Source organism: Diplotaxodon limnothrissa, linkage group LG4 (genome assembly GCF_057381915.1).
Source record: "Diplotaxodon limnothrissa isolate DT_005_m linkage group LG4, D_limnothrissa_male_GT1.1, whole genome shotgun sequence".
NCBI classification, from domain to species: Eukaryota; Metazoa; Chordata; class Actinopteri; order Cichliformes; family Cichlidae; genus Diplotaxodon; species Diplotaxodon limnothrissa.
Genome location: NC_140599.1, coordinates 26257448 through 26370650, shown reverse-complemented (window position 1 = coordinate 26370650; position 113203 = coordinate 26257448). Strand labels below are relative to the sequence as shown.

The window sequence follows — 113203 nt, the reverse complement described above, 5'->3', positions numbered from 1 at the left end:
ACCTTAGTCACTCAGTACTTCTGGAAGAGCATTTTTCATTGGTTTGTAACCCCCCCTGGAAATGATGCCCCTGAATTTAAGTAAATATCAACTCTTACTTTCTTTCTAGCTCAGTTTGTGTTTCTAACCACCTTCTGAAAGGAAATTTGCTCAACTTTTTAGTTACTAAATCCTATTATATGCTCACTAGATGATGTTTTTCTGTGTGCTATTTAGAGCTGAGAAAGTACAGATTTGGGGCGATGGCACAGTTTTTGCAGTTTTGCCTCTGTACATCACCACAGTGGATTTTGAAACCGAAACTTAGTTTTTCCAAAATAAACAAAGTATATTTAGCTAAGAAGGTAAAGAAAAGACAAAATGTCACATCCGTGTATGAGGAAGTGTAATCCCCTGTATGAGGGATTAGAGTCCCAGGAAGTAAACAGTAAGCTCCTTAAAATGATTCTTCTTGTCCTTGATGTATTATTTTAATATTTAATACCAAATACTATATATAAATACTACTATAAACATATAAATGAAGCTATATGGCCAATAGTTTGTGCTAAAAACAAAAAGCAAATACTGGCTATTTTTTTTTGCTTTTGCTTTTAACCACACAGAGAATTTAGTAATGTAACTAAGGTTTAATAACAGGGAGCTTATGAATTGGAGTCCTGGGTTAGCCGGGTCAGAGGATGTTTACTGCATTTCTTCAGCATCACTGATCAGGACAGCACAGACATGGAAAGACAATAGACGAAGCAATGTCCTATTTAAAGATGGGTCATTGCTATTTATAAACCAGTGAAGAGGCCATAAGAAGGGGGATGGAGATGAAGACAACACTTTATTGCTTAACTTGAAAAACTGAATTTTACTTAAACACCCAAAGTTTAAAGATCGCTACAATTACAAAGAAAAAAAAAGTATGATCATGACAATTATCAGCTATGCAAGCATGCTTTGGCTGTCATGCTTTCTCCTGTTGTTTACAGGGTAAAGGAATCCTGTAGTTTCCTCTATTCATTACAGTAAGCTCTTATTTTGACGTCTGTAGCTGGCCCAATAGAATCTGTTATGCAAGTTAAAAATACAGATAAATTCAACCTGTCACAGCAGCTGCAGAGAATGTTACTCTCCATCTCAGGCACCTGATAATATCTCCTCCGATATCAGATCTGGTGGAGCGTGGCTGTTTTTAAATGTTGCAGCAAAGCACACTTTGTTTTATAGCTGGAGGACTTGTTAATTTTCTGGTAGCATGCTGTCCTTGATGTATCCTGTGTGTTGTTCCTGTAAGTCCCCTCATCGTCTATCCACTTGTGAGATCCCCTTCAAAATCAAAATAGACACTTGTGGCCCAACACAAAGGGCAGTATTGTTTCCCTCTGAAAGGCGAGCATGTGCTTTGCTAATGCCGCACTTGCAGCAGCCAACCTCTGGGACAACTTCTACATTCAGCCTTTGAATAAGGAACACAGTTATGCATGGATGACTTCCCCCAAGGTGCCTGGAGGTTGTGGGAAAGGGCCCATAAGTAAGTGTAGCCTCAATGAATGGACATAAGACTTTAACGATAGCAGGCCCATCTCAGTCCATCATAAGGTGGGGGTGATTTGGTGTAGATCACAGTGCTAAAACTACTAGAAATCAGGGTGATATAACCTAAGCTTTATTTCATATTTTTATATACTGTCAAATTTTCTTTTATGTAGTTGCAGATGCACTTGAGTTAAACTGAATTACACTGATGCATTTGGAAGTTTCGACCATGTTAGATTTTGATGAGCATCGTTTCAGACTCCAGCCTTCAAGGTCTTCAAAGGAAACTTTAGCTCAGTGTGGCCAAGTAAAGATTCCTAAAACTTCTGAAAAACTTTTTTTTCTTCCTGTTTTTGCCTACTTTTCTTTTTTGATCTCTCTCTCTCTCCACCCTTTGCTTGTAAGAGTCTAGTGTTTATGACTAACTATTTAAGGAAAACAAAAGATCCAATTTCAGTGGTTAAAATCACTGAAAAACAGTGGATATTTAAAGCTTGGCTGCATATGGAGTATCACAAGATGTTCCCTACTCTGCTGAAAATCCATTCCACTGGAGTCTTTGGGCTTCTCAGTTTTGGCAGTTCTTATAATCCAACCCTTAAATGCTGTGCATACATCATTTTGAACATTGAAGGTCAAAAAGTGAAATACTAATTTAAAAACCATATTTCAGTGGATGGGAACTTTTAGCAAACAAAGCAAAACTAAATAACATTGACAAGGGCAAAAAACCCCCCCAACAATACACCCACTATCTGCCTTTTTTGTCAAGTGACACAAATTCCTCATTACAGCAAGAACACTGTAAAGATCATGTTAACATTGTTGGCCTGAAATAGGCTGACAGAGCCTGGTTCTTGACTTCCAGGCATTGTGTTCCAGGGTCAGGGCTGTTTGTGGCTAGCTTGATGTCAGCTCGGTCAGACATCGCCTCCTATTAAACTGTGTGATCAGAGTGGCACCTGTATGGAAACCCGTGAGGCTGATTCAGTCGGCTGCCTGAAGGAGATTAATATAAAAGACTACAGACAGGGAGGTGCACCTTTCATGAATCTGCTTCAAGACTGGCAGAGATCCAGCAGCAAGCTATCTGTTGTTAAAGTGCAATCTTCCAGAAAGTGGACAGTAGGTTGATAAAAATTTTGCAGTGGGCATCATAAAAGAGATGTAAAGTTGTGATTGTGCACAATGTTTGGTGAGCATCTGTCGATCAGCCTTGATGTGAGTTTTTCCTAAATTTGCATAATATGATCTGTTCGATTGCAGTCATGCCATGCAGCATTTGGGTGCCAAAGTAACCTGCTTCTGTCGTGATGTCTCCCACGGGAAATCAAAAGGCTTGTAAGCAGCACTAATGCTGCAGTTTCCCACGGACTAAACGCGACTAAACGCGGGTTAAACATGACTGGTACTTAGGGAGATCAGGTGAAAATCATGTTTCTGACACTAGTCTGCAGAAATACCTCAAAGAAAAGCACACAGATCAGATTTTATAAATACATGATTCAAATTCACTATTTTTTAACTTTTTGGGAGGGGAAAAAAAGCCCAAATTCTACAATCCTACTGACAGTAGAATAAGGCCTCCGCTAATCCATTTAATATGAGAGGATCAGCCCAGTTGGACCCACAACAGGAGATAAACCGCTGCCCTGTGGGATGGAAGCTGCTCTTGTTTCCCGGCTGGAGCTGAACCAGTGACGGTGCCAGGAATTAATCCCAGTCAAAAACAGAACAGATTCCCTCCGCTGACCACGGTGGCCAGTCTGGGAGGAAAGTGTGTGTTTGTGGGATCCATAATCATGCAGGATTTCCTGACAGGTGGCATGTTCAAACCATGCCATGTGGCAAACCGTACTTGGCCTTATTACTGCAAGCTTCATCCTTTAATACCGAGCCATCCAGCTATCAGTTAACACCAGCTCCCTGATATTAATAGCTATTATCAGATCATGAAACTAAAAGAGCTTACAACGCTGAGAAAATAATGAGAAAACAACAACCCTTGGATTCCAACAAAGCAATCAAAAGAACAACATTTTACTTCTGATTCATTTGTCTATATTAAGTTATGCAAATTTACTCATTTTACAGAGGAAAAACTTCTGAAGTTTCCACTAGTGTTATCTAATGGGCTAAAAAAGCTACTTCCCCCCCAAAGTTGTGTAAATACTACTTTAAGGGTATTAGCCAGTCATAAAAACAAAGTTTGTGAGACTGAGATATGCAGAGAAAAAAAAGTCACCTACATGCTTTAAATTAGATGATTTCAACCAGCTACTGGTGCAAGTGTCTTCAACAATTAACTGGTATTTGCTGCACTGTCTAATGTTTTCACATGGCAGTAAAGTCATTTCACTGCTCAGCAGTCACATCTGCTTTTCATTATCATGGCTCCTTAATTTGCCCAGTCCCTCATGTTGCTGTATATCACCCCCCTCCCTGTAGAGTTCACTCCCAGTAAACAAAAAGCCTGAACTTTGCTGCTCTGCATTACAAAAACATGAACGAAAGTCCTCACGAGTCCTAAAAACAACATGTAAAAGACTGATTCCTTGTAGACTGTGAAATTAAAAGCAGGGTGTTTATTCTTTCTAGCTGTTAATAGACTTTCGGCTGCAGAGTAAACATTCATTAAAAGTCATAAACAGCAACAGATGTAGAATGATGCAGAGATTACTGAGCATCTGCCGTTGCGCCGTGTGAGGTATTGTGGTATCAGACGTGAATATTGTGAAAAAAGCTCAGGGGATCAGGACATCTTAGAGATATTAAGGTTTCCCCAATGACAACTGTTCAGTGGTAGTTTCCTTTTAGCCTGGAGGAGGTCTCCACTAAATCCAAAGGCCTGGAAAAAGAGGTAGCAGAGGTTTGGTTAACAGATCGAATGACAAGAGCCTCTGCAAGTGTAAGATCAAAAGGGAGTTTTTATTTGGTCACAAAGCCACCGGAAAGAGGGAATCATAAAAGTCTTCCATACAAGCTGGATTCAGATGCTAATAATGTATTGGTGCACCACTCCTCTGTCAGCTGGCATCACTGGTTTAGAGCGGCTCTGTGGTTAGCGCTGTTGCCTCACAGCAAGAGAATCCCAAGCAGTCTGCACATTCTTGGGTGAGTTTTCTCTGCTAGATCTACTTTTAAAACAGCTTTTGTTTTTCCCCTGTAAGATCCTCAATAACATGAACTTGTCCGCCTAGTGAGTCTTGAAATGCCTTTTCAGCTGAACACCTATTTGTCAAGTACTGTCCTGTGCAGTGAGTCTTTTATACTTAAGAGGAAGGGGCATCTGGCTTTGAACTAGAGACCTTTTGATCTGCAGTCAATTGCTCTACCACTGAGCTATACCCCCATACAGCAAGCTATGACAAAATGACAATGACAAATCACAAAGTAGAACGCTTCATCCGATTGCAGTCTGTGGGAAACTGTCTTTTTTTTTTAACTTAACATTGTTCCAGTTGGTTCACATTTTAAACTGTAACCTTTTCACTCAGGCTGTGAGCATCTAAATCCACAAGTTACCCTGATCATCTGAAAAAGAGAAAAAAAGAAAAGACAAATGACACAATACATATAACACCCACACAAACACTCCTGGAGTGAAACTTCAGCACTTTCCCACCAGAGTCTCTCTCCACTGTGTCTGCCGTCCCGTGAGAGTCTGACACATCAGACTGCCCTGTCATTTCCACAGTATCAGATCCCACAGCCCTATTCTTCCACCACAATACACACAGAGATCATATCTCTCCAACTCTCGGTGTTTCACAACATAAAGCCCCCCCGTAACACTGGTGAAACAACAAGTAGGAAACCATGACAGCCCCCAGCCGATATCCATAATTGGGGCCAACCCACTAAATGCATTTAAGTCTGGGGCCTTGGATGTGAGGCAGAAGACCAGACCAGAATAGACAAGAGTCCTCCCAGTTTAATATGTTGATCATTTGATGCTCCCGGAACAACAAGAGCTGCCACAAAGACAGAGTGCTGGGAAGCATTAGGCTGACAGACTGGAAGTAGGGCAGAAGCAGGGGGTGACTGTCAGGTCTGAACAGTTATGCAAATAGCTGTAGTACCAAAGAGGAGAGTGTGAAGGGAACGAATATGACGGCGGTGTGTGTGGAACTTTAAAATCAGCTACCAGCAGTGAGTTTCCTGTTTTCACTGGACCTGCAGAGTTATGGTTTTCTCCTCTTCAGGAAAAAATTCTCTTGGCTCAGACTGCTGTGGGTTTTTTTCCTTTATATTTATCTAAGAAAAAACTTTATTGCTACTGATTCCCTCTTCAAAAAATCAAAAGTTAAGTGTACTCAATGTGATGGCAAGCAAACATAGAAAACTTTGCGGTTGAAAAGATGGGTTAGGCAAAACCCATTTGCAGTAGTTTTCAATATGGAATGAGAAGGAAGGAATGCATCAAACAATTAACAGGATATGAGTTGCTCTGATGCAATCGAAAAGAATGTAATAACACTGCGTTGTTGTTAAACACGAGCTTTTCTGGGCTATTCATCCACCAACTTACTTCTTACAGTACGCATTGTGATATGGAAATAATTCACCTGTTATATAATTCATCAGCTTTTAGTGGTCTCTTGGGTTTACTGAGAGCTTTGTGAAGTATCGCTGTTGTGTCTTGTTTCCAGTGGCAACAGGTGGTTTTGTACAATTTAGAGACAAACATCCTATTGTGAAAACAGAGAAGTGTATCACAAGCGCAACAGTTTGGATGGACAGTATAGATATTTCATGAAACCAACCAAATCTAAAATGTACATAAAAAGGCAATATTTCTTCAAGTAAACTATCTGAATATCTCCACACTAATACAGTATGAAAATAATATTCAGGATGGGAGTATTTGCGTGTTTTATCTGAACTTTATCTTGTATTATACTCTGTTTTGTTCTTCCATTGTGCTCACGTGAAGGAACTACTTTCAGACTTTTGGGAATTCTGTGTGTAAATCAAGAAAAATGGGTCATATTTACTCCTCTCAAAGCAGCTGAAGCATTCTCGGTTGCGGTCTTTGGAGAGTTTCCGCTAATGTAGCATGAGGAGGGAAACTGAAACCGAGATCTGAGGCGGACGGCCGGTCCCCTGGCTCTCACTTCTGGTGTGACCTGTAATCCCATCAGAGATAGTGTGTCCATGGTGGGAAAATAAACAGAACTGAAGACTGATCCCACCACTTGGCTCCCATCTCAGTGTGGTGTTATTCCATTTGTACTTTTTTATAGATTCAGTCCCACTTTTGATCAGGGTGCCCAGTACCACCCTCCACCGTGGTTAGTGTTTTTATAAAATTGGACAGTGTGCTATATCTGAAACATGCGCTGCATACTGGTTATATGCTTGCTTCTTTACATTCATTTGATCAGTTCAGCAAGTTAAATGAAAGTAATCAAACTTGACTAGTTTATACTTCATTTCGCCCTTTTTAGCATTTATAATAACGTCAGAAATTATATTAGTAACTGCAACAAAATCCTCCAAAATGAATGACAAGTGAAACGCAGTTGTAATAACTCATGTATACCTTAGGAAATTAGCTAAATAATTATTTTTAAATCAGTTTAGAACAAAAATACAGAGTCTTATACTCAATTTATCAAACATTTATCTACTTATAAATCCTAAGTAATAGGATTTATGTGTTACTCATAAATGCAAAACTCACAGAAACATTTATTAAATGTTGAGATCTGATTATTAAGCCCACTTTAAGGAACATTAAAGGAGACATTAGTTCTTTTCACACTGTTGGATGATCTTTAATCAGCTGCATATCTAGTAGCCCTATAGAGTGATTTCCAGTTGTGCCAGGGTAACAATAATTTGGCATATTATTATTGTTGTCCTGTGTTCTACCTCCTGCATGTGTCAGAAGAGAAAACTTTGAGCACTGTTCCAATCTGACTCTCTTAACATGTTCCAGAGTTCTTGTTTAAACACAGCTCTAGACAGCGTGCTTTATCCATGCTCCCTCCTGCAAGCTCTGTCCATGCAGCTCTCTTGCTGAAACTAAATGGAGTGTTGCCAGTAATGAGATTGCATTCAAAGTAGACTGCATATGAAAAAGGGCAACTTCAAATAATGTCCTGACCTGGTCTGCTGACACTGTGTGAAAGTCACAGATTCGGTACTGAAGCAACATGGCATATACCATGGAAGACTGGAACTGAAATATTCACTAATAAACAAAGGCTTCAAAAAGCAGCAGCATTCATGGAGCCATCCTCGGGAATGTTAAACAAATGGAAAGAAATGGAAAGAAAATCTTGCCTTGAGCTAATGTCTTCCATGCTGTCTTATAGCCGAGTGTGTTTTCAGGTTTTTGTGGATTTTTTTGTGGGCTTGGGTGATCACGCTGTCCCACTTCATCCTGGGTTTCTTTACCTGCTGTATGTGTTTCACATGCAGCCTCCTTTGGAAATAGAAGAGCTATATAGAGCAACCCTTTAATTTTATCATCTGGGCTCAGATCCCCTGACAGACTGATGCCTTCAAAGGGAAAAATCAAGCACACTGTGTGTTTATTTGTGGGTTTGTGGTCAATGTGGTGAGGAAGTGGCCTCGTCTGAAGAAACTAGGTTTAATACCGCTGGTATTCAGCAGTAATGTTAGATGGAGAGGTCAAAGAGGAGGTAGAGGAAAGGCATCTGAAAGCGTTTCAAATGGCTGAAATCAAGTGAACCGAGAGGGAGGCGGGAAAGGGAGCAGAGGCTTCTAAGACTGGAGAGAGTTTTGACTTGCCATTTTAACAGCTGACATTGTTTCACAAATCTAAAGAGCCAAAACACAGTTTCCTTGCTAGGAAGAAATCCATGCAAACCCAGCAGAAAGAGGTGTTTGACTGAAGATTAATGAAGGCCACAGAGACAGCCCCTTCTGCCTGGTTTCTCATGCTTTCTTTTAGACGCCTTTCTGTGCTCACTGTTAAAAGGTGGACAAAGAGCCTTGTCTGGAGCAACAGAGCGGAGAAGTAACTTCTGTCTTGCGTGTCTCAGAATTAGACAGAATGAAACACCTGCAGCGGAGAATATGCTGTTCTTGTGCATATTCTTTAAAAAGACTGATTTCATTTCTTGAACTGCAACTGCTGCAAAGACTTAGAGAGTCAAACAGGAACACAGACTTCAGACTTGGACAAGTGTGACTGTTGATCTTTTCCTGATGCCCCTGATACGCCTAGTCTTTGGGACACTGTTAGTTTGCTGGTATTACAATCATTATGGTCTGTGCAGTTTTTCATCCTAATTTGGATACTGTTGATCATCTTAGGAGAACACTGTGATAATAATAAACCCATGTGCAACGCGTTACTGTAATCCGATTACTTTTTTCAAGTAACGAGTAAAGTAAGGGATTACTATTGCACACTGCGTTACTAAAAACGTGATTTTTTTGCGAGAATGTCTCATGACAATGACGTAAGCGAGTGCCACGTTCGTGACAACAGCTGTGTGCAGATCAACAATGGATAATATATAGAGTGCGGGAGAGAGTATGAGCGTGCAGCATTTAAAGCGTGGAAGTACTGACCTTACTTTGAGTTTGATTCCATAAAAAGTGACAAAAACATTAGCGTCCCTTGCGCGTGGGAAGAAAACTTATTTTTACAGCGAAAAAACCCCTAAACTTCCAAGCAAGCACCACGCTACCACGTAATGGGAAATTCATGGAGAAACTCGCGGATTCTTCAATTGACCGCTGCGGCTCACCTGCACCTGGGCAAACCTCCGCCTACCCCACTCCTGCTTTACAGGTGAAAATAGAGCAACAGGACCGCTAGTCTTTGATTTTATTTATTTTCTGCCGTGTTTTACTTGCATCTATTTGAAAGACTGAGTGTAAACACAAAAAAATATTTTATTTTATGTGCTGGAATGTGCAGAAAATAGGTTTAAATGTTAAACAAATTTCTTACAGTCAGTGAATGTTGCATATAATTAAATTTTTGCTTGATGCATAAAGTTAAAAGATTAAAACTAATAAAACAAGTTTTAAAAAGAGACTTTTCCATTTGATTACATTTTGTATGATGGATTATGTAGAAAAAGTAGAATTGGGCTGAAAGATCTATCGCTTTATCACCTATTCAGGTTGTAAATCGTGTTTTTAAAAAGTAACAAAGTAACTAACTAATTAATTACTTTTGAAAATAAGTAATCAGTAAAGTAACGGGATTACCTTTTTGGGGAAATAATCAGTAATTAGTTACTGATTACTTGATAACTTGACCAACACTGCCCATGTGATTGACCAGACTGCCTAAACCTGACGGTTGCTGCGGGTTATTGAGACTCCACCAGCTGAATGTTGGTCTAAATGAATCTCTTTTGGTCAGCATCCCAGCACTCCATTGCCAGAGCCAAAATCTGAATAACAAGTGTTCAGGAATGGCCAACTGTTTAGTGGCCTCTCAAGGTCAATGGAGAACAATGGAGGCTGTTTGTCTGGTGAACACCCGGTTCACACTCGGGCGAATTCAAATAGCTTCACTTTGAAAAAGAAAGAAATTTAAAGAGGGGAAAAATAAGCGTGATTTCAGTGTGGTGAACAGAATCCTTTTATTAGCCGATGAGTCACAGCATTGTGGGGATGATGCACTTTTTCTCCAGGTGCAGTCTCTGAAACACACCTTTCTTCGTGACCAGCTGCAATTTTTGTTTTACTTGGGTCAAACGTTCACTTTCATGATCTGTGAAAGGACAAGCTGCACTCACGCACGCACGCCCCGTTGCTGCATCACAGGCTGAACGCTGGCTTCACGGACCTCCCACGAGGTGTGGCCAAGTGTCGAAGCTTATATATGTTCCTCGTGAACGTTCGCTCCTGTATTATACAGCTATGCGACGCTACTGAATTGGTGTTTGTCCTTTTGAGTTTCATTGAGGAAAAAAAATACCATATGGACTTTGCATTGGGAGTTCGTTTAGGCGCTTTATAGGTTTTAGTCGTATTTAGGTTTAATCATGTTGAAAAATAATGGAAAGAAGACCGCAATCTCAGTAGCCTGCACAGCATGTCTCTGCCTGCTGCTGCTGCTCCTGGTTGCTGTGCAGCATCACCGGGTGCAGGTGAGCGAGGTGACGAGCGAACGGGACATCGGTACGCGCTCTCTGCTCCAAGATGCCACGCCGGGGGAAGGGGAGAGCGCACCGCCCGAGAGCGCACGGGATAAGAAAGGATTCTCGGCTTACTTCACCAAACTGACCCGGGGACGGAGGGAGGTGGAGAAGCCCGCACGCTCGTTCGCGGACCCCCCTCCAGCTGAGAACATCAGCGCGGATGACATCTTCATCGCAGTGAAGACCACCAAGAAGTTCCACCAGTCCCGGCTGAGTCTGCTTCTGGAGACATGGATCTCCAGAAACGTGCAACAGGTAAATGGGAAAAATGTAGCATGGAACATTCAGCTCGTTATCAAAACACTGCGCGTGCACAATCCGAAAAGTAAAGATTTCAGTGATTTACTTTGTAGATTATGTCATTGTTATTAAGCCCGCACTGCATAGTTGTAACAATAATCCAGTGTACGCATGCAGGTGATGATGATGTTTCATCGCTGTTCACGGTGCTTTATTGTTCCCCTTGTCACTAGATGACATACTGAAACGGCCACACTGTTCACCATGCTGAATTCCCTCTGCTCTGTCACTTTTTATTTTCCCCTGAGTGATGTCCCTGAGAACGGAGGGAGCAGTTTCAGAACTCCCTCTTCTCCCCTTTTCTCAACCCCCCTCTCTCCCCTCTCTCTATTATCCCCCCTCTTTTGAGGTGTCCCTGTGAATGTCCCCGGTGCAATGGATGCTTCACAGCCACCGACTCCAACGCTGTCCCCCTTCCAGGGCTAACAAAGCTTCTTTCTGAAGGGGGAAGAAAAGCTTTCCCAGCCCCTTGTCTCCCCTCTCTCCATGGGAACGTGGGAGCTGAGTCTGGGTCAAGCTTAGTGGAGGGATGGGAACGTGGGGGCTTCGTTTAGGGGATGCCTGGGACAAAAGGGTGCATCTATAGGCTTGCTTATGCTGGGAAAGAGCACGCTGAGTATGAAAATGTCCTTGAAAACCAAGCTCCTTTAGAGGGTGCACAAAGACAAGGCTGAGGAAACGGTAGCTAGTCAAAGTGATTTTATCCTACACCTCACATGCGCTTTTGCAGAAGTCGTTGTAATTTGTTTCGGCTACAGTCACATAAAGGCTTTCTTTTTATTCCAAGCAGCAATAAAGTTGAAGGGGATCTGTTTGATGCCAGGGTTTCAAATAATAATAGACTGTCACAATCACTGTGTGAAAAGGAGTAATGATTAGATGGAGTAGATCAAACCATGATCTGCAACAGCTGCTTACATGGGAACAGCTTCTGCTAATTGTTTGCAATTACTGCAGTGGATGATGTTAGTTAACCCATTTAAAACAGAATTATCAGCAGGGCTGAGAGGCAGGCAGCTGGTAGGTGGCTGCATGGACAAAAAGGACAGACTGAGCACCACAATGCATGAAGGAGTTCCTGGAGAAGGGGTGCCAGGTGGTTAGGGGAGACAGCACAATGGAAGGCCTTAATGCCAGCCATATGATGTTCATGAGTTCCCACCATGTACATATGGTCATCCTCTGTGATCAGATTTGATTCTCACGCTCAGCTGATGGACATCTGTGGAGTTTGCATCAATGTTGGAGTATCAGACACAAGGGACAAAAAGTATTATTTCTGTATAAGCAAGTATGTTTCTGCAGGCTTTTACACTTGCTTGCTTCTCACATCTGCTCAGTATGTGATCTGGTGGTGTTTCTGTGAGAACAGGGAAGGTAGATTATCTCTGTGATAGGTTTGTTGACACAATAGTGCTTGTGGCCTTCTTAATCTTTGAGCGCATACATAGCATAAATAACACTTTTGTAAATCCAGCTTGTTTGGGTCTTTATGCACATTGTTAATAAATGCTTTTGGAAAAAAAACATTCAGTAGCTGGGACTTTACGTTTAAAGTTTAATTCCTAACCATCCTCTTTACTTTCTCTCTTTCCAGAGTTCATTTGGAAATCTGGCACATATGAGCGTTTTTTTTTTCCTCCAGTGTGCAAAATTATTTCAAGTGTCTGGACAGCTGGCACTGACATCTTCATGGTGGTGTGCCATGCATTCCTCTCTTAAGAGTCTGATAATTAGCCAGCCGTCCAACAATGAGATCTTTTAGCATTTAGGAAAAAAAAAACCCCACTTGGAGCTGCAGTTCAGTTATTCAAATGGCTTCAGTGTAAAGAAATAAAATACAAGCGGTCAGAAAGTGGGTGGATGTCATTAAGGAGGAAATCCTGCTGTTAATCTGCAACTTCTGATTTGGAAATCAACAAATGCATGTGTTTTATGCCATCAACTTATCTTTTACTGCATCCCTGATGAAACAATTCTAATCCTGTGTGATGTCTGCCAAATTATTAGTCTGCACAAAAAGTGCTGAAATGCTTTGAAAAGCTGGGACAAAAAGGGGAAGGAATCGGGGTGGAGGTGGATGATGGAAAAGAAGGGAGCCCAGTGCCCTTCCTTCCTGTGGAGCTGGAGGCAGCCAGCCAGGCACCACGTTCAGCTCAGACAGGGCCGTGCCAGACCTTCCTGTGATCAGGAGCGCAGCACCGCTCTTCTCCTCACCTCTTGCCCTCTCGCCTCTTATCTCTGCTCCACACAGGACCATCTCTTTTCTCTCTCGTGCATTCTTTTTGTTTGAATTAGTATTCCATGAAAGTAGCTCTTTTAAGTTTTCAGTGAAGGAACAATGACTAAGGAAAAAACTTCACTGGGAGATTTCTCTTTAGTTAACTCCTGCAGCTGTATGCAAATGCTGGCAAGCGTTTACCCAGTGGAGACTTTACCCAGCATGAAAACTCACAGCATTGTTCTATTCAAGAGGCTCTGGCTGTGTGTGGGGGGGAGATGACGGGGTGAAAAGGAGGTGATTGGCCACACACGGTTTTTGATTTACTAATCAGCAGTGAGAATCCCACCACCGCTCCTCCATCCACCCTCCTCCTCTTTCTGTCAGTAGCCAGGCAGCTCTGGCAGCTGCCTCAGTGATTAGGCTGTCTATTGAACGAGCTTTAAAGCAAACAGCGCCAGCCTCTGATCCCTTCACCAGCGAAACCACCACTGTTCCCTAAACAAATACAGGCTCATGGCTTTAGCGTTGAGCAACATCTGCTCAGAATTTGTTCCACAAACTGCTTGAGCAGCCTCGCTTTGTGTTGGGGGGAAAAACAAAAACTAAACTGGAGCAACCGATGTTTCATTTAATTCAAGTAAAGTCAGCGGCCTGCTTATAGATGCACATCACAGATTGCAGTTGCTCAGCAGCAGGGCGATGGTGGTGAACGTGCAGGCATTAGAGCTCTATCTGTTAGTGAGGGTTAAGGGAGCATGACCTGGCATGTAGAGACACGTGGCGTAGATAGGATAGCGTGGTGTTCGGCAGGTGCTGCCTCACCTGAGGTGAAGAGTAAACAGACTACTGGCGGTTACAAAGCCTGGGGCCGGCCGCCTTTTCATCACCGCTATTCAGCAGCTCGCACCTGCTCTGTGTGAGTTGTCATAAAGAGAAGTCTAATCTCTTCCCGCTTCTTTTAAGTGTGTTCCTGTAAGGTGCCCTTTGTTCTTTACTCCTTTTATGACTAATTGCTACATTTAACAAGTGCCTGCAGTCTGGTGGTTTTAATTCTTCTAACGTTTTTGAATCTGTCAGTCACACAGATGCGAAGACAAAGAGACAGACATTTTTTTCCATGCTGCTGTTTTTATCAGCATTAATCATTTTGAAGCTCGGCAGCAGGTCCAGCAGAGCGACGAGGCTCAGCCACGGGATGTGATACATGAACGGGGTGTGTGTGTGGGAGGCGGACAGTCTGCCTCCTCCTTTGTTGTTTGTCTGGGATGCTTCGGGGCGGCTGCATAGTTGCCATGGTGAGAGTAAAATGCAGGACAAAAGGCCTTTATTAGAGCAGGAGGCTGTTTAACTCAATGCGTTTTCCACTGCATAAAAGCAATGCTGATTGATGCTAATCACACCAGCTGGATGTGACGGAGAGAGACTTTGAACACACTGTTGAATAAGACCGTGTGGCCACTTCACATGATCAGCCAGAGTAGCTATAATTTTGTGGTTCTGAAGGCCAAGTCTCCTTATCTGTGACTTCCCTTGTTTGTTTACAGACGTACATCTTCACAGATGGAGAAGATGATGAGCTGAAGAAGAAAATTGGTAAGTTTTATGAGGGAGCTTTCAAGTTGCCAACAAAGATCATTTTGTTTGAGAAAGGCACCATCAATGAGAAACCGAATCCCATTTTAAATGCCATAAAAATTTTGCTCTGAGCTTTTTGCCTCTGTGAAAGATGACTTTGAAATACACAGATGCTTCTTTGATGATGCCATGCCTTATGTTTTAAGCCATAACTCTGTCTCTTTCATGACCGCCACAGGGAGTCATGCAATTAACACCAACTGCTCTGCGGCACACAGCCGACAAGCTCTGTCTTGCAAGATGGCGGTGGAATATGACAAGTTCATCGAGTCGGGGAAAAAGTAAGCATCGCTTTAGAAAACGCTCACTTGTGCATTAGCCGAGAATGGCTTTGATCTAATAACTATTCTGTTTTGCAGGTGGTTCTGTCACGTAGATGATGACAATTACGTGAATGTTCGGGCCCTGGTGAAGCACCTGTCCCAGTACCCCCACACCCAGGACATGTACCTCGGCAAACCCAGTCTGGACCGGCCAATAGAGGCCACAGAGAGGCTGGGCGACAATAAGATGGTATGCTGAAGATTGTTGTTGATATCGCAGTATATATTTTAATGGTGACTCGCCAGATGGTAGCATTAATAACCTTTTCGTTCTCCTTTTATAGAAACCAGTGAATTTCTGGTTTGCAACAGGAGGAGCAGGTTTCTGTGTGAGTCGGGGTCTGGCGCTGAAGATGAGCCCATGGGCCAGGTAAGATATTTGTAATTATGCTGCACTAAGATTGCATTTGCCTTGTAGTGAACACATAAACTACAAAAACCCCCAAACGTCCTCAATAGTCGATCCAATGGATTACTACATTTGGAATAGTAAATTTCTAAGCTAAAGCCCAATAAAAATAAAGGCAAGAAGTAGTGCCCCAAATCCCCACCCACATCACAATGCCAACCTTGGGCGTGTCTTTACTTGGATCTGTAACCAGCTTGCAACACCCAGAGACTCTAGAACTGCCATTATAAGAAAGTAGGTGCAAGGCTTTAGGTGTTTCAGAGGCATGTTACAATTTCAAAGTGACTTCCTGTCAGTAGAAAGGATTCGTACAGTAGAGCAGAGTACACTGGCACTGACCAGGTGACTTCTTATTTTTTAGTGGCGGTCACTTCATGAACACAGCCGAGAAGATCCGTCTTCCGGACGACTGCACCATCGGCTACATCATCGAGTCGGTTCTGGGGGTCCCCCTGACCCGCAGCAACCTGTTCCACTCCCACCTGGAAAACCTGCAACAGGTGTCCAGATCTGAGATTCACAAGCAGGTGAGAGGCTTATAGGACATTCTGCATCCTCGAGAAAAGGGCAAATCCGAGTGAATGTGGTGTTCACGTTTTTGCTCTTTTTTTCAGATCACTCTAAGTTATGGGATGTTTGAAAACAAGAGCAATATCATCAATTTGAAAGGAGCGTTTCCAGTAGAGGAGGATCCATCAAGGTGAGGGGCTGTTTTACTTAATTATAAGACGTATTAATTTAAGCACATTTTCAACATAGATCTAAGTCTTTTTCTTGTCTTCCAGGTTCAAGTCTGTGCACTGTCTCCTGTACCCAGACACCCCGTGGTGTCCTCCCCAGGTTCCCTATTAGGGCGACCGCTCCTTTCTCATCCTCGTCTCCGTCTTGCCTCGGTATCTGAAAGGCTCGTGGAGACCAGTGTTTGGTATTAGACCATGTGGCTGCTGTATTCTTGCTGCAGTGGTGCATGGTTTTTAATAGTTTTACTGGGCTGCTGTGCGGCCCGCCTCGGGACTCTTCCTTCCTCTCTGGAGCCAGAGCCTCATCCCGTATTATGGGGTACGGTCGGAGGACTTCAGCTCTGCAGGAAGTAGCTTTCATCGTTAAGCTTTGCAGGCAATCAGTTGAGCTTTGTGATGTACATGTTGCTTGTAAATGTATCTGCTATTCTCATAGAATGTATTGTCTTATATTTGAGCCTTTTGCCAGCTTTACATTAACACTTTTTTTTTTGCTTTTTAAAATGCAGAGCCCTTCAAGTCTATGTTTGTAGGCTTTGGGCTTTTTTCTCATTTAATTTGCTTTTTTGGGTATTTCTTTTGTATCAGATGACTCCGGACATTTGCTCTAATATGAAGATGTTGTTGTGCTTTTAAGTTAACAGTGTTATATTCCCCATAACCTGAGCTGGCAGTTGGCAGATTTTCAAATGCATCCTTTGGCGATCCAATCTGATGTGTATCAGGACAAAGCACTTTTCCCTTCCTCATAGTTTTGTTTTTATTTCACGAACTTACCTAGTTTACGTCCTCTAATGATATACTTCAGATTTGTCCCAAACTAACAAAAAAAAACAAAAATAACCCCTCAAAATCTCAACATTTGCTCCTTTTGATGTATTTAATAACACTCCTTGCATTAGTTACAATCAAGGAAAAGTAATGAGTGGTAGAGATTTTGCTTTGGGGTTATAGTCACCTTTGCTTTGCTTTGACAAGTCTTTTTTTTTTTTTTTTTTTAATATTGCACAGCTGTGTTTCAAATGGGCTGATGTTTGCTCCTCACCTCTGAAAGGTACAACAGAGAAGAATGTCGCTAGTCTTTTTAGTTTGGATGATTCCCATTCGAAGAAGAAAAGCAAGAGCAGTTTGAATCAGTAGCACAGAAAAGGAGAACCAGATGGGTAAACTGAGCCGCAGTCTATAATAGTTTGCACAAAAGACTGTTGAGCCTCTGTGTTGTTGTCAATATGAATGTTCCTTATTTACACATAACATCAGCTGGTTACTGTTGAGGCCTGCGAGGTGAAAGCGACATCAGCGTTTCCTCATGGAGGTGTCTGTGTTCCCTCTGTGTCATTTCTCACCCATATTGGGTTACGCTATACAGCTTGATTACAGTATTGTGTACTGTGCCTTTGTTTAAATGAGTAGGGATTGTCTATGCTTAGAATGTAATTTCCCCCTTTGTGGTTTACATACACTTAATGACCTGTATTTTTTTTTTTTTTTTTTTTTTTTTTTTTTTGTGGGACTGCTTTAAACTGTGCTAAATGACTGTGGTGTTTTATTCTCCAGTATCTGGAGGGTTTGACCAGTTCATTCCCAATAACTGGCTCCTCAGGGATTATGAGCTGATCCTGGTATTAACTACCATGGGACCCACGGTGGGACCTAAAACTCTGAATAAAAATGTATAACCACTGAGAAACTTTCCATTTTTTGGTAATGTTTTTATTTGACTGTCTTGCAAGCTTAAGATGTTACACTTAATGCTCACATTAATCCTATTTGTAGTACTTGGTCCTTTATGGACACTTGAACTTAAATCACACATTAAATCTTGTAACAAAACTGTCACTCGTGAACTCTGGACGACACTGGGAGATTCAAGGTTTTTTTTCTACACTTGTCCTTTCTCGGGAGTAACAGACCACAAAAGACAGCCTGTTTCAGATGACATATCAGTACAGGAAATAGTTTGATTTAGGTGTGGAAGCGGCCTTAGTAGAATCTGCAAGACACAGGATGATGATGATTTTCACGTTGCTGCATTTAGATATCAGACTTTGTACAAACAGCCTGGCAGGTTAAAGACCTGTGACTATGCTAAAGACTGGTCTATATGAGTATTTCAGTTTTACTTTATAGCTGAGGCTTATTTTTAATTCCTCTGTGTGGATTTGATAGCTGTAGTACACATGACTTTACAATGAAAGAAAATGACCCTTTCAGCATGAATTGTAGTGGTTGTGCTCATGATACACATCCCCTCTACATTCAGAGATGGCTTTTCATAATCCAATATTCAACAGATATTACTATGATGAAAGAAGCAGCCGGAGGCCCGGGTGTTCTCAGCCCTCCCTGCACTTATCCGTGCTGTTATAGGGTAAGAGGAAGGATACTTCTTAGACTGGCTGCCATACATAAAGACAACCATTGGCATCTACAAACAATTTAGATCCCCCAACTAACCTAAAACCACATGTTCTTAGACTGTGGGAAGACGCCAGAGTACCAAGTGAGAATCTACACAGGCATGAGGAGAATGTGCAAACTAGACACAGGAGCGTCCCGCGCACTAAATGAAACACAAATAACAGCTAAAATAAAACAAAACTAACACTTAACTCTATAAATCCAAGAATAACCAATGCGCAGTCATTCCAGTTATCACAGGAATGATAATGAACATCAAAACAGGAATCAGAGCCTAACCATCATCAAATCTAAGAACAACAAGACCAAACAGAAACCACGTAATTAAAGCACTCATAGAATGATTTTCTATTCCATTTGAACACTCACACAAACCTCATTCACACACTCTGATGGATTCATCATGGGCAACTTAGGGTTCAGTGTTTTGCCCAAGGATACTTTGATACGCAGACTAGAAGTGTCAGATATTAAACCGCTGACCTTTTAACAAGCCACTCCACCTTCTGTGCTACAGCCACCCTGGTTAATATTAAAAAAAAGAGTCCAAAGAAATTTAAAACCGCACACACAACAAATTCTTGATTGTTGTGTCAGTTTAAATGTTTATTTATCAGTGGAGGTGGCTGTTAGATTCACTGTTAGATTGACAGGTAGACCAGAAGAGTTGTCATTTAAGGGAAATGATATGTTTTTGTGTGCTGCTATAACAAGATGTGATAGATTAAATGTACAGGAGTGGACTTTTTCATGCTGGGCTCAAAATAAAAAATTACTGGTGGGTCACACTTTCCGCCCTATATTTAATAATGTTTTTATGTATCAACACTATCAGCTTTGTCTGTAATGGACTCTTTTTACACTGAAGTGTTGCTATTTTTATCTAGTTTTTATTTTCCACCACTTGTTATGACGGACGGCAATTCAGTGTCTTCCCACAAGGGATTTAACATGTCAAAGGAACAAAAAGCCCCCCAAATTACTACTAACACGGGAACTTTTTAAAGAAGGCAGAAATCTGCCACACTTTATTTTCTGCACTGTGAAGAATGAAATATTAATTAAAACAACTTTTCTTTTTTCTTTTTTTTATCCTAAAATAAATAGTTTACTTGAAACGAAGCACATCCCGGCTGAACTCTGGGAGACACTGAACTGAAGATCCATCACCAAAGCCTTGCATGGGAGACAAATCACTCACAGCAAACATCCTCACCACAAACCATAATCACAGCTTTGTCTTCCATGGATGTATAGTGGGAAAAGCTTGAGTCTTTCATGTGTCTAAAGCTCATGTTCAAACACAGCAAGAGCCCTCTGCAACCTAAATTTCCCCGCTTCTCTTCTGTTTTAACTCACAAAACATTTCCAATTAATCTGCACACGGGTTTCACACATATAACTAAAGTGAGCAATAGAGGCACTTTGATTCGTAGACATTTATTCTGCTTCTTCGTCTTGCTAAGAGGAAGAGAAAGATCTGTTCCCTGGCACTGCACCCATGGGAAAAAGACAATGTGGCTTAAGTGCAAAACTCTTGTATTATTAAACTGTGAATGTGCAAACAGTAATTGGATCAGCAGCAGTTTGATCTTTTACTGCAAGAGGGAAAGGTTTTTATATAAACAACAAATCATTAGAATCTCGGTCTAATCTGTCTTTAATCTTTTTAACCTTGGAGGAAAACTCAGAGTCGGTTGCAGTTTTACAGAGTTTTCCCAGTTGTAAATCATTAAAAGTACAAGTCAGTAAAAAAAGAAGTTTGGATGCTTTTACAAATTTGCCAAGAGAGGATTGGAAAACACCAATTCCTGGAGGTTACGTGTAATTCAGATCTCTGAGCAACTCTGAAACAATTATCACTGTTACATATTTTTCTTTTGGTGGTTTTCCAATATTTGCCTTCCTTGCTATTCTAATTATATCCGTTACCAGCTAGCAAATGCAGGATAACACAGCCAGGCTGAGGCTTTAAGTGTATGCTATTAGCATTTCAATTTCCACCCAGAGCTTAGGCCAAGTCTTCACCCTCACACAGGGAGACTGATTGAACAGAGCTTTGTTAAAGAAGAGAGCGTGTTGGACACAAAATGTAGCAGCAATCAGACTCTTAGAAACTCTTTCTTTCATTCTTTCTCCCTGTCCTATCCCCCAGTCATGTCTGTCCCGTTTGTAGCAACTGAAAATAAAATAAATTCATAATTATAATAAAGGTCAATCAAATGGACCAATATGGCAAGGCCATGATGATCCACTTGGTAAAATAAATCCGCTTGGCATCTTTCTTGGCCTTAAGACAACAATTCTGATGGCTAAAGATCCAAACGGGACACAAAAAAAAAAAAAAAAAGAAAAAAAAAAAAAGAAACTGCAATATTTAACAGCTATAAATACTTTTGTTTTTGCAAAACATGAAAAGAGTGTGCTTACTACCTGAGTAATTAGTCCAGTAAAAACTGAATCAGGTACTTTGCATGTCACTGAAAGGCTCGTAGGAAATGTTGATGGAAAGTTTAGAATGACTGGTTGAAAGAGGTGGAATGATTTCAAGTGTTTTGCATATGTATGATGCGGTGACAGGTGAACGATTTCACCTGTCACCGCAAACAGGCACCTCAGGCGGAGCACCTGCCCGTCGGTGAACCGTGGTGAAATGTTACCCGGGGGCTGTTTCTCTGGGTTTGTTCACTAATAAAGAATCCAGTATCCAAAATGTCTGTTGCGTTCTGTTGACAAAACATAAAAAAGCCAACATGACTTGTGTTTGTCTCAGTTTGAGTCATGGTTTAGGAGAAATGCAGCTTCTCTGCCCACCCACATGTTTTCACCGAGGGGGAGAAACTGAATATAAAAACACGGAGAGTCTCGTCTGTCATCCATGTAATGACCCAACAGACTGAGAGCGGTTTTAAGTGTTTTATGACTACTGGGAAAGCTTTTCACTCAGTTCAAAATGATAAAGAACTAGTCCACCTGGTATTTAGATGGCCATCCACAGTGTTTACCCTACCCTACCAGGTATGGAGCCAGGGTCAGAACCTCAGTATGAAGTGAAATGCTAAATGTCAAACACTCAACCGCAAAGAGCCTAAACAATTAAAGTAATGCAAAATCATCACAGGAGAAAAAATAAACAGACATTAAATTACTGACAACCCACAAAAAGTCACACAAAACACACAGATCAACACAAAGAGGCAAAACCCCAACCACAACAACACACATTGGAACCACACAATGATCGAAACTGTGACCATGAAGACTTTCAAAACCACCACAGAGACAATAACAACAGCGACAAAGCAAGAATCGAGACAAGCTGATGCAAAACAACCAGAAAGACTTAAAAAGAAGCCGCAAAGAGAAATATAACAAAATTCAAAATGACTTAAGAGACACAAAATATCTAAAATAGGAATAAAAGAAATGTAAAGTTAGCTAAAGCCTGGGGATCTTTCTACTCTTTGTCATTGTGCGACAGCATTGATAGTTTATTTAATTAAGGTTTGTTTAATACACATTAGTATTTAGATTCGGTTTTTGATGAAGAGATGTCAGTATCTTTCAGATCTAAAAGTGTCACAGGTCTGGAATGACGGAAACACTTGAATTAGCCTGTTAACAGTCTGTTTAAAACACAAACACCCCCGTGTGTTTTTTTACACCTCCAATCAGTGTTTTGAGAGGAAAATGTGAAATTTCACAACTCTGCAAAGGTGCTCCCCTCCTCGTGTTTCACTCATTAACAACACTGTAACTGTCAGTAGAATGGAAAACCCCTTGTGTGTGTGTATGGAAAAGGGGTGCTGGGAGTAGATCTGGTGAGGTATGGATGCTTGCCACAGAGGGACATTCCTCAGAGTGTAGAGGATTACAGCGACGCAGGCCACTCGCACATTGTCTTCGTGACTCTCCTCTGCTATATCAGTCAGTCTCCAATTAACAGCCTGCATTGTCTGCAGGATTAGGAGCGGCGGGACAGGGCCCGCGGAGAGATCTCACAACAACTGGCACAGAACTTAATCCTGCTCTGCATGTGCTCTATAGGCCATCCTAAATTGGGAGTTTACCATAATCCAGGTATCACATATCCTGGCAATGGAACGACTTGAACTTACTAAGCAGCACTCGAGTGGAGGGCTTGAGGAATGTTGAGGAAAACCAGCTTGTAGAGAAATCTTATCTCAGCTCTCATGTTTAAAAAAGTCACATAATCGTCCTGATTGATTTCCAACAGAAATCTTGTTTAATTTAAGCATTGACATTTTTACAAAATTGTAATTATATTTCTTTATTTTAGTTGGAATTTTGTCATCAGTATCTGGGCTTTATACTCTACTGTACTCTGCCATCTTCTTCTTTCATTTGTTTCCTTTAGAGGTCACCATAGTGCCTCTGTTTTATTCTCTTCAGTCACACCAACTCTCTGCATGTGCTTCTTCTCTACATCCATAAACCTCCTCTGTGGTGCTCTTACTCAGCAGCTAAATCTTCAGCATCCTTTGTCTACTGTGTCCACTCTCCCTCCTCCATGTCTAATCCACTCAACCTGAAGTGTCCCTCTGACATCCTCTTTCCTAATCCTGTCCACACCCCTACTTCCATCATGGTCGAACCGTTTGGATGCTTGTAGCCTTTCGTTCTCTTCCACCTGGTCTTCTGTACGTATAATTTATACATCTACATTCCCGGTCTTCATCATATCAGCCAGCTCTCTCCTATACAAGTCACAGTCCAAACTCCGTCCAACAATAGAACCGTTTCCAATGGGAGCCTGCTGATCAGCACCAACACCAGTGCTGGTTGTTGTTAGCTCAGGCATCAACCGATCCAGTATGGAACGCTCATTTCTTCATATTTGATTTGGCTAAGATCTGATACAACCCTCCTCCCCATTATTCTGGGCTTGGGACCAGCACTAGGAGTACACTGGCTTGTGGCCCCCTGGTTGTTTGCGCAGGATTTAGTTTCTGATCCTTTATTGAAGCAGCTAAAGTGTTTGACATGCAGTAATCAATACAGTTAGATTATACTGCATGAGACATGTAAATAGTTTATAAAAGTTAGACAGACAAGTAAAACAGTCATAATGAACAATTAAAATGAGTATATTCTCCGTGTTACTGTGCTGCTCGTGGGAGAAAAAGGTCACATTTTTCAACATGATGATTTTTAAAGTACTAAAAGTGTTAGAAAGACTGACTTTAATAAGATTAAAAATACAAAATGACGAGGTTAAAACCCATCACTTTGTATATGCCTTGGGTAACACATAGCAACGAGAATATGACAGCTCCCCCAAACAAGAAAACTGCATCAGTGTAATGATGTTTTGGAAATGTTCAACAGAGCATAGATGGTTTGTAAGTGCCATGCTCATTTTCTCATTCGGCTGCACAGCTGATCAGGAGTTATCAGCTTTACAAACATGGATAAGATGATGACATCTAAAAAGATACTGGATTTACATACTACTCAAATTCCCAAAATGTTGGAATTTTTAGAAAAATGGAAACAAAAACAGAATGTGAGGATTTGCGTATACCATATTTTATTATCATATCAAGAAAAACACAAGCTTGTTTGAATTTGATTTACCACTGTTTAGCATCCTCTCTCTCTTTTTCTTTTTTTAAGCAACAGTTCATAAACATCAGGAACATTAAATATGTATATACCTTTTAGCACTGACTTTCCAGATGTCCAAGCTTTCAATTCCACAGGCACTAACACACCCCATCCAATCAGAATTGCAGGCTTTTGAACCGAGTCCCGTTAACAAGCATGGTGGTCTCGCTCCTTTTTAGCCCGGAGGATGCGGTGTCCATGTTTTCCAAAATGAATCTGAAACTTTCATTCGTCTGACCGCAGAAAAGTTTCCCACCTTGTCTCATTCTGTTTTAAATGAGCTTTGGCCCAGAGAAGACTGCAGCGTTTCTGTACCATGTTCACACATAGCTTGTTCTTTAGCTTAAACATGCATTTGTTGATGGCACGGTAAGCTTTCTGGAAGTGTTCCTAAACCTATGCAATGATTTCCATGTTATGTTATGACCTGTTGTCAGTTTACTCTAAAATGTTCCTCCTCCTGTTTCTTTTTTAGTACCACTCATTGTCTTTAAATTTACATTTCACACAGTGACCCAACGTGTATATACATGGCTTAAAAGACTGATTTCAGTAACTCTGCATTAAAATAACATGGCTAACATTACATTTCTGCATGGTGATTTAATCCATCCATCTACACATTCATTGTCTCAACCATTTGTCCAGTTCAGGGCCGCAGGGAGGCTGGAGCCTATCCCAGCTGTCAGAGGGCGAAAGGCAGAGTAAGCCCTGGACAGGTCTCGAGTCTATCACGGGCGAGCTGGGTTTTTAATTATTTGGTACTGCTATGTAAATTTATTGTTTGAAGGTCATTTGCATGAAAGGTTAAAGAGGTTTTGCATAAATGCAAATGAGGGTGCAAACGCTGGTGTATGACCTCAGGCACTGATAACTCATCTCCACATAACAATGCAACACTCTGGTAACCAACTGTTAAGGATATTTTTGGTTTGATATGCACCAGACTTTTATGTGGAGGACAGCTGGTGGAACACTCTCACCAAGCAACCAAAGGTTTTACATTATGCTCATAATATTTGACCAAAGCCACTAAAAGACCTTTTAGATGTGTCTGAATGCAAAAACTGTGACTCTCTCCTCATTTAGACGGTGTTTTTGAATGTTTCTCGTAACCTTGGTAATAAGAAAACTTTAATGTCCTGGCTGCTAGATGAGATCATGTGGTTAAATGTCTTATGTGGGCTTTTTCTTTGGAGTTGGTGGTGAACCACTGGATCATGACAAATTCTTCACACAGAAGAACAGGAAGGAAACTTTGAGAAAGTCGTGAAGCATCTCAGTGAGCAGGGCTCAGAAAAAAGGGGGGGAAAAAGCAAGGACATGGATAAATGGCCTGCTCCATAAATCTTTCTTCGGCTACGTGCTCCCACTGACTGCTTGGGGTGATGTGCACAAAGGAGGAGGTGAGGTGTGAATGATGTGAGTGCTGACTCTCAGGACGCAGCAGCCTCCCTCGGAGCTTTGCCACAAAAGGGACAAGCCAGACGCCCGGTTTCCTCCACTCCCGCTGAGCAACAAAGCAGTGACAGGACACGGAGGTGCTCACGTGTAGAGTTTGCCTCAACTATACTGTGATGACAAGATGAGAAATGGCAAAGCGTGAGAACCATTCATAATTACATGGAACTTTTCCATTTTATGCCACTAACAGCTGTAGTTTAAATACAAAAGCTATGATAATCTTAGGATGTACAACACATTTTAAAATAACACCAGTGGGTCATCATCTTTTAGGTTTGTGACCACAAAGGCAGCATAATTGACGCCATCTAATTGTAAAATAAAAGTGATTTCACTAAAATCACAGTCAATAGAAAAGTGTGTGGAACTTTAGTCTTTCATTAATCATCTCTCAAACCTTCTGAAAAGATTCTACTATTTTATTTTAATTAGCCTGCATATCAACAATGATGATCATTAACCCCGTTGTGTGTATTTTTCAAATATTCAAATATACCAACAACATTTTTCAACTTTCTACTCCGATGAGTGTCTTTCATCACAAAAAGTCAGCTTCCTTGAGATTCATTCCTTGAGTCAATCACAGAAAACAACCCACAAAAGTGACATGACTGTATTGCTGTGACAAACGTGAGGAGGCCTTTATTTTACTGAACTTAGTAAGCAGTTGCTCCTCATTTAGTTAGTCAGCACACATATTTTTTTATTCTTGCTTCACTCTCACTGCTCTTATTGCATTACTTTGAATAAAAGCAGCTGTTCTGAGTTCAAAACCTTGACTTGAAACTTGACTTGTAGCTTCTAATTAAACAACGAGACTTCTGGAATCACAGCGTTTGGAGAAACAAGAACAAAGTGGAGATGTTTGTCCATAATGCACAGCACCACATTTACAGAACACCAAACACAGCACAAACAAATCATACTGTCAGACAATAAGATGTAGCAGTGATGATTGCAGCCACGGGAGCGGGGCACCTGAGTCGATCGTGAACTTTTTGGTATACCAACGTATTCAAGGTAAGCTTGGCTCAAACGGGCTCATGCAACAGGACAATGATCCCAAGCACAACAGCAAATGTATAACAGAGTGTAGCAATGGCCAGACCTCAATGTACCACAATGCTAGCAGGGTCTTAAGAAATCTGTGCAAAAATTAATGCCTGCAAGCCTCAATGAACTTAAGAAACTTTGTAACATTGCATTTCTAAAAGTTTATATCTTAATGCATAAAACCTTTGAATTGAAAGAGGGTGGACCTTCTTTTTTATGGTGTATGTAAGAGAGTGAATGGCGGTCAACATTTAAAGCCGACAGACGGAGCCCAACTTGACCCTGATAGAGGTATTTTGTGTGTAACTATCATCAACTTCACTTGCCAAATGGAAACTTGATGCTTCCAGAAAGTCAAGAAAAAATAAATTCAAATAAAGTTCTGTTTGGGGTTTTTTTGGGGTTTTTTTGCTAAAATTGCTTATCCTCTTATTTTTTTTTTCAATGCCTGCTGTTTGATATAAGAGCTGAATTAGGATGCGCCAGAAAGATTTCAGAGGGGCAATATCAGCCCTGAGGTTTAGGCTGATTACACTGGTGCACTTTTAAATGGAGGTCTTAATTGCCTTGTGAGGTTCAACTCTTGTGTGTCTCCTGGCCGTCAGTCATGCAGCTGCTTGGCACTGAGAAGGCAGAGAAGAAGGAAAGCCATGGTCCGACCATCTGGAAGAGAGCCCAAGCAGACTCAGGAAGTGTCTGTCTGAGGGTTTTGGGGGGGCGGGGTCAGAGGGTGCAGTCTCACCCTCCCCAACTGCTCCCTCCTCCTTCCCCTTCTCCATTCAGCTCGTCACCTCAAAGCATTAGTAATGCATTCCTCCAGTCCAGCAACAAGCAGTGTAATTCAATTTCCTCGACAGTGAGGCTGTGTGAAATTTCAATTGCGTCTCTGTGTTAGACGGGCTGTGAAAACCTCCCTGCCTCCATCGTGCTTTGTTTGTTTACTGCTCAGCCCGCACAAAAAACAGCAGGAGCCCGGGAGATGATGTAATCTTGGCATTTATCATTCGGGGAAAAAGTGAATCTGAATATTACAACTGTTTTTCAGTAGGCTAAACTAAGAAGAGACATTTTTGATAGACAAATGTGACACATAGTTAAAGAATTAAAATAAAGTAGCTAGTTTTAAGATAAAAAAGGGGTATTTTTAAAATACAAAAGTCTGTTTGTCTGTTCTTGAATGATCAGTTGCAGTATCAAACGGGGTAACAGCAGCTGGTTGGCGGTATGAAGGAAGTTGACAAAACCAGACTAGTGGCCCGGTGCTGACACTGACCTCTCGCCTGCTGTCTGCCCAGAGATGTCACAAACACAAGGCTGCCTATTCTCCTCAGCTCACATTGAACTACAACCACACTGTCGTATGTTACTGCATAGCGACAGAAATAAACCTGAGACAAAAAAAAAAAAAAAAAAATCAGACTCTTCTGCAAAAGGAAGGCAACAATGACCCCAAAACCTTCAAATTTTCTCCTCTACATTTCATTCAAAATGTTGGCACATGTAATTTTTACACATTAGCTGGACATGCCGCCCCCGTTTTAGCTGAAGAAACAGATGCTTTTATGCTTGAATTATGCTTTGAGGGAAATCTACACCGTAACTTATGAGGCAACTGGAAACCCCTCTCAGCCTTTTTTTTAAATGGTAATACAAATTTTTCCTGCCAATTCCTTTTAATATAATTTTTGTAAATTCCTCGGAGGAGGCAAACCTGCTCATATGTTTTCTCTACAGTAACTGAAATAACTCTGGAAATTAAAATTTATAATGCAAACCAGAAAGATGTGAATTACCATCATCTTCTTGTTGATTCTGGGATCTTCAGCTTGACCTCTTGTCTTTTTATCAGTGCTACTATCTCCCAACTGTACTTCATAGGATGCCTCACTACTATCTAGTAAACCTTCCCTTTCAGACTTACAGTGAGCTTTTAGAATAAAGATGAGGCACGTGAAAAGTATGCAACGAAACACAAACATTGGCCCAATGCTCACTTTCTACCCAATGATGACAGACCTCCATGTAATATAAGAGATGAGATTCCTGTGCTGAGATTCCAACTGAAGGTTTATCTGCACGGGCAGCAAACAAATCACTACAAATTGGTAGCTGGAAACCACAAAGGTACCAAGAACAAATCCCAGAATGACTGGATTTGCCTGCAGCTAAAGTGGAGTAGAGAAAATGCAGAAGAGAAGCTGAGTTGGAGATCCGATGTAAGAAACAGCAGGATGAAATCGACTCTGCGATCAGCTCTTCAAAAATCTTGAAGAGAAAATTGCAAAACGCAGAGAACAGGAAGAGGAAGTCCGCTGTGAGATCACAGAGCTCAGAGTCAAACTCTGCACTATTGAGACCCTTAGTGAAAAAAATTATTTGAAGGCACAAAACTTAAAACAAGAACTGGAAAAAAATTTTCTACCTGGAAATTGCAGAGAAGTAAAACCAGGACAACACAAACATCAAAAACAAACTCCAGCAAACAGAAGAAGAGAAGATTGTACTGCGGCAGCCTTTGAGTCCAACATTTCCAAACCAGATCATTCTCAGACCCAAAATGAGACACTCCAGGAGAATCTGCAAGAAAAAGAAGAAAATGAGGCCAGCGTTACCCCCAATCCAGAGGCAGATGCCCCTCCCTGGACCTGGTTTTGCTGGAGGTTTCCTTTTCAAAGGGAGTTTTTCCTCACCACTGTCACCAAGTGCTTCCTCGTAAGGGATTGTTGGGGGTTTCCCCCCTTTAATTCAGTTCAGTCCAGCTCATTTGTATGTAAATACTGTTGAATTGAACTGAATTGATGATTTTTAGGAGACAGAGTTAGTCAGTGAGTGAATCAGACTGTTATAACACATTACCCATAAAAATGACATTACCAAAATATCTAAAGTGCAAAGATTTATCTTTTATCTTGTTTGTCTCAAAAGTAATTAAAATGTCAAATTACAACAACTCAGCAGCAGAAATAAACATGTTTACAGCCTTGTTAAAAAACCTTTGTTCTGGATGATTTCCACTCTATTTGTGCCGTTTATGCTTTTTCGAAGTGTTTCCAATAGTATCTACCATGTAATATGCCTTGCTCAAAGGTTCATGGAACTATTACCAGTTTTGATAATTGGCTTGGTAAATTTAAATTCTATAGCTTTATCTATACTACATGTGGTACATGCAGGAGACAGTTAGCATCAGGTCAGTATCCAGTCACTGCTATGAAGACTTTCTTTTTGGCATCCACAGATGCAACAGCTCATAACAAAATGGTGCAAACAGAGGTGAATCCATGTTTGCATGAGTTTTACTTTGCCTGCCAAAGATTTCTTTGAGTAGGACACTTCCTCTTCAATGCTGACTTCAGTCGATTTGAAGACTTGAAGTTTGAGGAGCACATTTTAAAATGAATTTCTGGAGTTTGAGCTCTCACAAATGTCCCCTCAGGGTCCAAAAAGCTCTTAAACCAGCTGATTTATCAGCACATTTTAAAGAGCGTGAAACATTTTAAACATTTTCAGTTATTTGGAGTCATTTTTGCATCAGTGACTGCAAAGGATTCCCGCCATTTTAGCTGCTAAATGCTGCACGAAGTTCACCAACAGCGTACTGTAATTTTAGAGCTCTGTCTCTGAAAACAGCAGCATGTGGGGGCTGAAAATGAAAGTATCGCCTTGACATTTTCTGAGAAACTTAGCTGTTTAAAATAGTCAAGCTCATATCCTGTTTTGTTTGTGCTGTATGTTTACATTAAATGTAGTGACATCGGAGAGCACTTGATGCTTAAAGAGAATTACCAAAAAAACAAAACAAAAACATAAACAGACCAAAGTGAACATAAAACATAATTTCTAAACAGCATCAATTTAGATGTATGCTCTCACCAGCCACTCTATTAGGTACGCTTTGCTTGTACAGAGTTGGACTCCTTCCTTCAAAACTAACTTCATTCATCACAGTATAGACTCAGCAAGGTGCTGGAAACATTCCTCGAACACTTTAGGCCATATTGACGTGATGACATCACACAGTCGCTGTGGATTGGTTGGCTCCACATCCATAATTTCAAACCTCTATTCCACCATATTCTAAAGGTGCTCTATTGGATCAGGATCTGGTGACTGTTAGTCCATCAAACTTGTCATTTTCAAGAAATCCATTTGCAATGATTTGAACTTTGTAAGTATGTAAAACTTTACTTTTATAGTGCTTTTCACAGACATAATTCTTGAACAGTGTTTTGTGACTTAAAACATCCCCCCCCCCCAAAAAAAAACAAATAAAACAAACCCACCCACACACACACATTAAAACATAACATAACAAAGTAGCAGGAGACTCTGCAGAGTCAGCTAAATGGAGCTGGAGGGGTCAGCTTTTCCATAGCCTTAGTGGCACAGACCGAAAGGCTCTGTCCTTCCTAGTCTTTAGTCTTGTACAAGGGACGGCCAAGAGACTTTGAGCTTGAGGTATGGCGTGATATCCTACTGGAAGATGGGTGCACTGTCGTGATGCAGGCATAGTCACGACCAGCAACAATACTCAGGTTAAGCAGTTCTCAACTGATGTTAAGGAGCCCAAAGTACACAAAGAAGTATCACCCAAATCATTACACCACCACCAGCCTGAACTGTTGATACAAGGCTGGATGGATCCATACTTTGTTGTTTACTCCAATTTCTGACCCTGCCATCCAAATGTCACAGAAGAAATAAAGACTCATCAGACCAGCAATATTTTCCAGTCTTTTATTGTTCAAGTTTGGTGAGCTTGTGCAAATTGTAGGCTCAGTTTCCTACCTGGTGTGATCCTCTGCTGCTGTAATCTTCTGCTTCAAGGTTACATATGTTGAGTGTTCAGAGAGTGCATAACTCAGTTGCACTCTCAACCTTAGTTGTAATAAGTTACTGTTGCCTCCTATCAGCTTTAAGTAGTCTGACTTTTCTTCTCTGATCTCTGGCATCAAGAAGGAATTTGGTGAACTGCTGTTCACTGGATATTTTCTCAGTTTCAAACTATTCTCTCTAAACGTTAGAGATGGTCGTGTGAGAAAATCTTGTATGTTAATCTATAAGATTATCAGACCATGCAACAGTCTGTTAAGTCACCGTTCTTCCCCATTCTGAAGCTTGGTTTGTACTTCAGCAGATCGTCTTGACCGTATCTGCGTGCCTAAATGCATTGAGTCGCTGCCATGTAACTGGCTGATTAAATATTTGAGCAGTTGAACAGTTGTCTATAAGAACTACAGTGAAGTTTTGCTGCTACCTACTGGATGTCAGGAGGGATTTTCTGTCTCAACAGCACAAAGAAGTGCGATGACCTACTGCACTACATTTAAGGTTTCTTTAATTTTGAAACACAGCATTCAAGCTCAAGACGACCACAGTGTTTACAAAAAAGTTACATCTACAGTGATTTTTTTTTCCTCCACAAAAATTTTAATGAAAAATTTAAGTCTATTTACCATATTCACATTAATGAAGTAACACACGGTGCTTCTACAAATCTAAACTAAAAACAATAAACTAGCAAACCCAATAGAAAAAAAAAGTTGTTTAAAAATGTAGAAATTAAAATGCCAATTTCACAATTTTTTCTTCATTTTGTAATAGTTTATAACCAGTATAATAGCATTGCATTACAAAACAACAAAGAGTATGACTATCTAAAGGAGAAAAACTGCATCAGTGTAATAACATTTAACAGAATATAGGTGGTTCGAACCAGTCAGGCTCATTTTCTCAACAGACTTTAAGTAAAGAGATTAAAAAAACAAAACAAAACAGTAAGGGTTGTGCTTAACTTGTTGGCACAGTCTCAACATCACCTCTTGTACTGATCACGAAGCACATCTAAGAAGCGAGCTGAGGAAGCAGAAGTACAAACATCTCACTGCACGTTGCAAAGTTTGTCATGCTTCAACAGGAAACGTAGCAAAGAATTTTCAGATTGTACAGAGAGCACAGTTGTTGCAATCCCTTCACAGCATCCACTCACCCGTAACAGTTTTTGATTATAAATGCTAAAACACATTTGAGAAACACTGCACTGCCTATGCATGAAGCTTCTCCTGAAATTTCTGTTGAGATATGCATATTTTCTTTTTATATACACATTTGGATTAAGAGAGTTAGTCACTGGGAGGAGGAAGCGGTTTCATTTTGCAGGGAAGGGTATCATCGGATATAGATGTGTGTGGACAAGTCCCAGTTTTGCTAAGGGAGCACATGATTTTATTTAACAGGAACATGGTTAATGCATACTATCCTGAAGTGTGTAAGGGGAAAGAAAATAAAAAGGAATATAAAAAGAAATCTCACACACTCCCCTGCTTCACCATCTCTCTCTCTCTATATATATATAGATAGTTAAAAGTGTCTGCTTTTTTACTGCTTCCAGTAGTATATAAAAGAAAAATTAATCATCTCACTAAGTGCTGCTTCCCTACAACACAGTTCATCTTTGTCCAATCCAAATTATGAGCTACAATCACAGCTTCACACAGTCCTGGCTGTGTAACAGGGGCTCAACACAGTCTGAAAACAAACAAAAAATAAAACACGCACACTCCACAGGAAATAACAGGGTCTCGAAAGGAAAAAGAAAATAAAGTTCTCTTTCAAAGGACTATAAGACGTGCAATACTGCAGGAAAGCGGTTTCCAGAAATCAGGTTTAAGACAAAAATGCAACAGCAAATCCAAGTGTGTGGTGCATGTGTCACGTGTAGACATTAAAAATAACAATACCTTGTACTTTTAAGCCAGTAAGCAGAAAGCAGTGCTGAGGAACTGAGAAAAAAAAAGTTTTCTTTTTTCCTGTATGTTATGCTTTAGAGGAGACAAAAAAAATACATGAACTAAAAAAAAAAAGTTTGTATGAATGTGCAATGTATTCCTCTCCGAGTATGGTACAGTACTTTACAAATCAAAACAACCAGTAGTAATCAATGTTAGTCTATGAGCATTTCCAGAGTCCTTGACACAGCAATGCTTGTTAGATGTGACTGGTACGTGTCATGGTGCATTCATAAAGACAAAAAAAGAAAAGAAAGATTCAAAGTCAGCCCTGGCACCATCATGTCAGAGTTAATTTCCCAGCACCAATGATGATTCGTGCAGTAGTAAACGTAAGCCGAGGAGATGTAGACAAGTTCCTGCACTCATAACTCATGAGATGAGATTTGATGGATGTCCCAAAGCTCTGCTTCAACCAGCCAGCGAAAGCACATTTGGTTTCATATATTAAGTCAAGTCAGGCAGCAAGAAGCAAGAGACTGAGAGAAAAATTATCTATGGGGGGAAAAAAAAGATGATGGAGGGGCTTTCTGAGTGACTTCAGTGGCATCAGTGCTGCAGACCAGATGAGCCTGTCGGGGTCTAATGCGCTGGAGTGTTGTTGGGATCTGGTTGACTGTTGGCGAGGTACTTTGCCCGCATGCTGGAGGTGTACTGTGAAGAAAAACAAAGAAAAAAAGAAAAAGACAATTCACATCATGGTTTCACTTTTTTCCAGGTACCACTCCTCAAAAATACTTGAAACCACATTCTGTGTAGGATTCAAAAGGCAGATTTTTACCCTTACAAAAAAAAGAAATAAATAAAAAGAAAAGGTAAGCAGCAGCAGAAAAACAAACAGACATACAAAATACATACATGTACAACAGCTACAGAGTACACAGACATCAGACTAGAAAGAGCTGGACGCAATTTAGGATCATTTTGACCCTCTTATCCTGCCAGACTTCGTGCTCGCTTGCAGGGCCAAACATTCATATAGATTTAGGATACAGCCATGCGTTCTTTGAATACAGGTGATGCAAACACAAAGGCTGCATTTCACACTCCTGTCGAAACACTTGGTTGGCACTTTGTCAGATTTTGAGATCAACCCTCAGAGCCGTCCAGACAGCCTGCTGATATGAAAGCCAAGTATTTCCAACAATATGGGCTGAAACATCAACACTTACCATGCACGTTTAAGTAAAATATTCAACATTAGAAGGGCTGTAACCGTAGGCTATATGTTAAAGAGGGACAAAGCCGCTGTGCCGTTACTGATGTGCCATCAGTTATTTAAGTCCTGCTATAAAGCTTAGCTGAGCATTTTCACTGTTCTTTTTTTAAACTAGATGTGATAAAAGGGACAGATGTGACTGTGTAACTGACAGATACCACACCTTACACCCCCATGCAGCAGTGATTTATTAATTAATAGGTAGCCACGCCCTGAAACATGCAATGCTGGATTCTTTCTTTTGCCTATAATGGTGATTATAATTTACACAACGTAAGACTTAAAAAGTGTCTGAGATAATTAATTCATCAGGATATGAGTCACAGATCAAAAAGGAGACGAGGTCAGTTTTACTAAGGACTTCTATACTGCTGGACTCCGACATTTGCTCTCGGCTCCAGACTTTTTTCGGGTAAAGTAACTGCCCCCTTCTGGCTATTAGAAAGAATGCGGGGTTTAAACACTTGTGCACTGGGCTCACTTTTAAGACTTTAAAGCTATCTGCAGGTTTTATACGCAATCTATGGCTGTAATTGTCTGTCCATCCATTCTCTTCCACTTATCCAATTCAGGGGGCTGGTGGGGATGGAGCCTATCCCAGCTACAACAGGGCTAAAGGCAGGATACACTCTGGACAGGTCAGATGGTGGGATTAAAACCCAGGACCTTCTTGCTGTTAGGGAACAGTGTCAATCACCATGGCAATAATAATTTAGGTTAAGTTTACAATTTCATTGTTTTATTTTTTTGCAAAAAGGATTAGAATTCTAAAAATAAGTTATGAAATGTAATTTAATCTTTCCAGTTTTACTGAACAGTTTAAAATCTTCTAGGCTGGGGAAAGTTATTAAGGCTGAACTGTCTGTAAACATTGTCAGCACCCTGCATTTTTCTTACTAGTTTGTCTCAATGTTTCGAGTCCAGAAACAAAATAAAAATAAATAAATTAAAAACAAATATCAGTATTTTCATATTTTTCCCCCACGATGCATTTCTTCTCAATGCAAGAATTCAGGCAATGCTGGATTCAGTTCAGAACACCGTCATTACTTTCTCATCCACATTGTCATAAATACTTACAGAGACTAACAAGCACAGGTGTTAACTATTCGTTTACATACTCAGTAACCACTGTAGTGATAATGGTGGTGCTTGAGAATGTAAAGAAATGATGGATGAATTTGTTTTTATCATCAAATGTAGTGTCAGTGAGGAAAATATTAGAAAATAGAAAGACACTAAAGGTCATACCAAAGTCAGTACCTTTAAGTGATATGTCCCTGCTTTACACGCCAGTAAACAATCCTAAAATACTTTAAAATGTCTACTTGTAACTCCCATGAGATCACCCTCGAAGCCAAGAATCAAGACAAAGCACATCCACATTATCACTGAAATGGTTTAATGGACTTTTAATTTAATGTTGACTGTTGTTGACTCATAGATCATGGTGTGCCTTAAGGCAGAGTTACAGCTTCCTCCCAATATATCAGAGTTGCAGGGGGTAAATGGACATGCAGCCTGGGGCCACAGGAAACAAACATCAGGTGAGACACCAGGTAGGACATTTAGCAAGAGTCGGGAGAGAGGGGGAGTGAGGGTGAGGGGTCCATTAGATCTGGTGGGTCCTAAATAAAGGGTGAGTAGAGCTGGGAGCTTGGGAAGTGGTACAGGGGAGGAACAGGCCAGCAGGGGGAGGAAGCGGGCATGTTTAGTACCTGTTAGCATAGCAGATGAGGTTACCAAAACGATCTTGAACTCTCCGAAGGCTTTAACTGCCAGCAGTGACCGCTGTTACTGTCCGCAGCAGTCAAATACAACTGTATGGATCCGCAGAAGCAAAAACAAAAACGACAAGAAGAGAGTATATAGAGAAGATACACAAAGCAGTGTCGAGGTCCAGACAGACACACAGACACCGGGGAGAGCAGGAAATCTGGTGATGTTCAGGCCAGGTATACGCAGAAGGGAAAGACGAGGTTGCCTCGTGATACAAACCAACACCATTTTAATAACTCTTCGGCATCAAAACACATGCACAGGGATTTATAGCATTGTGTTATGCCATTTGTTTACATTATGTTTACTCAATGAACTTCTGATCACCAATAAAAGCAACGCACTATGGACAGTATGCAGGATTTTTCTCCTCTCTGTAACTGTTCAAGTGACACACAGAAAACACTGGTGACAGCATGGCACTTCCATTAGCTGTGGTAGCTTTTCTTTTAAGGGTTATGAAGAAACTATACCCTGGATGGGTTCGAAACTTCAGAGAGGCAGAGAAACATTCATGCACACATCCACATCTGTGGGAAATTTAAAGTTCCCTATTAAGTCACCTTTTGGATTTTTAAATTGTGGGAGAAAGCTGGAGCTTCAAGAAGGAGAAAGCAAGAGTTCTGTCGCCCCTTCTTTTAACAAGATCAAGTACAGCACAGCACTGCTAAAGCTGGGAGAGACTGATTAAGACTCAGAAGGGTGGATCCTTAAAAAAACAACAACAAAAAAAAACAAAAACCCAAATCAAAAAAAACAAAACAGTTCCCAGAGACTCATCTCTATAAGGCTTATACTAACAAATGAGCTTTTGTTTTTTGGCACGGCAACTGTCACAGCATAAAGTTTCCAAAAATCTTTTAAGGAAGTCAGGAACTAAATCTGGCGGGTTCTGGTGAATTTACTGGGGTTTTCCACGACTAACACGGAAACCACAGCTTCTTCAACGATTCACAAAACAAAGAAGTGATTAGAGCTTTTATGTAGTAAAACTAAAGATATGGGTACTTTTTCTTATAACAAGAAATTTGAATAGGTTCTCTGTTCAAATACATTAAAAGAAAAATGTGTGTAAACAACCTAAGAGCAGAGGCAGGGGGTGATAACGAGAAAGGAAAGCGAGTTAAGCAGAGAAAGCGAACAATCTCCCGATAGTTTCATGGTGCCAATGCCGTTAAGCAAAGATAAACATCCATCAAACAGTCAGTGCATCATGTGCAGTGGAGACAGATGCTCTGAAGTTCTCTGTCTCTCCTTCCACCTTTTTATGTCCGCTTACCATTAATTAATTAAACTCCAAGGAAGCATCAAAGTCACACGGCAGTATATAGACACCACCTGTCTAGTTAGCTTCATTCAACATGTCTCTTAAAAATAAAGTTAACAGTTTCTAGTTTAGTTCTTCAGTTTTTCCTCTGGTGTAAAGGTGCAGACTGAATACTTTTATGAGGTGCTTTGACAGGAAAAACAACACTTACCGAAGGTGGAGGAGACTCTCGTCCTATCAGTGGTGTGTTTTCACAGCGAGAATTAGGGAAGTTGGCATTCTGAGCCCTGAAGGGGAAAAAACACGATTGGATCAAACTCAGTGACCACACAACTACAGTGTCAGTACTCACAAACAGATTTGTAGATTTGAAACCATACACTATAAGCATGAAAATCTCCAAGTAAATTATAGCGATAAAAATCATCATTCCCTCCTCAAGTTTCCCAAAATGTGTGCATTATTCAGGAGGCAGACGGCTTTGATTTTCACAGGCATCACAGCTGGAGAACACCAGCTGCATCTGCTGCACATAACATGGCTTGCTATAGGAGTAGAGCTCTGTCTGGGGACAGATAAATTTGCTCCTGAATACACAAGGAATCTAATGTCAGCCTCACTGTGCATAATCTGGGCTGTCTTGTAAAAATATATCATCCACCCCTCTTGCCTTTAATGTGGTTTTCCCTTTAAATTTCAACAGTAATGTCTTACATGTACTCTGTGACGGGTGCGTTGCTGACGGTGTGGGCTGCAGCAGGGATGGAGGTCTCGCTACCATAGCTGCTACCACAGCTGTACAGGCTCGGCATGTGAACCCGGTACAAATTATCATGGTTCTGCCTCCCTCCATGGCTCAGAGACTCGTCCTCACTGTCCTCCTCGCTCCTGCAAAACACCACACAACAATATAAAACCACCACCAGGGGGACCCCGTGTCCCATCTCACTGATAACAAAAGAACATAAAGACGCCACGTGGTCACGTTTTTCATTAGTCTGAGTCACATTCTGATTCAATTTCATCTCTGCTTCGGGAGGAGACAATAAGATAAGGTCTCTGCTTTTTGAAGCAAAGAAGATGACTCAATTAATTGGCCCTGCTCCTTCAAAGAGCCCTACTTTTGCATGTGATTTTTAACAGACCAAGAAAAAAAAATTACTTCTGCAAGAACAATGGGATTCTATTTGGTTCTTTTCAAACATGGAAGCTCAGTAGTGTATGAGATAACATTAACTGATTAAACATGGCCTGTCAAAACAGAGCAACAATAACGCTGGCAACATGGAGCCTGTCTCCCTCTAGTGTTCCCACAGGCTGATTTCATGCATTTTTAATCCATGACATCATGGAATCTCATTCAGAGCACTTCACAATACAATCACTTGATTCTACATGGTCAGGAAAACTGTGCTAATAACTTACTGACAACACTAATGCACTGGAAATGCTAAACTTCGATACTAAAAGCACATCTTGATAATGACCTGCCATTTCAAGCTGTTAAGTAATTAGCTGCATTATTACAGCAATAAAATAAAACAAGCTTGGCAGGGAAACTGAGAAAAACAGACTGGTAGCATGTAATCCCTTGCTTTATAACAGGAAGCTCTAGCTGAGATCAAACTGATGAACATACCCCCCCAATGATAAGTTAATTATATGGAGCAGCTGAGCTGAGCCTGAGAAACCACATTCCTGTTAGCAAACCATATCTGCTGTTAATAAGAGAGAAATCAGAATGATTTCACCCCACCCCTGCAAAAGACCAAAAAACGTAGTGAGATAGCACATTTGATGGGGGTTTAACAGGAAGTAATCTATTTGAGGATGCAGCTAGAGCCTCCTGGACCTGTCCCAGCAGTGAACAAAAACCAGTCTTTCAAGCACAGACAAACGCAAGTCTTACAGAAAAACAATCATGTTTCTCTGCCCATGTAATTTCTTTGTAATGTAAAAACAAGTGGCTACAAAGACATGCAACAAATTCATGATTAATTAATGGGCTTTTCCTCTTGAATTATTTCTCACTGTATATAAAGTCCTCAATATAAACCTAGCTTAAAAGCTTTTGCACCACTTTACAAGGTCTTTCTGATGAGGACTGTGCAAACTGTATGAGGTCAATGAAAGTCGTACCGCTTGCCTCTCCAGGTGTGCGGCACACTGCACACAATGGAGCTGAACATGAGAGCAGTGACGAAGGAGAAGAGCACGAGGTAGATGAGACCCTCAAGTCCATCATAACAAAGTCCCGTCATGGCCTGGACGTAGTCCTGTAACAAGCACAGGTGTTCATTTTAGTTTTTGGAAGATTTAAATAGGTTCAAACTGTTTTGTTTAGCAGCAGAGTAGGTTTTCATCTTTTCATCGTGACTGAAAATTTTTGACTATATGCACTGCAGGAAAAAAAAAAAAGTATTCTGCTAAAGTCTCTCTCTTTACATAAAATAATTGTGTTGCTAGCCAAGGAACTCTTTGAGAGAGACGAGAGCAGATAGCACCGAGAAAAGTGCTTCACTTGCACATGTGCACTTGGAATTTGGAAGCCACTGAGGGACAATCTTCCAAAGCACAGACATAGCCAAGTACTTGTCATTCAGCCAGCTTCATAAATGGTACACAGCCAGCATCAGTTGGACAAGAACTTGCATACAGGAAAGGAAACATTATTTATGATGGCAGGTGTAGTCAACTGCACAGGCATAAAAGACGGGCTGCTTTATACAACTAAGCTGCACTACAAGGATGTCAGTACAAATCAAGTCCGCTGGCCCTTTTTCAATCAGACAACGAGCAACCCCACAGTTAACAGTGTCTCAGTTTGTAACTCTTCTACTCACCATGTGCAGGCTGCGACAGTCCACCAATGCAGTGAGCTGATGTAGGCTGATCTCTGTGGTGTTCAGTATCCTCTGGATCTCTTCCAAGCGTCCCTGTAAATTAGCGATGGGAAACTCAAAATGTGCACTGTTGAAAAATGGCTCAATGGCTTGAAACCACAAAAAGAAAACAAAAAAAAAGTGGAACAAAGTAAAAATCAGAGCAGTTCTCATTGTTTACCTGAAAACACACTACACAGTAAGTTTCCTCATCCTGTCTGTTAATAGTTTAAACACTTGACAATGGAGAATGAGATAATGTGATTATTCAATGCACATTTATGAGGGATTTGTCTCGCTTCACTATACAGCAGTACAAAGGAGCCAGAGCTGAAAAAGCAGATTATAATGTATGATACATTTTAATGGACAGTTCCCTTTTTCCCTCTAGTTCTTTTTTTTTTTTTTAAGATCTGGCAGAAAATGTCTGATTGCCAGATAAAAAAAAACAAGTGTTTCCGTCACCTCAGCAAATTTCACTGTGTGGGTATGTGAAGTGAAATATGCCTCCCTCTGTTCCCTATGTCAGCTCTCCTTTAGGCCTCTGTCAACACAGAGTAAGGACCATCCCTGGACAATAGCATAGTGTTGTATTGACAAGGGCCAGTGAAAGCCTAATGCACATAATGCAGGTCCCAGGTGGGCTGTCAGCAGGCCTTTATGTGGACAGGTGCACTTCACTTCTCTGCAGGCCGCACAGGCCCCATTCACTTGTATGTTGTGTCATCACAAACCGTTAGAGATACCATGTAATGTGGGACTACAAGTAAAGGGTAATTTATTGGTGTAGGAAACATACCTTGGTTTGTATATACTCTCTGGTGGCAGATCGAAGCAGTTCAAACACATCATCCTGCATTTCCACTAATGCTTTGTGGCTCCCGGAAAGCCTCTGAAAACAAAAAAAGACTGAATATTGTAGCAGTCCAGCATATTTCAAAAGTATTTCCATTTTTTAAATCAGTGCCAGAGGCTTTCAGTGGCTGTCTCCTTTTGTAGTCAAGCTGATGTCTTGTGAAATCACGCTGAGTTTATAGAGCTTCAAGGCTTATATAATGTATATATAGTGCTTCGTTCTCTATACACAAGGACTAACAATAGATGCCTAGCTTTAGCTGCACTCAAAACTTCTAATTTATTCATGGAGCTTGAGAAATTAAATGTAGGGACTCCATTAAAGAAAACCGCAGTTTCACAGTAACTGTAACTTCTGTACAACATCTCTCATGCCCAACACCCTTTGAAGCAGCCCCACACTATCACCATGGACGTACAGGAAGTGCTGCTCTGCATCAGCTTTCCTGCTGGCATAATGAAATGTATTGTATTGGAATACATGGAAAAAATTGCTTTGAGGCAGTGCGAGTGGCCCATGGTGCCTACTTGCATTCCTCCTAATAACAAGGTCATACATCATGCAGAAAATATGTCTGTTGAGATTTTAGCATTATGAGCCTGAAATGGTTTGGTTTAACATGCACAAAGATGGATCTAATAACACATGTAACAAACCTGCTGGAAGGGATTGCTCTGCTCCAAACTGCAACTAAGGTAGTACTGAAGGGTTTCTGCAAGAAAAAACAGAACACATATGAACATGTTGGCAGAGGCACAAGAAGTTACATGTAGGGCTGCGGCTAGTCTTTATGACGACATAACTTGAAAGCGGTTTTAACTGCCAAATATGTGAACTTTTAAGTTTCCTCAGGATGTTTGTTCTATTCAACTGCAAAGAGGTTAACAACATTTGTTAGCTTATCATATGGCAAATGTGGCAGCTTTTTCAGCTGCTCCCTTAAGGCCAGATGCCCTTCCTGACGCAACTGTTCCAGGGATATGCGTTTGAACCAGGAATCTTTCATGTGCACTTGTTCAGTTTGCTCATGTATGAAAACAGACATGCATGTTGCTTATTATGTATTAATATTATTCTTTTTATCCTGATTGCATTACTGTTATATTCATTATTCTTCTTTGTCTTTTATACAATGAATATCTAGCCTGCAACGTAATTAATTACAGGCACCGTTAGCTTCACTGTTTGATAAACACTTTTTTATAAAAACAGATATGACAACACATTCCACTTAACTCAAAATGCACTAAAAATTAGAGCAAAATATATTCACAAACAACCTGCACATAACCTATGAAAGGAAATCCTTGCTTTCATAGGTTGAGACAAATTAAGACGCTTAAAAAAAACCCTACCATCAAATAGATTTGTAGCTGATTAATCCTCTAGCAGCAGCTAAAAAACTGCTATATCACTGTCAGATTTTGTAACATGGTCCAAATGTCTTGCACATCACAATAAGCTGACCTTAAAGGGGAACTAGTAAGCTAATGTCAAGGACCATATATTATTCTTGTAGTCTAGTAATATAGCTCTGCATGATTTACAGTTCAAAAACAAATGTGCATTTATGCAATACTGGGCCTTAGTGCGTTATCTCAGTTCATCCATTGTGTGAAAGTAGTTATTAAAGCTCCTGCCCCTTTAAAGGTTTTTTGTGTTTAGCTTTCTTGCACAACAGATCTGTAAAACGTCTGTGCTCACAACTTGTGCCGACTGCTTGCAATGACCATGTTAAGGATATCCCTCCCCTTTGACGTCAAGCCGAAAATAGACAAGTGCTAGAAACAGCACAATTAGAGCAGCATGAAGCCTGAGCTTTTGACTCATGAGTTTATTTGTGCAAATTTGACCTTCGGTCTTAAAAACATAGCCATGTTTGAGAATCTACTTTTTCATTGGGAAACATACAACAACAACAACAAATTACTAACATAAAAAGTCAACTTACTACTAGTACAAGTCGGAGTCCAGGAACATTAAGTACACAGAGGTATTCAGCTGCTAATTTTGTGTGTCGGCCTTTTAGCACTAGCCAGGCAATGCAGCAGGTTTCTGAATGTTTATTGTGAACCCCAGAGTTCAACAATCAAATTTTATTTATGCAATTTCAATTTGCAACAATGGCCTCAAGGCTTTACCAAGCCTAAAGATCCTACAATGTTAAATACTAAAAGAAAAAAAAAAGAAAAAGAAAAAAGAGAGGGCTGTGTAAAGGTGGGCATCAGATTCTCTGCATGATTATCAGTACAAGTTACCACTTTCAAAACATGAGATACTGTCAAAAAGTACTGATTATAACTACTGCAGGACAAGACAGCTATGGCTTTTTTCTATATTTCTCATTCTTGCATCACTGTGCTTCGTCTTCACAGAGTCACTGGTTCAGACATTAAGATTCAAGGCCAAAATATACTATGTTACTGTCTAGTTTTGAGTTATTGAATGCTGCCTTGTAAGACACTGATGGCTACTGTAACTATGAACAAGTTAATCATGAGCTTTGAGGTTAAATGGAAATGTGTTTTTCTCCTAATGCAGCAACACTTGAACAATCAGCACTACACAGCCAAAGAGAGAGAGACTTAGGATTAAGCCTTTACTGCAAACAGCTTCAGGAAAACAACACCTCTAGAGTCATTGTTAAATTACAACATGACCATACTTGCAACTGCTTGCAGTACACGATGAGCCAAAGAAGACTAATTAATTTTTCAGACTTTCGCTTGCTATTACCGGCCACTTCAGTTAGGTTAAAAATCACACAACTGAGAAGGAGTGGATGAGAAATGCTTTTGCGTGAGAGCGTGACTCAGAAGCGGTGGAATACAGAAATGTCCACGGATAGAGGCAGTAAGAACACCACCAACCTGACACATGGTGTTAGTGACGTCCAAACTCACTGCTGTGTCAGGAGCCTTTTCCCACACAGCTGAGCATGAGAAGCGAATTTCCGGCATTTAAAAGTACATATCAGCAAGCTTCTGTTGGTCCAACTCTCACAACTACACCCACACATTTATATCAGGAGGAGCAGATTTCCTGAAGTCTGTGGATGAACTACGGATGCCTCATCATGGGGTTGGGATCAGTTTTTGTGTCACTTGGTATCAGAACATAGTTAAATGATGACTCAGTTATGGCTTTCATGATCAAATAAATATAACGGACAGGAAGTGGGTTTATATAATTTTCACAGTATTATGCCATTTCCCCGTGTAGAAGAATTTGTTTTGCTCATAACTCTGTGAGGAACCCTCAAAAGAAAGGACAACAAACACGTATTGTTCGGTATTATGATTAGAGCCAGTGAGCCATGCCATCAAGATAGCTTTGGCATCCAGTCACTGCACTAGGTTAGATTTTTAGTAGTCAGAACAAATGAATGAGTTGCACTGTGAGTATTCCCAAACACAAGGATGTGTTGAAAACCAGATGTCATATAGACTAAATAAGCAAATGTTCACAAGGAACCAACTTCCTCCAAACACAGAGGGATCAAACGCACAAATGTAGCCGTTTTGAGCATTTATGGAGTTTCTGGAGTTCAAGCCTGCTCAGAGTCGCAGCTCATCTTTGTCACTGTTGCCACCATTTGTGTTGAAAACAAACCATCATAATAATAGAGAAAAACCGGCTGCAGCAGAACAAAATGCAGCCTAAATTTCTCTCTGATAAAATGCCTAACAACCACACAATGAGAAAGCACACGCATGAAAAATAACATTGAGTGTTGTTGAAATGATGCTACCACAACCACTGAGGGGAGAAAAGCAATAAATCCAGTGCTGTAATAACACTTTGTGGTATCCAGAGATTTGTCTAGTCCAATTTCATGAAGGCAAAAGCTGTAAGGGAGAAAAAGACAAACACAAGAACAGAGTCTGGACTTACAGCAGTTTTTTCCCCCCACTTTGTGTTAATACTGTAATAGCAATATACTTACTGCCTCATCACAGTAATAATAAGTGAGTTCCTTTTTTCTGCTAAATAGTTAGCATGTGTTTAAGAGAAAAAAAGCAAAACTGAAAACCCCCACACTGCATAAATTAGCCCTAGGGTAAAATAAAGCGTTAAAGCTGCAGCATTATACAGTTCAGTGCATAGTGAGCCAGTGCTCATTGTTCAGATTAACCATACAACGGAGCATTTAAAGCTAATGTCCTGGTTTCTGCCCAAAGCATGGCAATCTCCATGTTTAAGAGATTAGAAGAAGATATATTTTGTTAAGCTGATGTCAAATAAGGGATTTTAAGCAGAAATAGGAGCACCAAAATCCTTGGTGACGCTTATAACGTGTGATTATGGGTCTTATTTCAGAGACACATTATCTTTTTCCCCCCTTCCAAGGACTGAAGGAGGATGCAGGAAATATACTGCGCCCTGGATACTGTGCTCCTTGGTTCTTATCTTCCTCATGCAAATCCAAGGCACTATTTTCCCTCTTACATGTGTCCCATCATGAGACAGATAGGGCAATTACTAAAATCAGACAGTTTGAGAGCTGTCTGTAGTGGTTTTTTAAAAAGCAGCCCATTGTCCTTCTGCCCCCAATGCAGATGTGGTAGTAGTACTTGGAACCTGCTATGGTCTATGGAGAAGAGCAAGGATGACCCTTCAGAACAATGAGACCTCAGTGCAGCACAACAAAGCATTCAGATCCTGTTCTCTGCCCTTTCAAAATTCAGTTATTTTGAAGAACTTACTGAATCTTTACCACATAATGATCTTTATAAGAGGAGCTCATACCTTTATTGATGACTTGATACTGCTTTGTCACTTCAGTGACATACGTATCAGGAGATGCACAAAAGTCACTGGTGGTCTAGAAAAACAACACAAATTAGACTTATAAATGAAGAGGACTCAGTTGGTGACATTTGCATTCAAATGCAGTCAAACGCCATCACAGGCATGATTGCAAATGAATCATCATCTTTGATGAACTGATTGCAGCTTTAAAAAACAAAACAATAAACAAACCAAAAAATAAACACTTCATGTCGCTGGCTCCCTCAATCTCTGCTGAGAGCAATCAAACAAAATAAATTAAATAAATTAAATAAATAAAAAATAAGCACATTTAGGTGTGAACAGCTTGATTCATCTGCAGGGGAGGAAATCCTCCACAGGGATATTTAATTTGCATAAATAAAGATTAATGTTCATCAACATTTTTCAACCTCCTGGAAAATTCATTTAAAATGCCTCTTTAAATTATGTAATACAAAACAATATAAACAAAATATATGGATTTATTTTTTAACCTGAGTGAAGCAGCCAGTTTTACCACTTTCTGCTTCTGGGAGCACAAATTGCAATATTACCCCCATAGTGCATAATAACCAGTTATTTTGCTTCTAATCACACATCTTAATCAATATCATTAGTCTTAAGGATTTCTGTAATAAGTACCTAGAAAAATAAATCACCTGTAAATTGTTATAACTTAGTAAAAGCAGTTTCAATAGAAATAAACAGGTCCTGTGTAGCATAGTCCTTCTCATAGGCACTGCTATTTTCATGACTATTCAGTGTATTACTCCTTATATCTTGACTCATGAACTCTACTAGTTAAATGAAATAAAACTCTGCTCTGCAGCCACAGGCTGCCCACAAAAACTGTTTTCCCAACAGGATCATGCAGTGATGCAGAAACTTACAGCAGAGACAGCGAACTCCAGCCCCAGGGAGACCCAGCTGATTACCAGAGCCACTACACCAAATAGGCACACCCTGGGGAGAGAAAGGAAGTGAGAAGTATATTTAACCAGCAGCAGCTTTCATGTGCAAAAACAACTTAATCCACTGCAGAAAGAAAGATATTTAAGATAGAAAATTTGACAATTTATTCAACACACAAAGATGTGCAGATCAATCTTAAAGAATAGCATCAGCTGCAAAGGCAGAAGGATAGAAGAGGAAAGCAAAGGAAATCACCAACATACATACATGGATAGATTACATAAGCAACTAAAATCAGATGCAGCTAAACAACAATATTGAACAATATTGAGTGATCCAAAAAGAACACAGGATATCCAATATCAAGAAGTGATACTGAGAGTCTGTGTTATTACGTGCAAAGATAGTACATAACAAAATAAATGCAAACCTGTCAGGCCAAAAATGTCACTTGTGTCAAGAGTAGTTATCAAAAATACTGATCTGATCATGATGTGATGCTCCCGTGAAATTAGTTTTAAAAGGGCTGAAATTTCAAACAAACTTTTTTGTATGAACTGAACAGTAATGAAGAAGTGGTTTCATGTATGGTAACCACCACTCAGCTAAATCATTTCCCAGGTCACAAGAGTTTCCCCTTGAATCTTGTGAGACTCACGCTATGAGTGTTCCTTTGGAGTTGCGAATGAGGCCAAACAGCACCAGAAGGCAGATGAGGACATCGAACAGAAGCAGGGTTATGTAGCCCAGCCACCTGTGAAGACACATGTCATTAACAACAAATGGTCAAAGCAGCACAGCTAACCATCTCTCAGTAAAGAAGTAATTCTCTTAACATCAGTCGCAATGATTTCAGCTTATCCTGTGTATTATAGGTATGCCTCCTGAAAGGTTTGTTACACTTGAACATGAAACCTAAAAAAAATAAAGAAATGAGAACCTGAAAATAACTGAGGTTAAGTCATACTTGTCTTGGGGCAACTTGTAAGTGACATGTCATAAGTAACCTAGAGGGCAACCCTGGTGTGTGAGAATTAAAGTTACCAGCGAATATTTATACTCATTTACTGAAAAGGATGTCAAAGGAGGGTTAGGGGCCAGATGGAAGAGCGAATTAGGAAAGCCCTCTGAGGACCCCCAAAATAAATGAATAAATAAATATCAAGGGACCAGTTCACCATGCATCTGGTGGCTGGGCAGAGCAGCCGGGGTCAACTCGCCTGTGGGTTCAAAGCCTTAAGGACTTGATGGTAGTCAGGTGCAGAAGCCCTAGCGGTTTCACCTCTGGCTTTCAAAAACTGGCTTTTGGTACCACTGAATGTCACATTTCTGGTGGAGAAGGAGTCTGAGGTGGTGAGTGGGATAATTGCATTAGATATCCCGAGCTTAATGGACAGCTCAGGCTACGAAACCAGTTTCCTGGAGTGGGGGATGAACTTCCATCAGGTCCACTCAGGAGTTGTCTAGGTGAGTGGTGGTGGGCAGGAGTGGGTATATTTGTAATCTCCTCGTTCAGTACCTCCCTGCATGTTCAGGTGAAAGAGTGAGTCATCGATACTGGGGAACTTTAATGCTAACATGGGAAATGACAGTGCGACCTGGTTGGATTTGAACGGTCTGCCCACTGTGAACTTGTGTAGTGTTCTGTTTTTAGACTTCTGTGCCAACTACAGTTAGTGCACAATGAACACCATCTACAAGCATAAGTGTTTTTAAGTGTTTCAAAGTTTGATCATCAAATGATCAGATGCAGCCGTATAACTTGGACACTTGGGTGTAGAAAGGAGCTGAGCTGTGGTGCTGGCACAGACATCAGAGTTGAAGGGAGCTGTTGGAAGAGTCCTGTTGGACTTGGTTATCCTGTTTGACTCCAGAGACAGCTGAGAGATATTGGTAGCTCAAGCAAAGTGCAGCTCTGGCAGTAGCTGAAGCAATAGCTCACGTCCAAGGAGTTCAATGAGACTATGGAACAACTCATAGGAGGAAGTGGTGCTCTACTCTAAATTGGCCCATTGCTCTAAATGCAATGGGGATTGGGGAGGATTTCCTTAATACCGCTGACATGCCTTCCATAGTAGAAGCAGAGTCCGGGGGTGACTCATCTCTCGCAGGAGAGGAGGTCACTGTAGTTAAACATCTTCTGGGTGGCTAGGTGAATGAGGTTTGCCCTGCATTTCTTAAAACTCTGGATATTATGGGGCTGTCCACAACAGCTTTCCACAATGTTTTCTGCAATACTGATTAGAGGTCTGCAGCAGTGCCTGTGGATTGGCTGACTGAGGACGGGACTTCTGCTTGCATATACAAAAGGGTGGCTTGGCTCTCCCTTAGAGATAAGGCGAGTAGCTTGGTCATTTGGGTGTGACTCAGAGTAGAGCCACTACTCCTCCACAAATGAAGTGGTTTGGGAATTTGATTAAGCCCCAGGCAAGACCCAAGATTGGAAACCGTGTCCACCTGTTTAAACTGAAAGATGTGGCTGGGAAGAGCGAGGCTAATAAGCCTTTTTAGGCTGCTGTCCCTGCAACTTGGATAAAATAAGATACTAAAAGAGCACAATTTAAACAAAAATATATGCTTGTAGCTAGGTGGTAGCATTCCTTTTCTTCCCTGTAACTATTAAATCACATCTTTCGAATGCATGTAAGAGCAAGTATTATGGGAAAGGGTTTATTGTTAACAGACTGTGAACCTATTCTTCAAGGATATAATTGGTATATTTAACTGACACCACAATTCCAGGGTATTTTTCCTCTCACACTCACAGTTGTCCTTTGGGGGTGCTGCAGATATCAGCATAACTGATCCACATATAGTAAAGGCAAGGAGTCTCTGTAACCTTATTTGACAGAAATCTGTACATTCAGCTGGCTTTTCTGACCATGTGATAAACAAAGATATATTTTATGCATGAGAAAATTAAACACTGCTTTAATTTTCTAGCAGAGAAATGTAGTCCAGGCTTGCAATTTTTAAGCACGTCAGCTACCTAATTATGCGCTGAATAACTTAAAGAAATTCCTGCTTGCTTGCACCTACCATTGCATCCTGCTAACTTGAATCACTTAAGACATTTTAATACAGAAATACATCCAACACAGCAGCACTGTCTAACTAGGAAAAAACTAACTAAATTTCAATGAAATATAAATGCTGTAATAAGCACCAGTAAAACAGTTCAATTTTTTTCTGCATCATTTTAATAAAATAGATGTAGCATGAGATAATTAGCCTGCTGTTATACCACTGCAAAAAGTGGTGCTTTGGCTCCACTGTCCCAGTCTTACCTGTACCAGTCAAAAAGCTCAATCTTGCCAGCAAACTCATCCAGGGAGATGTTGGAGTTTTCCCAGAAGGGAATCTCCACCATCTGTCTGACCAGCTCATCCAGCTGGCCCTGCAGCTTTTGGATGATGGACAGGTAGTCTGTATGCTGTGCATACTGCCCCTCAAGCTGTTGCAGATTGTCATCAACTGTCTGGTTCAGTGAGGAAGTACTGTCATAGACCTAGAGCCAAAACAGGGCCAAACAAGGCCATGATAAGAGTTCAGACAAGAAAAGCGGGGCTCACTACACAGCTCTAATGAAACTGGGGTTGCTTGTGGCAGCAAAGCGATTAATTATTAAACCTCTTGGTATAATTTGTGCACTGTGTCTTACCAACTTCTGCACTCCAGTGATCGTGCGGTTAGCATGGCGGAGAGAATACGTCATTCGATTCACTCCATCACAAGTCTCGCCGTTCCCATAGAAACCGACGGCAATACCAGCGCTGAAGGGAGACAAAAGGAAGGGAGGGGACACAGGGTGGTGAGGAGGAGGGATTAGCTAAAAAAGACACAGAGAGGAGACAGAGAAGAGAGCAAGCCAGGGGGACAGCTAGCCAGGGAGCGAGGCGTGTGAACTCTACATTAACCCTGTCGGTTCAGACCCCAGTCAACAGGCTCCTTTGAGCTTCTGCAGAAAGACTCCATACAGAACCATGGAAACACAGAGGAATGGACCAGCTATGCCCCAAGCCCCACACTATGACTGACAAAGGCTGTACTGAGGCAGGAGGTCTGCTCCCATTAGCACAGGCAGGCCTCAAGCTGCAGAAAAACAGCTCTCTCTAATGCATGAGCAACAGTTTCCGAAAGCACATCGATGGCAAAAACAGTTTCACATTTATTAAAATCCTAATATCATTGAAAACATACAGAATTAACTATATTTACAATAAAACTGTTTGATATATTCTAATATTTCAGTGATAAAATATCAACTCCAATTCTGCACAATAATAAAGATTTAGCTCTGACATCAGTTCCTGCATTGCAGATGTGGACATTTTGGAAGCACTTATGCTATGACATTCATCCTATAAACAGATTGTATCAGATGAAATGATTATGAATGAACCATTGTGGGTTAAAAGTGTTCAGCCAACAGCACTCAGTAGATCAGAAGGTTTTCCGTTTTCCTGGAGTGCTGCTAATCTCTTCCTCTCACACTCTGCAGTGTGATAAAGGTAAATAGGAGCAGCTTCACAGTACAAAACAAACTAAACTCCCTGGTGAGATGTGACCCTGTGGAAACTCTATACTATTCATAAAAAGAAAAAAAAAGTGAGAAGATAATCCCTTTATTTTTAAGTGATGCAGTTTCTTGTGCAATGATACTGTGATGCTGAGCGTGGACCCACTGTCAACGAACAAAAGCAAAGCAAAACAGAAATGTCAGATCTCTCCAACTTTTTTTCCCCCCTGCTCAGCATTTATGCGCGGGTAAAAGCGCGCACACAGATACGGTGATTGTAATGCAGTTCTTGTACTCATCAGGTCCCCAAGCTCTATGTGCTACTGTGAATCAAATGTGATGGCTCTCTTGCGGCCCATCAACAGGAGGAGGAAAACAGGAAACAAATTCAGTTTCCAAGGACAAAAACTGTGTCCAGATGGTACAATTCTTACACTATGCACTTAAAATAATAATAATGTAAAACCTAAAAGTACATAATGCTCATATACTGTACATCCCCCTCTTCACAAATTCCTGTCACACTGTTTATTCCCATCAGCACAGTTGTGGTGGCAACAATCCAACATACACAGGAATGTATACAATGGTATGTGGAGGCTTTCAGTGTGGGTGTGAGTGATGTACTGCCTTAGATGGTTCAGGAAGACATTAGCAACAATACAGAAACCACTGAATGAAAACTAGGTGACTTGTAGCAACAAAAGCGAAACAGCTGTTAGTACTGCAAAGTAGGCAGGCCAGTAATTAGACTTTCATCAACTCTGTGACAAGCAATTGATGGGACTATCAACTTGAGGAAAGGATACTGCTGATTGACATTAGATCAGGTTGTAAATACATTAGAGAGTTACCTATGCAGACAGACCCTGACATTTCCACTAATTAATAAACATCAGATACAAAGTCTGGGCTTTATTTCGATGTGGTTATTTTCCAACATCGTAAGCACTTTCATCCAATTTTGCAAACTTAATATGATAATACCACAGTGAACCAATAAACTATAAAACTGCACAAATTTAGGTATTTATTGAATTCATCCCTATGAACTATGTCACAAAGGACTGCTTGTTTCAGCACGGCTCAACCCACTCTGAATCTGTAGCAGCTGACCACATTATTTGCATATTCAGCTAATAATGGCTTTAGATTGGTTTACTGCCCTTTACCAATGCTTCAAAGGCTTTATCTCTGGCTATGCAAATGCAAAGCAACCAGTACCAAAAAAAACCAAAACAACAAAAAGACAAATCTTAATGCCGAGTGCAGTACCTCCATTATGATTTGCTCCAAGCAAACTTCTATAACACTTCATACTGTTAATCATACTCTAAAACAAAATCAAATCATAAACCATGTGTTATCTGAAAACGCTATCATTGACTGAATTATTTCATTTTATCATTGGGCTCCTCATAACTCCGTATAACAATTTGTTCAACCAAAATTGGTTTACAAAACACTATTACAAAACAAGAAGAACAAGAGTAGCGCCATGAGTTACAAGCGCTAAATAAACAGTCACACTTGCCATGTTTTCCAAGCTTTAGAAACAAAGAAGGAAATTCATAAACACCAAAATGATCAAACATCCATTTCATTATAACATAATCAGAAAAACCAAAACATTTCTGGATTTTTTTGGAGTCATTTCAATAGATGCATCCTTTGCCAACTTCTGTGTTTGGGGATCTGACATCATGGACTGAACCATTGCCAGTGTTTAGGCTGTCTGTATTGTTCAAGAGTAATATGTTATCACCAACACTGTTTATCACCACTGCAGTCCCATGTTAATACTCACCTACAGACAAGCGTTGCAATAATGACACACCAAGCTGTGCAGCAACAGTCGGCGTTGGGCTGCTCCTCGTTTTTTTTCCGCCGGCAGCACAGCCAAATGGAATAGAAGAGCAGGAAGAGGAGGTCCAGAGCCAGACAGGCAAGCGCCACACCTCCCAGTAACAGGATTGACTGGTAAAAAGAAGAATGGAGTTATGGAAAACGTCATAGCTGTTACTGGTTTCTCCTCAACAACAACAACAACTGGGATAAAATGCTTTTAAAGTGTCCCACAATGGAAATGCACACGACTTCAAGTATGTTGCTATCTTATCTGAGTGCTATTTTACACCCAGTCTAAACAGTGGTGTGTGCTTCAATGTTAAACAGAAACATGAAGACAAAATAGTCTGTTGACTGATTTGCAAACTGAAAGACTTAACTGAGAACTTGATCTCAGACACAACTGCAAAGAGCAGCAAAAACCACAAGAATGTATAATGATGTACAATGTGATAGTCAAACCTCTCTCCACTAACTGTAGCTCTTCGTATGTAGGTCAGACAGAGGGCCTATGTGTTCACTGCATGCTCCTGAGGATTCATTGCTGGGGCAGATTTCCATCCACTTTTGTTTTTGTGAAAAACCCAGTGTTGTTCTACTCGTTCAGTTTCCCCAACAAAGCATCGCAGTGAATGACACGCCCTAGTGACCTGTGCAAAGCAGCGAGTGAACACAGCCAGCATTTGACTACTCCCCGTGTTCCCAGTGACATACACAAATAATGCCATGCCTCATCCATGCTGCTCTGCATACTTCAACCAGGAGGAAAGACTGTGATCATAATGAGGATTAATTTTGGTGCATCACATCTTTACCATCTGGGCAAGATGTAAGAATGACATACTCAAAGGTTGAATCACCTAGATGCAGCCTGAGCCCCATTAATGTCTCAGCCATCTGGATGAGTCAAGAATGTCCCTGAAGCTTGAGAGGGAGCATTGCACTGGCAATAATTAGCAGCCTGTAATTAAAGTCAGTCAATAATTATGGTTTGTAAGCTGTCCCAATGATAACACCTTTTATGTGCAGCACTTGTCATGAGAAAACTGAGAAAAGGAACATATAGCAGATAACAGCTGGATTACCCTTTTAATAGTCTTGTTAAAAGCAACAGGGATCTGTTGCTTTTAAAGAGATATTGTTCACACTGAACTTCCTGAACAGCTGTTATCCAGTAGGGGTGTAACATTTCGCAAACTGGGACCAAAGGAATTCTTTTTTTCTCAAGTTGTGGCATGAAGTGAAATATGGTTTTTGAGAGCTGTTATTCTTTTGTTATATCCATCATATCCTACCAGGATAGCTGCTGTGAAAAGCTGTGAACTTTATACTCCTTAAAATGCTCACTTGCTCCAAACTAAAATCTAATCGCACCATTAAAATCAATGTTTAACTAAAGGAATTTGACAGCAGGTAACATGTTAGTTCGAACAGGGAAATAATCAGAAGTGAAAGTGTAAACATCCTTTTAACTGTATAAGATCTGGACCATGACCGTGAATTGCAGACGCATGTCTGGAACACGCCTTCCTCGTTTCAGAGGAATCGTGATTCACTTCTCGATTTTCTGAATCTTCTTCCTTGGTAAAAGGGAAACGGGGTTAGATCTTGATGCATCTCTTAAAGTTAACTCATGTCTGTAGATTTTTACACTTGTTTTCAAAATGCTCCTCTACATTAGTCTGCCTGCTCTTAGTAATCACTGACCCAGAGCTTTATTAAAAACCACAAAAGTACTCAGGATTTGGTAATGACGCACTTTCTAACACCAACAGCATAAAGAACATAGATAAAAAGAGGAATTTAAGTCTGTCGTCATAATTATAATTATTATCAAACCTTTTTGCAGATCTCTCTTTATTAAAACCTAAATAAAAACAATTACTTATCAGACTAGCTGTACCAGTTTCCACACAATTAAGGACTGCAAAGTGTTACCTGGATCTAACAACATGGCTTTCACAGATGATAAACACCATCTTTGTTGAACATAAATTCAAAAAGAAAGTAATGCATTGTTCATGGCAATTCAAAGGTATTTATTGATTAAAGGACAATAGAACTAATGGGTCTGAAGAAGGGAATAACCACCTAGAGCTGGGTACCTATAATGAACATAACAAGTTGCAGAGACTCTCCAAAACTCTCACTTTATGTGACCTAAATTTAGAAGATTCTATTTAATATTAATCACATGAACAAACACCCTGCTTTCCCTTCCCCCCAGAGTCTAAACTACTCATTAGACTGTGCAGAATCCTCCTTAACCCCTGCTCTCAGTTTAACCTCCCCGATGTGAGTCTGTTGGAATAAATATATTTTTCCTTTGGGTACTCCAGAGTCTTAATGCCCCCCATGTGGTGTAACAAATACTGACCATGATAAGATTACAGGGAAAATAAGACATAAGGAAGTGGTTGCTTAGGTCAGCTTATGTGGCCTGGATTACACTATACATTGCCAGCTGGTTAGTGTCTGGAAAGCTACACACACAGATGGTGTCAGGGATCAAAAGGTGGAGAGAACGATCAGCTGCCACCAATACAACTAATAATATTAAATGACAACCTTACAGGAAAGGAAAAAAAAAAAAAACAGACTGTAGCCCAGCATGCCCAAACATGCTACAATTGCGAAATGGAGGTTTGGGATTTTATCAAACTGACACCGAAACAAGCACTTGATAATATCACAGCCCCAAGTGTGAGTCTAGGAACTTGTAGGGTATTATTTTACCTGTTGATACGTCCAGTCTTCTGGTCTGAAGTCACTGCTCGTTTGCTCGAACCTTAAGTTGAAATGTGGAAGTCTGTGCAGCAGGTTCACCCACCATGGTGGAGTGTAGCTAACCACCGCTGCCATGGGGAGCAAATGTCAATGAGATCCACGGACAACGGGCTGGAGAGAGGGGACGCTTCAAAGTGTAAACACGGAGGGGAATCCACCTCATACAGTCAATCTGTAGCCGGGGTGGATGACAAAAACACATGCAGTAATGTTTAAGTGTTTTCTTCACTCTGACAATCATAAACATTGCATTCATTTATTTTTTACCTACATATAAAATCCTAAATGCTTTCATTACATATTAATACGAGCCCGGACAAAACAACAGCTCGCTAACTTCACAAACACTGATGCAGCTAGCACTTAGCTAACCTTAACTACTCGATGTAAACCTCAGTCATGCTAGTTACTTTCTGTCAACTTAACTATCTCTGGCGTTGTGTGACAGTTGGAACTTTGCTCTAATGTTAGCTGTAATCTCTCAAGCACAGAAGTCCATTTAAAATCACATAAAATCTTCGTTTTTTAAGAGCTACTTATACCCGTAAAGTAGGTTAGCCAGCGTTAAGTCTGCTAACGTTAGCCGGTTTAGCTGCTAGTTAGTTGAGTCCGCTGAGAGTCGAGGAGGAATCAGAAGAACCAGTCTCTTTTGTTTCACTTGGCATTCTCCTCTGCGGTTTATTGCATCCTGCCTTGCTCATTTGATAGTTCCTCATTTCATCTCTCGCAGTCTTATCCCACCGCAACGACTCAAACTACCGAGCGAGATCTCCAACCAGTTATCGTTCGTGCGGGAGGCTGGAGCCAACCCAACTCGGCGACTGTTCACGACATTCACCCAGCTGGCAGCCAACCCAGCCCCGGCCCGCAAAAAGTAGCCCAACACCGTCGATATGTTTTAAAAAATAAAACATGACCCAACAGCGCCACCCAGAGGAGCCGCAGCGTAGGGCTATTGGGAGGTTCAGGTAATGTCGGAAAAAGTATGACTAGCTGTCTATTGAGTCATAGCTAAGAAAATTGTCTCCACTAAGGGGTTTAAGATAGTTAATTATTTTTTTTGAACAGCGGGAAGAAAAATTAAAAGTCTTGTAAAAGTAATGCAATAAACTTATCTAAAAAATATTAAGGAAGGAGAACAGAGGGAAAATGCCAAATTACACAAAATTACACCAGAACCTTGATGGAATTATGAAATCAGAACAACCTCCAACACCCACCAGATTGCATGTGGTGCTATCTAAAAAAATCATCTGACTGATAACAGCTTCAATTGTCATGATGCCGATGAACCCAAACATGATGCCACGGGAGTAAAAGCATACTTGGACAGAAAAAAGACTCCCAAACCCACAGTGGGACACTATTAGTCATGGATTAGCCTCCCCAGAGCTTGGATCCAACATTACTGACAAAGAAAGAAACAACAGGCAGCCAACATCCAGAGAAGAGCTTTGAATATCCTTTAAGAAGCCTGGAGAAGTATTCTTGAAAAATGCTTTTACAATAAAAAATTACAGTAAAGTCTAACCATAAGAGACTTCAGGCTGTATTAAATAATGAAGGTAGTCGTGCCAAAAACACTGACTTTCAAGCTTATAGTATTCGGCAAGCACGGTTACAATTTGTATTTCATATTTCTAACAAAATATAATGAAATAAGTGTGGCTCAAGCCTTTTGCACATTATTCCTGAAAATAATGTGTATTGATAATCTGAGAGTGTTTTCTGTTTATTTTGTTTCATGTTTCTATTCTCTTTCTGCTTTATTGTTGATATCTACGACAAAACAACAACAACACGTAAAGATAATACAGCTAAAAACAGTGCGGTTATGTGTACAGCAACAACGATCACGTCAATTAAACTCTCTGCCTGTGGATCTTGTTATCCCTCAAGCTAAAATATAGAAGGAGCACGTGAAGGCACCATTGCTCATGCAGACAAGTTTAAAGAATGAGGAACAGAGAATAAACTAAAATTAAACCTCCCAAGTGAAACCATGAAATAAATATCCCCCTTCGAGACATTTTCCCCCATTGCAAGTCTGATAAACCTCGGTCTCACAGAGTTGGGAGCTTCATAAATCGCTTCTTCACACCCCAGATCCGTTTCTTGGTTCGGATTAATGCAGTTTAAAGGCACAATTGGTGATTAACTGTGGCTGTAAGTAAATTACTGCACTTAATTCATGTGGATTATTCATCTCTGGGCTCGGACTTGCGCCAGCGATCGCTACAACTTTAAGAAATAAATTGCATGTTTTTTTTCTTTTCTTCAGGAAATCACATGGAGGTGCTCCCGTGCTCACATGACAGACTGAACCATGGCAGGAGAGATCAGTGAAGGTAGAGTGCCAAAACTTCTTAAAAGTCCTTTTTATGACAGTATCGCCAAATGATTTCCACATTGGATTTATTTATTTTTCTCGACGTTGCGATGTCGGAAAAGTTTAAAGTGTGAATATTCCTGCGAACTAAAATCGCTATGAGAATTTCTGAGTAGGCAACATTACGATCGGAATCAATCTTCTTTTGAAAAGCCGTCATGTGCGCGTTTTATCTCACCAGTTGATGCTTTCTTGATACCAGTAAAGCTACAGTCTTGGTGATTTTTCCCGGTAAAGGTTATGTAAGCGGTGAACAGTGCTACTTAGTTTGGGAGCTGTTTTACTTCCATTTGGAAAACTTTCCCTTGTCCACTGAAATACCTAAAAACCCCGTAGTGATCTTATCTGAGCTGTATTAATCTTATCTAGTCCGCACTGCTCTAAAACTGAAGTTGTTAATATAATAATTCCCGATGTTTTTTCTTTCTTTCTTGTTTGTTTGTTTTTTTGTCTGTTTTTTGGATGCCTTAAAAGATTCAAGGCAACACAGTAGCCTGTAATTTCTATGAGGGGTAATATAAAACCACGAGATAGGAAATAAATCCTGTAGTTTCATAAAATTAGTTTCTCGTGACCCCTGCACTGGTTACCACTTCATTATAATGATGGCATATTTCTCATATTTGGGCAGTTGTGATGCTATGTAGGTGTTGTTCCTCTTTTAGGCTCAGTTCCTGCCTATTACAGGGAAGTGCATGAGGCCATCCGCTGTAGGACAGATGAGAGAGTGCAGGTTGAGGTTTTTCAGCGGCTGCTCCAAAGGACCGATCTCTCCAAGGTGGTCTTAAACCAGGTGCGGGGTCCACATTTAAAGCATTCATGCTGCGACAGGTAGAGACTGCATTGTTATCTAAAACTGTAACTTTTACTTATTAACCGGCACTGGCCCAAAGCAGCCTACTGTAATGGACTATACAGCCCACACTGAACCGAAATAATAGAGGAATATCCCATTGACTCATCCCTATTTTTTGCATATTACCAATGTGACACATGCACTCACAGTTTTATAGTGACATGAGGCTGGCATAGAAAAGGATTACAGACTGGTGAATTGAAGCCTTTAGTCAAAGAGACAATTTAATAAATTAAATGGGCTGCTATGCCACATTTTTGCTCAACTGTTCACTTTAATTTTGATAAGGGATGCTTTGTGAGTTAGTGTTAGCAAATGCAGACAGAGTAGATAAAGACATAATATTTTATCAGGTCGCCACTGTGACATAGGCTCCAGTGCCCCTGTCACCCTGAGTTGGAGGAGTGGTTGAGACAAATGATAGTGGGATGAATATCTTATCAGCAGGAAGTATTGTTGGCTTGTAGGCATTGAATACATAGCGGTGTAGCCCCGTGGTTTTTGTTTGCATTAATGCTGAGATGTACAACACATCCACAATATGAAATTCCTCTGAAGTTACAATGTCTGCAGGTTTCCCATTTCCCCTTCCCTGACCTCATTGCATATCATTGCCTTTGTGTATACTGCGCACTTTTCGCAAAAGGAATGCAAACCACATTTGAATTTGGTTGTCAGACTGTAAGATTGTGACCCTGAGGCCATATTGTCTTTGTTCTCTTCAGATTGCTGAGCATCTTGACTCCTCCGATGGATTCCTGAGCAAATTATCACTCTATAAAGCACTCGCTTTGATTGCTCTCGCTCAGCAGGGCAAGCAACCGAGTCCCAAACTCTTGGAGAACTGCATACTAGGTAGGGGACAGTGACAGCAGTGTAGTAAATGTTTTACTTAATGAGTAGTTTGGAAAGTCTTCAGTGTGTAAAACGGCAACGCCAGCATTTCCTCTGCTGTCAGGATAAATCATTTGCAAAGATACAAATGTCGCTCTTTTTATTGACCATGTAGATGTAAGGTTTCACTTTTAAATAGAAGTTTTTTTTTTTTAAATGACAGCTCTAAACTGAAAAGTACCAACTGCATAAAATATTCATTTCACTTGCCTCACGTGGCTTCATTTAGTTTTATTTTATTTTGGTAGGGAAGACTTTGCTATATTTAAGTGTTGCATTCTTTCACTAGCCCCACAGAGGGAAGATGACAGGGGGAGAGGTTTTTATGGTTTTCATTGAGGTAGCCATTATGCTGGCTTGAGTTAGATCCATCCCCGACCTTCTGTGATTATTTAAGGCTCTCTCTGTTATTTCAGGTGTGGCCAGTGTGGCAGCTTGCTGCATGCCACTTCCTTGTCAGCTCCAGAATGAGTCTTATGCATTTGTGGGAGTACATTACATTCAATTCACGTTCTTCCTGGAATGTCCTAGAAGAAATGAAAAGCAGATCACATGAATGCTACACACAATACTGGGCTAGCAGGAGACAAACAGAGGGAAACACGTAGTCTTGGTTTTAACATCGGCATTCCTCGCAGTTGGGAAATTCACTTCTCTCTAGATTCATTGATTCAATCACGGAAAACAAATATTGGATCTTGGTTGTTGCTGTGTGGTTGTCAGAGTTACCGAAACCTCAGCTCGGGGAGCCGAGGGACCTGAGCACGCTGAGGATGCAGCCGGCTCAGGACGACGTGCTGACATTGTCGCAGACGCTGGACGAGCTTCTGGGGAAAGACACGGTCCAGGTGGAGCTCATTCCTGAGAAGAAAGGCCTGTTCCTCAAACATGTGGAGTACCAGGTCACCAGCCAGGTAAAACCTGATACATTAAATATGTGTGTTACAATGGTCTAGAACACTATGTGAACTACTACACTATTACTCTTTCTCTTAAATTTTCTTGTCTTTTTGTTTTATTCAGCGTTATAAGATATCAGTTTACCGGCGTTATAGCGACTTTGATGTCTTCCACGAGGTTTTGCTTCAGAGATTTGCCTACAGAGTCGTGCCAGCTTTGCCACCTAAAAGGATGTTAAAAGGAGGTAGGTCAGGGTCTTTGTTTCTGCATCGAATCATTTTACAGTTTATTTTTTTTAGCTGAACATGTCTGTTACTTCAGATTTGTTTGGAGATTATTTGGGTGTATACTCTCGACAGAATGGTTGACAAACACGTAGCCAAGCAGTTTGGCGGGTAAAGAATAAATAATAAGAATAAAGAAACTAGTGATGTGTAAAAATCCAGCTGTTTCCTCTTTATGTAGATTCTTATGCACTGATGAATCCTCACAAACACGCTTGGTTAGACACAGACTCCCTTATGTCTTAATCAACTGTAGAATATTTTAAAAAAATGCATCATCATATGCAAATCAACCTTTCCACCATTGGTGCTTTTTGATGCATAACATCGGAAGAGTTCTCCATTTATGGTTTTTGAGTAAATTGACATGGACTTCAAGTTTAAGCTAAAGTTTGCCCCCTTTTATACCCCGAACACCCCTCTCTGTCAGTGCTAACACTCCTGGTCAAACTGCTCATCGTGTTTGCTCTCTGCTGCGTCTGTCCACAGTCCTGACCTCGCTCTCCGAGCGGGAGTTCATTGAGGGGAGGAGACGTGGCCTCGGCAGATTTCTTAACTTGGTGGCTCGACATCCTTTCTTCTCAGAGGATGAGCTGGTCAAGACCTTCCTCACTTTCAGTGGCTCTGTATGTCGTTTCTTTAACTTACTCCCTGTTTCTTTTGTGCTGGCTGTTGCACAGTAAGCATCCTGTTTTAGCTAATCTGTGTCGTCCCCCCCCAAACTCTGACCTCCTCACCCTCCTCTTCCCACACAGGATGTTCAGTCTAGGCTGCGTGACACTTGTAAGAAAACGGGTGACGAGTTCATGATTAACAGAATCGCAACTCAGGCAAAGGTTTGCACATGGCTGATGACTCCAGTTGTACTTTTCTCATAAAGAATCGCCTGCTTTTAAAGATTCAGACGGCACAAAAGAGCTTTGCCTCGCTTGCGTTACAGGAATATCTCCCAGCTGACATTCAGGCTCAGTTTTCGACAAGCAGAGAGATGATTAGAAATATCCACAACAGCTTCCAGAGGCTGCGGGACAGAGCTGAGAAAATGGTGGAGCGCTCTAAGGACAATGCATCTGATCTCCTCATGTTTGGCAAAGAGCTCAGGTATTTTATTATTACGGGTATAAACTTAATCTTTCTGTAGTATCCGCAGGTATTGGAGTTTTTGGTAATAAGGTTCAAATCCTCAGTGTTATCTGTGATTCTGTTCCTGGTTGTTAACTTGAAATGAGTTTGGCAGCTAGCACACCACAATATTACTTTCTCCCTCTGTAATATTGTATTTTCTGCAGTACACTGGGCTCAGATGCCTCGCCTCTTCCCTCCTTGGCCTCTTCACAAAGCACCTGGGGGACCCTGCGCCAGTCGCTGAAGAGCCTTTCTGTGGAGTTTGCTGTGCTGTCTGACAAAGCTGCTCAGCAGGTACAGCCCTCAGTCTTTCATCTTCACCACCTGCTCTGCTGTGTTTGTCCAAAACTGACACTGGGTAATAAATGTTGTTTTGTTAATGTCCTCAGGGCCGGCGAGAAGAAGATGATGTTGTGGAAAAATTGAATCTTTTCCTGGATTTGCTGCAGTCGTACAGGGTGAGTGAGTTTCACTTTTGGTTCTCGCCTTTCACTCCACCTCCAGGGGATCCTCAACCTTTTGTGTGGCAGTTACTTTTGTTCTGCCTGCTGTTTTCTGATAGAAGCACAATAAATATTTGTAAATTTAAATTGAAGTGCATTTAGTAACCAAAGTCAGACTATTATGTAATGGACTGTTTTAACCTCACTCCATTGAAATTGCTGTTTTTATTCGTGGGTGGAATTTTTTTGATTTTGCAAAGCAGCTGGTGGGTTAACAAGAAATCATTTTCCACAGCGTCTATCAAATCTATTAACCAAAAAACAACATGCATAAAGTTCTTCCATTACCCCTGGTTGCTATGTGCAGCACAGCGTGTTTCCCTACAATTTGTAGTCAAATAAAGAAGTACTTTGTTTCTCAAGGATCTCTGTGAGCGGCATGAGAAGGGCGTCCTCCATGAGCACCAGAAAGCATTGCACAAGTACAGTGTGATGAAGAGGCAGATGATGAGTGCCACTGTGCAGCACAAAGAGCAGGCATCTGTGGAGCAGCTGGAATCGCGAATTGTTCAGGTGATCATTTCATCTTCTCTTTTTGTGAGCCTTTAGAGTGTGAACTTCTTTATTGCTTTAAAAGTAAAATTCTACAGTGACTGAAGTTCATATAAAAGTAACATGTGCCCTGAAAACACACACACTGACCGTATAATTGTGTGGGTTTGCATATGAATGGAGCTATAGCCTTGTGAGCCATTAAAAAAAATAAAAAATAAATGTTGGGATGAGAGAAATTTGTCAGCTGCACATTATCCTGTTCCACTACATCCCAATGGTGCTCTATTAGATTGAGATGTATTGACTATGAAGGCCATTCGAGTACAGTGAACACATTGTCATGTTAACCTGCTGAAAATGGCCATCAGAAGATGGGGACAATGTGGTCATAAAGGGACAGGCATACTCCTCAATAGACTGTTTAAACACTTAACTGGTACTAAAGCACCTGAAGTATGCAAAGAAAATATCCCCGTGTTTCTACATCACTATCACCAGCCTGAACGAAACAGGGTGGATCCATGCCTTCATAATGTTTACACCAAATTCTGACCTTACAATCTGAATCTCACAGCAGACATCAAGACTCATCAGTTTCCAGTTGTCCAGTTTTGGTGAATCTGTGTGAATTTGTAGACTCGGCTTCTTGTTCTTAGCTGACAGAAATGGTATCTAGTGTGGTCTTTGACTGTTGTAGCCCTTCTGCTTCAAGGTTAGATGTGTTGTGCATTCAGAGACGCTCTTTTGCTACTTTTTATTTATTTTTCTGTTGCTTTCCTATCAGATCGAAGCAGCCTGGCCATTCCACTCTGACCTCTGTCATTAACAAAGCATTTTCAAGCCATTCTCTGTAAACCCTGGAGATGGTTATGCAGACAAAATATACATAAAGTGTCCCATCAATGCATATAATGCTCTCTAAAAACAGAGATTATTAGTTGACTGATATGTGAGATATGTATTATTATGTACAACAGTCATAAATGAATGATGAAAGGTAATTGCAGTGTTGACGTGACAACACAAAATGGAAAATTTTAAATCCTATAGAATCTTTTAAATGTAATTGAATAATTTGTGTGCTTCTTGTTTTGGCAATGAGAGTAGAGCTTCATCATGTTTTATTTTTTTTCCTTATTTAGTACCAACACTTGTACATATGAAAATAGACAATGCTTACTCTATATAAAGTGTTTTATTTCTAATCATTCCCATCCTTTAATAAACGGTAAAGACATCTTACTGTATGTTTATTCTAATAACAGCAAGAAAATGCCATCCAGACCATGGAGCTGCGTAACTACTTCTCCCTATTCTGCCTTCATCAAGAAACACAGCTTATCTTCACTTACCTTCCGATTACCTCGCACATTCTCGGATCTTTTGTTAACTCCCAGGTCCAAGGACACCGAGAGGTGAGACAGTTTTTTGAAAATAACTTTTCTACAGATCCGCCTTTATGGCGACACCACTCCAGGAAGGTCAAATAAGTTTTAAATTGGCTACTGAAACTGATGGATGGTACAGCTGAACAGACCGAACTTTTTCATCTGGGATTAGAAACCAAGCAAAGCAGTAATGGTTATGTACTTCCTTCTGATCGCTGGTTTTCAGTTTCTGTGGTTCAAGTACTTGAATGCTTCTTTTTTTTTTTTAAAGCTGGAAACTATTGAGCAATATATTCTGTGCAGTAAAATACACTATTGTTTTCCCTTTCTTTTTAGATGGGGGAGGTGTGGAGTGAATTGCAGCCAAAGCTTGGGTGTCTCTTCAGCGGTAACAATGGACTGAAACACTCCATCTGAAACCTAAATGTACATGAGATGAAAAAGGAGAAACACAGCCACTGAGGATTACAAACTACAAAATAATGCTAAAGGGGGGGAGCAGAGCTTTTTCATTCAGTTTTGTTTTGTCTGATCATTGGCCATATCACCTGCATGGAACAGCTGGCTCGTAAAACACTTTATGCTCTGCTTCTGCGTAAAGTCCAGTTCACCATTAACTTTTTATAATTATTTGAACATGTCAGGAAAATCCTATGAAGTGTTATTTTACAACGGATACAAGGCTGGTGCATTAATTTCTGCTTTAGTTAAAGCACCTGTATGTGATATTTAAATTTTCCACACTAAGATGAAATAAGTAGTAAAGGACAGAAAGGCTGACTTTATTAAAGGGTGGGACTATTAAAAACCTTAATGTTCTTGCTTAATAACATTGAACCAGTATATTATTTTATTTTATAAATGTTAGTTCGTAGGGATGTGTATTGGCATACTTTTCCTGCTTTTTGTTTTTTTTACAACAAGAGTTTTCGCTGCCTGAAGTATTTGCAAGCGTCCCAGTTTTTATTTTATAAGCTATTTCAAACATCTGACCTTAAACTGTAGGATAATATGAAGGGCAGAGGTGAGATCTATGAAAGGATAATGTCTGGCACTAGTGACATAATGTCAATAATAACACTATAAGCTATTGATTTACTACCAAAGACAAAGCTGCCTAAATACACTCCTTTGCTGTACATAAAAGCAGGACTCCTGCATCACCCCATTTTAACAATCATCACTTTTAATTTTTTTAAGAAGATTTTTGCGCACATCAGCCAACAGATGTATTATTATCCGGACAAAAATGTCTGAATTTTGCTGGATTTTCTTCTCATTCACTGTCTGACTTTGTACTTTTCTAAAATTATGTACATTTTTGGTTTTTTGTACACACATATAACAGAGAATATACTTTACTCAAATATATGTAACAAAGGTGCAATTTGGGGTTCATGTTAAAGAAGCTATGTTCCAAATTGCAAATGAACTGGTTTAAACATGTATTTTATGAAGAAACTCCCATACAGTATGAAACAATTATTTTAGTAATCGCCTTAATTTTGGAAACGTGCTGCACAGAATATGAAACCTAATGAATTCAGAACTGTATATACTGTAAATATTCCACTAAAGAGGTGCTTCCTGCATTGTGTTGAATCAGATACTCTAAAAATAAAATGAGAGTATGGATGTTTTCTTTCAGTGTAGTGCTGCTTTGATTTTCATGGGGAAAAATCCCTGTAAAGAAATAAAAAGGTTTCTAATTGTGTTACAGCTGCGTAACATGTAAACCCTCCACAGGATATCTTCGTTTCCTCCGCATAATGACACAAAACAGCCGTTGGATTATTCCTGGTATTTCTCACAGGTTTTATATTGGTCCCTGATGTAAATGCCACCAGTAACAGCTCGATTATTTCCCTTCAGAGCTCCTCCACTTCTTCCAGCGTGTGGCTGAGAATCACATCGTGACCCTGAAACTTGAAGTATCCAACAAATTTCTTCTTCTGCAGCATCAGAGGGAACCACAGTATATCATCGGCCCACATCTGACTGAAAGGAATTTTGTCACGTTCGAACCACTGGGGCCTCATTTCTAGAAAACAAAAGAAAAAATAATTAGACCTCCGGAGAATGAAATAGCATTTTATCATCTGCCTTCAGATATCATCTGCCTTTTCACTGTCATTTCTTAGTTACTGTCCAGAGAATGGAGAGAATTATTATTAAATCAATTCAAGTTGCTTTAGGACCTCAATCCTAAGTAGACAACAGACATCTGTATTACAGTAGTGCAGATAACACTTGCACTCATTTCCTGCCTTATCTTATCTGTTTTATACAAAACAAAACTTTTATATGATAAGCTGTTAAAATCAAACACTTAATGTTATTTGATGTGCCTTAAAACGCTCATAAGTGTGCTGAAATAATTATTGTCATTAAAATTACTCTTTTTAGAATTTTTCTAGTCAAAGATTAGAGAGAAAAAACTCCACCATATTCATTCATTCTTTCTTAACCTTAAGAAGATGATAGAAATGGTTGGATCTTTATTTTTTTTTTTTATTTAATGGCTTGACTAGACTATTCTTGACTAAACAAACCTCATACTTAATTAATCCCCCAATTGGTTATTAGTATTTTCCAACTTTAATTTCTGTCTTGTTAAATCAGTGTTAAAACCACATTACACAATTTCCCTTAACTTCACCACATTTCAGTTAAGCTTTTTTCCCTCTACTTATCACTTCACCTCCTGACTGTTTGACTTCTTTTACCCTCCAGACTCTTTGGTTCACTGCTAATGCCTGAACGCTCGAGGAGCTGAGGTTTGCCGAGCGCCTCCAGACTTCACCTTGCTGACCTTGGCTAAATTGCCTGGAAAGACATCCTTGCAAGTTCTTCCTGCTAAGGGCATCAACTCTTCTTTGTTTATTTACAATCTTTACCACTGAGAGCACAATTATAGATTTTTCTTTCCACTTCACAAATATACTACACACGCTCCTACTTCTGTGTATCTCACACAAAACAGTCAAATAGTCAAACAAAATCCAACACAGGATACGACTGGTTTAGACAATTGCAGACCCGTTTCCAGACTTCTACTAATTTCTAAAATAACTCGCAAAACTACTGCTTACCAGCTTACCAGCTTTTTCAGCTGGTTGAGGGACATTGTACTTAAAAAAAGTATACCAGTGACCAGACCAAACCAACAAACATATTATTGATCTGGTATTTCTGGCACTGCTCTCAAATTTAATAATAGTTATTTGACAGAGACTTCAAAATTCATAATAACTTTGTCTTTATCTTCTCTTTTCCCATGTGACATCTCTCAAAGCTCCACCCTTGTACCATTTCTGCTTTCATTACATATTTCATGTTTTAGAGATCTCATATTTCTTATTGCTGCTCATCTGATAATATGTAGCTATACTTTCCTATTACACCTATCAACCAGTTTTCACTGTCATTACCGACTGAGTGTCTTTAAGTATCTCAAAACTGAGGCCCATGTGTTCAGGCCTGACAGCTTCTTTAAGGAGATCGGTCATTAGCCCTGCAACATCAAATAATCTGTGAGGAGTTTTGCAGTTATTTTGACCAGCATTTGAATTTTGAACCTCAGCTCTCTAGCCTCATGTACTCATTTCTTTCAAATAAGAAACATCACTAAAATCAAACCTTTATTGTAACCTTCTGCTTTGAACACACACTCCAATCTTCTGTCTGCTGTAAGTTATTGTACCTTACCTTTGATTTGCACTACTCGGTCCTCCCTGCTAGGGAGGACCGAGTAGTGCAAATCAAAAACCACAAAGTGCTTGCACATCACGCCTATTCCTATTCTTGCTATCATAAACCTTGCATGGAACGCAAACGCCATGAAACCCCCCCAGTGACGCCTGACTCTAGTTATTAGAAGAATTTGGCTTCAATTGCTTTGCTTGTTTCACTTTTAATTTTGCTGGAAAAATATAAAACTAGAAGACCCTGCAAAACAAAGCCCCCTGAAGATGTCAGGAGGAGGTCAAATGCTTTTCACAGACTTCATAGAACTCTTAACTATGAACATCTGCTCCAGTACTGCGCAATTATTAGCTATATTATAGTTTTCCTTGCTACTTAACATTTCTACTCAACTCCATTTAAAAAGCTTCTTTCGGCTGCTCACTTATTATTAAGGGGTCACCAAAGTGGATGGATTTGCATATTCAACAAATTTGATTTTATAAAACCTTTAAAATATTATTTTCAATAAGAAATGTGACAGATATGAAAAACGAACTGTTGATATAAGTTTGGGTCAAACATCACTTTAACAGTAAGTTACAAAAAATGGTTTATATCACGTTATTAGGACTCAATTATATTTATTATAAATATATTAAAATATAAAATATTTTCGTGCCAAACTGTTAGGCACTGTGCAACAAACAATCTTTGCATCTCCTCTCATAGGACACCATTATCTGAAACGTATAGGCAACAGTGAACTAAAATTCACCACCCCAAGCTCTCTCCTTCCTCTCATTTCAACCACTTTCAAACTATGATACCACTGGATTTCTTCATTTTTCAGTGTGGTGCAGCGGATGTGATACCATCGGATTCTGTCGGTTCTCCATTATATGTGTCGGCTCTGAAAACATGGACATCAAGTAGCTGCGTTTCTCCCACAAATTCAAATTTGATATTTCCGATCTTGTCGAGTGCATCCACCGTGAGACCACTTTCTTCTTCCAGCTCTCTGAAAGGAAAAAAACATCAAATAAATGATTAATTACGTGGGTCTTAAAAATAAGCTCACCGTAGACGTCACACGGGCACTAAAAGCAACTAAAAATGGCAAAGTAATGATATCGGTGGTTCTAGGACACAATCTATTTGTGGCATTTGCTTTACCCTCTACACAAAACATTTTAAGATTATTAAAAAAAATTAGTATGAGAGTGAAAGGTCTGGATAAGAGCTTGTGGGCTGAACATTGAGATCGGGGTCAAAGTGTTGTTGCAAACTGCAGAGGGTAGTAAAATATGCCAAAATAGCATGTTCAGGTTGACTGAATGTCAAATTTGTAGTACTTTTATTCTCTCCCATCTTTATTTAAAAAGTAACTAACCATGAACTTACCATTAATACACTAATATGTGACGTGCTTTCTAATAAAAATGTGTCGTCAGAGAAGAAATTAATATAAGAGCTTTGTCGCTTTCTATGAAGGTGTGGCAGGGCGTGGTCTGCGGTGCCGCTGCAGAGGAGGCGGACGCACCTGAGCGGCATCCGCAATCACGCCTCGCCGGCATAAAGAGTTTGTACTGGGTGCTGTCAGTTCCTGTTTTGGTGATGTGCTTGGCTGGTGGCTGGAAAGCTGCAGCCGTGTGTGTCATCATTCATTTACAGAATGTTAAATCTTGGTAAAGGTACACTTGATACATATCTTACTCATCACAAGAGCTTCAGAGATAAGAACTGTTAGGGGCAGGGATGACGACTTTTAAAAGACTGAAAAAAATTCAGATTTTCTGGAACGATGCAGTAGCTCTTTTTGTTTTATTTTCAGGGGATTCATCCCAATCATAAAAAAAACCCAACAACTGCAAAAATTATGCATTAGCAGCATCCAAGAAAACACTCCACATTAAAAGCTGCTGGTAGATGCCAGCAGCAAGTGAATTTTAACGTTCCTTTCACAGAATATTATACATTACACTCAACATATTAACAGACACTAATTTATATGATTAGGACTATTAATTACAAACTGCAGTTTTCCTCTTTTTCTTTTTCTTTAATCAATCACACTTTTTAAAAGAAGCTCTTTTGTCTAGCAATATTCTCAGTCACAGCACGTTATCTAAGGGTCCTCATTTTAGCTTTTTAGTCCCCAGTACTCAAGCCAAACACAACCTTGAGTTCCCTTCACTAAAAGAAATGTTTTGATTGGTGTTGGCCTATTCACTGACCAGGACTTATTAAATGGAAGGAGTGAAGCTAGGATTGAGAAGTGGGTTAAGATGATTTTCAGTATTGCCCTTACCTGACCATTACATGAAGAACTAAGTGTTTCTAACTCAGTCTTGTTACCCATTGCATCCAAATATCCTAAACACAAAGCTGGTCTCACTACGTGTTTAAGGAAAAACGGCTTGAGAACTCGCCCGATAGCTTTTTGGGGGTTTCCTTCCTTTGCTTTGAAACAAATTTCCTGCAGATGATTGATCACAGATTGTCCAGACTTCACATTAATGTGTTTCCCCCCACACACTTACAGAGTACTCAAAACATATCAAACTCCCTCTTTTTCAGTCGTTTTCTTAACCCTTGCACAACATTGGTACTTTGCTGTTGCATACAAACAGAGTTTCGTCTTAAAATCCCAAACCCAGTGTTATGTTTTGTCATATGTTTTTAATGGTTCATGTTAAAGCTATAAGTGTATTGATACCCTGGCAGATATCAAAGTGGATATTGATGTGATAATATGGACTGCGAAACTGATTAAACTAGATTTAGAACTACTTTAGATAAAACCACAAGGGCTATAAAAATTACACCTGTAAAACCCTAAAAGATGCTTTGTGTTTGCAGAAATTTGTGCCCCCCCAAAAAAAACAAAAAAACAAAAACCCAACTAGAAAAAAAAAAACAAACAAACAAAAAAAAAACATAGTTGCACATCCAAACGTGCTGTGGTGGGGATTCAAGAAAATAGTTTGAGATGATTTAAGCTTTGGGATGAAGCATATTATCCTGATGGACGGAGTCATTAGAACATGAGCACACCGTGGTGCATAAATGGATGGACATGGACATCAACAATATTCAGGTAGGCTGGTAGCATTTAGATGATTAGCATTTAGATCAGGGGTGTCAAACTCAAATACACAGTGGGCCAAAATTCAAAACTGGAACAAAGTCGCGGGCTAACGTTAATATTTATTGAAATATATTTATTCCTCCAGATATAAGAATGAATCTTTTCTTATGGACTCAAACAAGTTTTGCTGAAAAACTGAATGTGGAACAAGCAAAGCTTAATACTAAACAATATATATATTAGCTGTATAATACCAGTAGGCCAGCTCTAATAGTAATTTGGTATGGCTTCGCGGGCCAAATGTAATTAGGCTGCGGGCCAAATTTGGCCCGCGGGCCAGAGTTTGACACCTATGATTTAGATGATGTTCAGCTGGTACTAAGGTGCCCTAAGTGTGCCAAAAAAATATCCCCACACATTAAACCAATACTGCCCTGATACAAGGCAGAATGGGTCCATGCTTTCCTGTAGTTTACAACAAATTCTGACCCCATGATCTGAGTGTCACAGTCAAAATTGAGACTCAGACCATTTGACATTTTTCCAGTCTTCTATTGTCCAATTTTGGTCCCCATGAGAAACGTAGCTTCCCAATTAGTTTCGTCACACTTAAGACCACTTCATTTCAAAATCATTTAAATCGTGAGTCTATTTTTATTATAATTATTATTTTTTTAATATAAAAAATGTCGAACGCAACTAAACTTGCCTCCTAGCAGCGTCCTCAATGGTTTCTCCAGGCTGAACTTTGCCCCCAAACCCGTTCCACTTTCCAGCACCAAAGCCCCTCTTCTTCATACCCAGTAGCACTCTGCCCGGCTGGACAATGAGCACAAGGGTCAGCAGCTTGGAGCTCAACATCTCGCCTGAGTGTGGAGGTAAAGAAATCTGATGTTAAACTAACGCAATGCATCTCCACTGTGCTGCACAGTAAGCGTAATCAGCTGCACACTCCGCTGTGTGCTAACATGGTTACCTGCTAAGTAAAACTGTGCTAGCGTATTGAAAAAAGGAATTTTTTCTCAGCGGTGGCCGAAAGAAAAAAGACGAAAAACTGCTTATAAAAACAGTATACTTTGAGTTCAACAACTCCCGCGTGCAGCTGCAGATCGGTTGTCACGTGATGTGCTGATACGTAAGAGCGTGGATGAGTACGATTGACGTAAACTCAGCTCACCGGGTCCATCGCTTTCTTGCTAGATCGGTTAACCGTGGTTACCATGAAATGTGTTCGACTAGAAACTGCAGCTGGTTAATGCTGCAGTTACAGCACGTGTTATCTCACGATAACCCAACAACAAATGGAGGTTATCAGTAATTTATTGATTGATTATTTTTATTTTGTTAATATAACAAAAACTGCTTCTAAAAGCTTCGTTATGTCTCTGATGGTTCTCAGTCATCCAGGCCTTAGAAGCGTATTTACTTGCTTTCATTTCTTATTATTACTAATAGTCTATAGACTATTAGTAATAATAAGAAAAGCAATAATACTTAAATGCACTTTAGTCATGCCTTACAAAAAAAGATTCCATCTGAAATCTGTAAAATTTAAGGTTCAGTTTACCATTCAAAAACTGAAGAACATTTTCCAATCTAAAATTGCAACAAATCATCTTTGTGGCCCATATTATTATTACAAGTTTATAGAGAAACCCAACCAGATAAACAACTGAATAAATAAAGGAAAATGGATGAATGGCTGAACTATAGAGAATCTGGAGAACTATCTGCATGTAAAGATCATTACTGACAGTCTCCCGGCCCTCAACTGAATCTACATTTAACAGCATACAACATTCCATAATGTGAAATCACTGCAGGGGAAATGAAGAAATGCCACTTCGTCTCCTGTACTTGGAGTACTTGGATGTCATGGTACTTGCCTCAGCTGGTAGCTCCATATGTTTTGATTTGGTAAAGTTTTACATCAGATGCTCTTCCTGACAGAACCCCCAAAGAGAGTGGAATCGAATTGGTGACCTTGGTGAGCCAATGTGTTATTCGCCAATCAAACTCTCCAAAGCGTTTTGGAAAGCATTTGTGCTTTACATATGCTGCAATCTATTCCATTAGGGGAGGCCTCGTCTGTCTTTGACAGTGTCACACCTTCTGCACATATTACAGCACTGTAATAAGAGTCTGGCTTAATATAGCCTGCCTGTTTTCCACACATTAAAAGATTTTGTACACAGTAAAAAAATAAATAAAGAAATGTGACCTAGGATTTCTCAGTATTGTATAAACTTAAAACAAATGGAAAAATAAATTAGGCACATTAGCTTCAATCTGTCCCAGATAGGAACACTTGTTGTGTACATGTTTTGCAGTAAGGGGACGTATATAGGCACGCACCTAACGATTTTGCCCTTAACCAATGAGGAGGGGGGGCTCGTGTATTTCGACGCAAGCGCAGTTCAGCATGCGGTACACGTGACTGCGCAATGTAATAACAATGTGGATGTTTTCCTTGCAGAGGAGATATCTGCACTTCTCGTTGTGTTTGATGAAGAAACTGAAGGGTAAGACGCCAGCGGAGCAGCGCTGGCTCCGACGGCAGCTTAAAGACCCGTATGTCAAAGCTTCCCAGGTCCAAAACTTTCGATGCAGGAGCGCCTTCAAGCTTCTAGAGATAGATGACAAGTTCAGGCTCTTACAACCTGGATACACTGTGGTGGACTGCGGAGCTGCTCCTGGAGCCTGGAGCCAGGTGGCAGTCCAGAGGGTCAATTCAGGTGTGACAGGTGAGAGGACAGGTGAGATCACACAGGTTTGTGGGAGGGGCGCCATGATATGATTGTTACGACGTTTAACCTAGAGTTTGTGCTTTTGCTAAGACTGTATGTCAGGGACGACTTTGAGTCCAACCTTACAATATTTTTGTCCGATTTTTCCCTATTGCGTAGCGGTTCTGTAGTTTTCCAAGCGTAAAGTATTGTGGCTCATGCCTAATTTTCCTAATAAGATTATATAGGCATCATAAAATGTCATATTGATTGATTTCGTTTTTAAATATCTGCAGTGTGGTTTGAATATTAGCATTCAGAAACCGAAGCTGCTCTTAATATCCATCATGTCGGCGTTTATTCCTAGTGATGCAGATTGATGGGAAGAGTCTGCACTACATTTACCACACAAACAAAAAGCAGTGCTCTGCAAAAAACAGAAGCAGATGTGATAGACTGTGATGTATTACCAAGCTGAAAGTTATTGAAGCCTATGGCAGATGCATTAATAAAAGCAGAAAATTCACAAAAGAAACGTGTATTGATGATAATATAGAACATGTGCTATTATAATTTGATATAATTATGTGTTATTATAATTATCAAATGAGTTGTCTTGCTTCTCTAGTTGATCGTGCAAGGAAATAGACTGGCTTTTATATCCAGACTTGTCTTTCTTGTAGCTCAGCCTTAAATAACAGAAAAAATAAGCTTGTAAATTAAAGTCACTATCTTTCCTATTACCTTAGATCCAGAGTTGCCTCGTGGTATGGTTGTTGGCATTGATTTGCTGAACATACCGCCTCTGGATGGTGCTCACTTCCTGTCCAATTGCGATGTCACAGACCCTGCCACACATGCCAAGCTGTTGGAGCTTCTTCCCCACGGCAAGGCTCATGTCATCCTGAGCGACATGGCACCCAATGCCAGCGGTTTCAGAGAGATGGACCACGAGAAACTCATCACAATGTGTTTGTCTTTGATAGACTTGGCTGAGAAAATTTTACAGCCCCAGGGTTCTCTTCTTTGTAAATACTGGGACGGGATCCTTGCTCATAAACTGCAGGAAACGCTCTCAAGTGTGTTCAGTAGTGTTCGGACTTTAAAGCCAGATTCCAGCAGAAAAGACTCAGCTGAACGATATTTCCTTGCTAGAATGTACAGAAGGCCAATAAAGTGATGTTTAATTATGGAGTGTGTGCTCCGTTCAGTCTGAGCATGACGAAGGGGCTCTCTTAGTGGCTGTCATCAAAAGATGGCACTGTTGAGGCATCGGTAAGGCTGACTGCTCCAGGCACAGAAGCAAACACATTAAACACTGTGATGCTGGCTTTTAAGCCCTGCAAACTTAACACAGCAGCAGTGAATCAGTAATATGTAAACCTATGCAAGAATCAGTTTGATATTCCTCAAGAGCCCAATGCAGTGCTTCTCTGAAGTTAATTGTTTGCCCCAAGTGTTTGTTCTACACACTCAGACTGGTATTTGCTTTGTTACAGAAAGTCATCTACCAGTGGTGCTTATGCTAATAATTTGCACTGCCAGCCATGTAGAAATATGTAATAATTCTCTCACTGAGAGCTCACAGAGAGGGAAAACTAATACATAAGAGTCAAACACAGTATGACTAACTGGAAGTGGGATGCTACTCAAGTGTTATTGGGTTCTGACAGTGAAAACATGTCCATTTCCTGTGAAAATGTGATAAGCACAGTCATTTCAGTTTTTCTTTTTTTTCTTTCTTTCATATTTTCACAGATCTCCTTTAAATCACTGAGGTGAACACTTTCATTTGTTTTTATTTTTTAGTACAACTGGTCATGAAATAAAAGCACATTTTGTAGTCGTATAGTGTCACAGTCTTGTCCTGACTTGAAGCGCCATTCACCAGAGCCAGATGCATATACGATATCTTTATCTTCTCTTCCCGTCTTAGTGCATTCGTTTTCATGTACAAGCAACTATCATTTTTGGAGGGCATTTTATGCTTTTAGTCCAGTGACAGAAATAGATTGGGAATGACTTGCCACAAAGGTCTCCAGCTGGACACGTACTTGGGATGTTGCTTTACCCTTTGGCCAAAAGGGCTCTGTCATGTACAAATGAGTGAATAACAATGAAATGCAACCAAGCGCAAAGGTTCAAGGGAGAAGGAGTTATTTCAGGCACCCCTGGTTCGAAAAGGAAAAATCTCCATTCATTTTATAAACAGAGATGCAATTTGCTGAATACTTCTACAGCTCGTATGTCTTTCATGGTTAAATAAATCAGTATAAAAGATTAACATCTGTGTTGGCAAACATTTGGTTCTTAGGTCAAGCCAGACGATAGCTTGATCTCAAGTAAAATAAGTATTTTTCTTTTGAATTCTGATTAATTTGTGGGTGGATTTGTAACAAGTCTACCATAAAAATAAAGTTCTTTAAATTTGCTTTTAAAGGTATAGTAATCCTTAGTACTGCAGTCAAAGCGAATCCAGTTTCTAGAGAGATAAACAGCCTAAAGAGGCTCTCTTATGGTTTTGGGTAGAAATGTTTGGAAGTTAGTAATTTACAACAGTTGAGTAATGAGGTCAAAGATGCATAACATTTAGAGGATGTGCATGTTGCTTTTTAGATTTTAAATTTGTGCAAAAATGTTGAGCCACCTCATATTTCCTAATGTTTTGCTAGAAAAATCTCAAATGGGGGCAATGATTTATTTTTTTCCTGATTTTTATTTTTTATTTATTTTTTCCTGGTGTGTCTGGTCAAGTTCTTTTCTACTTTGGCATACCTCAGTCTTTTCTCCCTATTTTCCTTTCTTAAGAAGGAATTCACATCAGTCACCCTTCCACCAAGACCATTTGTGATGAAGATTCAGCGAACAGTAGATGGATCAAATGAAGGACCATGTGCAATCTGCTGTAGTTTGCTTTTTAGGCCTGACACTTCTTTTGTCCTCTACTTGTCCAGTTTCCAATTTTTTTTTAAAAGAACATAACACACACCCTGCCAAGATGTGACATTTTTAGCTAATAGTTTTTTGGGAATCGCCTTGATGGTCAGAAAATAGTATTTTTTTTTTTTCAAACTGTTTTATCTTTGGCAAGAAATGGGAACCAATTATGTTTTGTTGACAGGTTGTTGGTAACAAATTACCCAAAGATACATTTTCAAATGGATTATTTGCTTACTGTTATGTGTATGCACAACACTGGTTCATCCACTGATTTTGGTTTCTTTGGTGCTTAAATGATTTATAGGTCAGTGCTTTGGCTTAACAAACAAACAAAACAAGACAAAAGAAACCTGGTGAGGTGCAAAGACGGGACTGAGAATGAGTGAAGAAACCAGCCAATGTCCAAAGAAAGAAAACTAAAAGGCCTTAAAGACCTTCAGAAAGAAAGAAGAACTGATGCAGAAACAAAACTACTTCAATGAAAACACACAAAAAAAGAATAGCGTGGCTCAAGTCTGAATGTAATTTTACTGAATATGAATATTCTGTTAATTTCATTTTTGCCTTTTTTCCCCAAATGTGTTTAATGCTGAATGTATATCTGAATATATCTATGTCACAAACGGTAACTGAAAATATTTTATTCCTTATGAAAATACAATATAATAAATGACTCACAAGCTGTTCTTGTTTTGAAATCAGTTTAGTCCTAAATTGTTTTTTTTTTCAAAGTCTGATCCTGCCATAAAAAGAAAATTAAAATCCTAATCGAGCTCAAATTTGCATTTATGCAGCAAAGAAAGAGATTGCTCACATGAATAAATTAATATGGCTGCTATCTGGCCTCTCTGTCTCAGGAGTGATGAGTAATACAGTGTGAACTGAAACATTCATGCCTCTTGGTAAAATTAACTGCATAGAAGGGAGACTGACCCCTAAAGATGATTGCTTAGAATGAACAGGAGCAGCCATGCCTGTTGATGAAGCTGATCGTGCAAGATGTGAACAGATGACCAATTTTACTTCTCATTACTTGTTGATTATTCAACCCTTTGCTATTTAGATTTAAATTATTTCAGAATTACTGTGGGATTTATGTAAATTCCATTGGACTCGAGTGTTTCGGCTCAGGATAAATGATGATTCATTCACAGGCTAATTCATTCTTCCCTGGACAGCTGCAGGTATCGTTGTAAATAATAGTAAATGAAGAGAGGAAAACAGAAAGCCACAAATTTTGATATTCAGATCTGTCTGCTGAGATGTGGTAATTACCTTTACAGTCTGCCACGTAACACCAGTTTTAACTTCTTTGGTTTGTTATTGCTGCAAAGGATTATATGAACTTTACTTTTCATAAAAAGTATTCTATCCTTAGCAGGTCTCAAAATCTGGATCATTTAATCTCAGATGAACTCCAAAACATGACATATTATTTAACAAAAACAAAGCCAAAATGCAGAATGTGTGAAAAGCTACAACTCTAAGTACATTCCAACGTCCTTTAGCAGCATCTATTGTAGATTTCTGGTGTGATTGGGATTATTATCCTGTTTACTTTAGTATACAGAGGAGTTCATGGTCAGCTCAGTGAGTACAATGTGCCTAGTTCATATGGCTGCAAAACAAGCCTAAATCATCATCCCTTGACCACTGTGCTTGACAGGTGGCACAAAGTATTTTTTTTTAATTTTTTTTGCCTATGCTTTGTGTTTGGTTTTTATCTAAATGTGATGCTGTGCATTAGGTCCATATATCTTCATGTTGGTCTCATCTGTCCAAAGGACATTGTTCAAGTAGTCTTGTGGTTTGTTTAGATGCAACTTTGCAAACCTTTGTCATGTTGCCATGTTCTTTTTAGATAGAAGTGGGTTTCTCCTGGCAAACAAGAAACACTTGCCAAGTCTTTCTAATTGTACTGTCATGGACTCTAACATTTAGCATGCTATCTGAGGCTTGTAGAGTCTTAGATGTAGCTCAAGGTTTTTTGTAATTTCTTTAAGAATTGCACGTTCTGACCTTGGGGTGAATTTGCTTGGGTGTCCACTCCTGGAAAGATTAGCATCTGTCTGGAATGTTTTGCACCTGTGAATAATCTTTCTCACTGTAGAAGCAATAGGCTTCAAATTGTTTGGAAATGGCCTTATAACCCTTCCCAGATTGACAGGATGCAACAAGCGCTTCTTTCAGATCAGCGCTGATGTATTTCCTCCTTGGTATTGTAATAATACACACCTGAATAGTCCAGACCAGCAAACTGGCAAAACGTCTGATTTACAGACACTTGCTCATGATCAATTAATCAACTTCATTTTATAATTACCACCTGGCTGCTACTAACCCTGTTAATTCCCACGGAAGCAATAAGGGTCTACTAAGTTTTTTTTTTTACATACTTCTTCTGTGTTTTGGTTTAGTTTTTATTAAATAATGAATCTGTATAATACATGTTTTATTTTTAATCTCAGGTTGTATTTAAGACCTACTAAAGACCAGATATTTCTTTTATTATGTCTTGATATGTAAACCTTATAATTTATGCTTTTTACCTTGACTGTAAGACAAGAAGTAAAAGTACTACTGACAAGTTGCTGAGATTTTGTTGAAAAGGCAGAAGAATATAATTAACAGCTATTCAGTGTCATCCTAATCAGGAATTAATTTGAAATTTCTTACCTTTCTTACATTATAAATAAAAATGTGTTCACATGAATAATAAATACATTTAAGCCTATGTAATCTGATGTTATTCACTCTGGTGGCAAAAGAATGCAGAGGACCGCCAATTAGAAAAGCCCTCAAATGATTTGAAAAGAGAATTGATCTCTTACCAAACAGATTTTTTTGGAAAAACGGTTTAAAAAAAAAACTCTGAATCTTTCTGGAAAAAAGACCTCCTTTTTGAATTTTTCTCTGTCCCACTAATAAAAACAAACATTGCCTCTAATATTAACACAGTGGAACTCTCAAATTGGCAGGAAATTAAAGAAATGGAAATATCTTTTCTAACCATCGTGCCTTTCATTCCCTTGGCTGACCTGAGTTGCCAAAATGAATTGCTCGTCTGACAACATTCATCATTCCCAGTGCCTGTCCCTGAATGTTAGCAGACTGAGCCAAGCAGGCATTCACTGACGTAAAGTAATGAATACTATTATGATGATAATTTCATACCATCTTCACAGGGGGAAAAAAAGAATCTGAAATCTTAGGGCTGTATGAAGACCGCAACTCTTTTTTTTTTTTTACTGGAAACTCTTTTAGTTCATGATGGCAAGCCATTTAATATAATGGAAATTTTCTGGTAAACAAGCGTGTTTCTAAGAATACGTGGGAGGGAAAATATTCTCTTCAGACATCATTTTTATAGTGCCTCATTGCCTCTCAGACAACTGTAAAAAAACAAAACAAAACACAAAAACTTACAGGTATTTTGTGTCTTTTTCCCTGGCATTGTTATACAAAAGGACACATATCAGTGAACAATCTTGATCTTTGCTCATCGGGGGCTGCAGCAGCCCTGCAGAAAAATGTCAGGAACATTATTGCAAACGGGGTGAAGGTTGGATGTGGTACGAGGGTTAACGACACTGAGGATAAACAAAACACGGTGTACATTTGTAACCCCATATCTACTGACATTTACGGGGCAGAGCGGAAAAGGGAAACCGAGAGATAAAAACTTTGAACTAACTTTGTGTTAAGACTTTTGCAAGTGTGGATGTTTTCTGGTGATTTGTCACACTGGGTTAGTAAACTAATGTGTGATAAAAGAGTGCAGAGAAGAAGAAGATGGTGATCAAATATTGTTGTCACGGTCCTATTAATAAGCTGTTGTTTGTGTTTTCAATTCTTATCTTTTTTCTTCTTATTTCCTTGTGTATTTGAGGGTGTTTGCCATTTTTATGTTCCCACTGTCTTTGTCTTTCTGGTTTTGTAGGTGAATTTAATGATGGAGTACAGACATATGGTCCAGAAAACTGACCTCCTAAATCCTTCTCCTAATCACTTTTCCTTGACCTCAGTGGAAAATGTCATGAAAAGGTGGGAAACTGAATTTATAAGAGCTTAGGAAATGTGAAGTATGTGGACAATCTGACTGCACTTGCACTAGACTTCTTAACAATGTGATGATGAATGTCTGTCCTTTTGAAACTAGAATGTCCAGAAGATGAACTTACAAAAAATGAAATTGCAAATTGCAGAAAAAGTAAAGTATTGCCTAAAAAAATAAAATATATTCATTTTTGAAATGAAATATTTTGTGCTGGAGACTGATCCAGGGTAACCCCTTTCCACCTTTTTGTTGAAGATTTCTGTCCACAAAATAAAATTCCCTGCTCCCCTTCACCGCCTATCCAAGATGACCCAAAGTTCACTTTATGATAATCCTAGAGACTGAAAATACAGGAATGGACATGACTAATGCCAACTGAACTATAGCAAAATGCAAAACCACTTTGATCAGTTAATGTAGCTCATAATATTGATTTAGAGAGCTTCTATAATGCAAGATCATTTCTTGATAAGAAGCAGATTTCTTCACAGCACTGTATTGTTTGTAGTTAACCTTTAATCTGTTCCAATGAGGGATCCTTCCTTATTATTTAGAGAAATCAAACAATTATGGCTGTCAGAGAGATTTTTCCAGGTCACTTCACTCGGTTAGTAGTGTCCCTCTGCAAATTTAATCATCTGACTGCACCCTTGGTCTCCCTTTCAGTTTACTTCTTGTTTTACTTTGAAGATTAGTCCCTCATTTGGCTTCTTTGTTTTTACTTCCCAACTTTTTTCCACCCTTGTTGTGTCTGATTACCTTTTCTTCATTAGTCTGTGTCTGTTCTGTTGTCAGCTTCCTTGTTAGGATTCTCACTTTCAGCTTTCATGTCTTCATTTGGCTCTTTATATGCTTTGTACCTTTTATGCGTTTAATCCCCCCCCCCCCCCCCCCCCCCCCCTAATAGTTATCAAAGTGCCTTTTCGTACCTACTATTCTGTCTTGGTTGTTTGTCTGTGCTTGATCAACATTATTACTACAATATGCCAATTGTGTTTATGCTTTGAATATTACATAATGTCCACATCTTCCAGTAACATAATGTCTGCACTACTGTTGCACTTACTGCTTTTTATAGGCAGCACTCTGTAAACTGATAACTGCAACATTTACGCTAAGAGGTCTGAGCTGATGAAACATTATGTTAAAAAATGGCTGCTCTTAAAAAAATACGCCCTTTGACGTTTAGATTTAAACCCACTGGAGCTCTGGAATAATAATGCTTCATTATTACCGTCAGCTATCTTTTGAAGACTGAACACCACTTATCAGTCTTTGCAAACACTTCAAGCATTTGAAATGGTTAGATCTTAACACCAAGTTCCCCATGAATCAGCTAAAGAGTACACGTGATTTGATTTCCTTCGGTTTTTCTTTGTGAAGCCCTCCTCCGTGTCTAATCGCTTTGTATCATTTAAAACCTTTCAGCTTTGCTAAAATAGGAGGTTAATAATGGTTCTAAAAATAACATATACAATATATATCTAACACATATTAAATTATAAAAAAAAAAATATAGGACTTTTAACCCTGGCATGAAAAGTCAAAATAACAAACATCAAAGACCAGACTAGTTCGATCAGGTACATCGCTGGAATATCTGTTGACTAAAGGTCACACAGTTGAAATATGACTCAGAATGTTGCATTAGACTGTAAATCCTCTCTTTCTTCCCTGATCTCCAAATCCCACTGTAGAACATCTCTGGTATACTCAAACCCAAGAAATATCTCACATCTCTTGGCAGTGTTAATATTAATTTAACTGAAAAACAATATCAATCATTGCTCTTTTAAATAGTAATTGTGATTTATTTAATATTGAACAAATGTCTTTTCCTGAATGATCCTAGTCTTAAATCAGTTTTAAATCAGCATTCTGCCCAGATCCTTGAAATGTAGTCAAGCGAATATGATTTTTTCAGGAGTAAATTTATTATGATATTGGGAATGTTGGTGGATTTCCAGACCAATGTTGGAGAAAAATCCAAAACGACTTCATTCTTCTTTGGCAAGTATTTGGTACAATGTGTGCTTTTTGTCATGCTGCATAATCCATTTTCACTTAAAATTAAGCTTATTTCTGTTATAAGATGCAAAAATACCACTGAAACCATGATACTCACACCACCGTGTTTCATTGCTGCGACACAGTAATACCACTGGTATGCAGTGTTTTCCTTTATCCAAACACAGTGCTTTTCATTTTAAAAATAAAACTTTAATTTTGGCTTCATCCACCCACAAACATTGTTTCAGCAGCCTTCTGGCTTGTCCTCGTGATTAGCAAACTGTAGATAGGCAGCAGTGTTCTTTTTGAGGAGTGCTCGATTTCTCCTTGCAGCCATGCCAAGGACACCATTGTTGTTCAGTGTTCTCCTGATGGTGGACTTGTGAGCATGGACAGTGGCCAGTGTTAGATAGGATTTATTAGAAATTACCTTTTTGACTTTCAGGGCTATCACACGTCTTGCTCTTGGAGCAATCTTTGTTGGTTCTGTAGAGGTTGATACTGTTTTTGAATCTCAATCATTTGCACACAGTGTGTCTGACTGTGAATTTGAGTCATGATCAGCACATTGTGGTTTGTTTCCCCTGAAGAACTCATAAATCTTCTTTTGTTCATGATAATAATTCACTTCAAATATGTATTGTGAGGATAAGACTTTCATAGATCCTGGTTCTTTGCATAAAACCAGTGCACACACTCATGACTGATTGTTATTCTACTGACTGAGACCACCGGATTCTTATTTCTCTTGCAGTTTTACTGCATATCCTCAGGAACCACATATTTTTTTTCCTTCTCCCCTCTGTAAAAACAGTTAATGTCTTAAACAAATATATGGCTAAGTGCAATATTTTCTTTGGTTCAGTTGAGTTCTTTTATTTTAATTTCATTGGATGTGTTAAACTCAGGTAGTTTTGGGTAATTATTTATACAGAAATATCAACTTTAGTTTTTTTTTTTTTTTCAATTGGAAGAAATGTCACAGGAAATATATATGGCCAGATCTGATGTGGGGACATAGTCATAAAATCCTCAGTCTACTACTCTGAGTGTTGTTGGACCGATGATTATTGGACCACAGGCTACACAAATATACTTTATTTTAACTAACATGTTGTTTTTATGTCATAATTTTCCATATTCCCCAATTTGATATGTTAGAAACAAATAATTTTTGCTGCAGAATCCTTATGCTGCATCAACATTGTTTTAGAATATTCAACAAAAGAAAGAAAAGCTGCTGTGAAAATGTAAACAAAATCTGATTGAACATAGAGCACTGAGCATTGAACATATGAAATTCAAATGCTTACACTGAAAAAATGAACCATTTAAAGAACAATAAGTTAATTTTGAATTTGATGGCAAGAACATGTCTTTTAAAAGTTGGGTCAGTGCCATCTTTACCACAGAGTACCATCCTCTTTTCTTTTAACAACACTCCACAAATGCCCGAGAACCGAAAAGATCTGTTTCTGGGCTTTTGGGAGGAGAACGTTGTCTCATTCTCATCTCATATAGGAGTCTAGCAGCTAAAGAGTCCTAGATCTTCTTTGTTGTATTTTTCATTTCATGCTGTATCAAATGCTTCCAGCCTACACGCAGGCCAGTTTAGAACCTGGACTCTTCTACTATGAAGCTACACTGTTGTAATATATGCAGTATGCATTTTAGCATTGTCTTGGTGAAATACCCAAGGCCTTTGATGAAAAAATCTCATCTGGATGAAAGCATCCGTTACCCTAAGACCAGTACATACTGATAGTGCCTTTCAAGATGCGGGGGTTGCTAATAGGCACTAATGCACCCCTATACCAACAGAGATGCAGCACCGATAACAGTCTAGATGGTCCCTCTTCTCTTTTGTCAGAAGAATGTGGCACTTATATTTTCTCCCTAAAATGTTCCTCAGCCCTTGCCTGTTTTTAATGCAGTCCCACCTGAAGGCATCTAATATTTATTTTTGGCCTTGTCCCTTGCACTCAGAGATTTCTCCGGATTCTCAGAATCTTTTTATGATATTGTTTACTATATATGATGAGATATTCAAAGTCTTGTTTTGTGTTCTGAAATTGTTTTCCAAGCTATAGACGCAGTTTTTTTTTTTTTTGCTGATCGGTGAACCTCTGCCTCTCTATGATGCTATTTTTATACCCAGTCATGTTACCAACCAATTGCCAGTTAACCTAATTAGTTGCAAAATGTTCTTCGAGCTGTTTCTTTTTAGTGCCACTTACTTTTCCACCCTTGTGTTGCTAGTTAACTTATTCGTATTTTATTAACATATTTTAACATATTATTAACACATTTAATCTATGTCTCAGGCAGCATAACAGCTTTTTGGAATTAAGATTGTAAGTAGCAACTCTCCATAAACAACAGAATTATGAAATCCAAGTTTAAATGTTGTTTTCTTTTCCATTTAATTAACTTACCATGGGACAGGTGCGGATCTATCTTCTGGGGATCTTGTAGCCAGTCTGCTTGCTGGTGAGCAGACAAATGAGAAAATACAACTGGGATTGAAGACTGGGTTAAAGACAGATGGTGCAATGGCAAATTGTATGACATCTTACTTCATGTAACTGTGACCAGACAGAGGCACTTAATTTATTTTAATTCCAGCTTATGAAATATAAGAGGAGCTGCTTTGAACAGATTTATTACACCACGCTTTGTTGCTTGCAGATACACATTTTCTTGCAGCTGGTGAATATTGTTTCATTTAATGCTGAAAAATGTTTCAGTAGATCGGGCAACATTCCCATTGTGTTAAAGCTTATGTAAGTCTGCTTAGCGGTAGTTATATAAATGAAGAATGTTTATCAAATCTGAGCCTTTGAAGTAAAGTTCATCCATTTAGCAACTCAGGTAATGACTATAAGCCCACTGGATTACTTAGTAAGTGAGAGATGAAGCAAGGGGATCTTCTGGAGTGGGCATGCTCATTAATTTTTCTAGAGATGCTGAAGGCAGGACTTCACGTGGTTGTACAGTGAGCGCCCCTTGGGTTCATGTCAGCGCTGTACTGAGAGCTGGTTGTACAACCAGAGGCGCTGTGTTGGGTTTTGTTTTTCTCATGCAGAATGAAAAACAGGTCCGATGAGGTGTCTGCCGGCTCCAGCAGTGCTCTACTGGTTGTTATGGTCGACTTGTCTCATTTCTGGAAGGTGCAAAACTTCACCTATTGGGGGAGTTGTCATTCTATCAGCAGGAGAGGAAGATAACACTTTTGGCAAGGCATCTAACATTCTCTCAGAGAGGAGAGCAGCAGGAGGTTGATGAATGTAGAGGAAAAACATGTCCTCATTGTTATGCAAGAAGACTGAATTATAGTTGTTATAGATACTGCATTTGGTTGATTCAAGCTGTGAATTTAAATATTCATATAATTTGCAATGATCTTGTGTTAACTTGAAGCACTATCCAATTTCAGGACAGTGCATCAGTATCAGTGTTGAGATACAATAAGCTATGAGAATAAACATTGCATCACTGATACACGGATACAGAAGCTAAAATCCAGGCTATTATTTATGTTTTACTCACTTTTCTTTTCTTTTTAATTATTTGGTGCATATGTTTTTCTGCAGTATCCCACAGATTTTAATCCAGTGTTTGTCTCCAAAATAATCAGCTGGGATTTAAGAGGGAATTTTGTGTGTTTACAGTGGATGTTGTGGGATGTTTCTTGTTTTGCCTTAATGCCACAGGAACTTGCAAAAAAGGCTTTGAAGTGAACTGTATAGGAGGCTGCTAATGAAACCCTCATCTCCATGTGAGTGCTTTGAGAAACAACAAGGGAAAGATGTCTCACGTTAGCTTATTTCTCTATTTGACATGTTTGAAAAAACGAATATTCAAGAATACTACATTGATTCAATCGGTATGAAAACTACCAAAGAAATAAGTTCCCTAAAAGATGGATGCATGTGGCAACCAAGGTCGCGTCAGGTTGTTGGTCAGGAGGCGGAGAGAGGTGAGGGGTGGCCTGATGAGGCAACGAGCAGCAGCTGAGTCCCATTAACTCTCCATATCTGTCCCCGTCCTTCAGCACAGTTACAACCTATTCCCACTGCTTCGCCATATGGTGGCTTCATCTTTTGCTGTATGGGCTTTATTTCATGAAAATAATCTTTTGCTGCCATCCTCCTCTTTTCATTTCTTTTCAGGTGCAGGAGAGGCTCAGCAGGAGACGTTTCGAAAACTTCTCCAATTGTGACAAGACTCGCCTGCCCCTGCGGGATGAGCAATCCTTTTGTTTCCCATTTTATTGTTCTGATTTTGTTTCAGAATTGCTCTATCATCCATTTTCCTCAGCTCGCTGGTAAATGAATGAACCTCTCTTGCTATGTCCTTTGGTTGGGAGAAATGAAAGAGGAAAGAAAGAGCAAGAGTTCAGGAAAAAGAAAGAAAAACCTCCCTCTGGTGTTTTGGGCTTGTTGCTGTGCGCCTCTTTTCCTGGGGGCATCATAGTAGTTTTACTAGGTTTGGCTTAGGTTGCTGAGTTGAGTTGGAATGGAATAAGATTAAACTGGAAAAGAAGAGTATGGGGAAAGGGCAGCTGAGTGACTTTTTTTTTTTTTTTTTTTTTAGCTTCTGTGCACATGAGTTTAAGAAGACTGATGCTTAGTTTCAAGTTCATACTAATTCTATTCCCTGTACTTTATGCTCCCTCACAGTGTAGACACTGTTATTGTAGAGACTGATTTTGCACACTTTAACAAAATATCAGTGCTCCTCAGCATTTTTACTGTCAAACTATGTTGAATGTGACTCAAACGCCAACTTTGCAAAGCAACTGAGAATTAAACATCAAAATACTGTCTACAAAACTTCAGTTACTTTTTTGTTTTTGTTTTTGCACGACTTCTTTTTGAGGTGTTTCACCACCACCCACAGTGTTTTATGTCTTCTTCAGTTGGAGCTCTTCCATTCGCTTTGTGTGGGAGAATATTCTGTATCGACTGCACTCAAATCTACTGTATTTAGTAGGCATGATGTCTCTTTTGAATATTCTTTATTTTGTTATTTCTGTGGTAGGGATTCAGTGTCATTATGCAGTATGGATTTTTGGGGCACAACCTTATGCATCATTGCCTGTGTTATACTTTATTGCACACCTGGAGTCTGAGTCATTTATTCAATCTTCCTACACAGTTAAAGCAATATGTATCAGATGTTATCATTACGAACTTCATCGTTTTAAAGATATTTAGTGTGTGAAAGTCTCAGATCACTCCTAATGTCTTTATATTTTGCTTCCAAGGAGCCAGGTGTTCCTTTTTTTTCTTAATGGTCTTGAGCAGTGGATCTCCAGTCTTTCTTAGGATCTTCAAAGCTCATCAGAATTGTACATACTGCATTCTTGCCTTATATTACTTTATTTCCATTCACGTTTGCACATATTTCAATAAACTCCTATTTCCCATTTTCAAAACAAAATTTGATTGGGTGACTCAATCAAATTTTGTGCTTGTATTTTTTTTCTATATTTCTGTTGTTTGCCAAGAACTAGTACAGCACAAGATAGATGATGTTAATTTGTCTGAACTGGAGGTTTGTAAGGTATAATTCTGAACTCTGGAGAAAACAAGGGAAGATACATCGCCTGCCCTCCATCACCACAATAGAGTTATTATAACTACATATTTATGACTCTTAAAAGGTAATCATGTTAATCATGTTAACATTAAGAGACATATTGAGTTATGTCTGCATCTTAATCACTTAGCATAACATGAGCAATCAAATGGCTTGTTTTATTCACCCAGTCACACATGTGAAGACATTTCACCTTCACAGATCCTTTGTGGGGAAAACCCCACTAAGGTTTAAATATCTGGGACTCTTCACCGATGTCTTCATGAACAAAAACCCCACAAAACATTCCATTGCCTTCTCTTCTGGCAAATCGGCTTTTTAGTTTATGGTTATTCCAGTGATGAGCTTTGGTTTTGCGTTCTGTACTTTTTTTACTTTGTTTGTTACTTTTCCCCCATCTGTTCCTCCAGTGTTGCCTTCATCTGTTCTCACTTTTGTCTTATTATCTAAAATGTGTCTTTTGGGACGCTTCCTATTTTACTTTGAAGGTTAGTTTTCTTTCATGCCCCCTGTTGGCTTTGCTTCCTGTCTCTATCTCCCCTGACTCCCTGATTGTTCTCACCTGTGTTAATTGTGTTCAGCTGTTGTCATTCCCCACATGTCTCCTGTTGTTTAAGCAGCCCTTTGTGTATAAGTAGTAGAAGTCTTCGTGTTGTGCATTGTCAACGTTTCTGTTGAGCTCCTCAATTTTCTGCTTTCTATGATTCCTCCTGTTTTTTCCTTTTTTTGGTGATACCTATTTTTTGGACTTGTTTGTCAACCTTCTTAGTCTGAATAAAATAATTTCATCTTACTTTTTCAGTCTGTTGCCTGCATCCTGCTTTTTAGTCCTCTCTCCTCTGTTTCCTCACAATAGTGCTATAGATTTGGGAAAATAGCATTAAGTAGCCGTTCCTGTATGTTGAAAGAAACATTTCTATTCGAAACAAATGTGAGTTTTCTTCTTAAATGAATATAGGTGTCTTTTTGTCATATTTATTACCAAGCTTATTGTTAAATTTGACCTCAAGCCTCTATCTCAGAAATATAAAAGGTGTTTCACCCTTAATGTGACTTTTTTTTGCTCTTCCACTGCATAAATCTGTAACAACTCTTGTTGGGGAGGCTGTGTAACTGCCAAACTACAATATCTCATGTGCTGTGATGGAAAATTATCCTGGGTAATTTCCTTGATAAAGTCTTAAACTAAAACTAATGGAACCTAATAGTGAAAAATCACCATTGTCAAAGCAGCCAAAATAATATGATCTCTCATCAACATAATAACCACACAGGTCACTTTGTCCTTGTCTCTTTTTTGCCATCCTTTTGCCTCCCAAATAAACAGAGGCTCTCAGACGCACAGCAGCAAAACATGCAAGAACCTTTTGTGTTATCAATTGTGATTCATTTATAGGATTTACGTGTGTGTACACACACATATATACATACATGCCTATCTATCTATCTATCTATCTATCTATCTATCTATCTATCTATCTATCTATCTATCTATCTATCTATCTATCTATCTGTCTGTCTGTCTGTCTGTCTGTCTGTCTGTCTGTCTGTCTGTCTGTCTGTCTGTCTGTCTGTCTTAGCAATTTGTAAATGGAGACTTAATATATAGTTTTTTGTTATTTTGTTGCTTTTGTTGTGATTATTCTTTATGATTGTGCTGATTCCTTAGCTTTATATAATGTAATTGTGCTGCAGTTTGGCCAGGACTTCCTTCAAAGTAGATTTCCATCTCATAAATAACCTTGGTTGGATGAAGGTATCCTATCTCTTGCAGAAAATGTTCTCAGTTGGACTGAAAGCATGATGAACAACAAACTCTCTCTGATACAATTTCCTGTTCTTTTATTTGGCTGGTCTGTGCAGTCGGTGTAGAGCTCTGCTCTCACCGCCTTTTCTTGAGTTTTAGTTTATGTACTGCTTTTTAAGAGAGGGATCTGATTAATTATTCATATCAGTGGCCTGCCGTGATACTGTGGCCATTACATGTGTTGCATCAGAATATCTGCATTATATTCATAATCAGTTTATATTTTTTCGGATGAGGTGCTCAGCCATATCTTTGAATATTAAACACAGCCTGTATAAGTTGAAGAAAACACTGTTGCTGCTGGATGAAAATATTTTCCCACCCAATTGTCAAAGCTCTAGAGATGGCAAAATGAGTTTGTCAGTCGATCAACCTCGTTGCATTGCTGACTGGAAAGTTTCCACAGCAAGCTGCAATAAAAAGAATGCACCACAATCTCTTTTAAGTGTATTTTTTAGACTTATTATTAATCAGAAAATACCTAAAAATAAATAAATAAATGAACCTTTTGTGTTATTACCCACAGTTTATTTTCTCAGCACTGTTTTGCCCCTTTAGCATCAATACAAGCTGTTGCTTTTTTGCCAGATGAAATATGAAAACCAACTATTTGCCACCGTCACTTTCTGGTTGGAGATAATAATGGAGGGCTGGCAATGCCATAAATTACAGTGGCCAGAGTTGCACTCTTTCACAACTTTAATCATACAATAGAAGGCAATTTTTTCCTGTGTGCAACATGGGTGTCCAAAGTCTCATGGTGTTTATTTCAAATCAAGAGATTCTAAATGACAAACCTAATCACCATTGCATCACCTGTTAATTAGTCAGCTTATTAGTTATTAGTCATTATAAAACCTCAAGTTGTTTGCCATCTCCATCTTGACATTTTGATTCTTATGTGAGGTGTCCCTAAGGTAAGTGACACACACGTACCTTGCTTGTGACTAGCAAGGTACGTGTACATGTGACTAAAAGAAAATATGACTCATCAGACAGGCCACTTTCTTCCATGGCTTCTTGGTCAAGTTCAGATGCATCAATTGTTGGTGTTTTTGGCACTGGACAGAGGTCAGCGTGGGCACCCTGACTGGTCTGAGGCTATGCAGTCCCATTTTTCGCTTCTAGCACATAACATTTGAGGGCAAAATTTTCTATACTGTCCTCTAACAGGTGCCATGATGAAAAGATAATCAATGTTATTTACTCCTTTTTGTCGGTCAAAATGTTATACCTGATCGGTGTATTCTGTGTTGCTTCCTATTGTTTCCAGTGCACACACCCGCCACTCCAGACTATCTTCCACATGTTCTCTACTTTCGCTAAAGATGTAGTCTGCAAACATGATCGATGGCGACCCCTTCCTGACCTTACCTGAGGGAACCATGGTAGAAGACTCAATACAATTCTAGCATGCTAGTCTTTCTTCTGGAGGCATCCCGGATGAAGCATCAATTTTCATCCATTACAGCACATCAGCAACTCAGAGCTTATGAATCAGGCAGTAAAATATATTCAGATACTAACACCACCAGTATTGTTGGACACTGTTGTTTGAGTAAAATCCATACAAAATGCAGCAGCTTAGTTGAAAACCAAGGCAGTATTTTTGGTTGCTTTTCTTTTAAAACATGTTCGTGTTAAATCGACTATGTCATACAAAAAGACAAAAAAAATTGGTGCATTTTGTTGATGTTGAACAATTGGATGTTTTTCTCAACAGGAGATGCAATTTGAATGTGAATTAATGAAAAAAAGAATGACTAATGAAGCAAAATTTTAACCTCTGCTGAGAAAGCCCCTGTGTCTGTCTGGCTGGATAAATGATCAGTGCAGGTTTATTGTCAGTTTGCTCCAAAAGACTTGATGGCACACTGCTGGAGACCTCAGCACTGATATTTAAGCTTGTAATATTGCTGAAAAGTCTAATGCATTTGCTCTGCTGGTAAATAAGTCTTATAATAAGTGTACATACTAATTAATCTTTAAATCTTTGCATGCTTTTAGATGCAGCAATACAATGCATGGAAATTATATATATATATTTTTTTATATTTTAGTTGTATGAAAATGACAAAATGTTTCTGACCACTAGGCTTCATATCAGCCTCTCAGGATACAGTCATTAACTGACAATCACTACCAATGCAGCAGCTTAACAGTCCTCATGAGATTCGTGGCTCTGCTGCTTGAGCTGTAAGACAGAAGAGTAATCCAAACTCACTCATAAGAACTGGATCATTATGAAGTTAGGTCACTCTGAAAGTCAAGGGAATAGCATGTTTCAATACTGAATTGTAGTGGACTTTCTTTTTAATGAAGAGAGATGACTAAAATAGCTCTGCATTAATTCTTCCTTTTGCAATAAATTGTTCATTGACTGACTAAAATGAAATGCTTGACAATGGTGTTTTTCCATTTTTAAAGCAGGCATGAGAAATTTATCACATAATCCAGATTCAGCATGTCAGCAAAGCAGTAAATGTTTCTGCTGCTAAAAATACGATTCAGGATCATGTGACCATTAACAAAGAGAAAAGACACTGATTGCGGTTGGAAGTGAAACAAGCCCAGAAGTCCTAATATAGTGAGTTAATCATAGCAGCAAGTTGTAGAAAAACATCCATAGTATTGATGGTTCATATAATGGAAGGGTATAATAACTATTAATATTGCCTTTTGACAGGCTTTCTGGTTACTGGCCCAGCAGATCCAAACAACATTACAGTAAAATGCTAGTCGTCTTTAAAAATATGACTTTTAATACCAGTGGTTTTTCTTTTTGGCTTGATTTTCTGCGTGTTCAGAGGAACTTGTTTGGTTTTAATTTCACATCTAGTGGCATGGGAGGATGAGGTGCCAAAGAACATGGGCCACAGGCAGTTGAAATGCCTGCCATACTTCCTGCGTCAGAGCAATGTGTAACAGGAAGTCTTGGCCTGAATATCAGCTGGCTAAATTAAAAGCCCCAAGAACGAAGAGGATAAATTGGTATGAAAGTCGATGGTTTTGCAGATTGCCCCCCAAACTTCTGACTCTTTGGGCTCCTAGGTCTGTGTTTGTTAGGCCTGTTGATAATCCAGTTATGGCTAGAGATGATTTTAGATTTAAAAAAAAAAAGTTATTATAAGATTTATAACATTTAAAATTAAGTATCATAAGGATGTATTTAAAACATTAATTCATAATAGATAATCTTTTACATAATTTATGTTTCCACAGAGCAAGGACAGTTAAACATTTTAGTTTCACATATTTGTATATTTTCAGGTTTTTTTGTAGACTGATTGTCTGTTTTAGGAACATTTTAGCTCTGATTTTCATCACTTGTGACCAATTGCTGCTGGAATGAAGAAGCTAGAATGCTCTGGAGCCCACAGCCTCAATTTTATGGTACATTGTTGAGAACTCCACTAAAGCCCAATTCAATTCCTCATTCACGATGTGAAAAGAAGAAAAAACTGTTTCCAAAGTGTGGCAGTTCATTCCTGGAAAGGACCAAGTATTGGCTTGCTGTGTGTTGATGAAACACACACAACAACACGATTTGCCTGATTAATCTAAAGCATTATTACTCAAGAGTGAAAGTTTATGTAGCTTGCAGTCATGGTGATAACACAATTCTTCCACTGCTGAGTGTTGAAATGGGACTTCTCAGTCAATAATGCCACAGTTGCTTCACATTTAATTCAGGAAAACACAGCTAATAGCAGCAGACAAAATTGGCAGCTAAATCAGCTTGAGCTCCAGACTTGCTCTTTATAGTTTTAACACCTGAACATTTTCATTTCTGGACTTTTGAAAATCACAACTTGCTATGGAGAAAGTAGCCAAAAGTTATGCATTTTTGCAGCTTCTAATAAATGATGCATCCATCTCCCCTCAGCCTGCTCCCTCTGTTGTGTCAGGATCACCATAAGCAAATGACAATCACATGAACTGACAAGACCCCGGGGGACCACTTTGGTGTTGAAAATGCACCCCGTGAAACTGCAACAGCAGGCAAACATCTTCTGCAGTGGTAATTATATCGTCTCAGCAGAGACTATAAGAGACATGATGAAACAACATAAGGTATTCTATATGGAAATGCTCATTAGATGAGAAGTGGACTTCCTGTTCTTTATAAACCAAGATGATTTCTGAAACTGCCAGAATCATAGTAAGGTCCAGCAGGTCAAAACCAGCCTTCAGTTCTGTAAAGCATACATTTATGGCCTGAGTGTCCTCTCATTGTATGAAATCTGAAATCTAAAATATGTCTGATTTTTTAGAACAATAGAAGCATTGTGAATATTGTTATAGGAAACACAAATGTCAGAAGAGCTGCATGTTTCCAAAGTATTTTGAAACAAACTCATTGCAATAGTAAGTTAAACCAGGACAAAATGTCATGAAATCAAGAGCACAAAAGAGCACCAAAACAATGTAAGTAAGAATTTACCTCAAGAAAACTGTAATTTGTCTAACCAAAGACATCTCTGAATTGCTAAGGAAGAAGCAATCAGACCCGCAACGAACCAGGCCAGCGAATGAGGAAATCGTCATTAACTATGACAGAATGGCAATTAAACCACAAAAGCTTCAGGAGATGACAGAAACCACACAGCATGAGTGAACCTGTGCCAGCAGGACTCCAAAACATAGGGTGACTACTTTGAACAGCTTTTCACTCCAAATGAAACTTTATGACATCATGCTCATCCAAGCATTCTCTGGCAAATTTACTTTAAACTATCAAGGACTTCATCGATTCAGTAAATTCATTATTTTTGTCCCTTCTTCACAGTAACCAGAAAAGTCCTCTTCACACCAGGTTAAAGGGCAAGTCACTTCACCTGCTAGTGTTTTAACCGAAAGTTTTGATGTGCCGACATTTTTGCTTTTGTGCGTGTTGTTGTCGTTGTGTCTTATGACGGATGAATTCATTACACCTTGCAATAGTCTATGGGATGCACCTTTTTCAAGTAAAATGCTAAGCTATTTGCCATTTCTAACGTTTTTGATAGATGCATATGACTGCACATATTACACTGCTGTATTCATTTTGTACAACACGCTGCCTGGAGAGTGGCACTATTTAATGCCCTGGAGCGTTTTTAGGCAATTCTTCTTCACATTCCCTGCATAAATAAAGACATAAAACAGAAAACGTGAAAACACAATGTTCATCTTCAATTCAACTTTTTCTCCCCATTTTTTGAGTACATTTACACACATGAACTGTATCACTGTGCTCACCGAACACGGCCCACACGCACATATACATACACACCTGCGCCAGTCCTTTTCTTAAAGGGCAGCTGCCAGCATGAGTCACGGCTCACTGTAAGAGGGGTGGCAATCAGTTGTGCGCTGATTAGGGAAAAAAGTGCTCATTACAACTCCAAGTTTGTGATTAAGAACAAGACGGAACCATTTGGTTATGACTGAAGAAAGATAAATACAGAGGGAGATCAAGACAAGGAGTCAATGCCATCGTAAAATAAAGTATGTGGAAAAGTATGTAAGCAGATGGAAAACACCCATGTAAATGGGAGACACATGTTGTTTAAGGTCACTAGTAAACCTTGTGGCTGATTTAGACTTCTGTAGTAAATATTTGTAGAGCCTAAGATCTAAGCTTTGTAAGTGGCTGATGTCATTACCAGCACTCATGCTTTTGCTTGTTGTTTTATGTTTTTTGCTCCACGTTTTTAATGTGGTGCCAGCCACAATAGCCACAAGTAAAGTGATGCACCTTTTTTTTTAGAGTTCCCACTCTTTGTTGTGGTAATTTCTTTTTTTTTTGTAAGCAAACAAGTTTGCCCAGTTTTTCCACTTCTTTGTACTTTCCCTCGCATCCATTCTGTTTCAGCAATCTCCTTACAGGTATTAGCTGACAGCTGCGAGTCCTTCTATTGAGGCTATTATTATTTTCCCTTATGTTCAGGCTCTCTTACTGATAAAAATGTAAAAATTGGCACAAAAAAGTAACCAGAAATGCATGGGAGGTATTAAAAGCACAGAACAGGCAAATTGCAGTAGTGGTGAGCAGTGCTGATGTGATGTGTAGTATCACCTCCTGGAAGCTGCACATCAGGGTAGGGGTTTAGGGTAGAGTTTGAGGTTGTGACATACCTACGTATAGATTCAACTCAGAAGTATAAATCCCCTGTTAGTCATACAGGTCTAGAGACCAGTTAATGGGAACCACTGGTTGCTAGTTAAAAATGTGTATTCTGACAAAGAGTGTATTGCACAAATTGGTATCTTCTATGCAAATAATGGGTGACCACAACAACCTGCTAGTGTCCAAATCAAGGAGGTTTTTGGTGCAATATATTAAACCTCTTTATGATTAGTTTCACCTAGTGACTACCACAATCTTCAGAATCTACTTGCCATCCAGTCAGGGAATACGCATATTACATACATAGATTTTTCCCAAATAACCTGTGGTCGTTGGGGGTCATTGACCTATTATTGACTAGCCTTGTTTGACCTATAAGGCAATGAAAAGCGTGGACAATGTTTGTTTTAAGTAATATATTAATGCAACTAAAGAATTTAAAGAAAAAGTACAGTACTCATCGCACTGCAGCAAAAGTTTAGCTTGGTCCAACATTTTTGCTAGAAGACACTCTTTTCTTGATGGAGCCTTATTTTCACAAAATTTCACAGTAATCCCTCCAACAGCTGATGGGACATTTCAGTCTGAAGCACAGCGGTGAACTGAACGACTGATACGCCGCCATCAGGGCTGAAAATGACATAATATCACTGCTGAATATTATGACTATAGAGTCATTTCTCGGGGAGACTGAGTTGGATTGTTGCATTTTGCTCTCAATGACAAAAAAGTTCTATTGTCTTATCGGTTCATTTCCAGTGTTACAGACAAACAACTGCAGCACTAAACATGGAAATAGCTGCTCCTTCTCAACAGGACTATAGGTAGATATTATTGTTATTCGTCGGAGAGAAGAACACCAGCATGTTTCCAGGTCATTCAGTGTGAATTGTGAAAGAAATGGCAGAGCATACTCGCTGATTATTCCTGGCCAATGTTTTGCGTGTTTCCAAGAAGCAGGAAATTTGTCTCTGTGCCAGTGGCGCATCCGAGTTCGATGATATCCTGATTCTGTGTGTTCATCCAAATTGGTGAGTCATGTAGCTGAAAGGTATAACTGATCCAAACTGACTGCCAGGGAAGTTACGCACGCACCATACTGCTGTCCATCTGGTTTTGTATTCTGCTGCTTATTGTTTACATTGTTGCACACAAAGCGATTACAGTTATGAAATAAATAAATAAATAAATAAATAAATAAAATGTCACTATTAATCAATATACTGATAGAAGTAGAAAACAGAGATGCAACTGATGATCTGGTGCCAGATGTGGGTGTGCTGTTGCCAAGCTTACGTCTGCGCACAGCCAAGGCACGGTATGAGTTTGCATCTGAAATTTTAATGTATATTTCTTTTTAAATGCCCTGTCAGTGATGATTTATGTGGATACTTTGATCGCTGTTTTGTTGTGATTCAGCAGCATAAAATCAGGTGACATTGTCCATGACAAAACTGAAATGAGCTTATTCTTTATCATGGAACTGGATGTGCAATCACAGTGACAATGGATGAGTAACTTATCATCGGAGGGTTGTTCTTAAACTGGAGGAGACAAAAACAAATCTACTTTGGCTGAGTAATTTTGTTCATAACTTTAATTGCATTTCTAAACCTTGCGAGAAGGTGGTAATCTGCCCTGAAGGCATTTCTGCTACTGTTTTAGGGAAGACGGTTATTAGTATTTACTGAGAAAATCATTTTTGTATGAAAGTAATAGACAAACAAAAACAAAAAAACAAAATGAAACAGCAATAGTCACTGATATTTTATGGTAGTACGTTTTTGTATGAATTATATGCATTATTCCAGGTTCTTTGGGCTTATTACTTACTTATCTACTGAATATTTACATTCATGTTAATATTTAACAGATGAAATAATAAAGGAAAGATTTTTGTATCATATGTAGCATGAAACATTTAAATGTCATGGACTTTACTCCATTTTTCCTTCATTCACGGTATTCATACGTTTCCCCACCTGATTGCAGAAGTTCTTTGGGCACAGCCCCCGGCATACAACTAATTCAGGCCAACAGTCAGGCACTTTTAAGTATCTTTAGCGCTGACGCTCAGCAAGTGAAACTTGTTTAAAACATCTACATGTGGGTTACATTAGCAGGTGACTGCAGGTCCAGACTGTTGAACTGAAAGCAGTGCGTGTGTCTTTATTGCTTTCATTAACATTTCAATTTCATGCTTAAAAGTGCTCTAATCACAAATGTTTATTAAGCTTCTAGTGGTTTACTAACAATTATTTATGCCCTGACTGACCTTATTGAATTCGTTTTCCAAGCTTTTTACCATTTATTTTTATTTTGTTCCTAATTCCATGACCTTTTGGAACCAGTAAACAGTTGTTTTGAACAAAAACACTTCAGAAATCCACTTTCGCTACTTGTCCAGCAAGAAATGTCAGAAAGATAAAGTTTGCAACTAGCTGGTAAACAAAACAGAGCAATTACCTCCTAAAGAGCCGCATATTTCTCTGATGAGTTAATAGAGACCAAAACATGGCCATTGAACTTATATTATTTAGTATTATCACACGTGTAAATGAACCACTGTTTGAACACACTGCTTGCCAGATCTGCTCCATCAGGTGGCACTGTAAATCTTGAGCATCTTAGACTTTGTGACGCTGCTCCTGATTGGATGATAACAGTTAATTGAGGCATTAATCTTGTTCAACTGAATTATTATGTTGGTTCTCTTCAAATTTTGAGGTGTTTGTGAGGTATACTTTCATGCTGCAAGACGTGTCGCAAGACAAAAACACATAGCGAAATTATCAGCCACTGGGGATTGCAGTTTTCCAGCTTGTTCAATAAAGTTATGAAACCTGTAACTCATCTGCAGCGGAATCGTCTTATTATATGACTGTTAACCACATAGTAATTCTCCTGCTCCTTTATATGATATTTGCGAGGGTTTATGACCTGAGGAGGTGGCGATTCTCATATTAGAGAGATAAATTTGAGTGAGCTGCCATGTACAGTCATTACAGTAAGGGTAATAGCCATGTTATCTCTGAATATAAAAACTAGAGTCTGCTGGTCGACTTACTGGCTCCTTTGGTTGTAGCGGACTCTAGAATTTTATGTCTTACACCAAATCCAGCAGTAGTAGAGATTTATGTTTGCAATAAGAAGAAATTTACAAATATGTTTTTGCGCAAAACCTCTGTGCTTTTATTGTTAAACGGTTACTGTATACTTTGTAGTTACTGTATATTCTATGTGAAAATCAAAAAAGATGGGAAAGGACAAACCAAACTTAAACTTTCTTTGAGTTAACACAGAGCAAACTTCAAAAACTGTGAGCTGCATGTGAGCTCTACAACAGGTTTCTAATACACTACATTGTCTTTTAGAGCTGACATGGCACTCTGCTGCTCAATAAAAAACTTTAAAAGGTTGCTGCTCTTAAGTTGTTTATGATTTTAGGTCTTGCAGCAACCTGCAGATTAATTCTTAAGTGGATTAAAAGGATGCTGTCCTAAAAACCCCATTTGCACATTGGGATCATATGAAGCTACAACTACACAAAGCCAGCTGACAGCCAACTGCCCAGCGGTTTACAACCAGTTTCCAGTCACCCCTCCTTCTTCGGGGACGTATGTACTTTCTGAGGCACCCCTTTCAATTACAGAGTGTGACCAAGGTGGCACTTTCTTTATAACAATATCAACTGTTTTGATAGCTTTCATACTATTTATTTTGTTTTAATTTAGTGAATAATATCTAATCATTAGTCTAATCTGTTTTACATTTCTAAATGAAAATGCAAAATAGATAGATTTTGACCTCTCACACACTTTTGCACTGCAAATCACCAAAACTATTCCTAGCAAACATTCCTTCATTTGTAGATTCATCTTGTATATCAGTGGCTCCAAGCCATAATCATGTGAAATAGAAGGTTTTACATATCAGGACATTATTAAAAAAGATGATCTGGTCCTTAAAGGATTTTAAAATGATTTCAATTCATCTTCAGAAGAACAACACCACATGATGTATTATACCAGGTCATGATTTCTTTAACAAAAACTAAGCCAACATGCAGAAGCACTGTGTGGAAAAACTAAGGACACCCCATGCTTCAATAGCTTGTGGAACCACCTTTGACAGCAATAACTTAAAGTAATCGTTTTCTGTCTGACAATGATCAGTTTTTTACCCGTGGGTGCAAAACCATCTCATCTGTTCAAAGGACATTATTCAAAAAGTCTCGTGGTTTGTTCAGATGCAATTTTGCAAACCTAAGTCATGCTGCCATATCATGTTTAGAGAGAAGAGGTTTTCTCCTGGCACCCCTTCCAAATAAGCTATATTTGTTCAGTCTTTTTCTAATTGTACTGTCATGAACTTTAATATTTATCATGCTAACTGAGACCTGTAGAGTTTGAAATGTAGCGCTTAGATTTTTTGCATTGCACGGTTTGATCTTGGGGTGAATTTGCTGGGGATTCCACTCTTGGGAAAATAGAATGTTTTAGACTTGTGAATAATCTTTCTCACGGTAGAAAGATGGGCTTCAAATTGTTTGGACATGGCCTTACAGCGCTTTTCAGATTGACGGGTAGCAACAATAGCCTCTTTAAGATCATTGCTGATGCTTTTCCTCTTCGGCATTGTGCTAACACACACATGAATGTTCCATCTCAGCAAACTGCCAAAACTTGATCACCAGTTAATCAGATTTATTTCATTAGCAGTACCTAGTGCTACTCACCCTCTTGTTTTTCCACACATTGCATCTACATTTTGATGTATTTTTATTAAATAAATATTGGCATAGTGTAACATGTCACATTTTGTTGTTAATCTGAGGTTGCGTTTAATTTTAAGAGCAGTAATGTCCCAGATGATCTTTTAAAATTTTGTCTTGAAACATAGAACGTTAGAATTGACCTTTGACGCTGCAAACATAATATATAGGAAATCTTCTTCATATCACCAGTGTGCTGTGGGTTGTGGCCAGATTCCAAAATGTGTTGGTCAAAAAATAGAGGAACATGTTTGAATACTGCAATAGTGCACTCACTTTTCCATGTTGAACTCAGGGACTGTTGTATCACACCACTTTTTAGTTACTTGACTTGCACATAGACTTCGTGTGCCAAAGACTGTCCAATATACTGTGTAATGCTAAACACTCCACAGACACGAGGCACAAGGCTGTCCATTTCTATGTGTCAGCCCACAAATACTTCGATAATCCTCGAAAAACATACGTGACCAAACATAAGCTAGGCACGCGTAATCCATATACAGCACCTTACACAATAGTTTAATCAATAAAACAGCATAATCCCTTTTGGTGGCATTTTACACATATACTGTGGTTAATCCCTCCTATTATACAGTTGCCAAGATGAATGGGTACAAAAGGACAGATGGTTTTATGTACACACTGGACATGTCTCCAGTTTATTGCAGAACTAACATAGAACAGACAAACAACCATTCACACCTACAGCCAATTTAGAATAACCATTTAACATACTTAGTGAGACTGTGGGAAGAAGACAGAGTACCTTTGTAGAACCTTCTAACCACTGTACCGTTTTGCTGCCTGACATGCTCCGACACGATACTGCTGTATCTTAGCAGAATTCATTTCCAATAAAAAGCGGAGAATATGAAATTTCTTTATTCTTTTTGCCATTCTTTTAATGTTAACAAAATTGTCTTAGCACACACTTAGCATACTCTACTTTTTTAGTGGCAGCTGCAAACACATGTGGTAAATAAATGGCTATTTATAGCTATTTATTTTTGATAACTGTTATAACACTGCACTTAGCAAATTGTGTGAGATACATTAGTGTTTATGTCTACTTAAACAGAGACCACACCCCAACCCTCTCATCCCAGTGTACTGAATGTTTTATCGGAATATTTGATATACAATAAAAAAAAAAAAGCTTATTGCCTGCAGTATATCAGCTTAGACCCTGGAAAATAATTTTTCACCATCCTCTGATAGAGTATAGACCAGGGGTGGGCAACTCCAGGCCTCGAGGGCCGGTGTCCCTGCAGGTTTTAGATGTGTCCTTGAACCAACACAGCTGATTTAAATGGCTAAATTAGCTCCTGCAGTTCTCCAGAGGCCTGGTAACGAACTAATCATGTGATTCTCATGTGTTGACCCAAGGTGAGATCTAAAACCTGCAGGACACCGGCCCTCGGGGCCTGGAATTGCCCACCCCTGGTATAGACCAAAGACTGAATTAATTTATGGAGACAATAATCAGCAGATTAATCTGTAATGACAACGGCTACAATACAGGCCTGCAACTAATTAAATCTTGTAAAGTTTGTACAGAAATAACACAGATGACAATTAATTTACATAACAGCTGTTAATTTATGTCATATAAACAAATAATGAGAAATAAAACTGCTAATACGAGATGTGAAAGTGTTCCTGTAATACCCTGTAGACCTAGAGTCCCTGACTCAGGCCAGCCACTGAGTCAGGGAAGGAAAAAACGTGGTATTATACATTTCCCCAGATCCTCCCATGTAATAAAATAGCAGTACAGAAAGAGATTTAGGTTTCTTTCCAAATAAGGAAGGAGGTTTAGCCATCATAGCTGACTAAACCTCCCCAAGATTCTCAAAAATAAATAAAGGAGAGCAGTGGAGGAAAAGAAGATCTTAAAATATAAAACAAAATGTTCAAATGTACACTCAACAGTCACTTTACTAGGTAAACCTGTTCAGTTGCTTGTATATATAGGAATATCTTATCAGCCAATTACAAGGCAGGAACCCGCTGTAGACATGTATATATCCTTAAAACAACTTGGTGAAGTTAAAGCTGAGCATCAATATGATGAAAGAACGGTGGCATGGTTAGTGTTGCCAGTTGTTCTTGTCTGACTATTTAAGGAGCTAGGGTGTAGGGTTCTAGGGTTTACAGGGAATGGTCTGAAAAAGAGAAAATATCCAGCGAGTGGCAGTTCTGCAGGCAAAAATGCCTCGCTAATGCCAGAGGTGAGAGGAGAATGACCAGACTGAGGCCATTCATTGAGATAATATCACTAAAATATGTACAGCACAGCAGCTGAAGACCAAAAAAAAAAAAAAAAAAAATTAAGGGGAAAACAGGAAACCGAGGCTACAATTTGCAGAAGCTCAACAAAATTAAGCAACAAAAGTTAGGAAAAATGTTGTCGGGTTTAATGGGTCTTGATTTCTATTGTGACATTTGGAAGGTGGGGTCAGAATTTGGTATAAAAAACATGAAAGCATGGGTTCATCCTGCCTTTTACCAACCATTCATGCTTGTAGAGGGAGTATAATGTTGTAGGGATATATTCTTAGCACTCTTCGGCCCCTAAGTACCAAGTGACTCCAGTATTGTTGCTGACCATATCCATCATTTTATGATCATTTTTCTGTTTGCTGCTTCCAGCAGGATAAAAAAGCCGCTTTCTTTAACGTGACAAAAGTTCACTGTACTCAAATGGCCTCCACGGTCACCAGATCTTATACCTTTGGGATGTGTTGCAATGGGAGATTCACATCATCGATATGCAGCTGATAAATCTGCAACAACTGCATGACGCTATCATGTCAGCATGGACCAAAATATGTGAGGCATGTTTTCGACACCTCACTGAATGTATGCCATGAAGAATTAAAAGAAAAAACGGAACTAACCTTGCATTAGTGGCATACACCTAACAAAGTGGGTAGAGGGCGGTTGAATGTTCAGTATGTTAATGCAATTTTGTGAAGTTCTGTTGAATGAAGCCATCTTTATGCTTTCATCATTGGCATCTCACAGCGGAGTCAGCGATGCCAGAAAATTGTTCCATTTGTTGCTTTGTTGCTGTGTCCTGAAATGAATATACACCCCTTCACATTAAATCAGCATTCTTCTGCGGTGAAAATAACCCAGAGAGAGTCTCAGAATTGAGACTAATGTGTAAAGATTATTTTCCTCTCATCTTAAAGTTGGTTATGGCTGGATTTCCCTGAGATATTTTAGAATTGAATGCTTTCATCCATAAAATTTGAAATGCAAAAACAATGATAACAGTCATCTGACACACAACAGTTGATTAATTTCGATTTTTTCTTGTTTCACTGTTAGAATAGTCTGTCTTGTGGTTTCTCACAAGTGTTTTTAAAAAAATGTAAATATGTACAATGTGATGAAATGTAGCAAATGTAAGAAATAAAATGTGTACGACTAAATAATATTAAAGAGCTTTTTTTTTTTTCTTTTTTACAGTTGGAGAATACAGAGAACACAGCCCGTAGGATTTGTTTTCATAATTACCACAAAATTAATGAGCTAACTGAAACTGTGTGACCTGCAGCAGTTTTGTGTGCATTTTGTATCAAATTTGAGAAAGATTATGTGGTTAAATTTAAGAGACACATGTCCTGTGGAAGATAAACATTCCCTTTATTCATTTACGCTACTGGCCCAGTAATTCATGCTTGTTGGGGTGTGAAACATTCCCCAGTGTATTATCCAACCATATCAGACACACACTATTTCATATTCTAAAATGAAAAATATAAAAAGGTCCTTTTAATAAAACATTTGCTGTTTAACAAAAAGCTTTAAAACTTCCCTTTCCAAATTTATTGGAGAATCACAGTTGGGAAATACACGTTATACCATTTATTATCAACAACAAACAGTATTCTGTACAGAATTACTATGATACCATAGTAATTCATAACTGACTGATAGTATTCAAGCGTCTTTAAAAACACTTAATAACGCAGTTACATTGTAATGGCACTAAAGCTTTAGTAACATCCACCACTTATGTTGTTTTTTAAGACGTTGTATTATTAATTAAGGCTCCTTAATTAGGGCCATTAACAGGGGAGCCAAATTCTCTGCTACACTAAAGCTGGTAAAATTGTTTTTATTTAATACCTTACCTGGGGTTCAAACTTTGCTCTATGAGCTAAATAAATACATAAATTAAAATAAGTTCTAGGAAATAGAAGTAGCAGGTTCCTTATACTGTAGATTAATGGCAATTCATGAACGATAAAACTGTTCATTAATTTTTCTTCCACCCTTCCATTCTCTTCCGCTTATTCTTATTATGGTCACAGACAGACAACCATTCACACCTATGGAAAATTTAGAATCACCAATTAACTAATTGGTCCCACCCACAGTGGGAGGAAGCCAGAGTACCCCAGGAAGATCCCACACAAACACAGTGAGAACATGCAAACTTCACACAGACACACACCTGGCCAGGTGAGTGAGTCAACAGTGCTAACCACTGCACCACCATTCATTTGGCTTCATGAATGCAATTGTAATGCTTCTAGTTTGATTGAATATTAGGAGAATATATTTTGACTTTTTGTGATATTTTCCACTTAACTTCCATTTAGAAAACAAATTGGTTAAAGTTGCGTGGTCAATATATGCTGTCAGAAGAGCTTTAAAAATGTACTAACAAAAAACAGGGTGGCACAGTGGTGATTAGCCATGTCTTCACAGCATGAAGAACCACCATCTGGCTGGATGTTCTCCCCGTGTCTGCGTCGGTTCTCTCCCTGTACTCTGGTTTCCTCCCATAATCCAAAGACAAGCATGGAGATAGGTTAATTGGCAATCCTGAATAAGTCTGAATGTGAGTGTGAATAGTTGTCTGTCTCTCTGTGCTAGCCCTGTGACAGATTGACAACCTGTTCAACTGACCTGTCTCTTGTCCTGTGACAGTTGGAATAGGCTCCAGCCCACCCCATGACCCTATCTATTTTCTCCGTTAAGCGGCAAAAAATAGATGTATTACATATTGTTTAATAAGGAAGATCTAAATCACTCATCTGCCTGCTTTTCTGGGTGTCAGGCTGCTAGTTTGTTCATCACTACTACTTTCCCACACTGTCAATCTCAAAACTGACACTATTTCTTTAGTCAAATCATCTTCTCACCCACTTTCTATGAGACAATCTTTGAGCCCATCAGTCACCTCCTCCCCATTTGCACCTAACCCAAATCACTCAGTGTTCCACCAAGGCCTCAATCATCTTCACCACCACCAGCATCTAGACTCTGTAGGGTCCTGTCCTTTCAAATGATCTCACCTTATTGAACTTCTTATTGAACGTATTTCTTTTACAGTCATGCTTACCATCACAAATAAAGGGCATTTAATTTTACTTTATTGGGATTCAAATGAATCGTAGTTCTTTTCTATGTTGGGGTTTGTTCTTGAGCCTTTTTAATTTTTTTCAAAACTGATAGATAATCTGAAAACTTTGACCTGTGATTTTAGCCCATTATTAAGTGGTTGCTAAATATCACAATGACATCATAAAATATCATGCATGTATGCATTCAAGTCTTGCAGACACAAATTGCATGTTATTGCTTGGGAATTAAAATGATAGGTAATTTTTATAAAGGTATTGTAGGTTCATAAACCCCAAAACACCTTGAGTTATTTTTACCCCATTCATAGGTGGTTGCTAGGCAACATGATGACGGCATAATATAACCTGCATAAATTAGATGCTGTTGTCGATAATATTCGATTTGGATGAGAACCTTCAGGTGCTAATTTTGATTTCTTTACTCCTGTTGGTGTAGTAGGACCTCAAGGCAAACAATTATAGATTTGTGTATTATAGTAACACATAAACGTATTTGTACTGGGTTGAATTGCTTTAAATGTTAAGTGAATATCACCTTATTGTTACATTGCAGCTTAGTGTGGGAATATGGTGATGAAACCACCTTGACTTTGAAAATGGGGGGTAGTTAGTGAGATGGATCACAACTTAGAAGTGTCTGCATTATGCAGGAATAGCTTCCAATGTACAGTTTCTAAAAGGTAATAATTGCTGGCTTCATGCTTTCAGTACATGTGACATGGAGCAGTTAGTTGAAACCAAGCACATCTCTTATATGCACCTCTGAAGACATGCATGACATCTGCATGAATAAAAGTAGGTTGTGCAAATGTGTTAAGAAAGGCTCGTCGCCTTTTAATCAGATCGGAGATTCAAATGGTCAAGCAAGGATGTAAGCATCACAAGTATTGCAAATTATTGTTTTGATATAGTGTTCATCCTGTTACTGGGAGCAGTAATTCCTGAGTTTGCTGCACTTTACAGAACAGGAAAAAAACTAAAGGGCAGGGATAAAGCCTACAGTCTTAAAGAAGTATAAGAAGAAATGTGTCTTATATTCGGTAGTGAAATGAATATATGTTCTGTTGTTTTGTTTAGTGTTATTGTGGGTGGGGTAGTGCTTTCACAGTCCTTTGGACGTTTTGCTAAAAGGCATAATTATTCAACATCATTGTTTTGCACTGAATCAATGACAAACACAGGTGGAGCTGGATGAAAAAGGAACCACCTGTTGTGTGACATTTAACTGTTAATTTACATTTTACCTTTGCTTCTCTAAAGAAATGCTTAATTTCAAAATTCCTTTTAGTTTACATGAAAGCGGAACAACTCCACGCTCTGTGAGCAGAAAAAATGTATTTCAGGCATTCTCGACTGGACTGAAAATCTACAGTAATCTCTTGAGGCTGCTTTCTGTCATGTTTCCGTAATTTTTGATGGGATTCATGCACCGCAAACTATTCAGACTGAGTGCGGCAGTTCTGTAAAACTGCAACATCAAAGTTAGACGCTTGCTTGAAAATATCATATCAGAATTGGAGTCTGTTCCATCCCTCTGAGAATAAGTAACAACACATCTATGTCACTTTTTCCTCAAGATTTTTGCAATTGTGGATGAATCTGTGACGATGACAAAACATCAGATAGCCTGAGATGTCTTTTACAGACGAAAACGCGCTTAAATACACACAAATACATTTCCTCACTTTTTATGACTCTTTAACATGCAATTCAGAAATACAAATGTGTCATGGTCCGCGGCCCGGCGTCCGGGGTGCTGCTGGGATGTCCACGCCCACGAGCGTGGCTGCTAACCCCACACCTGCATCCCATCCCAGGCGATCACCAGGTGGACTATTTAATCCTGCCCTACCTGCTGCTCCACGCCAGTCCGTAGTTGCCTCTCAGCGGTAACGTACGCCTGCGGAAAAGAACTCGTATGACAAACTCTCCATCGGACCTAACATTGTTTTTTTTCCCTGTGTACCCAGATCACAACTCGGCGTGTTTTTTTCGAGCCACCTGCCTGTCCACCTGTCCACCTGTCCGCCTGAGATTTGGTTCACATTCAGCTTGCCGTCTCGACCCCTTTTGGAGCTCCACCCCCCTCTGGTTCACTCGGCCCGGCTATCACCGTGAGACGCACACTCCACCTTCCCTCGTATGCTGCCTTTTTTCCGCACCCCAGTAATCTGTCTCTCTTTTTGTTTTACAGCCTCTCACAGCCCCGCTCTCGGCGTTCCCTGTGCGGTCCCTCGGTTTCGTCTGGTTTCATCCGTTGTTTTTCTGGCTACCCTCACGGGACACCTTTAGTTGCAATAAAAATTACTTTCTTTATTCGCTCCTACCCTAGTGTGTGTGTTCTGCTACTGGGTCCTGCCTGCGCTCGGAACTTCGGTTCATGACAGTACGGACTGGCCAGTATGGACCCAGCAGATCCACTCCGCTCCGCTATTAATAAACAGGGCGCTATCCTCGGTCGCCACGATCAGCAGCTCCAGTCTCTCCAAGACCGTTGTCAAGAGCTCAGTGACACTCAGAATAAATTACAAACTAGGCCGTCCGACCCCGTGCACCGCGGCGTGTCGCCTCCGCCGCTGGAACCCTTCCACGGGGAGCTGGACCTGTGTGGGGGGTTCCTTTTCCAGTGCTCCTTGTTTTTCAGTCGCACGCCTCACGCGTTCCCCACGGATACTGCTAAGATCTCCCACTTCGTGGGATTGTTACGGGGGCGTGCTCTAGCATGGGCTGAAGCCTACTTAAATTCTCACCCCATTCGTGATTGCGATTACGATGACTTCCTGGAGGAGTTCCAGGCTACGTTTTCCCCTCCGGTATCGGAGGACGATGCCGCGCAGAAGTTGCTGGGGCTCCGTCAGGGGCGGCGCAGTATTGCGGAGTACCTAGTTGAATTCCGTACTCGAGCGGTCGCCGTGGGTTGGCCCGATTCGGCTCTTCGTGGTTTTTTTTTACGGTCGTTAAATGACCAGATGAAGGACCAACTAGCTTTTCACGAGGAGACCAGATCCTTTGATGAATTGGCCTCCCTCTCCCGTAGGATTGACAGACGCTTGCGGGAGAGGGATGCCGAGCGGCGGTCTAAGCCTATGGGCTCCGTATTGCGCCCCGGGTTTCGCGTTTCTCCGCCCCCGCCTCCAGCTGCGTGTGCGCGCTCTCCGTCGCCGCCCCCGCCTGAACCCATGCAGATCGGACGCTCTCGGCTTTCTCCGGAGGAGAGGGAACGCCGATTTCGGGCTGGAGAATGTCTGTACTGTGGGAGGCCCGGTCACCGCATCGCTGTTTGCCCGGTCCGCCCAAACGACCCGGCCCACCGGTGAGTCCGGGGATACGGGTGGGCAGCACTCTAAGCACTACTAGACCCCGATTGTTACTGTCCGTTACTATCGTGACTTCTAATCAGACTTTTACATGCCCCGCGTTAGTGGACTCCGGGGCGGAACAGAACCTTATGGATGAGAAGCTGGCTAAGAGGCTAGCTGTGTCTCTTACTCCACTCGAACCGCCCATCCCTGCGTCTACATTAAACAACCAAGTGTTTGCATACATAACTCACCAAACCGCGCCTGTACGGTTAATCACATCAGGTAACCACCAAGAGCAGCTGTCCTTTTTCACTTTTCCTGCTCCTGACACCCCGCTTATCCTAGGCTACCCCTGGTTACAGAGACATAACCCACACATAGATTGGGCCGGAAAAAGTATCGCGAGCTGGAGTGTGTTTTGTCTGGCGAACTGCCTGAGGTCAGCCGTTCCCTCCGCCTCAACGGAACGGAGGCCCGCCCCGCCACCCGCGCCGGACCTCTCTTCCGTGCCCCCCGACTATCACGATCTCCAGCAGGTGTTCAGTAAAGATGAGGCGCTCTCACTCCCGCCTCACCGTCCATATGACTGTGCTATCGATCTGCTCCCGGGAGCTTCGCTGCCCTCTAGCAGATTATACAACCTGTCTCGCCCCGAAAGAGAAACCATGGAGAATTACATCCAGGAGTCGCTAACTGCAGGACGTATTAGGCCGTCATCCTCTCCCGTGGCTGCGGGTTTTTTCTTCGTGGGAAAGAAAGACGGGACGCTCCGCCCGTGCATCGATTACAGGGGGCTGAATGACGTCACCGTCAAAAACAAATATCCCCTCCCACTCATTAGTTCTATTTTTAACTCACTCCAGGGAGCTACGGTCTTCACCAAACTAGATCTGCGGAACGCCTACCACCTGGTACGGATACGTGAAGGCGACGAGTGGAAGACCGCCTTCAATACCCCACTAGGGCATTTTGAATATCTAGTGATGCCGTTCGGGTTAACGAACGCCCCGGCGGTTTTTCAAGCCCTAGTCAACGACGTGTTACGGGATTTCCTGAACGTGTTTGTTTTTGTTTACCTGGATGATATTTTGATTTTCTCCAAGACGCTCGAGGACCATCGCATCCATGTGAGGAGCGTGCTACAACGGCTGCTCGAAAATAGACTGTACGTAAAAGCGGAAAAGTGTGAGTTCCATGCCTCATCCATTTCCTTCTTGGGCTACATCCTCGCTGGTGGGCAGGTGAAGACCGACCCGGTGAAGATCAAAGCAATATTGGAATGGCCGGTTCCGGAGACACGAAAGAAGCTTCAGAGCTTCTTGGGGTTTGCGAATTTTTATCGCCGTTTCATTCGAAACTACAGCCAGGTGGCCGCGCCTCTCACCCAACTCACCTCACCCAAGGTGTCTTTCACATGGTCCCCTGAGGCCCACGCAGCCTTCGCTAAATTGAAGCGATTATTCACGTCCACACCCATTCTGACCCATCCTGACTCTTCTAAACAGTTTGTTGTTGAGGTCGACGCATCTGATGCGGGAGTCGGGGCGGTTCTTTCCCAGCGGTCTGGGCCCCTGAACAAACTCCGGCCGTGCGCCTTTTTCTCACGCCGACTCACCCCCGCAGAGAGGAATTACGACATCGGCGACAGGGAACTCCTAGCGGTAAAACTCGCATTGGAGGAATGGCGTCACTGGCTGGAGGGGACCGAACAGCCCTTCGTTATATGGACGGATCATAAAAATCTACTGTACCTTAGAACCGCCAAGAGGTTAAATCCCCGTCAAGCTCGCTGGTCCCTATTCTTCGCCCGCTTCAACTTCACACTCTCCTATCGTCCCGGGTCACGAAACATCAAACCCGATGCGCTCTCCCGTCTGTATTCCCCCGACAGCGAGGCGCCCCCCCCCCCCGCCACCATCCTGCCTGCCTCCTGCGTGGTGGGTGCTCTCACCTGGGAGATTGAGGAGACCATTCGCCAAGCGCTCCCGGGGGACCCTGACCCAGGGACTGGACCGCCGGGACGGCGCTTCGTTCCCGCCGCCGCCCGGGGAGCAGTCATCCACTGGATCCACACAGCACGATTCGCGTGCCACCCGGGCGTGAGCAGAACGGCGCGCCTCCTCAGCAGACACTTCTGGTGGAAATCGCTACTACGGGACGTGAGGGACTACGTGTCTGCCTGTGCCGTCTGCGCTCGTAATAAATCATCCACGAAACATCCCATGGGCCAGCTCCACCCACTCACTACTCCCCACCGGCCCTGGTCTCACATCTCGCTCGACTTTGTTACCGGTCTCCCCACCTCTTCTGGAAAATGTGTCATCCTCACCGTTGTGGATCGGTTTTCTAAGGCCGCCCACTTCGTCCCGCTAGCCAAGCTG

The 113203-nt window shown here is 39.9% G+C and overlaps 5 protein-coding genes across 7 annotated transcripts; 3 read left to right on the top strand and 2 right to left on the bottom strand.

Annotated features, from left to right (window-relative positions):
- Nucleotides 1-10398: 10398 nt before the first annotated feature.
- lfng (LFNG O-fucosylpeptide 3-beta-N-acetylglucosaminyltransferase) lies at nt 10399-17213 on the top strand. Its single transcript, XM_085352698.1, has 8 exons — nt 10399-10922; nt 14736-14784; nt 15005-15107; nt 15186-15339; nt 15434-15519; nt 15920-16085; nt 16173-16258; nt 16344-17213. The coding sequence occupies exons 1-8, from the start codon at nt 10512-10514 to the stop codon at nt 16408-16410; spliced, it is 1122 nt and encodes a 373-aa protein (XP_085208824.1). The 5' UTR covers nt 10399-10511; the 3' UTR covers nt 16411-17213.
- An 8631-nt stretch (nt 17214-25844) lies between these two features.
- ttyh3a (tweety family member 3a) lies at nt 25845-57330 on the bottom strand. 2 transcript variants are annotated; one of them, XM_085351759.1, is made up of 15 exons: nt 57037-57330; nt 56444-56666; nt 53667-53836; nt 51002-51113; nt 50628-50848; nt 47999-48094; nt 47319-47391; nt 46405-46480; nt 42312-42367; nt 41599-41691; nt 40761-40853; nt 40057-40193; nt 38632-38805; nt 38129-38204; nt 25845-25919 (listed from the first exon to the last, which is right to left on the bottom strand). In XM_085351759.1, the coding sequence occupies exons 2-15, from the start codon at nt 56567-56569 to the stop codon at nt 25911-25913; spliced, it is 1512 nt and encodes a 503-aa protein (XP_085207885.1). In that variant the 5' UTR covers nt 56570-56666; nt 57037-57330; the 3' UTR covers nt 25845-25910. The 2 variants fall into 2 exon arrangements, with proteins under 2 accessions (XP_085207885.1, XP_085207884.1); XM_085351758.1 differs by lacking the exon at nt 25845-25919 and adding an exon at nt 32458-34306.
- Nucleotides 57331-58783: 1453 nt separating this feature from the next.
- On the top strand, nt 58784-66001 carry snx8a (sorting nexin 8a). The gene is made up of 13 exons (XM_085352697.1): nt 58784-58842; nt 59549-59676; nt 60465-60594; nt 61357-61547; nt 61657-61777; nt 62307-62443; nt 62573-62653; nt 62758-62918; nt 63107-63236; nt 63332-63400; nt 63809-63958; nt 65206-65355; nt 65665-66001. Exons 1-13 carry the CDS (start codon nt 58821-58823, stop codon nt 65743-65745), a joined length of 1551 nt encoding a protein of 516 aa, XP_085208823.1. The 5' UTR covers nt 58784-58820; the 3' UTR covers nt 65746-66001.
- Nucleotides 66002-67078: 1077 nt separating this feature from the next.
- Nucleotides 67079-72964, bottom strand: nudt1 (nudix (nucleoside diphosphate linked moiety X)-type motif 1). The gene is made up of 3 exons (XM_085352696.1): nt 72809-72964; nt 69888-70029; nt 67079-67369 (listed from the first exon to the last, which is right to left on the bottom strand). The coding sequence occupies exons 1-3, from the start codon at nt 72962-72964 to the stop codon at nt 67197-67199; spliced, it is 471 nt and encodes a 156-aa protein (XP_085208822.1). The 3' UTR covers nt 67079-67196.
- A 1594-nt stretch (nt 72965-74558) lies between these two features.
- On the top strand, nt 74559-76119 carry mrm2 (mitochondrial rRNA methyltransferase 2). 2 transcript variants are annotated; one of them, XM_085352694.1, is made up of 2 exons: nt 74559-74847; nt 75579-76119. In XM_085352694.1, exons 1-2 carry the CDS (start codon nt 74559-74561, stop codon nt 76007-76009), a joined length of 720 nt encoding a protein of 239 aa, XP_085208820.1. In that variant the 3' UTR covers nt 76010-76119. The 2 variants fall into 2 exon arrangements, with proteins under 2 accessions (XP_085208820.1, XP_085208821.1); XM_085352695.1 differs by having other exon boundaries at nt 74559-74859.
- Nucleotides 76120-113203: the final 37084 nt, after the last annotated feature.

Excerpts from the sequence above, each read along its gene's own strand:
- lfng (XM_085352698.1), top strand. The coding sequence starts at position 10,512 with ATGTTGAAAAATAATGGAAAGAAGACCGCAATCTCAGTAGCCTGCACA. Across the intron at positions 10,923-14,735 it reads TCTCCAGAAACGTGCAACAG|ACGTACATCTTCACAGATGG; the intron begins GTAAATGGGAAA and ends GTTTGTTTACAG. Across the intron at positions 14,785-15,004 it reads TGAGCTGAAGAAGAAAATTG|GGAGTCATGCAATTAACACC; the intron begins GTAAGTTTTATG and ends TGACCGCCACAG.
- ttyh3a (XM_085351758.1), bottom strand. The coding sequence starts at position 56,569 with ATGGCAGCGGTGGTTAGCTACACTCCACCATGGTGGGTGAACCTGCTG. Across the intron at positions 47,392-47,998 it reads TCCAAAGGAACACTCATAGC|GGTGTGCCTATTTGGTGTAG; the intron begins GTGAGTCTCACA and ends TTCTCTCCCCAG. Across the intron at positions 38,806-40,056 it reads CACACCTGGAGAGGCAAGCG|GAGCGAGGAGGACAGTGAGG; the intron begins GTACGACTTTCA and ends GGTGTTTTGCAG.
- snx8a (XM_085352697.1), top strand. The coding sequence starts at position 58,821 with ATGGCAGGAGAGATCAGTGAAG. Across the intron at positions 61,778-62,306 it reads TAAAAGGATGTTAAAAGGAG|TCCTGACCTCGCTCTCCGAG; the intron begins GTAGGTCAGGGT and ends GTCTGTCCACAG. Across the intron at positions 62,919-63,106 it reads ATGTTTGGCAAAGAGCTCAG|TACACTGGGCTCAGATGCCT; the intron begins GTATTTTATTAT and ends TATTTTCTGCAG.
- nudt1 (XM_085352696.1), bottom strand. The coding sequence starts at position 72,964 with ATGTTGAGCTCCAAGCTGCTGACCCTTGTGCTCATTGTCCAGCCGGGC. Across the intron at positions 70,030-72,808 it reads AGGACGCTGCTAGGAGGCAA|CTGGAAGAAGAAAGTGGTCT; the intron begins GTTTAGTTGCGT and ends CCTTTCAGAGAG. Across the intron at positions 67,370-69,887 it reads AGAACCGACAGAATCCGATG|AAATGAGGCCCCAGTGGTTC; the intron begins GTATCACATCCG and ends TTTGTTTTCTAG.
- mrm2 (XM_085352695.1), top strand. The coding sequence starts at position 74,559 with ATGTGGATGTTTTCCTTGCAGAGGAGATATCTGCACTTCTCGTTGTGT. Across the intron at positions 74,860-75,578 it reads TGTGACAGGTGAGAGGACAG|ATCCAGAGTTGCCTCGTGGT; the intron begins GTGAGATCACAC and ends CTATTACCTTAG.